The sequence below is a fragment of the Rana temporaria genome, chromosome 3 (genome assembly GCF_905171775.1).
Source record: "Rana temporaria chromosome 3, aRanTem1.1, whole genome shotgun sequence".
In the NCBI taxonomy this organism is placed as follows: Eukaryota; Metazoa; Chordata; class Amphibia; order Anura; family Ranidae; genus Rana; species Rana temporaria.
Genome location: NC_053491.1, coordinates 432,169,906 through 432,309,738, shown reverse-complemented (window position 1 = coordinate 432,309,738; position 139,833 = coordinate 432,169,906). Strand labels below are relative to the sequence as shown.

Sequence of the window (139,833 nt, the reverse complement as noted above, 5' to 3'; positions counted from 1 at the left end):
CTGGGACTCAAACCCGGCGTGTCCAGCCATAACTCACATATTCTCTCAAACCTGCCAGGACACCCCCTATGCTGATAGATATGTTTTTCCATCACCAACGCCATTCCCACGTGATTGACCCAGGAGGAGTGAGACGGTGGAGAGGCAGACTTCCACCCCATTAGGATTAATTTCCTAGCCTGGAACAATGTTCTGGAGACAGCCACCCTGGTCATCTCCTCGGGAACTACATCCTCCAGCACCCCAAATAAGCAGCACATAGGATCGACCGGAACTTTGGTCTGGAAGACAGAATTAATTGTCCCCACCACCCTGGTCCAATATCTGTGCAGCTTTGGGCAACGCCACAGGAGATGTATAAGGTCCCCCTTGTGTTGCTGGCAACGGCAGCACAACGGGTCCGCCTGCCTAGCCATCTTGTGCAGTCTCACCGGAGTATAGTGTACCCTCAGCAATATGTACAGTTGCGAAACCTTTTGCGCCACATTCAGGGAACAAGTAGTCAAGGATTGAAGTGCCTCCTCCCACTGGTCGCCCGTAACCTGGCCGAGGTCCCGCTGCCAAGCAGAAAAAGGCCTGCATGGGTACTCGTCCAGGTGCTTGGATAATAACATTTGATAGCATTGGGAAATAATTCCCTTGGTTTCAGAGGTAGACCGCAGCAAGTGGAATACTGGAGTGGGTGACAGTTTCCACTCCCACGCATCCCCCTGTGCCACCACGGCATGCCGAAGCTGTACTTCTCATTTTAAGTTCTATTGTTCAATGGTGAGGTAAGTTTCTCAAAACTTGTGTTAGCTGCTGCGTTGCGTGTCTTTTTCCTCCCCTTTGTAGCACGCTTAACCCTCATTTGCTGCCTTTATCCATTTTGTCTATCTTGCTCCTGTTCCTCCACACTAATAAGATCCTCCCTCTGCTCACTCTTCTCAATCCTCTTGACAGTATGATTCCTATCAGCAATCGTACAATGTATCAGAGCCTGCTCACCGTAAAGGCCCAGATTCTCGTCAGAAAAAAAACGTTGTTTCTCCTGACGAGATTCCTGGCAAGATTCTCTTGCCGGCCGAGTGTACACATGTACGATTTAAAAGAACCACCGTTCTTTTGAATGGCACGAACGTGGTGACGTCATCGACTACGACGAGCATGTACTCGTCACATTCAATGCCGTCGCCGCCATCTTGCTTCACCCTACCTATGACTTGGAAGCTACCGCGCTTGCGTCAATGTCATTTCGAGCCTGCGCGGGTTTCCATGGAGACGGGTAAGTATACAGACACTCGGGTTTCTCGGCAGGAAAACACTACTGAGAATCACAACCAGAAAATATAGAGCAGGTTCTCTATTTTTCTCATCGAGATTCTGGGCAGTTTTCTTGACGAGAAACCTCAAAGCCTCGTACACACGCACGGTGTACTCGGCAAGAAAGCTCTGCCAGCAGTTTTCTTGCTCTTTCTGGCCAAGAAAACCGTGCGTGTGTACGAGGCTTCACACTTTTTGCTTGTTAAAGGGCTGTACCGAAAGTAATGCAAAAGTTGGCATAACTTTTTTTTTTTTTTTTTTTTTTTTTTTTTTCTTCGATGATGCCACCATTGATTTTCGAAATTTAACCTTCATGTTGCCGGGAATATTAGTTTCTCTCCGGGAATATTCTTTTCTTGCACATGCGCTTTTTTTTTTCTATTACATTTCTCGCACGATTCTCCCATCATTGATCAGAAAATCGTTTGTTTTTCAAAAAAACTTCCAACATGTCGGATTTCTCAAATTTGTTTGCCGCACGAAAATCGGCTGTTGCTGCAGCCCACTAACGGTGCGAAATTCGTACTAAAATTCTATGATACGATTTTCGAAAGAAGTGTATGGCTGCCTTAACACTAAATCACCCAAAAAGGGGGGAGACAAACAAATACCCTTCCTTCCGCCAACAAATAAAGGGATTTTAAACGTGCCAAAACAATGGAGAGGCAAGACAGGAAAAAAAAAATACACTCAATAAAAAAATTGATTTTATTAATAAAGTAATGGTATCTTTTAAAAGCAAATTGACATGATTATACTGGTTGCATCTAACAGGTAGAATTGGTAAAACACAAAATACTGTGCAGATAAGCTTGTCAATCCGACGCGTTGCAACAAATTGCTTCTTCAGGGTTCACACTTGATGATGACCAGCTGAGAAATACTCAAATCCAGAATAATAAATGGAAATAATGCACAATACAATATATACAAAAAAAATGCACATCCTATAGCAGGTAGAAAAATGCATAAAGATATGATGCACAGATGGGAAAAAAATGAATTATAAAAATATTGAAAGAAAAGAAGGGGGGGGGGGAGGATACAGAATGGGACCCCATGGGGGGAACATAAACCAATTGGGGTACATTCTTTTTTTCCGCCCCCCCCCCCCCTTCTTTTTTTTTTTTTCTTTACCTCTATAGTAACTTTTTTTTTTTTTTTTATTTAAGATAAATAATGGATTCCAAGCAGAAGCAATGTGATGTCTCTTGAAGGAGGAGGGTGCAGGCTGTCAGACGTTGGCAGAAACCTACAGAATGTTTACAGAGATGGCACCATTTAAACGTCTTCATCCATCTGTGTACATTGCTCTTGTCAATGGTGTTATCTCTGTAAACATTCTGTAGATGTCAGTCTGCACCCCTCCTACCTCAAGAACTAAATAACGGCACCTTGCTTCTGCTTGGAATCCATTTTTATCTGCAATGGAAAAAGAAGAGTTATTGTACCAACATATGAAATTTGAACGACCTATGAAAGTTAATAAAAATGTTATGCCCACTTTTGCATTACTTTCGGTACATACAGGGCCCGACAAATTTGCTTAGAATCTAGGAGCCAGCTACAAAAAAGGAGCCATTTTTTTTTTTTGCCTGCTCATTACTATCACCCCCATCCTGCCCAGGCCAATTTTCAGCTTTAAAACTGAACTTGAATTTGAATGACAATTGTGCTGTCATGCAACACTGTACCCATATTACATTTTTAGCTTTGTTTCCAGACAGCTTTCTTCTGGTGGTATTTAATCACCACTGGGATACATTTTTTTTGCTGAATACATGAAAAAAACTTTTCTTTATTTTTGTTATAAAATGTTGCAAATAATTTTTCTTCTACACTAATGTGTGGTGATGATGCTGCACTTGCACTGATGGGACACTGGTAAGGCGGCACTGGTAAGGCTGCGCTGACAGGGCACTGGTAAGGCTGCATTGACGGGGCACTGGTAAAGCTGCACCGGTAAGGCTGCTCTGACGGGACACTGGTAAGACTGCTCTGACGTGTGATGTGCAGACCTGACTCTGAGCCTGTCCAGGGAGGGAACCGGAGCGCCTGGGGGATCCTTTGCAAGGTGATAACTGGCTCAGGGCCACTGCTGAGCCCATTTAGAACTGCCGGTTTCAGATGCGGGGAGTCTTTCTGGACAGCTCGATAGACCTGCACCCAGTGGGAGGAAGGAGAGAGCTGCACAGGGGACACTTCCTGCCCGCGGCTCCGCTCCTTCTCTCCCCGACCCACCATCCTACTACACTACAGACCCGCATCTGCCCTAACCGCCCTTCACAGCGCTCCAAAACACTTGCCAGCCTACCGCAATGTTGCCCCCCCATGCTAGCCACTGGGGCTGACAACAACCCATGCACCAGGTCGCGTTTTCTAGTGGCAATTGTGACCTGGCGCCTGGGATTTGTCGAGCCTTGGGTACAAATTATGTGCAAATACCACCGCGTTACTATTGTGGTAGTTAAACAATATGTATAAATACAGTGATTGCCAAAATATATAATGAGCTTGCTGCTAATCACTGAAATGTGTTCCTACAGCTAATGGAACCAAATAACCAGAAAGTGTAGTGCTGCCCCCTTAAAAAACTGCCAGTACTCTCGAAATACAGCGCTGCTTGTTATAAATCACATAAAACTCATGTTTAAATAAAGTGCATTGATTGAAACACATATCTAAATGAGTTGCAGAGTGCATTAACCACAGCACAATATTACTATTTAAATATATACTACCATATTAGGGCTCCAAAAATGTTCATTCAAGATGCATTTCAAGTCCTTTTTGATATATTTCAATATATAAAGTGCTCTGTGCAATTTGTGCAACATGTAAAAAGCTCTCTTAAACGGTTCTTTAATATAATAATTTCTTTTGTGCCTCAATCCACCACTGTGAATCACCACCACACTGGAAAAGTCACCAAATGACCTCTCACTTAAGAGTAAGGGGCCAGATTCTCTAAGATTCTGCGTTGGCGTAGTATAAGCCATTTACACCACGCCACCGCAACTTACTGGAGCAAGTGCCGTATTCTCCAAGCACTTGCTCCGTAATTTGCGGCGGCGTAGTGTAAATGGCCCGGCGTATGGCCACGTAATTCAAAGGGGGCGGCTTGTATTCAAATTAAGCGCGCCCCGCGCCGATCGAACTGCGCATGCGCCGGGCGGAAAAAGAGCCCAGTGCGCATGCTCCAGCTCACCACGGCTAACGTCAATGACGCCAACGTGAGCCTCATTGACGTAAAGTCGTATTCGCGGACGACTTAGTAAAACGATGTAATTGACGAAAAAAGACGACGCTGACCTGACGCCATACTTAACATGGCATACGGCGGACTGGCGTAAGGTCACCCCTCATATAGCAGGGGTAACCTTACGCTTACGGAAACAACGTAAACGACGACTACGCGACGCAAATTTGTTCGGGAATCGGCATATCAGGCTCATTTGCATAGTCAAATGAGAAATGAACGTAAACGCCACCTAGCGGCCAGCGGCGAATTACATCTAAGATCCGACGGTGTAAGTGACTTACACCTATCGGATCTTGCCGTATCTATGCCAAAAACAGATATACGACGGTGTTTCCTGAGATACACTGTCGTAACTCTTTTTAGAATCTGGCCCAAGGTCTATATGCCGTTTGTCCCCTGAGGGGTTAGGAACATCCAGGGCATCGCCTCTTCTTTCTAATAGCATTATAAGGAGTACCATAAAATCAGAGGGGAGAAAGACTTAAATAGTGTAAAAACCTTTTATTACGCCAACTGATTGCAGCTAAAAACATCTGTTAATGCACTTAAATTATATTGTGCGTTCCGCTCTGCACCCGGGTATAACAGCCTTATGTTATTGCCGGCCGTGTCCACTACACAGCACCGGCTGTCTCCAATACCTCACCGCTTCCGAACGGAATGGAACAACGCTGCTTCCTGTAGCTCCACCCCAATGTACGTTTCGTCATAATGATGTCCTCAGGAGGGGTTACTTTCAGAAGCTCCCATTTGAACCTCTCAGATGTTGCTCTCTCTACTGACACAAAAACATTATTTTTTTCTTGTTCCATCGTCTTGGCTAGGTGATTGTCCACTTTGGAGGCTTTACCTTGCAAAGAACCCTTTTAAGTATTGGACAAGATGGTATTGCATACCAGGACTTTCTTCCCAAGGTAGTATCTGCTTTCTACCCTAATCGGGACATTGTTCTCCCATTCCTCTGGCTCAGTTCATCAAAGGGAAATGTATTTTCGTGATTTGGATGTGGTTTAGGCTGTGCAAGTCGATTCCTTAGCCACTGTTTCTTTCAGGAAGACTGATCGTTGGGAGGAACGCATGTTAAATATGCACAGGTTCATGAAAAGGAGGTCCTGGAACTGGAATGTGTGCAGAGAACTAAAATAATAAGGGGCATGGAGAAACTTTAACTGGACTAAATTAATTTTTTCTTGGAAGTAGTAATTTAATGTCACCCCCAACACCATTTGTTGTGCATTAAAAGTTCAATGCAAAAGTATTTAGGGTGGAACATGCAACATGTTCCAGCAGCTGCAGCCTCGGATCCTCCCCCCTTCCCTGTGACAGTGAGTGGAGGCTCTTCTCCCCACGCACCCTGTCGCTATTTGAAAATTACACAGCCGTGCTGAGCTCTGCCCACGCAACCACGTCATTCATTTGCGGTTTCCTGTGAATGCACGTACGTCCTCCAACATCCGCCATTGTGGAATGAATGAGCACTCTCGTAGTCTCTCAGGTCGCTGATGAGCGCTCTCGTAGTTCATTCACAAGTACAGGCTGAAAGCTGCAGGGCTAGTGTGCTGTAGTCTGGCATTGCACCCCTGATACATTGATCATGGATGCAATGCTTTCCAGGCTCCTTAGGGAAAAAATAACTGCACGTTTCTTTTCCCTGCAATATTATGTTTTTCTATTATTTTTTTCCCAACCGGTGAACTTATCCTTTAACCACTTGCCAACCGCACTACAGCCGAAAGATGGCTACAGAGCGGTCGTCCAGTTCCGGTAGGGCGTCCATAGACGTCCTCCCAAAACCCTGGGGCGCGCTCTGTGACTATTGTGTCCTTTTAGACACAGCTAAGCATAGATCACAGTAAAAGGCCAATGACAAAGGCCCTTAACCATGTGGTCAGCTGTGCCCAATCACAGCTGATCACATGTAAACAGACTTGCTGGTTATTGGCAGTTCTTTCCTCACTCGCTGTGTCAGTAAGAGGAAAGAACAGCCGATAACCGGCAAAGCTGTCAGTACACTCTTTACACTGATAATCAGTACCAGTCAGTGACTTCACATAAGTGAAGACGAGAAATTCCTTATTTGCAAACTTTTATGACAGAAAAATTTTCGGTCTTTTTCAGTCTTTTTTTTTTTTTTTGTTTCCTTTGTTTAGTAAAAAAGTGATGATTAAATACCACCAAAATAAAACTCTATATCAAAGCATAAAATTAAAAATTCATTTGGGTACAGTGTTGCATGACTGAGTAATTGTCATTCAAAGTGCGACAGCGCTGAAAGCTGAAAATTGGCCTGAGTAGAAAGGGGGTGAAAGTGTCTGGTATTGTAGTGGCTAACGCACGCTTTGCTTTAAGGCAGCACATGCACTATGAATGTACAGCCAACACACGGCAATATTTTTGCTGAAGCGACACATCCCAGTTCACAGTAGTGCGATCCCCGGCGTTGTGAAAATGGTGTGTTGCTTTAGTTTGCCGAGGTCCCATATAAAATGAGCAAATAAATGTTGCTGTACCTTGCGTTGCAGTAGTGTGCATATTCCCACAACACACAAGTAGGGGATATGATCGCTGTATAAGAATATACATGGCCCATATAGATAATTCAGTGAAAAATTATTAATGTTATCGTTGTCACAAAGATAAAGGGCACAGTTCTTCTGGGTGTTCTGGGAACACCTAAACATGAGCCTTATTTCTATAGGACAAGAATTCCCAACTCTTCTCAAAGTCTGTCTGCTGGATTTTCATAACCTGTGATCATGCAGAACAAAGTCACTCATGCCCCTATACCACATCCAGTGTAGTCAGCATTACAGAGAAAAAGTAGCTCAGAGGGTGGAAAACGGCAAAGAATGTGAAGAAGATGCATTTTATCTAGAGGCACGGGGAAAGTCCTAATTAATCTGGCTATAATGGGTCATGAGAACTTTAACTATAATCCAGATTAAGATCAATTAAGTGGGCCGTAGTGACTTTAGTGTAGTCGGGGTTTCCTGGATTATGTTGTCAGATAATTGTTGACAATTTTAACTGCGGTCAGAATTGCCAGCTCTGTAATGTGTTGTACTGCTCTAAAAACAAGTCTTGGCTGCTGAATTTTTGGTGCGTGAATTTTGAGGTCCAAATTAATAGAATCCGTCACTTACACGTGTCTGAGGCCTGTGTCCCCTGCAGCGCACCCTGGTTCCATCTGCCAGTACCCACATTAAGCCACAGATTCACACTGCTCCAACATGATAGTCACGCAACTTCAGTTTGAGTTTGATGCGGCTTAAAGCGGAGTTCCACCCAGAAATTGAGCTTCTGCTTCCCCCCCCCCCCCCCCCCCGGGTGTCACATTTGGTACCTTACAGGGGGAGGGGTGAGCAGATACATGTCTAATCCAGTAATTTGCTCCCACCTCCGCAGGATCTGCGATAATCAACGACATGTCCGGACCCTCTTCCACAAATCCACCCCCCTCCCCTCGCTGTCTTCTGGAAGACACACAGATCCCAGAAGACAGCAGGGACCAGTCAGGATGTGCAGCGCGACTCGCGCACTAGGGAAGCAGGCTGTGAAGCCGCAAGGCTTCACTTCCTCATTTCCTTACTAAAGGTGCCTCCGCCTGCACCCGGAGCCGAGGGACGGGTCGGCTTCGGGTGAGGATTTTGCGGGCGCCCTGGACAGGCAAGTGTCCTTATTTTAAAAGTCTGCAGCTACAGTATTTGTAGCTGCTGCCTTTTTCAGTTATTTTTGTTTTCCCCACACGAAACACTGCTTTAATGTGACTTTACACTCTATGGCAGTGATGGTAAACCTTGGCACCTTAGATGTTTTGGAACTACATTTCCCATGATGCTCATGAACTCTGCAGTGTAGTTGAGCATCATGGGAAATGTAGTTCCAAAACATCTGGGGTGCCAAGGTTTGCCATCACTGCTCTATGGCATTGAAGTCGTATCAAAGTCGGACCAAAGTAGTTTCTAAAGTTGGAGCGACTTGTGTCAGATTAGTCAACATGGCTCGCTTAGGGAAGCATTGAATTTGACATGTCATGCGACTTGTGCTCTCACAAGTCGGATCAGATGTTGCACCAGTGTGAACCAGGCCTAAACTGTGACCTGTAATGGCGTAGGCAAGAAATATGTCACCAGCACACCAGGGAACGCCATAAAAAGTCCAATGCTTTATTGATTGATCACATCACAGCAGAAGATGGCAACATTTTGGAGACACGCAGGACACTTTCATTGGGAAATGTGACGTTACATGCCTGATGAAAGGGTTCCTGAGTGGCTCCTAAACATCACTATATTCTACTGTGATCAGTCAATAAAGCATTGGACTCATTTATGGAGTTCCCTGGTGTGCTGGTGACATATTTTCTTGCCTTGAAGTCCTTCTGGTCTCCAGCCGGTGGTCACAACAGCACCCACTCACTCGTCCGCCATTTTCAGAAACATGCAGCGCATCTGAAAAGTATTCACAGCGCATCACTTCTACCACATTTTGTTATGTTACAGCCTTATTCTGAAATGGATTAAATTCATTATTTTACTCAAAGTTCTACAAACCATATCCCATAATGACAACATGAAAGAAGTTTGTTCAAAATCTTTGCAAATTTATTAGAAATAAAAAACTATCCTATGTACATAAGTAATGAATTTATTCAATTTTGGAATAAGGCTGTAACATAAGATGTGGAAAAAGTGAAGCACTGGGAATACTTTCCAGATGCACTGTATACGTTAAGCCCCACACACACACACTGGCAAAATGTTGGGGTACATTTTTCTGGTTAAAAAAAAAAAAAAACGTCCGACATTCTGCCCATGTGTATGTCAGTCTGTCCGATAGAAGCCGGCCGCGCTTGCTGGAAAACCAGCATCCGACCTACTCCCGATCAGCGCTCACAGTCAATGGCAAAGAGCGCTGATCGGAGTGTTCTGGCAGGGGGGCTGAGCTGAGTATTTGTTTTTTTTTGTTTTTTGTTTTTTTTTCATTCAACCAACAAGGTTGAATGGAAAAAAAAACAATAGTGTACCCGCCTTTAGGCATATTGACTTGGGCTGTAATGGCGTAGGACTGGCAGAGTGAATGGGACACAGACATCGAAAGATCTTTGTGCAACCTTGAGGCACTTGGCGCTATGGGCAGTAGGAAAAGTGAGTAATTGCTTGGTGTGCATCATTGCTTTTCAGGTTTTCAAAAAATGGCAACAGAGTTGCTTCAAAAAAAAATCTTTAATTTCCGTTTGCAGCTAGCTACTGTTCAAAACTGCTCAAAAGCAGTTTTGAAAAGATCACTTCCTTGCAATGATAACAATGTTTATGTAGAGAACACATCCCTGAAATGCACGTTTCCCGCTCATGTGATTGACTCACCCCTTTGTCAGGCTACAATGGGTATACACCCATAGATTACAGTATTTATCGGCGTATAACACGCACCCCAATTTAAGAGGAAGGTTATCTTCAAATAAACCACTTTGAAGCAAAATAATGGTCAATGCCAATCAATGCAGCCTGATTAGTGCCCATCTGCAGCCTCTGTGCCCATCTGCAGCCTGATTTGCGCCCATCCAATGCAGCCTGATGCCCATCTGCAGACTCGATGCAGCCTCTGTGCCCATCTGCAGCCTGATCTGTGCCCATCCAATGCAGCCTGATGCCTATCTTCAGCCTCACCATTTCTCATGCAGTGCAGGAAATCAGGAGGGGGGCGAGTGCCACCGGAATCACCGAGCCGGCATCTTCTGTTTACAGTACTCGGCTCTCGGCAGTCACATACACAGTTCCGCCACCGCCATCGGGCCAGCTTCTGTGGTTGACAGAACACTCGTCCAATGCCGGTGGCGGAGGCGGGACGTGTGAGTGACGTCAGAGCCGAGTAAACAGGACATGCCGGCTCAGTGATTCGGGTGGCACTCGTCCCCCTCCATCTCCTCCGAGGTACGCTATCGGCGTATAACACGCACCAGTGATTTCCCCCCCCCCCCTGTGTGTTTATATGCCGATAAATACAGTATTTTTGTTAAACCTGTGGTATTAACGCAAATAATTCAACAGATCTCCCCATCAACAGCACAGGTAAAGGTACAGTGCCTTGAAAAAGTATTTATACCCCTTGAAATTTTCCACATTTTGTCATGTTACAACCAAAAACATAAATGTATTTTATTGGGATTTTATGTGATAGAACAACACAAAGTGGCACATAATTGTGAAGTGGAACAAAAATGATAAATGGTTTTCAAATAAAAAAATAAAAAATTATCTGAAAAAGTGTGGTGTGCATTTGTATTTAGCCCCCTTTACTCTGATACCCCTAACTAAAATCTAGTGGAACCAATTGCCTTCAGAAGACACCCAATTAGTAAAGAGGGTCCACCTGTGTGTATTTTAATCTCTGTATAAATACAGCTGTTCTGTGAAGCCCTCAGAGGTTTGTTGGAGAAGCTTAGTGAACAAACGGCATCATGATGGCCAAGGAACACACCAGACAGGTCAGGTAAAGGTTTGTGGACAAGTTTAAAGCAGGGTTAGGTTGAAAAAAAAAAATATCCCAAGCTTTGAACATCTCATGGAGCACTGTTCAATCCATTATCTGAAAATGGAAAGTGTATGGCACAACTGCAAACCTACCAAGACATGGCCGTCCACCTAAACTGACAGGATCGGGCAAGGAGAGCATTAATCAGAGAAGCAGCCAAAAGGGCCATGGTAACTCTTGAGGAGCTGCAGAGATCCACAAGTTGTGCTCTCCACAAATCTGACCTTTATGGAAGAGTGACAAGAAGAAAGACATTGTTGTAAGAAAGCCATAAGAAGTCCTGTTTGCAGTTTGTGAGAAGCCATGTGGGGGACACAGCAAACATGTGGAAGAAGGCGCTCTGGTCAGATGAGACCAACATTTTTCTTATTTGGCCTAAAAGCAAAACGCTATGTGTGGTGGAAAACTAACATTGAACATCACCCTGAACACACCATCCCAACTGTGAAACATGGTGGTGACAGCATCATGTTGTGGGGATAATTTTCTTCCACAGGAACAGGGAAGCTGGTCAGAATTGATGGGAAGATGGATGGAGCCAAATACATCTTAGAAGAAAACCTGTTAGTCTGCAAAAGACTTTAGACTGGGGTGGGGGTTCACCTTCCAGTAGGATAACGACCCTAAACATATAGCCAGAGCTACAAGGGGATGGTTTAGATCAAAGCCTATACAGTATATGTGTTAAAATGGCCCAGTCAAAGTCCAGACCTAAATCCAATTGGGAATCTGTGGCAAGACTTGAAACTCACTCTCTAGATGTGCAAAGCTGGTAGAGACATCCCCAAAAGGCTTGCAGTTGTAATTACAGTGAAAGGAGGTTCTACAAAGTATTGACTCAGGGGGGCTGAATACAAATGCACACCACACTTTTCACATATTTATTTGTAAAATATTTTGAAATCCATTTATCATTTTCCTTCCACTTCACAACTATGCGCCACTTTGTGTTGGTCTATCACATAAAACGCTTTTAGGTTTTTGGTTGTAACATGACAAAATGTGGAACATTTCAAGGGGTATGAATAATTTTTCAAGGCACTGTATCTGCGGCTGCTGCAACTGTATTGTAGCAACCACAGACGACACTGGTCAGAATACCGGGAACAGTGGTTGCATTTAATTTAATGCCGCTTGGCTGACAATTTGCAGCCTCGCTCCTTTGATTTTTCAATCGAAGGATGTTGGGTGGGAGGTGACCGATGGGCCAACCAGGTAGCGAGATTTGGCCATTCGTATAGTATGTACTCGGCCTTACTGGTCTTTTCACACTGGCGATCTGATCGGGTCTGCATGTCAGTTTTTCAGATGGACCTGATCTGATGGTCTATGCTTTCCCATGGACCGGCGGGTGTAAACAAATTTGTGCCCATTTACACCCGCCTACCTCCAGGTCGGATCAGGCCTGCTTAAAAAAAAAAACTCAGTCCTCTTCTGTTTTGGGCGGACTGCATTGGAGACAACAGACAAAAAAATCCCAGCTCACTTACCAGCTATCCAACCAACCGAATTGTCCTGTCTAACGGTTCATGTTGAGACTAAGGGGTTTAGTTTGCACACATTTGCAAATACATGTGTAAGCTGCAGAGGCCATGTCACGGCACCCCAGTGTACTACAGTTTTAACTCATACATTTTGAGTTTCCTGAGTTGGAGCACAAATATAAATATATATATAATAATGGATAGTTTAGGGGAAGGTATTCCTGGAGATTGCCCATCCCTTCTTGAAGGTATAGGAAGGCACTGGACACCCAGCAATAGCACAATGGCAGTGAAGGTATCCAGTGCATCCACTCACCAATTCACCAATGGTACAAACAGCAACCAATCTCCAACCTATAATTGGTCTTTGTGTGCAAAATAAACCCCTTGGTCTTCACGTGAACTGTTGGACAGGGTCATTTGGTTTGTTGCAGGCTTGCTGGTAAGTGAGCTGGGAATTTTTGTTCCTTCCATGTGCTCCTTGCTGCAAAGGCCAGTTATAGGTTGGGGTGGTTGACATTTGTTTGTACTGTTGGTTACTTGGTGAGGGGATGCACTGGATACTTTTGCTGCCATTGTCCTATTGCTGGGTGTCCAGTGCATCCCTAAACCTTTTGAGTGGTGGGCTCCCTCCAGGCATACCTGCCTTTAATCTATCCATTTTTATAAATGTGCTCCAACTTTGGAGACTCTTAGAATTATAGAGTTAGGACTGCAGTACACTGGGGTGTGCTGTGACGTGGCCCCTGCAGCTTACACATGTATTTTGCAAATGTGTTCAACAGGATTTTTTGGTTTGTTGCAGGCTGGCTGGTAAGTGAGCTGGGAACTTTTGTTTGTTTTTTAAATGTGTCGTCCTTCCATGTGCTCCTTGCTGCAAAGGCCAAGTTGGGGTGGTTGCCAATTGTTTGTACTATATCGGAGGCAGCTTAGGTGTAAACTAACAGTAAAGTCTGTTTACAACTTCTGGCCATAGAGCAAAGTAAGCGCTGTCCATGTCCGCTCTGCATAAACTGAGCAGACGCAGACCTGTCATTCGCTCTGCTCTAATCGGCAGACAGATCCCCTGCTGATCGGCACAGAAGATGCCCGTATGAAAGGAGCCTTAGAGTGGTATTCTTAGTTTTTTTTTTTTAACTACTTGCAGACCTGCCGCCGTCGTTTTACGGCGGCAGGTTGGCTCCCCTGCGCGAGAGCCCGTAGCTCTACGTCGGCTCTCTCGCAGGCCACTAGGGGCGCGCGCGCGCCGCCTGCTCATCCCTGTGTGCTTGCCCAGCGGGCACCCGCGATTGCTCGTTGCAGAACGGGGACCGGGAGCTGTGTGTGTAAACACACAGCTCCCGGTCCTGTCGGGGGGAAATGCTGATCCTCTGTTCATACAATGTATGAACAGAAGATCGTGATTTCCTCTAGTGAGGCCACCCCCCCTACAGTTAGAACACACCCAGGGACATACTTAACCCCTTCCCCGCCCCCTAGTGTTAACCCCTTCCCTGCCAGTGGCATTTTTATAGTAATCCATAGCATTTTGATAGCACTGATCGCTATAAAAATGCCAATGGTCCCAAAAATGTGTCAAAAGTGTCCGAAGTGTTCGCCATAATGTCGCAGTACCGAAAAAAAATCGCTGATCGCCGCCATTACTAGTAAAAAAAAAAATATTAATAAAAATGCCATAAAAATACCCCCTATTTGATAAACGCTATAACTTTTGCGCAAACCAATCAATAAGCGCTTATTGCTTTTTTTTTTTTTAGAAAAATATGTAGAAGAATACGTATCGGCCTAAACTGAGGAAAAAAAAAAGTTTTTTTTATATATTTTTGGGGGATATTTATTACAGCAAAAAGTAAAAAATATTCAGTTTTTTCAAAATTGTCGCTCTATTTTTGTTTATAGCGCAAAAAATAAAAACCACAGAGGTGATCAAATACCACCAAAAGAAAGCTCTATTTGTGGGAAAAAAAGGACGCAAATTTTGTTTGGAAGCCACGTCGCACGACCGCGCAATTGTCAGTTAAAGCGACGGAGTCCCGAATCGCAAAAAGTGCTCTGGTCTTTGGGCAGCAATATGGTCCGGGGGGTTAAGTGGTTAAACCAATGCAAGGCACTGAAATCTGAGAAATGGGCTAGGTCATAGTTTATAGATTATCTCCTCTCTTAGGGCATAAATGGTAGGTATTATAACAGAAGTTCTGCCCAAATGTCCTGAGATAAGCCTGTTAAATCTAAATGTGTTGGATTTTGGAAAAAAAAAAACGGTTTGAAAGAAAATGAACTGCATTTTTGGCTTTAGTGTATGCTTTATAGCAGTGGTCATCAACCCTGTCCTCGGGGCCCAGGTTTTATGTATTACCTTGGGGAGATGCAGACTAGAATACTGCAATCACTGAGCAGCAAATGATATCACCCGTGATATATTTCAGTTATCTTGCAAACCTGGCCTGTTAGTGGGCCCTGAGGAAAGGGTTGATGACCACAGCTTTATAGGATTTTTCGTGCTGCCAGCCAAAGCTTTTTCAATTGACATTTGCTTGTGTCTCTTAGCGTATCCTTCAGGAAGAAGAGTCTGATCCTTTGCCAGCTGCACGGGTCTCCCCAGTGAATGGTAAGCTCCTTTGGTTCCTTGATGAGCCTGCTGCCCGAGATCTAACATGCCCCGTGGAGAAGCACTCTGTCTTGTAGCACTGCACTTAGAGCTCCATAATCCGGAGCGGGTTCAGAACCAGAGTCCGGATCTCCCCACACTTCATCCCTGGTGCTGCCAGGGCCACAGGCAGAAGTAGAGAGCCGGACAGAGCAGAGATACAGGTCAAAGTCAAGCCAAGACAAGCAAAGGTTAGCCAGTGTCACAATACAAAAACTACAAGCAGTGACTGTACTCAGCATTTTGATGGACATGGGTGCAGTGACTTCCTGGACCAAACAGTTAAAGCCACGGATGCATAGACTCAACCACCAAAGCCACAAATAACGATGGGATGAGCACCAAAAAAAAGAGGACCACAGAAGTAGAGATATGTAGCCAGAGATGATGCCACAGGACCATCAACCGAACCTCAGACTTTTCCTCAACCAGAAGACCACATCATGAGCAGAACATGTAGCTTAAAGATCTGCCCTGCATCCTCACCATCCATATTCTTGACTCTGCCCACTGTACCCTTAACGATCTGTCCCCCTCTCACATCTGCCTCCTGCTAGGATCTGCTCCTTACCCGAGGAGCCACAACTTCCAGAAGATTTGCACATTCAAATCAAGATCACGTGGCTACACAGAAAATAAAATGCCAATTTGTTCACATTGTGTGGTTTTTTTTTACTTGCAACTGTATAACCTACAGAAAGCGATGTGGGTGTAGAGATGGCGTGACCCATTGAAGTCGGTCCAATTTCTCTTTTTGGCCTTGGCTTCAGATATATATATATATTTTTTACTTCCTAAATTCTGGCATAGGCCAGGATGACATTACAACACCTTCCCCGCCATCCGCAGACACGATGCTGGTCTTTTCCAGTTCTCTGGCATTGCCCCCGACACGGGCGCACGCGCCCATGTCTCAAACTGCCTCCTGGGATGTGCGACGTAGCCATCCCAGGAGCCATTTGGGAGACGTGCATAAACATCTCAGAGTCTCTAGGAGTTGTCTTTGATGTGTGTGTGTGCAGCATACGTAGGGGAACTGATGCATGTGTACACATGTAGTGGCCATCTCTGGCAAGTCCCATAGATGTTACAGCTTCATGGCATGTTCGTGCACGTGTCAGATCTCAGCTAAAGATGGCAGCGCTGGAGAAGAGGGACCAAGGGAAAGGTTTTCTTTTTTTTTGACAAGTGTTGGGGACCTTTATTTTGGGGGCTTAGGCAAAGTGAAGTTCCTACTTTAACCACTTCAATACCAGGCACTTTCACCCCCTTCCTGTCCAAGCCAATTTTCAGCTTTTTGACAATTGCGCGGTCATGCTACACTGTACACAAACAGAATTTTTATCATTTTGTTCCCCGAACGGCTCTTCTCTACTCGCGTCTGTCGGATGCGAGTGAGGAAAAGCCGATCAATGGCTCTTCCTGTGTGTTTATTACCACGTGATTGGACGTGGCTGATCATGGGGTAAAGAGCCTCTGTCAGAGACTGACATACCGCACCACCGATCGCCGCGATGCGCACCTTCAAGTGCGCGTGGCAGCTGTTATCCTGCTGGATGTCATATGACGCCCAGTCAGGATAACTGAACCATCTCCCCGCCATCATTTTGCTATGGGCCGGGCGGGAAGTGGTTAAGCAGTCGAAAATTTTGATTTCAGTTTTTTAAACAGTTTCACGCCAACCACCTCTTGGCCCTTTTAAGAGTTCTAAAAGACAGGAGGTGAACCTTCAGGTCATGTGACCACTGTAATTGGCTGTCCACCGCGGTCACATGATCGGAAAGCTCCTAATGTCAAGTCGGGAACGTACTGTCCACCGCGGTCACATGATCGGAAAGCTCCTAATGTCAATGCGGGAACGTACCGATCTCCACTGGCTACTGTGCAGGAAGTGCACTCTCGGCATGGTAAGTTGTTTTAACAGGACCGCATATATGCGGCTGCTTGACATTAAGGCCCACCCGCCGAGTAGCCACATATTTGCAGGTAACCGGCGCCAAGAGGTTAAATACCTTAAATTAAATCTGGTTGACGATGTAAATATTTTCTATATTTTTTTTAATGTTGTAGAATAGACTGTCCGGAAACAGAAAAGGGGGGAGATCGCTATGGACTAGAGTGGGGTATATGTATTGAAGGATGGGTGGGTACAGTTGACATTGTTTTAATACAAGTGTCATCTAAAGGATAACTCCACTTTTGTGGGAAAAAAATGGCAAATAGAAAAAAATCTAGCATATACAATTGTGATGCAAGTAATATTGTAATTTAATGTTATTAAAAAAAAAAAACACACTAATTTTAATTCTGCAGCACTGATTTTTTTGTAAAATTCTATTCAATATGGCTACCTGATGGCGGTACACAGGTGGTGTACAGAACGCCCCCCCAGAAAAATGTTCTGCTTGTGTGATTGGCTCACTGATTTTCCCAGAAGTCTGCACTAAGTCAGATTTTGGGCATCCCCTGCAACAAAAATGTCAGTTTATTTCACATCTAAAGGGATGCAGACCCTACCAGTTTCCTTATTAGAGCCCTGCAGGTGCAGCAGCTGATTGATAATTATCAAAGTCACTCCCATTTACATTTACTTGGACACAGACAGACAGCTATTTCTTCAGAATAACAAAAGGTAGGAATCTGCATCAAAGTTTGTTAACCTCCTCCCGCCCGCGCTATAGCCGAAAGACGGCTTCTGTGCGGCCTTAATTGCTGGGAGGGCATCCATAGAGGTACAATAACAAAAAATTGGTGCTTTGTCTATGGGGCATCTTTCCTTCACTTCTCTGCTCCATTCAGTAGGAGTAAGAAAGTGTCTAATATTTAAAGCTGAATTCCAGGATTCAGCTGCTTTGTAAAAAAAAAAAAAATTAAGGCTCATTATGAGTAAAGTCCAGCGAGGTGCATGACACCTCCTGGGTTTAGCGCTAATATTTAGATCTGGAAGCTTTATAGTATTCATGGAAGACAGCTATCGCTCTAGATCCAGGAGTCTAATGCCTCGTTTCCACTGAGCGGATCGGTTCGGGTCGCTTAGAATGGAACGGGTTAGAATGGTCCGGTCTATTCTGCAGAGCATTTCCACTGCAAATCAGACCATCCGGGACCATGCAAGGTTTAGAAAAAAAGCCTAGCACATCCACCAATCAGTGAGATGTATTTGTAGGTCCGCCCTAATGGAACCGTTCCATTCTCTATGGCCCCACATCTGAAGCAGGACCCAGAATGGTCCGGTAGGGTTCGCTTTTATGGCACGCTTTCATTTTTTTTTTTTTTAATGGCACGCTTTCATAATGGAAACACCCAAAAAAGCGTACAGTACCGAACCGATCCGCTCAGTGGAAACGAGGCATAACGCTGATCCTAGTAAGCTATGGATCCTAAACGGGAGAGTCCTGAAACTGCTATACCAGCCCCCCTCCCCTCCTCCTGCCCATTCACAGAAGACTTTGTATTTTGTGAGCACATTCACAAAATACAAAGGCTTCTGTGAATAGGCAACAGAGGGGGAAGGATGGACATAACTGCTCTGTGTCCCTATCTCCTCTTTCACAGCCCCTAGTGTCTCCAGTGTATTTGGGGCAGAGCAATAAACCTATCAGATATAAATAATAGAGATAAGCCCAGTAGATGTCATGCAGATCCTTGGACTTAACTCGTAATGTGCCTTCACTATTTATAAAATGGATGAATTCCTGGAATTGTGATTTAATGGGATCAAATTGAAAATCATTTTGAACCATAGTAATGTAGAAAATCATAGAAGGATGGAAAACTGTGGGAGGGGTTATCGTTTGGGGAAAAATTGTACTTATTGTAACAAACAAAAGTTTTCAGGGTTTTCATGTGAAATTTGTCAAGCTCCTAATGCTACCACCAAACGCTCTGCTGAACGATTTTTCTGAATTACTATATGAACCATCAAGCGAATTTCACACAGGTTTACATTAAGCCAAGGAAAATCTGTGCTGTAGGACAAGTCCTGACCTCAAGCTAACTGAAATGATGTGGCAAGTCCTATAGAAAACAGGTCATGTCAGAAATCCAATGAAATGTCAATGAACTGAAACTATTTTATAAGCGTCGCCATAAAATGTCTCCTAAGACCCCTTTCACACTGAGGTGTTTTTCAGGTGGTACAGCGCTAAAAATAGCGCTGCTATACCGCCTGAAAAACTCCTTCACTGCCTACTCAATGTGAAAGCCCGAGGGATTTCACACTGAGGCGATGCGCTCGCGGGAGAGAAAAAAAATCTCCTGTCAGCAGCATCTTAGGAGCGGTGAGAGGAGCGGCATGTATACCGCTCCTTCACCGCGGCAGAGGTGCATTGCGGGCGGTATTAACCCTTTATCGGCCGCTAGCGGGGGTTAATACCGCACCGCTAGCAACCGATTCCCGCGGCAATCCCGGTGCCCACAAAGACATCGATTATTGCTGCCGGCTATACTAGCAGCTAGAGGTTGGCAAACTGTTTCAGGCAGAGCATCGGTTCTATCCTAAACAGCGCCCGTTTGGGGGTTCGCCAAACGCCTTCATTTTCAGGGCACTCGTGCGATGTTTGCCTGCCAAGCGCACAGTGAATTGCTTCTGATTGTTAACCACTTCCTGTCCGGCCTATAGCAGAATGACGGGCGGGAGGTGGTTCACTTATCCTGACTGAGCGTCATATGATGTACAGCAGGATAACATGGCGGCGTGCGCCCTGACACACAGCACCTCCGATCGTGGTATGGAGCCTCTGACTACCGCTCCTACCACGTGATCAGCTGTGACTAATTACAGCCTGAACCTGGAAGAGACGGTAAACGTCTTTTCTTGGCTGATCAGCAACTCTCCCTGTCAGAGGGGGGTCTGCGCTGATAATCAGAACATTGGCATTGGTGTGGCACCTCTCATGGGGGCTGTACTGATAATCAGCTGCCAGTCAGTGCCCATCAGGAATGCCTGTCAGTGCCCATAACAGTGCCAATCAGTAACACCTGTCAGTACCTCCTCATCAGGGCTCTATAATAGTGTCCATCAGTGCCGCCTATTGTTGCCCATCAGTGCCCATCAATTCTGCATATCAGTGCCTCCTCATCAATGCCCGTCAGTGAAGGAGAAAACAACATTTTATAATAGAAACTGAATTTTTTTCAAAAATTACGGTCTTTTTTAGTTTGTTTAGCAAAAAATAAAATCCCCTCAAATACCACCAAAAGAAAGTTTTATTTGTGGGTAGAAAATGATAATGAAAATTATATGTTTGGGTACAGTGTTGCATGACCGCGCAATTGTCATTCAAAGTGTGACAGCGCTAAAAGCTAAAAATTGCCCTGGGCAGGAGGGGGGGGGGGGGGGGGGGGGGGGGGGGGGGGGGGGGGGGGGGGGGGGGGGGGTTGGGAAGTGTTAGGTATTAAAGTGGTTAAGGAGTAGGCCGGTGAAGCCAGCCACTGAGTCCTAATGATGGATCAGTCATTAGCTGTCACCGGGCTTCCCCACTGACAGCTGAATAGAAAAAAAACTTTGCCGGCAATAAAAAAAAAAAAAATGAAAAAAAAAAAAAAAAACGGTGTGGGGGGTCCCCTCCCAATATATACCAGGCCCTTTGAGGCTGGTGTGGATTTTAACCACTTGCTGCCGGCCGTACGACCGCAGTGTGGATCCCAATTGCCGGGAGGCCGTCTATATACGGCCTCCAGCCACTGGGGGGCGCGTGCCTGCCGCATCACTAAGATGCTGATGCGCCTGCCTGGCTGCCGCGATGTCCGCCAGCCACCCGCGATCGGCGGTTACACAGACAAGGATGTGGATCTGTGTGTGTAAACACACAGATCCACGTCCTGTCAGGGAGAGAGGAGACCGATCTGTGTCCCTTGTACATAGGGACACAGATCGGTCCCCTCCCCCACAGTTAGAAACACTATGCAGGGCACACATTGAACCCCTCCCTCACCCCCTAGTGTTAACGCCTTCCCTGCCAGTCACTTTTATACAGTAATTAGTGCATTTTTATAGCATGAGTGAGTGGTCCCAAAAATGTGTCAAAAGTGTCCGATGTGTCCGCCATAATGTCGCAGTCCCAATAAAAATCGCAGATCGCCGCCATTACTAGTAAAAAAAAAAAAAAATCTGTCCCCTATTTTGTAGGCGCTATAACTTTTACGCAAACCAGTCGCTAATTGCGATTTTTTTTTTTTTACCAAAAATATGTAGAAGAATACGTATCGGTCGAGACTGAGAAAAAAACATTTTTTTTAAAAAAAATGGGCTATTTATTATAGCAACAAGTAAAAAATATTGAATTTTCTTTCAAAATTGTCGCTCTTTTTTTTTTTATAGCGCAAAAAATAAAAAACGCAGAGGTGATCAAATACCACCAAAAGAAAGCTCTATTTGTGGGGAAAAAAGGACGTCAATTTTGTTTGGGGGCCACGTCGCACGACCGCGCAAATGTCAGTTAAAGCGACGCAGTGCCGGAAGCTGAAATTTCACCTGGGCAGGAGGGGGGTATATGTGCCCAGTAAGCAAGTGCCAAATTTATATATATATTTCTATATATTTTTTTTTTTTTTGGGTGGAGGACTAGGAGTTTTAGACACATCAAAATCTACCCCAAAGGAAATTGTACAAGATTAGATTGTATGGTGTATGGGTGATTTTAGCCACGTGTCACATCCTGACCAATGGGAAGGTGTCAGTGTTAGTGAATGGGGTCTTTCATGCCCCCTCCTCCTCCTCCCACACGCTGGATGATTCGCTTCTACAACGTGTATTACGGCTTTGAGTTGGCAGTGAGCCCACCCCTTTAAGAGATCTCCCAATTGACAGCACACCTCCCCTTTAAAATTGGGAGTCGGCGGAGAAATATTGGCCGGCTTAAAGGGAGCGCCTCTGTGGCCGCCAATCGCAGCTCTCCGTCGCCGCTGACACCGCCTCTCCTTTAAGCCACCTCTCCGGCCAGACATTTGTAGTCGGAGGACAGAAAGTGACCGGACTGGCAGCGATGTACCGGAGGTGCTGTGAGTGTGTGCGGCGGCTGTGGCTGCTCTCCGCCGTACTTTCCGGACTCAGTGCCGCCTACTTCCCGGAGGAACGCTACAACCCGGAGTCCCAGCTACGGCCGCCCACCGTCCTCCTCTCCCTGCTGGCCAGGAACGCCGAGGGGTCCCTGCCGGAGGTGCTGGGGGCGCTGGACCGACTCCGCTACCCCAAGGACCGGATCTCACTATGGTGAGGACAGGCTGGGGTCCTGGCAGCTGGCTGGGGACAATATATGGGCTGGCAGGGGAGGTGACTACTTGTGTACATAGGAGACATCTGGGGTCCAGACTGGGGACATGAGTGGTCCAGGATGGGGATGGGGACATCAGGGGTCCAGACTGGGGATGAGGACATATGGGACATCTGGGGTCCAGACTGGGGACATGGGTGGTCCAGGATGGGGATGAGGACATAGGGGACATGAGGGGTCCAGACTGGGGACATGGGTGGTCCAGGATGGGGATGAGGACATAGGGGACCAGACTGGGGACATGGGTGGTCCAGGATTGGGATGAGGACATAGGGGACATGAGGGGTCCAGACTGGGGACATGGGTGGTCCAGGATTGGGATGAGGACATAGGGGACATCAGGGGTCCAGACTGGGGACATGTGTGGTCCAGGATGGGGATGAGGACATTGGGGACATCTGGGGTCCAGGCTGGGGACATGTGTGGTCCAGGATGGGGATGAGGGCATAGGGGACATGAGGGGTCCAGACTGGGGACATGGGTGGTCCAGGATGGGGATGAGGACATTGGGGACATGGGTGGTCCAGGATGGGGATGAGGACATAGGGGACATCAGGGGTCCAGACTGGGGACATGGGTGGTCCAGGATGGGGATGAGGACATAGGGACATCAGGGGTCCAGACTGGGGACATGGGTGGTCCAGGATGGGGATGAGGACATAGGGACATCAGGGGTCCAGACTGGGGACATGGGTGGTCCAGGATGGGGTTGAGGACATAGGGACATCAGGGGTCCAGACTGGGGACATGGGTGGTCCAGGATGGGGATGAGGACATAGGGGACATCAGGGGTCCAGACTGGGGACATGGGTGGTCCAGGATGGGGATGAGGACATAGGGGATATCTGGGGTCCAGACTGGGGACATGGGTGGTCCAGGATGGGGATGAGGACATAGGGGACATCAGGGGTCCGGAATGGGATGGGGACATCTAGGGCCAAATATGAGCTGGGGACATCTGGGTTCCCAGCAGAGGGAAGGGGGTTGGGGGCATGGCAGACATTTGTGGTCAGGCATGGGATAAGGACATAGGTCACATCTGGGGTCAGAAATTGTTTGGGTGTGTGTGTGTGTGTGTGTATATATATATATATATATATATATATATATATATATATATATATATATATATATATATATATATATATATGTGTGTGTGTGTGTGTGTGTGTGTGTGTGTGTGTGTGTGTGTGTGTGTGTGTAATCTATCTATTGTCTGGGGACATCTGGGGCCCAGAATGGAGATGGGGACATCTGGGGCCCAGAATGGAGATGGGGACATAGGGGACATCTGGAGCCTAGAATGGAGATAAGGCACATCTGGGGCTCAGAATGGAGATGGGGACATAAGGCACATCTGGGGCCCAGAATGTAGATGGGGACATCTGGGGCCCAGAATGGAGATGGGGACATAAGGCACATCTGGGGCCCAGAATGGAGGTAGGGACATCTGGGGCCCAGAATGGAGATGGGGACATAAGGCACATCTGGGGCCCAGAATGTAGATGGGGACATCTGGGGCCCAGAATGGAGATGGGGACATAAGGCACATCTGGGGCCCAGAATGGAGGTAGGGAAATCTGGGGCCCAGAATGTAGATGGGGACATCTGGGGCCCAGAATGGAGATGGGGACATAAGGCACATCTGGGGCCCAGAATGGAGATGGGGACATCTACGGTCCAGCAGGGGATGGTGACATCTGTAGTCCGATATAAACTGGTGGCAGTGCAGACATCTGTGGACCAGCAAGGATGGAGGTATAGCAGATGTCTGTTGTCAGATATATTGGATGGGGTGAAAGGGGACACCTGTGGTGTGATATGGGATGGAGACATAGGGGACCCCTATGGTCAGATATTGGATGGGGGCATATTGGGGGACATCTATGCTCCAGGATATTGGATATTTGGGGTCAAATATAAGCTGGGAACATCTGTGGTCTAGCAGAGGATGGGGGGCATAGAAGATATTTGTGGTCGGTAATGGGATAGGGACATCTGTGGTCCAGAATGAACATGGGACGTAGGGGACATCTGGAGTTAAATGTGGTATGCGAGCATAGGGGACATCTGTGGTCCGGTATGAGCTGGTGGCACTGTGGACATCTGTTGTCCAGCAGAGGATGCGGGCATACTAGATGTCTGTGGTCAGATATGGGTAAAAAATATCTGTGGCCATATATGAGATGGGACATCCATGGTCAGATATGAGGTGGCGACATACGGATCACCTGTGGTCCAGCAGAATATGGTGGCATAGCAGACATCTGTGGTCAGATATGGGACGTTGACATCTGTGATCATATATGGGTAGGGGACATCTGTGCTCATATGAGATGGGTGCATAGGGGACCTCCATGGTCCAACAGAGAATGGGGGCATAGGTGAAATCTGTGGTCAGATCTGGGGTCCAGAATGGGGATGTGGACATCTGGGAACATCTTGGGTCCAGCAGGGGAGGGGGCATAGCAGATGTTTGTGATCAGGCATGGGATAGGGACATAGGTGGCACCTGGGGTCCAAAATGGAGATGGGGACATCCTAGAGCAGAACTTCAGTAATTTTCTTCACCTTTCCATCTATTAAATCTTCTGCCCTTATTGTTTTAACTTTGGATAGTAAAACATTTTTCTGACAGTAAATACCTTATACATCCCACTTCCTGTTTCTTGTCTGGAAAAAAAAACTAGGCTTATGACATCATGCACAGCTCTCTCTCACTCTCCTGAGAGTTTGCCTGGAGGGGGGGGGGGGGGGGGTGTGTCATAGGAGAGCCAATGAGAGCTGCAGAGCTGGAGATGTGTGTCTGTGTAAATCCAGGAAGTGAACAGGCAACAGCTTCAGCTGCCCACAGTTATGATTCCAGCCAGACTCAGTGGAGGGAGATTTCTGCAGCATATTTGGCAAGTACAGAATCACAATATAGTGTATATAATTTTTTTTATATATATATATATATATATATATTGCAATGTGGTTGGAGGGAAGCTTCAGAATGGCAAAGATGTTTTTATTACAAATTATGTGAGCAGTTCCTCTTTAGGGTCCAGAATGAAGATGGGGACATCTGGAGTCCAGCAGGGGATGAGGACAGCTGTGGTCAGATATGAGCTGGTGGCATTGAGTAAATCTGTGGACAAGCAGATGATGCAGACATATTGGATGGGGACATGGGGGACACCTGTGGTCTGATATGGGATGGGGACATAGGGGACCCTTGTGGTCAGATATTGGATGGGAGCATAGGGGACATCTATGGTACAGGATTGGGATGAGGACATGGGGACATTTGAGGGTCAAATATGAGCTGGGAACATCTGGGGTCCAGCTCATAGCAGACATTTGTGGTCAGGCATGGGATATGGACATGGGTGACATCTGGGCTTAGAAATTGTATTGGGGACATCTGGGGTCCAGAATTGAGCTAGGGACATCTAGGGTCCAGTAAGGGATGAGTACATCTGTGGTCTGATATGAGATGGTGGCATTGCAGACATCTATGGACCAGCAGAAGATGGTGGTATAGCAGACGTCTGTGGTCAGATATTAGATGGGGGCATAAGGCGCACCAGTGGTCTGATAGGGGACCCCTGTAGTCAGATATTGAATGGGGGTCATTGAGGTCATTTATGGTCCAGGTTGGTGGCATAGTGGATATCTGGGGTCAAATATGAGCTGGGAACATCTGTGGTCCAGCAAAAGATGGGGGCATAGAATATATTTGTGGTCAGGCGTGGTAAAGGGGCATAGGGGACATCTGTGGTCCAGAATAGAGATGGGGACATCTGGAGTCAAATATGTTATGAGGGCATAGGGGACACCTGTGTTCAGATATGAGATGGGGACATCTGAGGTCCAGCAGGGGATAAGGACATCTGTGGTGAGGTATGAGCTGGTGGCACTGTGGACATCTGTTGTTCAGCAGAGGATGCGGGCATAGCAGACATCTGTGGTCAGATATGGGTTGGGGACATTAGTGGTCATATGAGATGGTGACATAGGGGGACATCTGTGCTCTGATATGGGGTGGCAACATAGGGAACACCTGTGGTCTAGCAGAAGATGGTGGCAAAGCAGCAGTAGTGTATTTAGGTTTTGTGCTGCCCTAGGCCTGACTAAACGCATGCACCCTTTAATTTAAATATGACCTACCCCTTCCTGCCAAGGCCACACCCCTTTCTGTTTAAGACCCGTCCTGAAAGTTTTGAGTAGGGACACTAGTTCTGGGGGGGGGGGGGGCAATGGATTCCCTTAATTTGTATAGATTTCCTCTCACATCCTTTTTGCAGGAAGTGAAGGGAAATCTCTGCAATGGGACAGGGATGGTAAACAATTAACTGACAGTGGCTATAACCCTATAGTTCACCTTTAAGCACAAATTTCTGATAATTTTATGGAGAGGACTAAGAAGATATAATCATGCCAATGGTGCAGCAGAAAACATATAGCACAGTGAGGAAGGTTTGTGGTCCAGGAGGATAGGACAGTCTAAATTAGAAGCAGCGCCCCCCCCCCCCACAGTTGCGTAATGCCGGCCGGCCGCCTGGATACTAGAAGCAGTGTGGCCGCTTTATAGGGGCCCTAGACTAATTTGCCTCTCAGCCCAGTCCGCTCCATAAGACTGGCGATACACTAATAGTGTAGTGCAAGCCGGTGGGACTCTTTCCGTGCCCCCCTGTAAAATGCTGCCCTAGGCCAGGATACAGCACTGCATAGCAGACGTCTGTGGTCAGATATGAGATGTGGACATGTGTGATACTATATGGGTAGGGGGCATAGGGTACATCAGTGCTCGTATATTAAATGGGTGCATAGGGGATATCCATGGTCCAACAATGAATGAGGGCATAGGGGACATCTGTGGTCAGATATGGGATGAGGGCAAAGGGTCATTGTGGTTTTGTAGGGGATGGAGCCATAGGGTTTATTGTTGGTTTGTTAGGTGCAAGGTCATATGTGTTCTTTGCGGTCCGGTGGGGGGGGCATAAATGTCTTCTGTGGTTCAAAAGGGAATGTGGGCAGAGAGGTCCTCTGCAGTCAGATATGAAATTCCGGCATAGGTGACGTCTGGGGACATAGCTGGCTTCTATTTTCTGGCAGGGGATGAGGGCATAGATGACATCTGTGGTTTGGCAGGGGATGGGGCTATAGATCATTGGTGGTCTGGCAGGGGACCGTGTCTTAGGGGTCATCTGTGGTCAGGCAGAGGATGGAGTCATTGATGACCTCTTTGGTCAGGCAGAGGATGGAGTCATTGTGTCCTCTTTCGTCTGGTAGGGGATGGGGGCATAGGGATCTTCGTGGTCTGGTGGGGGATTGTGGCATAGGTGTCGTTGGTAGTCTGTCAGGGGATGAGGTCATAGGTGTCCTCTGTGATCTGGCAGAGGGAAAAGGTTCAAAAGTATCAAGTCTGTGGTCAGTTAGAGGTGAGGATCACAGATGTTGCATCTGTGGCCGGATATTGGTTGGGCTCACAGGTGTCGCAACTGTGGTCAGATAGGGGTGAGGGTCATAAGTGTCTTCTTTTGGTCTGGAAGAAGATGAGGGAATAGGTGTCACATCTGTGGTCCGGTGGTCAAATAGGAGTTGATGCCATAGGTATCACATGGCTGGTCAGATAGTGATTAGGGTCATGTCTGTTGCATTGCTGGTCAGAGGGTCATGGGTGTTGCATCTGTGGTCAGGTAAGGGTTGGGGGTCATAGGTGTTGTATTATTGGGGTATAGGGCACCACATCTGTGATACGATGGGTAATGGGGTAGAGGTGAAATCTGCTGTCTAATTTTTAGGAAATAAAGTTATAGCTGCCAACTGAGGTCAGCCCGGGAGGGTTCTTTGGGATTGGCTGGTAAGTTTCAATAGTAGGGCTACAAAGGCAGCTGTGTGGGATGCCATAGTAAGAATGTGGTCAGGGAAATTTGAATAGAGAAATGAGCTTGGTGAGAGAACCAGCAGCAACAGTACTCTGGGATCAAACATAAAAGACTAAGTTCACCTCTTGCAGGAAATAGTCTATGTAGTCAAGGGACCCCAGTAAATATTAAGCTGATCAGCTTTGTAAAATATTCAGTAGGCCATTTTGCCCCCCTCTGGATGCCTACCTTCCAGTTGGCAATCACCATGTCCTGCCTTGTTGCTAGGATGTGAAAACCGTCCTCCAGCATTACTGGAGTGAAACCCAACAATTTTTGCATTCTAGCAACAAGGATTGCCAGGCTTCCAGTGGGACCCACATGGCTTACAGGTATGACCATTATTAAAAGATTTACAAACTACACAGTTTTGTATCTAATGGGGCCCCTTCACTGCATAGGCCAGGGGTGTCCAAACTTTTTTCAAAGAGGGCCAGATTTGATTAAGTGAACATGCGTGAGGGCCGACTATTTTGCCCGACATTCTTTGAACCATTAAAATTCTGCCTAAGTGTGTTCGTCTGAGCACTAATACACGGCCCAACAAGAATTCTCTGGCCTTTGTGGCTGTGTGTGGTGAAGAGATGAGCTTGGGCGTGTTATTTGGATATACTGTATATATTTTATTTGTGGCCCCAACGAATCCCAGAGCGCTGCTTAGGACTAAGGATGAGCTTGGGCGTGTTATTTGGATATACCGTATTTATCGGCGTATAACACTCACAGGCTTACCATTGCCATGAATGCAGCCTCACCATTGCCATGAATGCAGCCTTACAATTGCCATGAATGCAGCCTTACCATTGCAACCAATGCAGCCTTACCATTGCAACAAATGCAGCCTTACCATTGCAACCAATGCAGCCTCACATGTACCATAAATGCAGCCTCACATGTACCATAAATGCAGCCTCACATGTGCCATAAATGCAGCCTTACCATTGCCATCAGTGCAGCCTGAACGATGCCCATCTGCAGCCTCAGAGGGCAGAGGGAGGGGGGCGGGACGAGTGCCAACAGATTACAAACAGGAGAATGCCTTGTTTATCCTGTGGCCTCTTTAATAGACAGAACAGTCGTCCAATGGCATCCCAGGAGACGGGACTTCCAATAGAGACGCTGCTGAGTAAACAGGAGATTCTCTTCATGTAATCTGACGGCGCTCATCCTGTCCCCTCCAAGGCAGCGCCAATAAATACAGTATATATCTTTTGTGGCCCTGGGGGCCACAAACAATATATACATCCAAATCCCCAGGGGGGCCATATAAAATCAACAGGGGGGCCGCATTTGGCCCCTGGGCCTGACTTTGGACATGCCTGGCATAGGCTATTTTCTGGAAAGTGAACTTGGCCTTTACCCCCACCTAGGCTTGTATGCAGGGCCGTTTGAAGGAATTTGGGGGCTCCAAGCAAAATGGGGGCCCCCAATCACCCCCCGCATGCAAAGCCTAAGTTAGCGCTACACTTTTTTTTTACACCCATGCTTTTTCACCCCCCCCCCCCCTCAGTCCCTATGTTTTTCTATTCTCGCCTCCCCTTCTTTCCTGTTGGCTGCCACTGTAGCGTGGCTGAGCTCCTCTTCCTCCTGTCAGTCCAGTGTTCTATCATTATGGGTCCCCAGTCCCCTATCAGATAGTGCCCGGGCTGGGCCGGGTACCGTGCCGGACAGGAGATTCAGTTTCCTGTGTTTCCTGCCGGACTGAAAGGAAGTGAGCACTCAGTGTGCACTTCATGTCAGTCTGGCCGGGAACAGAAAACTGAATCTCCTGTACCATGCGCGGTACCCGGCCAGACTGACAGGACTCCAGGAGGAAGGAGGAGGAGCTCGGCCACGCTACAGCCTGGGAAGGGGAAGTTGGGGGCCCCAGGCCAGCTCGGGGCCCCAAGCAATTGTTTGTTTTGCCTGTCCTGTAGCGACGGGTCTGCTTGTATGTGGGCTGGGGATACTTCCGTGAATAGAAGTGATGAGAAAATATGTTGGCTTAATTGGTGAGTTCTCTTTTTGGAAACACTTGTTGCCTGGTTATGTTGATCCAAGGTTTTAAAAAATTTCCATTGACCCAGAACAAGTATCAGATCGGGCTGTTTTACTTTCCGCTGTCTTTATTAGCTACTTTGAAATATTCTCTGTTCCTTTCAGTTGAAGCTTATCTATCAATGTTTTTCTAGTTATCAGGGGAGTGAAGATGTGTTAAAACCTTAATATTTTATTGCTATATGTCCTGGGAGATTCACCCTTTTATTTGTCTAGGTGACCATTGTCGTTGGGACAGATCTAGTTGGGAAATCCACATTTTTTACAGTTGTCACTAGAACAGGAGCAAAGGGGAGATCATCCACTGAGGGCAATTGTTCTAGAAAAAACGTCCTAAAAGCGGATATCTTCTCACTTTGGAGAGATAACCTCTCACTGCCATGTCTCCAGGAAAGAAATGGAATGTAACAGAGACCTAAAAGAAGGGTTGGCTTTAGATGCGATCTGACATCTAAAAAGCAGATTGTGGGGAGACCAGATTTTTTTTTTAGGCTGACTTTTTACCCCCAGTCTATTCATTTAGAAATGATTCTGGTTTATGAGATCTTTTCACGCATCTTTAATAATGAGACTTCTCATGGTTACGTTTTTGGTTGAGGTGAGGCGGAAACTTTCACTCTACTGGAGAAGGCTGTGCTGTATCAACCAGAACTTCACTCATGGTTGGGTGTGGGCACATCCTTTGGTTAAGGTGAGGAGGAAACTTTCACTCTACTGGAGAAAGCCAAGCTGTATCCACCAGATCTTCACTCATGGTTTGGTGTGGGCACAGATAGGTAAGGTTGAGGAGGAAGCTTTCTCTACTGGAGAAAGCCAAGCTGTATCCACCAGAACTTCACTCATGGTTGCGTGTGGTCACGTCCTTTGGTTAAGGTGAGGAAGAAAACTTTCACTCTACTGGAGAAGGCTGTGCTGTATCAACCAGAACTTCAGTCATGGTTGGGTGTGGGCACATCCTTTGGTTAAGGTGAGGAGGAAACTTTCACTCTACTGGAGAAAGCCGAGCTGTATCCACCAGAACTTCACTCATGGTTGCGTGTGGTCACGTCCTTTGGTTAAGGTGAGGAAGAAAACTTTCACTCTACTGGAGAAAGCTGTGCTGTATCAACCAGAACTTCAGTCATGGTTGGGTGTGGCTGTATCCTTGGTTAAGGTGAGGTCAAAATGTTCACTCTACTGGAGAAAGCTGTGCTGTATCAACCAGAACATCACTCATGGTTGGGTGTGGACACATCTTTGGTTCAGGTGAGGTGGAAATTTTTACTCTACTGGAGAAAGCTGTGCTGTATCGACCAGAACTTCAGTCATGATTGGGTATTAGGGTGTTTCATTTTTCCAAAGATGTGATTTTCATATGATTTTGCTTACGCCCCGAGTCTCAGTGATGTAAAAGATATATGTGCCAAATTCAAGAAGATTGGATAATATTTAGGGGTTGCACACATTGATCACTTTAATCACAAACTAGTGAAATTTCCAACATTGTGTACAAAAGAAGGAAAAAAAAGATTCATATAAGAATAAACATTACAAAGCTATCGCTGAAATCAATACGTATATTATACTGGAAGACTCATCTCTATCATCACAAGCAACTAGTGACGAAGAGTTTTCGCCTCCAGCAACGAAAAAAATACATTCAAGTCCTAGATCGGGGATATGCAATTAGCGGACCTCCAGCTGTTGCAGAACTACAATTCCCATGAAGCATAGCAAGACTCTGACAGCCACAAGCATGACACCAGAGTCAGAAGCATGATGGGACTTGTAGTTTTGCAACAGCTGGAGGTCCGCTAATTGCATATCCCTGTCCTAGATTAAAACTTCTTGATCAGACACTCGCGTCTACTTGGGATCGAGAACCGCTATCTATTCGACAAGCAAGTATTTCATTTATAACAACTGCAAACAGCCTTGGCCGCGATGTTTCAAAAATTTCCATATCTGCAGCTACCGTTTACGGAGCTCGGGCCATCAATAGAAGTAAAATGGCAAAGAAAATCGAAGAGTTACTCTGAAAATCCTCCTCATTTGGTCTTGCATTGGGATAGTAAACTGTTGCCCTCAGTTGCCCATGGGAATGTCAAAACTTTGGAAGATAGAGTTGCAGTTCTAGTGACTGGCAACGATTTTTAGCATTTGCTTGGCGTACCCGTTGCCCCGAAAGGCACTGGTGAGCAGATCAAAATATGACTAAAAATGTAGAAACCAAACCTGCAAAGAAAAAGGCAGTGAAACGATTAGAGGGTAAAAACATGTTTTTTGAAGGAAAATACCTGAGCCATTTCATTACTAATAAAACAAAGACGTTCTTTGAATTGTTTGGGATCCACAACGTGACAGAATACTGCAGTGATTCTCTAAGAAGCCATGTGAACGCTCTTAAGGTTGTCAATGATACCGCAGAAAGAGGAATTGCTCCGATAAAGAAGTGTAACAAATCGGTCAGGGATGAACAACAAAAACAATTCTTGTTGAGGGTAGTCGAGCATCACAGAAAAGTTGTCACCAAGCGAACAAAACAAGAGATTGCGTCGTTCAAAGTTGATTAATATAACACGTGTTTTGCCTATCATATTACCTATTCATCTTAGTGTATAGTTTTAATAGTATTTTAATTTTTTTTGTGATTTCTAGTTTTCCCAATAAAACGAATTAACATAAAAAATCGTATTTTTTGCCTACCTTTACAAAACAAATCAAAGTGTGCAACCTCTAAATATTATCCAATCTTCTTGAAATTTAGCATATATATCTTTTACATCACTGAGACTCGCGGCGTAAGCAAAGTCTGCAAAAATGTTAGTTTATTTTTTGCCTTGCAAAAAGGAAACGCCCTATTGGGTATGGACACATCCTTGGTTAGCTGGAAACTTTCTCTCTGCCCGAGAAAGCCAAGCTGTAACCAGAACTTCAGTCATGGTTGGGTGTGGACGTATCCTTGGTTAACATGGGGTGGAAATTTTCCCTCTACCGGAGAAAGCCAAGCTGTAACCAGAACTTCAGTCATGGTTGGGTGTAGACATATCCTTGGTTAACATGGGGTGGAAATTTTCCCTCTACTGGAGAAAGCTGTGCTGTATCAACCAGAACGTCACTTATGGTTGAGAGTAGACACATCTTTGGTTAAGGTGAGAAGGAAACTTTTCACTCTACTGGAGAAAGCCAAGCTGTATCAACCAGAACTTCAGTCATGGTTGGGTGTGGACATATCCTTGGTTAACATGGGGTGGAAACTTTCCCTCTACCGGAGAAAGCTGTGCTGTATCAACCAGAACTTCAGTCATGGTTGGGTGTGGACGTATCCTTGGTTAACATGAGGTGGAAACTTTCCCTCTACTGGAGAAAGCTGTGTTGTATCAACCAGAACGTCACTTACGGTTGAGAGTAGACCCATCCTTTGTTGCGGTGAAATAAGAACTTTCATTCCAGTGGAAAAAGCTGTGCTGTGTCAACCAGAACTTCAGTCATGGTTGGGTGTGGACACATCTTTGGTTAGGGCAGTGTTTCTCAATTCCAGTCCTCAGGCCCCCCCAACAGGTCAGGTTTTCAGGATTTCCATTATTTTGCACAGGTGATTTGATCAGTTTCACTGCCTTAGTAATCACCACAGCCTTTTCATCTGAGGGAAATCCTGAAAACCTGACCTGTTGGGGGGGCCTGAGGAATGGACTTGAGAAACACTGGGTTAGGGTGAGGCAGAAGCTTTAACTCTAGCGGAAAAAGCTGTCCTGTATCAACCAATAGGAAGCTGTCTGACTGGGTCACACACGTTTACAATTATGGTTTGTTGGGACCCCAGAGAATCTGTTTAAATATTGTATTTACAATAATCTGAGTTTTGCTGTATTCTATCCTCGGGGCAATGTGTAGGATGGAGCAAGTAGAACGTGTCTCTGCAACATTTATAAGATGAATTGTTTATTTCCATATACGGCTCGTCCTGCTGAGGCCCTCGTCCCACACAGGGTTGTGCTACAGAACACTGTTTATTCGTCTATATATGCTTTTTTTAAATTTATTTTTACAAAAGAAAAAAAAGTATTTGCAGAACATCAGGAAGTGTAGAGAAAGGATTTGTGTAATATAACATAAAATAGACACAACTCTGTTCAGCTTTAGGTTTTTATAAGCCATCAAGACTTTATGGAAGTTTTGCTCTTAAAGGGGTTGTAAAGGAAAACATTTTTTTTTCCATAATAAGCATCCTTTACCTGCAGACATTCCTCTTTTCACTTCCTCATTGTTCGTTTTTGCTCAGAAGTCGCTCTATTTCTTCTCTGTTCTGTTCACTTCTTGCTTGTCTGATTGTTACTCACCACCGTGATGGGAGGCTTTACTGTGGTGCTCAGTGACGTGCTCACCCCCTCCTGGGAACTACATCTGTGCGGCAGGACGCTCTCTACGTGTTAGAGACTTCAAGGAGGTGTGAATTATTGGGCGTGCCGCAATGCATACTGGGAAATGTAGTTCTTGCACGAAAGAGCACCGCAAACCAGGAAGTGAATGAGAGAACAGAAACTAGAACGCCGGAGGTGATATAGATGAAGGAATTTAATAGGTATTTACAAGTTGTTTAACAGAATCATTACACTATTCTGTCTGTCTACCTTGCAGACATTAATTTTAGGCAACATTTTTTTTTCCTTTGCAACTCCTTTAACCACTTAAGGACCGGACCAATATGCTGCTAAATGACCCAAGGGGTTTTTACAATTCGGCACTGCGTCGCTTTAACAGACAATTGCGCGGTCGTGTGACGTGGCTCCCAAACAAAATTGGCGTCCTTTTTCCCCCACAAATAGAGCTTTTTTTTGGTGGTATTTGATCACCTCTGCGGTTTTTATTTTTTGTGCTATAAACAAAAATAGAGCGACAATTTTGAAAAAAATTCTATATTAACTTTTTGCTATAATAAATATCCCCCAAAAACATATATAAAATTTTTATTTTCCTCAGTTTAGGCCGATACGTATTCTTCTACCTATTTTTGGTAAAAAAAAATCGCAATAAGCGTTTATCGATTGGTTTGCGCCAAATTTATAGCGTTTACAAAATAGGGGATGTTTTATTGCATTTTTATTATTTTTTTTTTTTTTTACTACTATTGGCGGCGATCAGCGATTTTTTTTTTTTTGATTTTTTTCCGTGACTGCGACATGGCGGACACTTCGGACAATTTTGACACATTTTTGGGACCATTGTCCTTTTCACAGTAAAAAATGCATTTAAATTGCATTGTTTATTGTGAAAATGACAGTTGCAGTTTGGGAGTTAACCATAGGGGGCGCTGTAGGGGTTAGTGTTCACGTAGTGTGTGTTTACAACTGTAGGGGGGAGTGGCTGTAGGACTGACATCATCGATCGAGTCTCCCGATCGATGCGCCACCACAGTGAAGCACGGGGAAGCTGTGTTTACATACGGCTCTCCCCGTGCTTCAGCCTCGGGGAGCGATCGCGACGGAGCGGCTATAAACGAATAGCCGCGCCGTCGTCCCTGATCTCTCCCCGAGGGAACCCGCCGCACGCAGCGGGGGGGGGTCCTGATCGGACCCCCCACCCGCTAGAAGGCAAGGACGTGTATATATACGTCCTTCTGCCTGTCCGTGCCATTCTGCAGGCGTAAATAGTCGTGCGGCGGGCGTTAAGGGTTAAAGCCCTTCGCAAATTCCTCTCACCCATTCACCATTTTTATTTGGGAAAAGCCCTCCTAAACCCTATTCAACTTGTCTGATCCATGTGACCCTCTGTGGCATCTCTTCCACTTCTTGAGAGCCATGATCCAATGTGGCAATCTGGATCTGCTGCTTACCAGTTCTGTTGCTGCCCCTTGCAATGATATTACACTGCCATTGGAGTCTTAAGGACCCAGATAGTACCCCACTTTTGGACTGCCAATGAGGAGTGTGCATGTCACCAGGCAGTAACATGGGCACCTGAAGGACCTTCTCATTGTGTAGTGAGGAAGAAACTCTCACTGCTGGTTTTGGTAAGAATATTTGGCACTTAAGGGAAGCTTGCACTTGCAGGTGGAACATTTGGTGGTATATACTAGCCATTGAGTTTTTAACTATATAAAGAAAAAATACCAAACATTTTAAAAACTTGTTTTTCTTGCGATGTTAAAAAAAATGCCAAGACAATATGACCCGTCCCTCCACATGACACCTGCCTCTGAATCCAGCAAACTATCTGTACACAAATACCCGTGTCAATGTAACTGAAGACTCGCTCATAATGGTCACAGCAGATGTACACCTGGAAACTGAAGCGCAGAACTCTATAGTTCTTTGTTTTCCATCTTCTAGGTATTTTTCCTGCAGGGCAAAAGGTTGTCATACCCTTGGCTGACCTCGCTAGTCTCTGATGATCCCAACCAAAGGTCGGCTTTCTTGTGGCCATTGAAGGAAACGTGAGCCTTCTCAGTTATTCTGTTACACACAGTGCATCTGTACTGCCGTTCTGGAACAATTGTCAAATCTGTAAGACGGGGTTGTATGTTTTACTCACCAGGACACCGTACAATTCATCTTTTGGAGTAGGTGAAGGTTGAAGTGTGTTTTGAAATAGACTGTAATTACATGCTCTTCTTTTGCTGATTTCTTCAGTCATTGCCTGGCAAGTCACTGACTTGTTATAAGTATGCAGGCTAGAAGTTTGAGTTTCACTTGTTGCATGCTTGTTTGTAGTGAGTCCTAGATTAGTCTGGCTGAAGAGCCTGCATGATGGCTGTTTTTCTTATGGTGGTTTCATGTTAGAAGAGACCTGTCAGGAGAGAAATGTGAACAGCAATTTTGAAGTCTTGCCACAGATTCTCAATTGGATTTAGGTCTGGACTTTGACTGGGCCATTCTAACTCATGAATATGCTTTGATCTAAAGCATTCCATTGTAGCTCTGGCTGTATGTTTTGGGTCGTCTTGCTGGAAGGTGAACCTTTGCTCCAGTCTCAAGTCTTTTGCAGACGAACAGGTTTTCTTTTCAGATTGTCCTGTGTTTGGCTCCATCCATCTTCCAGTCAACTCTGACTAGCTTCCCTGTTCCTGCTAAAAGCATCCCCACAACATGATGCTGCCACCACCATGTTTTTCGTATGGTAGTTTCATGTTAGAAGAGACCTGTCGGGAGAGAAATATGGAGGCTGCCATTGCATAGTCAGCATCTATATTATCCATTCCTAGAGCTTCTCCCTTATACAAAGGGATGGCACTTTAATGGTACAACCTAAAGCAGAACTGAAGCCTGGAGATACTCGCTTATGTTCTAGTGGTGCCACTCTTGGATCCCTCGCCAGACATTGACATATTCTGGGCTTCTTCTGGAAGCTGGTCTTTGGTTGTCTTGATTGTCTAGTGGGTATGATGTGACTTTGGCATGTGCTTGTCAATCATCCTGGCACACAGACACTGCGCTGAGATGTGCAAAGCTGCACACAGCGCAGATCAGTGTACATTTAGTACAAGATTGCAATGTTGTTTTATCAGAGTAGATAATGCATGTCTTTAATGTCCTTTTAAATATAAAAATATATAAGTTCACCTTCTAGAACTTGTTTAATGTTCCACCTGTTTTTAGGGTGGAACAGGTAACACATTCCCTCTCCTGTAGTGGCTCGGTGATCTGAGCCTTCTTTGTGACAGAAGTACGGGGAGAAGTTCCCCATGCCAGCTGTCACTTTTTGAAAAGAGCGTGTCCATGCAGGGCATAGCCCACATGGCCTCGTCCATTCATTCACAGAGTTCTGTGAATCAACCAACTAGAAGTGTTTATAATTTTGTTTATTTTATTTTTTTTAACCACTTCATTACTGGGCACTTAACCCCCCTTCCTGCCCAGACCAATTTTCAGCTTTCAGCGCTGACGCATTGTGAATGACAATTGCACAACACTGTACCCAAATTATATTTTTATCATTTTTTTCCCCACAAATTTTTTATTTATTTTTTGCGCTATAAACAAAAAAAGACAGAAAATTTTGAAAAAAAACACTATTTTTTACTTTTTGTTAAAATAAAAAAATTGGGATATTATTATTTTTTTAAATATTATTTTTTTCCTCGGTTTAGGCCAATACGTGTTCTTCTACATATTTTTGTTAAAAAAAATCGCAATAAGCGTTTATTGATTGGTTTGCACAACAGTTATAGCGCCTATAAAATAGGGGATAGATTTATGATTTTTTATTTTTTTATTTTTTTTTACTAGTAATGCTGGCGATCTGCGTTTATTTTTTTATTTTTTTTTGTCAGGCCTGCGATATTGCGTCGGACACTTTTGACACAATTTTGGGACCATTCACATTTATACTGCGATCGGTGCTATAAAAATGCACTAATTGCTGTATAAATGTGACTGGCAGGGAAGGGGTTAACACTAGGGGGTGAGGAAGGGGTTAAATGTATTCCCTGGGTGTGTTCTAACTGTGTGTGGAGGGGGACTGACTGGGGGAGGTGACAGATGCTGTGTCCCTATGTAAAGGGACACAGCATCGGTCTCCTCTCTCCCTGACAGGACATGGAGCTCTGTGTTTACACACAGAGCTCCACGTCCCTGCTGTCACCGCCGATCGCGGGTACCTGGCGGACCTCGCGGCCGCCAGGCACGCGCATCGGCATCTCAGCGATGCGCCGGGCACAGTGCTTCCCCGCTGCGCGCCAGGGGAATGCACATAAAGGGACGTCCACCCGGCAGTTGAGAGCCGCCCTGTGGACGTCTTTCGGCTATAGCGCAGCTCTAAAGTGGTTAAGGTAAACGTATCTTAACTAAATCTTTTTATCTGGGTTTGGGGGGGGGGGGGGGGGGCAAGTTGGAGCCAACCTTCCCATGGTTATCCTTTTGTTTTACACAATTACAGATGCACTTGAAGGCATCCTCAATCTTCTTGTTGACCTAGATCCATGGGCTCTAAACTGTCTAAACAAAAGGTCAGTTTACCGTCCTTCAGGCTTTAGGAGGGCCAGACTGTGACCATCGGGTCAGGAAATTGTACTAGCGTCAGTGGGAGTAAACAATGCATCTTTGGCATTAGGGGGAGGAATTGTACCCCATTGTTGGTGGTAAGAATAGTGCCTCACCATTGGTGTCAATGGGAGAAATACTGCCCCGTTGTTGATTTTGGTAACAGGAAATATGCCCCCTTTGTTAGTGGTAGGAATTGTATATTGATTCAGTATATTGATTTATCTGTCCCAAGGGCCAGATAAAGGCAAGCAAAAGGCCCCAGTTTGGAGACTATTGACATGGTTCCGAGTCCTCTCACCATATGTATTTTAGCGGGATAGATTTTTCTGAAAGTTGTTGTTGCTGTTTCAGATGGATGTCTTTGTTATGTTTATACCAGAATATCTGATTGGGTCTGTTTTCTCTTCCGCAGGGTGGCCACAGATCACAATCTGGACAATACAAGCAGCATACTACGAGAATGGCTCATCAATGTCCAGAGCCAGTACCATCACGTGGAGTGGAGGCCCCAGGAGCACCCCAGGTACCAGAACAGTCTTTTATTTTGTCCAAAGACCCGGGCTGGCCACACCAAAAGAAACCATTACACAACAAGTGCCCGGCTAGCTCAGTCGGTAGAGCATGAGACTCTTAATCTCAGGGTCGTGGGTTCGAGCCCCACGTTGGGCGAGTGTTTTTTATCATTTAAAACATGTTATTAAATTTTAAAAATAACATCTGATACAATAAAATCAGGGCCTCCCAACTACTCTCTGGGTCTGCACTAAATGGTATATTATTAGGGCTGAAACTATCAATTATGAAATTATTCGGCCAATAACATAATGGGGTTAAAAAAAAAAATATTTGGCCCTTTTATATAGTACAAAAAGAGCAAATAATCACAACTGTAAATATTACTTTCCCTGTTCCACAGTGAAAAAAAAATGAATCTCTTATACCGCGTACACACGATCGGAAATTCCTACAAGAAAACCGTGGATTTTTTTTCGCCGAAATTTTGTCTCAAACTTGTGTTGCATACACACGGTCACACAAAATTCCGACGGTCAAGAACGCGGTGATGTACAACACTACAACGAGCCGAGAAAAATGAAGTTCAATGATCCCGAGCATGCATCGAATTGATTCCGAGCATGCGTGTTTTTTTTTTTTGCACGTCAGAATTGCATACAGACGATCGGAATTTCCGACAAGAACTTTTCCCGTCGGAAAATTTGAGAACCAGCTCTCAAATTTTTGCTGTCGAAAATTCCGACAGAAAAAGTCTGATGGGGCCTACACACGGTCGGAATTTCTGACCAAAAGCTCACATCGAACTTTTCTTGTCGGTAATTCCGATCGTGTGTACGCGGCATTACAGTAGCGATTATTTGCTCTGTTTGGACAATAAAGGGCTCATTTTTGTTTTTGTAACCCCATTATGTTACTTAAAGTTTTAGCCCTGGTTCACACCTATGCATTTTTTGGTGCTTTTTGCAGAAACGCAGTACAGTTCATTTTCCATGGTTTCCTATGGGACGCGTTCACATCTACGCTTTTTTTTCAGCTGGTGCGTATTTGGAAAGGGTCAAGGACTTTTTCAACGCAAACTGTGCTTTTTTCGGTTCTATATACTTCAATGGAGAAGCTGCAGAAAAACATGTAATGAGTTTTTGCAGCAATTTATGTTTTTTAATCTGCCCAACAACAAATTGGGCAAAAATCACAGCAAAATCATATGTGCAAAACGCACAGCAAAACGCACAGCAGAAACAGATCAAAAGCAAACTGCATAGGTGTGTACTGAGACTTGCACTGGCCACACGGATCAATTTTCAGATGAGAATATTAATGCGAAAAATCTTTACATTCGCTGAATGAAAGAATGTGGTTTGAAATTTTCACTTGTTTTAACATTCAGGGCCAGATTCACAAAAGAGATACGACGGCGTATCTCCTGATTTGCCGTCGTATCTCCTGTTTCTAACTATGCGACTGATTCATAGAATCAGTTACGCATTGCTAGCCCTAAGATCCGACAGGTGTAATTGTTTTACACTGTCGGATCTTAGGATGCAGTACCGCGGCCGCCGATGGGGGGAGTTTGCGTCGTATTCCAGCGTCGGGTATGCAAATTAGCAGTTACGACGGATCAACAACGGATTTTCGCGTTCGCTACGTCGTCCGTAGTCAAGTTTCCCGTCGTTATTTCACCTGCCCTAACTCTACACAGCAATCGTATTGCTGTATAAAGTATGGCCATCGTTCCCGCGTCAAAATTTTAAATTTAACGTCGTTTGCGGAACACGTCCGGGAATACGGAAGTACGCTACGCGCGTCGACGTTCGAAAAAATGACGTCACGGCGCGCAAAGCACAACAAGAATTGCAAAATTGAGCATGCGAGTAGGTCCGGCGCGGGAGCGCGCCTAATTTAAATGGCATTTAAATTGGCCCGCCTTGCGCCGGAGGCCGCCGGCGTAGTTTTCATCGCAAGTGCTTGGTGAATCAGGCACTTGCGATGAAAACTTGCGGCGGTGTAACGTATCTACGATACGTTACGCCGCCGCAGTTCTACATGAATCTGGCCCACAGTTTTTAAAATGAATGTCATTTCTGAACGAAAACCACATCCACTGTCTGAGAATTCCTTTGACCAAGAAGTTTTCCATTATTTGTAATAATGATATCTGATGAAATTTACCAGATTAACCCTCTAATGCCACATATACAAGACCGTTTTTCATGACGAGAAAAATGCTAATTTTTAAATTGGTCATTAAAAACGGTCGTGTGTGTAGGCTCCAGAGCATTTTTCTCGACGAGAAAAATGGCCATTAAAAATTTAGAGCATGCTCTATATTTTTCTCTCTACGTTTTTCACGTCGTCATGAAAAATGGTCGTGTGTATGCTTTAACGACGGGGGGGAAACGCGCATGCTCAGAAAAAAGTTATGAGAAGGGAAATTTGCATAATCAGCCCAACGGGGGGCGCCATTTCGAATGGAACTTCCCCTTTATAGTGCCGTCGTACGTGTTGTACGTCACCGCGCTTTGCGCAAGCTTTTTTTTATCACGATCGTGTGTAGGCAAGGCAGGCTTGACAAGAATCGCGTCGAAAAACTTTTTTTTTTCCATGACATTAAAAACGGTTGTGTGTACGCAGCATAATAGTATATACAGAAAATCTCTTCTGTCAGTTATTCTCAGAGTTGTTTACAGATTTTGCTCCCTAACCATATAGTTGGTTATTTATATTTACCACTTCATAGAGATATTTATGCACTAAGGTAAAGGAAGCTATTTAGGATTTTTTTTTTTTTTTTTTACCTTTTACAACCCCTTTAATTTTAAATTCCCCTAAAGGACTTCCAACAGTCCTCTCCCCAAAACGAACCTTATCGAAAAGAAAATTTGCGCTGCGACAAATAATCAAAAATAAGGTGTAGGACTGAAGGTCATAAAAAGATTGCTTGTGTTACAAAGTATACAGAAGAAACTACTATAGTAAATATATAGACAAAAAGTGAAAAAGGAATGCTCTATGTACCGTGTATATTGGGACTTGACACGGCAAGTATTGTGTGCAGTTCAAAGACTGCTCTGCGATCATGCTGTGAAAACCATTTCAATTTAAAAGGGACGCCCCAGGAGCTCCCCGGGAGACCAGAACGGCCTCTTTTGTAAAAAGACCTGGTCCATGCACTCTGAAGGAACCTTCCATTTAGACCTGCAGGTATTTGTGTAACAGCCCGGCTAGCTCAGTCGGTAGAGCATGAGACTCTTAATCTCAGGGTCGTGGGTTCGAGCCCCACGTTGGGCGAGTAGCTTTTGTCGTTTAACCAGTTAAGGACCACCGCACGACTAAATACGTCGGCAGCAGAATGTCACGACTGGGCATATGGATGTACAGGTACGTCCCCTTTAAGAAGCCCAGCCGTGGGTCGCGAGTCCGCCGGCACCACGCTCGCGACCCGGTCCTGTGATCCTGCCGGTGTCCCGCGATTGGGTCACAGAGCTGAAGAACGGGGAAACCCTCCGATGAGGACACACATTCTGGTTCCATTTTTACAATTTTAGCTTTTTTCTCTCACTTTCAGTCCTGGTGATAATAGTCAAACGGCAATGAAATGCGAATATAAAAACGTGAAAGGGCTTCTAAGCTTTAAGTGGACTCCTCTGATCTGAAGTTCTACTTATCAAAGGTTGAAGTCATTTCCAGACACAACATGGTCTAGTTTCCAAGCTTGCTAGGCTTTGTACAAGCACAACGATGGTGTTACATTTACAAAGTAATATCTGGGTGTGAAAAGGCACTTGGTGCACACAGTGGATTTGTATGCTTTCTGACTCTTGAGATATATAGCTAGATTCAGATGGTTACGCCAGCGTATTAGTAGATACGCCGTCGTAACTCTGAATCTACGCTGTCGTAAATTTAAGCGTATTCTGGAAACCAGATACGCTTAAATTAGGCTAAGATACGAGCGGTGTAAGTCTCCTATGCCGTGGTATCTTAGGGTGCATATTTGCGCTGGCCGCTAGGTGGCACTTTCGTTAAGTTTGGCGTAGAATATGCAAATGAGCTAGATATGCCGATTCAGAAACGTTCGTGCGCCCGGCGCATTTTTTTTACGTAGTTTACGTAAGGCTTTTTCCGGAGTAAAGTTAGTCGAACAAATAGCTGGCCTAGCCAATGTTAAGTATGGCCGTCGTTCCCGCGTCCAAATTTGAAATTTTTACGTTGTTTTGCGTAAGTCATCCGTGAATGGGACATGGACGTAATTTACGTTCACGTCGAAACCAATACGTCCTTGCCGTGTACTTTGGAGCAATGCACCATTCGTTAAAAACGTCAATCACGTCGGGTCACTAGTCATTTACATAAAACACGCCCCCCTGTTCCACATTTGAATTAGGCGCACTTAGGCTGGCCCATTTACGCTACGCCGCCGTAACTTAGGAGGCAAGTGCTTTGTGAATACAGCACTTGCCTCTCTGACTTACGGCGTAGCGTATATGCGATACGCTACGCCGCCTCAAAGATATGCCAGTCTATCTGAATCTAGCTAATAACGTTTTTTTGTTCCTGTGATCGGCTTTATGTCTGCCTTTGCCCTCTCCATCCTTGTGCTTGTTATGAAATTGCCGCTATATAGACATTCAGGAGAGGCGCTTCGTCTTCCTTTTTACCCTGTATGGTATGTACATGCAATTTGCCCGCCTATTACAGTAATGCGATGTCTTTCTTTTGTCTCGCCATCAAAGTTATGTAGATAATCCCCATGCAGCTGTCCTGGCCAAACTCTCTCCTGAGCAAACACAGGATTCAGCTGTCGCTGAGAAATCCCCTCCAAGTACGAAGGAGCATGGAGTTATGCCTAATCCCCCTGGGTTTTGTTCCTCTTTTGCCATGCACACACAGCATGTATTCAGCGTGACACAACACACACATCCTCTTGTCTTAGGAAATACCTTTGCTCAGCATTTTCTTAAATATTAACCCTTGCACTGCTATGCCTCTTTTCCATATAGTGCATCTCCCGTGAGGGATCTGACGGTTCCACCAATCATTTTGTCTCCTCAGGTGGTTTCAGGACGAGGAAGGTCCCAAGCACTGGTCTCACTCTCGCTACGAATATGTCATGAAGCTTCGCCAGGCGGCTCTAAACTCAGCGCGGGAAATGTGGGCTGACTACATCATGGTATGTGACCGTCACTTATGCAAGAGCCTTTCTGGGCTCCGTGTCTCTATGGTATGTGACAGTCACTCATACAAGAGCCTTCCTGGGCTCTGTGTCTCTATGGTATGTGACAGTCACTCATACAAGAGCCTTCCTGGGCTCCGTGTCTCTATGGTATGAGACAGTCACTCATACAAGAGCCTTCCTGGGCTCTGTGTCTCCATGGTATGTGACAGTCACTTATACAAGAGCCTTCCTGGGCTCTGTGTCTCTATGGTATGTGACAGTCACTCATACAAGAGCCTTCCTGGGCTCTGTGTCTCTATGGTATGTGACAGTCACTCATACAAGAGCCTTCCTGGGCTCTGTGTCTCTATGGTATGTGACAGTCACTCATACAAGAGCCTTCCTGGGCTCCGTGTCTCTATGGTATGTGACAGTCACTCATACAAGAGCCTTCCTGGGCTCAGTATCTCTATGGTATGTGACAGTCACTTATACAAGAGCCTTCCTGGGCTCTGTGTCTCTATGGTATGTGACAGTCACTTATACAAGAGCCTTCCTGGGCTCTGTGTCTCTATGGTCTGAGACAGTCACTCATACAAGAGCCTTCCTGGGCTCCGTGTCTCTATGGTATGTGACAGTCACTCATACAAGAGCCTTCCTGGGCTCTGTGTCTCTATGGTATGTGACAGTCACTCATACAAGAGCCTTCCTGGGCTCTGTGTCTCTATGGTATGTGACAGTCACTCATACAAGAGCCTTCCTGGGCTCTGTGTCTCTATGGTATGTGACAGTCCCTCATACAAGAGCCTTCCTGGGCTCCGTGTCTCTATGGTATGTAACAGTCACTCATACAAGAGCCTTCCTGGGCTCCGTGTCTCTGGAGAGGAACTAGGAGCTCGGTTTTTGTAAGAGACGTGTGCAATGGCCCATGTATATTACTGTAAAGTTCATGGGGAAGTTGTTGGTGCAGTTTTAGGATTGGAGACTCACTGGGATGAAGTGTAGGCACTAGGGCCGAAACAACTAATCAATTAATCGACAACTAATCAATTATGAAATTTAGGGTTGTCCCGATACCACTTTTTTAGGACCGAGTACAAGTACCGATACTTTTTTTTCATGTACTCGCCGATACGATTACCGATACTTTTTTAAAACGCAGCCATGTCTCCCCCCCCCAAATGCAGCCATGTCTCCCCCCCCCCCCAAACGCAGCCATGTCTCCCCCCCCCCCCCCCCCAAACGCAGCCATGTCTTCCCCCCCCCCCAAACGCAGCCATGTCTCCCCCCCCCCTAAACGCAGCCATGTCTTCGTCACCCCCCCCAAACGCAGCCATGTCTCCCCCCCCCCCCCCAACGCAGCCATGTCTTCCCCCTCCCCCCCCCCCCCCCAAACGCAGCCATGTCTCTCCCCCCCAAACGCAGCCATGTCTCTCCCCCCCAAACGCAGCCATGTCTCTCCCCCCCCAAATGCAGCCATGTCTCTCCCCCCCCCAAATGCAGCCATGTCTCTCCCCCCCCAAATGCAGCCATGTCTCTCCCCCCCCAAATGCAGCCATGTCTCTCCCCCCCCAAATGCAGCCATGTCTCTCCCCCCCCAAATGCAGCCATGTCTCTCCCCCCCCAAATGCAGCCATGTCTCTCCCCCCCCAAATGCAGCCATGTCTCGTCACCCCCACCCAACGCAGCCATGTCCCCCCCCCCCCAACGCAGCCATGTCTTCCCCCCCCCCAACGCAGTCATGTCTCTCCCCCCCAAAACGCAGCCATGTCTCTCCCCCCCAAAACGCAGCCATGTCTCTCTCCCCCCAAAACGCAGCCATGTCTCTCCCCCCCCCCCCCCCCAAAACGCAGCCATGTCTCTCTCCCCCCCAAAACGCAGCCATGTCTCCCCCCCAAATGCAGCCATGTCTCCCCCCCCATAATGCAGCCATGTATACCCCCAAAAGCACTGTTGTGTCTCCCAATATCGGCTTTGTGTAGGTCTCCCCCGCCGTCTAGTTGTTCGGCGCTCAGGGAACATAACAGCTTTCATTTGAATAGCTGTGTGTTCCCCGCCGCGCGTCGTCATAGCCCCTCCCCCTTGTCGGGGCACTTTGATAGACAGATCACCCATCCAATCCTGGGACGGGTGATCTGTGGCAGCAGTTCTTCTACAGTGGCATGTTATACATACCCGAGGACTGCTCTGCTCTCCGCCCCCTTAGTCTCCTCTCGGCGAAGCATCGGGAGCATTTGCGCGAGTACAAGTACTTGTGCAAATGCTCAGTATCGGTCCCGATACCGATACTAGTATCGGGACAACCCTAATGAAATTAATTGATTACCATTTTCATAATCGATTAATCGGCCAGTAACATAAAAGGGTTAAAAAAAAAAAAGAAGAAAATTGGCCCTTTGTTACAAAAAAAAGCAAATCGCTACTGTAAATATTACTTTCACTGTCCCACGGTAAAAAAATGAACCCCTTACAGTAGCGATTATTTGCTCTTTTTGTACTGATTTTTTTTTTCAACCCCATTATGTTACTAAACATCTCAGGCCGGGGTCACACCTCTGTTTTCTGGTGCTTTTTGCAGAAACACACTACAATGCATTTACATGGCTTCCTATGGGACACGTTCACATCCATGATTTTTTCAGCTGCTGTGTATTTGGAAAGGGCAAGGACTTTTTTTTAAAGCAAAACGGTGCTATTTTGGTTCAATATACTTCAATGGAGAAGCTGCAGAAAAGCATGTAATGCGTTTTTGCGGCAATAATACTGTATATACTCGAGTATAAGCCGACCCAAATATAAGCCGATGCACCTAATTTTACCACAAAAATCTGGGAAAACCTATTGACTCGAGTATGTCTAGGTTGTTCATGTGCATGCCTCACTGTGCCCATGCCTCACTTTGCTCATGACTTGACTGACGTTTAACATGAGAGTCTATGGAAGGGGTGCCCGGCTTTGAAAAATCGGTGCTCCCCGGCCGTAGCTCCCCCATTGCACACTTGTACAGGAATAGTGGGGCTACATGTGTGCTAAGTTCTGGGTCCAGGGGACCTACGACCGGTTGGTACCAGGTCCCCAAATTCACTGGAGAAATGACCGTTTAACATGGAAGTCTATGGAAGGGGTGCTCGGCTTTGAAAAATCAGTGCTCCCCAGCCGTAGGTCCCCAAACTTTGCACACTTGTAGAGGAAGAGTGGGGCTACATGTACCGGCCGGTACCAGGTCCCCAAAGTCCAGGAGATTAGGTGCAAAAAGGTAACTCGAGTATAAGCAGAGGGGGGCATTTTCAGCACAAAAAAAGTGCTGAAAAACTTGGCTTATATTCGAGTATATACGGTATGTAAAAATGCTAATTTCTAAGTTTATTAACCGATTAATCGAAACAATAATCGGTCAACTAATCGATAATGCACATAATCGTTAGTTGCAGCACTAGTAGGCAGCATCAGGTGTACATATCTGCAGCAATTTCCCCCCCAAGACCAAATCTTGCCAGTTATGAGAGGCAAAGTTTTGTCACTTAAAGTGCAATTTTAGCTCACACCTTACTAGCCTTAATAAAGGGGTTGTAAAGGTACAATTTTTTTTTTCCTCTAAATAGCTTCCTTTACCTTAGTGCAGTCCTCCTTCACTTACCTCATCCTTCCATTTTGCTTTTAACCACTTGAGACCCGCGCTATTGACAAAAGACGTCAACAGCATGGCTGTCAAGTGCCAAGTGGACGTCTTTGGACGTCTTTTAAAGTGCATTACCCGCGTGCGCCTCTGGGGGGCGCGCAGCGGGTAAACACTGTCCCGGCACATCGCTGAAGAGCCGATGCGTGTACTTGGCGGCCGCGATGTCCGCCGGGTACACGCGATCGTCGGGAACACAGCAGGGACGTGGAGACCGATCTGTGTCCCTTGTACATAGAGACACAGCATCGGTCACCTCCCCCAGTCACCCCCCTCCCCCCACACAGTTAGAACACACCCAGGATACACATTTAACCCCTTCCTCACCCCCTAGTGTTAACCCCTTCACTGCCAGTCACATTTATACAGTAATTAGTGCATTTTTATAGCACCGATCGCTGTATAAATGTGAATGGTCCCAAATTTGTGTTGAAAGTGTCCGATACGTCCGCCGCAATATCGCAGTCCCAATAAAATCGCTGCCATTACTAGTAAAAAAAAAAATAATAAAAAAAATCATAATTCTGTTCCCCATTTTGTAGGCGCTATAACTTTTGCGCAAACCAGTTGATTTTTTTTACAAAAATACGTCAAAATACGTATCGGCCTTAACTGAAAAAAAAATATAAAAAAAAAAAAAAAAAAATTGGGATATTTATTATAGCAACCAGTAAAAAATATATATATATATAGTCCAAGGGAGGGGGCGAGCACGACACTCCACACCAGGGAGAAAGCCTCGCATTACTGTGTGGAGTTACAGACAGAAGAACAGGAAGTGAGGATTTCTCAGAAGAAATAAGGACATTTAAAAGCAAAATGGAAGGATGAGGTAAGTGAAGGAGGACTGCACTAAGGTAAAGGAAGCTATTTAGGAAAAAAAATTTACCTTTACAACCCCTTTATTACCAATTGCTACCCATGCCAATTCTGAGACTTCACTCCTACATGTAAAAATCTTAATTTTTTTTGCTAGAAAATTACTCAGAACCCCATAACATTATATATGTGGTTTTTTTTAGCAGAGACCCTAGGGCAGTGATGGTAAACCTTGGCACCCCAGATGTTTTGGAATTACATTTCCCATGATACTCATGCATTCTGCAGTGTAGCTGAGCATCATGGGAAATGTAGTTTCAAAACCTCTGGGTTGCCAAGGTTTACCATCACTGACCTAGGGAATAAAAATGGTGGTCGCTGCACCTTTTTATCTTCCACAGTATTTGCGCAGTCATTTTTCAAACGCCATAATATCACGCCTGGCCTTTGAAAGATCATAGAGCCGTCTGGGGATTCTCTATGATAAACTTCCGGCATGGATCGATTCCTTCTCCCTATCGCCGGTCATACGGGCGAGCCGGAAGACGCGTCAGGGGGGGTGGAGGATGAGTGGAGTATGTCCCATCCTGCTGCCTGTAAGAACGATCAAGGGGCTGAACAGCCGCTATGATTGTTCTTCGATGCAGGGAATCGTCGGCTCTAAATAGATATCTGAATGATGCCGGTAGCTTCAGGCATCATTTAGATATCACCACTCAAAGTAGGGGTGCAACGGATCAAAAAACTCATGGATCGGATCGATCCTCGGATCAGGAGTCACGGATCGGATCATTTTCGGATCAGTAAAAAAAAAAAAAAAAAAAAACACAAGACAAACAAAATATTTTTTTTTTTTTTTTTTTTTCGTGACGGTTATATTATGGCGGACACATAGGACAATTTTTGGGAACATTACAGTGGGAAAAATGGCAATTGCAGTGTTACTGTTTTACTAGTGTGGGGGCAATGTTGGCTATGGCTATTATTAATAGCCATAGCCAACATTGCCCCCACACTAGTAAAACAGTAACACTGTAATTGCCATTTTTGCCGCTGTAATAATAGTCATAGCCAACATTGCAGTAACACTGTGTATAGCCATTTTTCTCACTGATTACATTGGGGAAAAATGGCTATACACACAGTGTTACTGTTTACTAGTGTGGGGGCATTGTTGGCTATGACTTATTACAGTGGCAAAAATGGCAATTACAGTGTTACTGTTTTTACTAGACAGAGTACATCAGTACAGTGAGTTGGCTAATGGCTATTAAGCCATTAGCCAACTCACTGTACTGATGTACTCAATCCGTCTCACAGTACTCGGGTTGCATGCAGAGTCAGCGCACTTGCAGAATAGAAAAAATCCATGAGCAGAGGGAGGGGTGATGACGTCAGCGCGCACCGCCGCCGAGTGTACCAAGATGGCCGACCGCTCCGGAGCTAGGCCGAAGCCGCGGTCTTTCCTAAGGCCACGGCGGCGGTGCGTTCCGCGGATCGCATACTGTGCCGATCCGAACAGGTCGACCCGTTCGGATCGCGGATCGGGCACGATCCGTTGCACCCCTACTGCTGAATCATTAGTCTTTTGTTCCCTTTAAAGTCAACCATGCTATTCCTCTTGCTGTCCCATCTTGCAAACCTGTGCTTGGTGACTCTTGTGAGCCCTTTATCACTCTCATGTAATCCCTAGATAGCAGCTGTGATAACTGTAAAAAAAATCCCCTTCCTTGTTAAGTCTTATCTTAAGTCTGAGATATCACAAAAAGGATTGCTAGAGAGCTATGACATGAAAGTGGGAGCAATAAAAAACCTCCAGGGGGCGGCCTCCATTCACAACTACTGTTGGGATTTCAAAAGGAATATCATGGTATGCTTTAAGACCCCTTTCACACTGGAGCGCATTGCAGGCGCTATAGCGTTAAAAATAGTGCGTGCAATACGCCCTTAAAAATCTGTCCCCATTCACTCCAGTGTGAAAGCCTGAGTGGCTTTCACACTGGAGCGGTGCGCTAGCAGGACGGTAAAAAAAAGTCCTGCTAGCCGCATCTTTGGAGCGGAGAAAGAGCGGTGTGTTTACCACTCCTCCTCCGCTGCTGCCCATTGAAATCAATGGGACAGCGCAGCTATACCGCCCGCAATGCGTTTTAACCCTTTCTCGGCCGCTAGCGGGGGGGGGGAAATGCGCCCCGCTATCGGCCGAAATGCGCCGCAAATCCGCCCATAGCGTCGGCGGTAAAAATAGCGGTGTTTTACCGCCGATGCTATGGGCGGCATAGTGTGAAAGGGGTCTAATGTTTTTTTTCCCCACAACTTATTTTGACAAAAAGTACGAATTAAAAGGTTGTACAATTTGAGATGAAGAATTTGCAAAATAAAATAAATCTATGCCCTACCATAGAACCCTGTTGCAAAAAAGGAAACTTGGCAGGGCTGTCCTTCCGTATATTAAAAAAAAAAAAATCTTTAAACCATCCAATTTTTCTAACCAAAGGACCGTTTTACTACCCTTCAAACAGTGGCAAGAGGGAGTATAAAATGGTGTCCATTGAAGGAATAGTACCCCGTCAGTGTGGGAAGGATGGTGCCCCATCAGTGTCTGTGGAAGGTTTAGTGCCCCATCATTGGTAGGAAGAATACTGCCCCATGGTTGGTGTCAGTGTGAGGAATATTGCCCTAATGGTTTGTGTCAGTGGGGGGGGGGGGGGAATTGGTGCCCGTGGGGTGTCAGTTTGAGGGATATTGCTTCTTTGTCAGTGGGAGGTATAGTACCCTGTCATTGGTGTCAGTGGAAGGAATGGTGCCCCATCATTGGTGTCAGAGAAGAGCTGGATAAAGGCAAACAAAGGAGTAAAGTTTGAAAACCACTAGTTTAGACCAGTGATCTCCAAACTGCGGCCCTGGGGCCGGATGTGGCCCTTTGCTTGCCTTTATCTGGCCCTTGGGGCACCATTCCCCCCCACTGATATGAGACACTTCTCTGCCAACTGACACCAAGGATGGGGCATTTCTCCCACTCACCCCAACAATGGGGGCAAGATTCCTTCTAATGATGCCATCGATGGAGCACCATTGCTCCCACTAATACCAATTATGGAGATGTTTATGCCCACTGTTGCCAGGGAAATTTTCTCTGCTGCTGGCCACAGTCCGGGCCCCCTAACGTCTGAAGGACAAAAAACTGGCCCCTTGCTTGGAAAGTTTGGAGACCCCTGGTTCAAAGTCAACGATGTTCCTCCACCCCAAACTCGCTCATCCACGTCTTTATTGACCTTGCTTTGTGCACTGGTCCAAGTCATTTGGTGGGGGGGGATTATGGTGTGGGGTTGTTTTTTCCGGGGTTGGGCTTGGCCCCTTAGTTCCAGTAAAGGGAACTCTTAAGGTGTCGGCATACCACCAAGACATTTTTGACAATTTCCTGCTCCTAACCTTGTGGGAACAGTTTGGGGATGGCCCTTCCTGTTCCAACATGACTGCACACCAATACACAAAGCAAGGTCCATAAAGACATTAATGCTAGTTTGGGGGGGAGGAACTTAGCTGGCCTGCACAAGTATATACATCTTTCTTACACAGTTTAGTTAGCATAGGTGTTAGAAGTGGGGGGGGGGGGGGAGGGCTGAAAGCTGGAATTACAGTTTAAGTTACAGCTTTGCCTGCATTTTCCTGCCTCTTGCATATTTCTATTGTCTAGTGAACCTGTCATTTAAAGTGAGGTTCCAATGGGATTGGAAGTGTCAAGAGTAAGGATGAGCTCCGGCGTGTTCGCACAGTCCGCGTGCAGAGCCCGCCAGGAAGTCGGCACCGCGCTGCGCCATCACAGGCAGGGAGACATTTCCTGATGTTCGGCTGCAGAGATCGGGAAATGTCTCCCTGCCTGTGGTTAGCGCAGCGCCGTGCAGACTTCCTGGCGGGCTCTGCACGTGGACTGCGAACACACCGGAGCTCATCCTTCGTCAAGAGCTTTTCCTATAAGAGCAACCTGGCTTTCTGCCATGACAGGAAGGTTTGGGATGCTGTTAGACCCCTTTCACACTGAGGATTTTTTTTTAAATCGTGCCTAAATACGGTCTGAAAAACTCCTGCCCTGCAGTCTCGGTGTGAAAGCCCGAGTGCTTTCACACTAATGCGATGCGCTGGCGGGACCGCTCCAAAAGCAGCAGCATCTTTGGAGTAGTGAGAGGAGGGTTGTGTTTAGCGCTCCTCCACCGCCTCTTTCCAATTGAAAACAATGGGACACCGCGGCGAATTGCTGGCGGTATTAACCCTTTTTCGTCCGTTAGCGGGGGTTACAACCGCACCACTAGCGGCCGAATACCGCGGCAATTCCAACGGTATAGCGGCGCTATACCGCCACCACACCTCCCGCCCCAGTGTGAAAGGGGCCTTAAAGATGTCTACTCCCTTGTACCTACACTTCTTACCTGCAGCAGTTTGCTCATTCACCCCCCCCCCCCAGTGTCCGGAAGACCGAAGTTCAACTGGAAGTTTTAACAATATGTACCTGACTAGTAGGGTTTCCACCTGACCACAAGTGGTTTATATCCATAAATTCTCTAGCCATGAGCTACAGTGATCATTAAAAAGTATGGGATCATGACTGCGGTAAATAGATAGAAGGTTTCATGAACAATGTCATGAAAAATATAGTCCACACTAATAACAGGGTAGTTTGCTCTCTGCATCATTGAAAACAAAAAGCCACGTCAATAAATGCTTCCCAGACTAGCCCAGAAATTTCGAGTGTGCTTTGTTGTGTCGGATCCTTGGAAGATGCACTTTTCATGCAGTTACTAAGTGTGCTGTGCCTGGTAGAATAAACCCAATGACATGTGAGCTTCTCGTGTATGCCTGGTCATTTTTAGGAGCCACTCACAGTTCATTGGTTTACATCTCAAGATAAAGCTGAAAGGAGCTTCTGAACAAATGTGGTGATCTACATTAATCTCATTGGATGCTGCTCTGTTAGCTGCTGCAAGGGGTCTAAGAAGTGATTTGCTCATATGATTTTGACTGAAACCAATTGGGGTTAGAGCATCTTAGAAGGTTCCTCTGGGAGATTTCTATTGCAATGTATATAGCAGGGCTCGACAAATCCTGGTCGCCAGGGCGACTAGAAATAGTGTCCTGGCGACTTTTGTGAGCTGGCACCATCTGGTGGTGAGCCGTTGGTATTACAAGTTATTACCACCAGATGTGTGAGCTGGCGCTATCTGGTGGTGGCCGTTGGTATTACAACAATTTTTCACTATTTTCACTGCCATCTTCTTCCCTCTAATTAGAACCCCCAAACATTATATATATATATATATATATTTTTATCCTAACACCCTAGAGAATAAAATGGCGATCGTTGCAATACTTTCTGTCACGCCGTATTTGCGCAGCGGTCTTGCAAGCGCACTTTTTTGGGAAAAAATTACACTTTTTTTAATTAAAAAATAAGACGACAGTAAAGTTATCCCCATTTTTTTTTTAATATTATAAAAGATAATGTTACGCAGAGTAAATTCATACCCAACATGTCACGCTTCAAAATTGCGTCCGCTCGTGGAATGCCGACAAACTTTTTACCCTTTAAAATCTTCATAGGCAACGTTTAAAAAAATCTACAGGTTGCATGTTTTGAGTTAGAGGAGGTCTAGGGATAGAATTATTGCTCTCGCTCTACCAATCGCGGCAATACCTCACATGTGTGGTTTGAACACCGTTTACATATGCGGGCGCTGCTCACGTATGTGTTAGCTTCTGCGCGCAAGCTCGTCGGGACGGGGTGCGTTTTCTGGCTCCTAACTTTTTTAGCTGGCACCTAGATTCCAAGCAAATTTGTCAAACCCTGGTATATAGTCACTGATCTAAATGGAGTTTCAGAGTAGGTCCAGAAATCTGCTCAGCCCATACAAATCAATGACAGGCTGATTGGTGGTGGCAGCTATTTGTGACTGTTCACACAGCCAGCGATTACCTGCCCTGGTTGTGACAAAGTGGAGGGAGATTTACTAAAACTGGAACAGAGCAGCAGTGCTGCTCTGCATAGTAAACAATCGGTTTCTAACTTCAGCTTGTTCAATTAAGCGTTAACAATAAAACTCAGAAGCTGATTGGTTACTATGCAAAACTGCACCAGATTCTGTGTGCACAAGTTTTAGTAAATCTTCCCCCCTCCAGTGTGTCCAGCCATGATCATTGCAGATAATTGCCGGCTAGGTGAACAGTCACGAATAGCTGCGGCTGCCACCAGCCCATCATTGTTTTGTGTGATCTGAGAGGCTGCAGATATTCGAACACACCCGTTCTAGCTTCAGTAATCTGCAGATTCTTGTAAAAATTGCAGTTTGCTAATCACTCTTGTAAATGTAGCCTAATGGCCTGAGCCCCCCCCCCCCCCCCAGGAAGACCATGTATATGTAGGCAGTGTTGTGTTGGCTGAAGTGCCGCTTTTGAGATTGTAATATTGGGTTGTGGTAATATGTGGGTTGCCAAAATATACCTTCATTCACGTTACCAGAATCTGTCATCTCACTAAATACCTTTCTGATGAAGTCTGCCATTATCTGACTCACAATCTCCATCCTGTTCAGCATTGCTGTGTAGTTATTACCTGGGAACTAATTGTATATATTGTAGCTTAGACCAATTCCCAGTCCTACAGTGGCATCTACAGTCACACAGGTATTGAGTTTTATAATAGTAGGAATAGGATGAGGACTGTTTCATACCTCCCAACAGCGGTGACCGGGCGGCCCTGTGGGAGCTTCGTTCTAAGGTAAGTATTTCCTAATGAGCTAGTATGCGGTGCATACTAGCTCATTATGCCTTTGCCTTACAGCTTTTAACCTTTTCCCCACCGCGCCATAGACAAAAGACGTCTACAGCGCGGTGGAGTTATTCCGGGAGGACGTCCTCCCAGAATCCTTCACTCGCGCGCCACCTGGGGCGCGCTCCCGGAATCATCTGTGAGCGCCGGGTCTAGAAGACCCGGCGCATCACAGATCGCGGTAAATCGCCGCTGATAGCGGCGGTTTACCACGTGATCGCTCCGTCATATGACAGAGATATGATGCAATACCCGCTAATATGACAGAAGCAAGATTTTTTTTTTTTTTTTTTTTTTTTTTACAGAATTGTCAGTGTTTTTTCTTTTTTAGCGCAAAAAATAAAAAACCCAGAGGCGATCAAATACCACCAAAAGAAAGCTCTATTTGTGGGGAAAAAAGGACAAAAAATTCAGATGGGCACAATGTTGTATGACTGAGTAATTGTCATTCCAATTGTAAGAGCACCGAAAGCTGAAAATTGGTCTGGTTAGGAAGGGGGTTTAAGTGCCCAGTGGTCAAGAGGTTAATAGGCAACAAAAATCTAAATAAAAAAAATGTCAAAAGTTCTCAAAAAACTTGAAAAACGGAGAGCACTATGTAGCCTGTATTTGTGATTTCATGTTGCCTGCTGAACTTAGGAGACGTGACGCTGAGCTGAATCCCAGGAGTGGAGCAAGAGGATCGTTGTGGAGTTTATCACTGGAGTCTTGAGATGAGCAGGTTTTTCAGCTGGTGGCGGTGTGCACTTTTGGGTGTTAGCAGTGTGAGGATGGAAGAACACAGTGGGGCAATAGACACGTTTTCTGGACTTGTGTTTATATGGATTTTATGAGACCTTTTTATATATTTTTGCGGAGGATTAAGGATTTATTCTAAATAAATATATAAGATTTAAGGACACAGTAGTGCTGCACTATATATGTAGAAATAAGAATGCAGAAAAAACAATCCAATGATTTATGCGGTCTTATGTCTGCAAAATATTAGCTAAGTTATGGCCAGGTTTTGGCCAATATCCTCTAAGCAGTACCAAGAAGTAACCTTTCACCTTGTATCAGCATAGAGCAGTAAAAGTAATGAAGGATGGCTGGTTGCTGCACATTTCTGAACTTGGCATGTTACTTTTTATATGATTTTGGCTGCCAAAAAAGTACAGTAAAGACATTTTTGTTGCTTTTGGCTCCCTAAAAACAAGTAAAGCCAGACCAAGGGTGTCGATTAGTGACGGTGGTGGCACTGAGGCTGTTGGCTTCAATATGCAGCATAGTTGCCTTGCATTGGTCTGTAGGAATAACCAGACCGAGGCTTAAGTCCACCCTAAAGCCGTGTACACACAATCGGTTTGTCCGATGAAAACAGTCCATCGGACAAACTGATCGTGTGTGGGCCCCATCGTTTTTTTTTTTTTCCATCTGTGTAAAAAAAAAATAGAACCTGTTTTACATGTTTCCTATGGATAAAAAAACGATAGGAAATTCGTCTGTGTGGAACTCCATCAGAGGAAAATCCACGCATGCTCAGAATCAAGTCGACGCATGCTCGGAAGCATTAAACTTCATTTTTTTAGGCTCGTCGTAGTGCTTTACGTCACTGTGTTTTGGCGCGGTCGGAATTTAGTCTGATAGTGTGAATGCAAGACTGATGAAAGTCGTCTTCATCGGATTTCCGACGGAAAAATCCATCAGATTTTATTCCATCAGAAATCCGATCGTGTGTACATGGTATAACACAAAAATCGCTACATCTACAGACATTCACAATTTAATGCTGCGTACAGACGGTCGTTTTTTGTGATGTAATAAAACAACGTTTTATATCATGAAACAAAACAACGTTTTTGAAACTTCAATTTTAAAAAACTACGTTGCCTACACACCATCGTTTTTTCAAAATGCTCTAGCAAAGCGCGGTTACGTTCAGCACTCTTTTTCCATTGAAGCTCGCTTCATACCTTGCTTCTGAGCATGCGCGGGTTTAAAAACGTTGTTTTAAACATCATTTTAGCTACACACGGTGATTTTTTTATGACACAAAAATGACGTTTTGAAAAAAGACACAAAAAATTGAATTTTGACGTTTTTCAGAAGACCTAAAACAACGTTTTCCCCACACACGGTCATTTTTAACGAAGTTTTTAAAAACGTCGTTTTTTTTCATCACATAAAGTGACAGTATTAGACTTGCCTATCTAGCCCTGTAAATAAGAAATCCATATACATACCTTTTTTGAAGCCGATCCAGTCCAGTCTCAAGCTCTGCAGAGGACACAGCCGACAACGGCTGTGAAATGAATGGGAAGTGACGTCACCTATAGAGTTGCTATGGGGCTTCTGTTGTCAAAGGTATCCTCTGCACACCCCCACACAGAGAAGCTGCAGCTGATAGCTCAGCGTGGGATCGGCTTCAAAAAAGGTATGTATACTCATTTCTTCTTTACAGGGTTAGCTAGGTTAGTGTTAGATCAGGGTTTGACAAATTTGCTTGGAATCTAGGAGCCAGCTAAAAAGTTAGGAGCCAGAAAACGCACCCCGTCCCGACGAGCTTGCGCGCAGAAGCGAACACATACGTGAGTCCTCCTCTGTAACTCAAAACATGCAACCTGTAGATTTTTTTAAACGTCGCCTATAAAGATTTTAAAGGGTAAAAGTTTGTCGCCATTCCACGAGCGGACGCAATTTTGAAGCGTGACATGTTGGGTATGAATTTACTCGGCGTAACATTATCTTTCATAATATTAAAAAAAATGGGGATAACTTTACTGTCTTATTTTTTTAATTTAAAAAAGTGTATTTTTTTCCCAAAAAAGTGCGCTTGTAAGACCGCTGCGCAAATACGGCATGACAGAAAGTATTGCAACAATCGCCATTTTATTCTCTAGGGTGTTAGGATAAAAAAATATAGAGGGAAGAAGATGGCAGTGAAAAATTACATTAGAATTGCTGTTTAACTTGTAATGCTTAACTTGTAATACCAACGGCTCACCACCAGATGGCGCCAGCTCACAAAAGCCACCTTGCCCACCTTTCAAGCCAAGTCGCCAGGACACCATTTCTAGTCGACCTGGCGCCCGGGATTTGTCGAGCCCTGTGTTGGATCATTGATGTCTGTAGATGTAGAGATTTTAGTGCTAGGGAGCACTTAACCTTTAAACACACTGGACTTTTTTATTTATTTTTCACAGCTGCTTCATACAACGCATACTTGCAAACGGAGGGCAACAGGAAGTGAGAGAAAATCTCCCCCTAGGACAGGAAGTTCACTCCTGTAATAGTTATCATAGGGAAAAAAGTGTCTCCACAAAGGCTGGGTTCACATATATGCGAATTGGATGCGTTTTGGACTGCATACAATTCACATGACATGTGAATGTGACCGGCTCTCCGTGGAGCCGGTTCAAACATGTCCGAGGCAGCCGCGGTGCGGTTTTGAAAAGGGTACTGTGTGTTTTTTGTCCGGTTCAGAAGCGAATTCTGGGAAAAATTTGGTCCTGAAACGATGAACACAAATGCATTGGACTGCAATCCACAACCGGACATGTGTGAACCCAGCCTGAAGATTTACCACCAATCCTTATTTCCAACACAACCCAACATTTTCATAATCCGATTGTTACAGGGACAGAAAGTGATTTCAAATCTTCTGTACAGGAGCACAGACAGCAAAATGAACCTTACAGGGGTGTTGTCCCTTCCCTATGATATCCGAAAAACGTAAAAACTTTTTTGGCTGGCTTTGCACTTAAATAATGTACCTATTCCGATGTACATTCATATATTCAACTGATGAACAAATCTATAGACCCTATCTTGTTTGTAACCGGGGGACTGCCTGTATTTATATTTCTTATATATAATTGTATTATTATATTTGACTTTTGAATTAATATCATGAATTTATTTTCAGTCATTATCGACATTATTTTCGTCTCATAGCCTTCGGCAGCCATTATCGGCACCTATCTTTTTCTATCGTCAAAACTCTGATAGCCCTATTTTCGGCTGCCGATATATTGGTGCATCTTTAGTCTCAACATAGAAAAGCACCTATAAATCAAAAAGTAAGCCATCATTTTGAATCATTTCATTTAGGATCATTTATATTGACCTTGGGGATCGGATCTATAGCCCTGTATACACGGCCCGGATTCTCGCCAGAAAAAAAAAAACGTTATTTTACCTGACAAGATTCCTGGCAAGATTCTCTGGCCGGCCGAGTGTACACACACACCATTCAAAAGAACCGCCATTCTTTTGAATGGCACGAACACGGTGACGTCATCGACTACGATGAGCATGCGCTCGTCACATTCGATGCCGCCGCCATCTTGCTTCACCCTACCTGTGCCCTGGAAGCTACTGCGCATGCGTCAAAGTCATTTCGACCATGCGCGGGTTTCCATGGAGAGGCAAGTATACACACGCTCTGGTTTCTCGGCAGGAAAACACTGCCGAGAATCTCGCGTCGAGAAAATAGAAAGCAGGTTCTCTATTTTCCTCGTCTAGATTCTGGGCAGTTTTCGTGACAAACCTGAAAGCCTCGTACACACGCACGGTTTTCTCGGCAAAAAAAAACGTGCCTGTGTATGAGGCTTAAAGTGGAGGTTCACCCGGAAATAGCAATTTTTACCCTTAGATTAATGCTCATTTTGTCTAGGGGAATTGGCTAGCTTTTTTTAAATCAAAGCTGTACTTACTGTTGTAGAGAGCGATCTTCTCCGCCGCTTCCGGGTATGGGCTGCGGGACTGGGCGTTCCTATTTTGATTGACAGTCTTCCGACAGGCTTCCAACGGTCGCATCCATCGCGTCACGATTTTCCGAAAGTAGCCGAACGTCGGTGCGCAGGCGCAGTGTAGAGCAGCACCGACGTTCGGCTTCTTTCGGCTACTCGTGACGAGATGTATGCGATCATCGGAAGCCTGTCGGAAGACTGTCAATCAAAATAGGAACGCCCGCTCTCGAAGACCATACCCGGAAGCGGCGGAGAAGATCGCTCTCTAAAACGGTAAGTACTGCTTCGATTTTAAAACAACTAGCCGATTCCCCTAGACAAAATGAGCATCCATCTAAGGGTAAAAAAAAATGTATGGGTGAACTCCCGCTTTAAGGTTAAAAACTGGTCATAATCCTGAGGTACAAATACTGCAGCTGCTGACTTTTAAAATATGGACACTTACCTGTCCAGGGCACCCGCAACGTCCTTGCAGCTTCACTTCCTGGTTCCCTACTGCGCATTCCCGAGTCGCTGTATTCTGGGACCTGTGTGTCTCCCAGAAGACAGCAGGGTGGGGACGGAGGAAGCTCCGGACGTGACGCAAATATCCACAGTTATCTATGCCCGGAAGTGGGAACAAATACCTGTATTAGACAGGTATCTGTTCCCCCCTGAAAGGTGCCAAATGTGACAACAGAGGGGGGATTCCAAAAAGTTAAATTTTTGGGTGGAACTCCACTTTAAGGTTTTAGATATTTGAATCCACTGTTTAAATAGAGCTTGTAGCTAAAAAAAACAAAACAAAAAAAAAATCCAAGTTACTCAGGCTGGCTGTAGACCAGAGGCTGGTAGTATGTGTTTACTGGTAATGGAAGCTTCTATTGAATTTTCCGTTATGTTTCCAGAAGTGGCAAAGCTCCCATTTTGGCTTACATTTTATATCTTCCCTCAGCCAAATGTTTTGTAGACTGCTGTGCACGTTCTATAATAAGGTAACCGTATCGGATAATGTTGTGAGGACACCGCGTGTTTGCTTTGTTCACGGATGGTTGCTGCACATTGTGATTCAGCCTCTTGAGGCCTCACAAGTGATTTTGAAAACTGATCCTGTAAATAGAAGTTCTGGTTTCATTGACATTACAATGACTTCAGGAGGAATAAAGAAACCGTAATCAGATTTTCCCTCATTGTTGGCTTGTTAATGTTCCAGTTTGTTTTCAGGAGAGACATCTGGTACCTCGCTTGCCGGAAAATTCAGACTTTGTGAGGCTCTGATTTATTACAATGCAGCCCAATGTGGTTACATGCCAACTCTTCCCAGAATTCAATCTTGTACTGTTGTTGGCAACTGTATCACATGCTGGCTTCTTATGCCGCGTACACACCATCACTTTATGTGATGAAAAAAAAACGACATTTTTAAAAACGTCATTTTAAATGACCGTGTGTCGGGGAAAACGTTGTTTTATGTCTTCTGAAAAACGACAAAAAAAAAATTTGAGCATGCTTAAATTTTTTGTGTCGTTTTTTAAAACGTCGTTTTTTGTGTCAGAAAAAATTACCGTGTGTAGCTAAAACAACGTTTTTAAACCCGAAAAGAGTGCTGAACGTAACCGCGCTTTGCTAGAGCATTTTGAAAAAACGATGGTGTGTAGGCAACGTCGTTTTTTTACTTCACAAAAAATGTCTTTTTTTTCATCGCATAAAGTGATGGTGTGTACGCGGCATTAGGCCTGGTTCATACTTAAAGGGTCACTAAAGGAAAAAAAAATGTTGCCTAAAATTAATGTCTGCAAGGTAGACGGACAGAATAGTGTAATGATTCTGTTAAAAAACAAGTAAATACCTATTAAATTCCTTCATCTATATCACCTCCGGCATTCTAGTTTCTGTTCTCTCATTCACTTCCTGGTTTGCATCGTTCGTTCATGTAAGAACTACATTTCCCAGTATGAATTGCGGCACGCCCAGTAATTCACACCTCCTTGAAGTCTCTAAGGCCTTGTACACACGACCGAACATGTCTGCTGAAACTGGTCCGCAGACCAGTTTCAGCGGACAGATCCGACCGTGTGTACAGCCTAGCAGACAGGTTTCCAGCAGACAAAAGTTTTTTAAAGCATGCTTTAAAACTTGTTGGCTGGAAACCCGTCTGTCCAACATGTCCGCTGGTTAGTACACCTAACCAGCGGACAGAAATCTCCCGCATGCGTCGAATGGATTCGACGCATGCATGGAAGTATTTTACTTCCTGGTTTGGTGACGTAGCGGCGTCAACGTCACCGCCACGTCACCGCGCTGTCTGTCCGCGGGGATTTCGGTTTGATGGTGTGTACAGCCATCAGACCGAAATCACCGAGCGGACATGTCCGATGAAAACGGTCCGCGGACCGTTTTCATCGGACTTGCCCGCTCGTCTGTACGAGGCCTTACATGTACAGAGCGTCCTGCCACACAGATGTAGTTCCCAGGAGGGGGCGAGCACGTTACTGACCACCGCAGTAAACCCTCCCTTCACGGTGGTCAGTAAAATCGGACAAGCAGGAAGTGAACAGAACAGAGAAGAAATAGAGCAACTTCTGAGCAAAAATGAACAATGAGGAAGTGAAAAGAGGAATGTCTGCAGGTAAAGGATGCTTATTATGAAAAAAAAAATTTCCTTTGCAACCCCTTTAAGCATTTTTTTTTTGTGCAATTTCATTTTTGCAGAAACGCACTACAGTTCATTTAACATGGTTTCTTATGTTGTTATCATCTGTGCGTTTTATGGAAAGGGCCATGGTTTTTTTTTTTTTCGGATTTTTGGTTCCATAGACTTCAATGGTTTAAAGATGTGTATTGAAAAAACGCTAAATGCACCAGCAATATGCAAACTGTAACCTGCACAAGTGTGAATCAGGCCTTATAGTTATGGACTCCAATGGGGAAAATGTTCTCATTACAACACTTGGTTATATTTAGGAATCGTGTCGCCAGACCATTCATTTCAACAGCAATCTCCTCATGAGGCCCCATACACACGAGAGGATCCATCCGCTGAAAAATCTCAGCGGATCGGTTTCAGCGGATAGATCCCCTGGTGTGTACGTTCCAGCGGATATTTATCCGCGGATATTTCCGATTTCCAGCAGATAAAAATTTCTTAGCATGCTAACAAATCTATCCGCTGGAATCGGCTCCAGCGGATCGATCTGGTGGTCTGTACAGACTCACCGGATCGATCCATCCGAACCCGTCCCTCGAATGCGTCGTAATGATTCGACGCATGCGTGGATTTCCTTATATGACAGCGTCGCGCACGTCACCGCGGTTGAATTCCGTGCAGATTTGGATCCGATGGTGAGTACATGCCAACGGATCCAAATCCGCCAGAGGATTGATCCGCGGATACGGTCCGGAGGACCATATTCGCGGATCAATCCTATTGTGTGTACCAGGCCTGAGAGTACATGTGCATTTAATGTATTTTGTGCTTGTTAATTGGCTGTACAAGCCTCCCGTGTGTAGACATCCCAAACTCCTGAGACTGCTGCTGGACACCGCCATCTTGGATGTGATGTCGGCAACCAAACAGACTCCGCTGTCACCCAAGTGACAATCTATGGCAGACTTTCCCAACCAGAGTTCTGTGGAATCCTGAGGTTCCATCTGAGGTTGCTAGTAGTTCCCTGGGCAATGAGCCATAGCAAGTTGATTTCTACCCTACACTGACCACCAATGCTTGGTATGGTTTTACCACCAAAGTAAGGGATAATTTCTACACCAACCGCTAATGTTGGGGGTTACCACAGTTTTAATGTTTTCTTTCTGTAATTTTTAATTAATTTCTAAATTATTTTGTTGTACAATGTAGGGAGAAGTGTTAAAAAAAAGTCTGCTCTGGTACAGATTAACATGCGTGTCTATGACACAGGCCTAATTTTCAACCTGGTCCTCCTGTGGCCCAGGTTATAGTATGTTTTGTTATTCATTACGCGTTCATGCACTACTTCCTTATTTATCTGTTTAATGTCGCCCCCGTGTGGGCAAACCACGGCTTGTTAAAAAAAAAAAAAAAAAAATACAAGAAAATATTGAAACAGAAAAAAAGTCTGCTCTGGGTGTAAAATACTCTATTTACACCTCTACAACTTGCTGGTCCTGCTAATTCAACATGAGTTGTATGTGTAATAATTTTTAGAAGGCGTTCCCATGACCCCACAATCTTATTTTTAGGATTAAAGGGGTTGTAAATGTACAATAATTTTTTTTTTTTTCCTAAATAGCTTCCTTTACCTTAGTGCAGTCTTCCTTCACTTACCTCACCCTTCCATTTTGCTTTTAAATGTCCTTATTTCTTCTGAGAAATCCTCACTTCCTGTTCTTCTGTCTGTAACTCCACACAGTAATGCAAGGCTTTCTCCCTGGTGTGGAGAAAGCCTCTTGAGGGGGGAGGGGGCAATCAGGAGGGTCAGGACACACACTCTCTACTTTGCAGATAGAGAAAGCAGCTGTGTGTTAGTGGGCGTCCTGACTCTCCTGTAGTCCAAGGGAGGGGGTGAGCATGACACTCCACACCAGGGAGAAAGCCTTGCATTACTGTGTGGAGTTACAGACAGAAGAACAGGAAGTGAGGATTTCTCAGAAGAAATAAGGACATTTAGGCTAGGTTCACACTGCTGCGAATTCAAAATCGCTTTTTTACCGCGATTTCGGCCGCAATTTAAGAGACATCTGTGCAGGGTTCAATGTAAATCGTGGCCCGAAATCGCAAAAAGTAGTACAGGAACTACTTTTTGAAATCGGTGCAGCGCTTTAGGACAGTGCCATTGCCGGCAAATGCCGCCGATTTGAGATGCGATTTGACATGTCAAATCGCATCTCAAATCGTACCCAGTGTGAACCAGGGCTCAAAAGCAAAATGGAAGGATGAGGTAAGTGAAGGAGGACTGCACTAAGATAAAGGAAGCTGTTTAGGAAAAAAAATTGTACCTTTACAACCCCTTTAAGATTTTTAGCATTACTGCAGGGTAAAAAGGTTGATGATGCGTGCTCTATAGCAGGGCTCGACAAATCCCGGGCGCCAGGTCGCCATGGCGACTAGAAATAGGGTCCTGGCAACTTGGCGAAGGGGGGCTGTGAGCTGGCTCCATCTGGTGGTGAGCCGTTGGTATTACAAGTTATTACCACCAGATGTGTAAGCTGGCACCATCTGGTGGTGGCCGTTGGTATTACAAGTTAAAAAGCAATTCTAATGTAATTTTTCACTATTTTCACTGCCATCTTCTTCCCTCTAATTAGAACCCCCAAACATTATATATATTTTTTATCCTAACACCCTAGAGAATAAAATGGCGATCGTTGCAATACTTTCTGTCACGCCGTATTTGCGCAGCGGTCTTACAAGCGCACTTTTTTTGGAGAAAAAAAATTACTTTTTTTAATAAAAAAATAAAACGGTAAAGTTATCCCCATTTTTTTTTTAATATTATGAAAGATAATGTTATGCCGAGTAAATTCATACCCAACATGTCACGCTTTAAAATTACGTCCGCTCGTGGAATGCCGACAAACTTTTTACCCTTTAAAATCTCCATAGGCGACGTTTAAAAAAAATCTACAGGTTGCATGTTTTGAGTTACAGAGGAGGTCTAGAGCTAGAATTATTGCTCTCTACCAATCGCGGCAATACCTCACATGTGTGGTTTAAACACCGTTTACATATGCAGGCGCTGCTCACGTATGTGTTCGCTCCTGCACTCAAGCTCGTCGAGACGGGGCGCGTTTTCTGGCTCCTAGATTCCAAGCAAATTTGTCAAACCCTGCTCTATAGTAACCACCTGGCAGCTAAGTGGAAGGTCATTTGGGGAAGTAAAGATATGCTGGGCCAGCACATACAGTTGAGCCCCTTTCACACTTGTACAACTTGTCCCACTATTTGGGAATGCAAAGTAACATGACAGAAAAAAGTAACATGACAAGTCGTTCCCCATGATTTCCAATGACAACCATTCATATTAGTACAACTTCAAGTCGTTCCGACTTCAAAGTAGTCCCTGCACTACTTTGGTCCGATTTTGATGCCAGTAACACAGGCGTTCCCTGAAATCACGTGACTTTGAAGTCCCAGTAGTGTGAAAGGGGCCTAAATAGACACTCCTGGAGAAGGAGAGCACTATGACCTGGCAGAGAGAAGACGACTGTGCTAAAGAATTGGCTCTTTATGGAGTAGTCACTTTTTAGCAGCGAGTTTGGAGGCACACTGCAAGAGAATAAAGAAATCCTTTATGGGAAGAAACTCGGCAAGTTTGCAGTTTTTAAATACTTCTTATTATTCTGTGCTTTTACCTGCATTTAAGTTGGTGTCGGCTTCTCTTTTAAAGTAGACTTCGGGTAAAAAAAAACAACTTTAAGGTTTCTCCACCTTGAGGCTACAATTTCAAAAAGTGGCCCCTGACTCCTCCAAATACTTGGCTGTGTCCTTGAAAGAACCCCCCCCCCCCTCCCTGGTTGCCAGAAGCTGCCTCATTTTCTCCATTACATTAGGCACTAGTGCAGGGTGCCCAACCTTTTGAAGAGCGTAGGCCACTTAAGCAACTTGGTAATCAGTTGAGGGCCACAATGAGCAGAGCGTGCGGATGACAAGTCACGGCTACGCTATGGCCCTCCGATCCGCCCAGACGAAAGGGTACTAACGCACTTCTCTTTTTAGGATTATTATTATTATTTAGGTACTTATATAGCGCCGTCAATTTACGCAGCGCTTTACATATACAATGTACATTCACATCAGTCCCTACCCTCAAGGAGCTTACAATCTAAGGTCCATAACTCACATTCATATACTAGGGCCAATTTAGGCAGAAGCCAATTAACCTACCAGCATGTCTTTGGAGTGTTGGAGGAAACTGGAGTATCCAGAGGAACAGGAAGAACATGCAAATTCCAGGCAGGTAGTGTCGTGGTCGGGATTTCGAACCAGCGACCCTTTTTACTGCTAGGCGAGAGTGCTACTCACTACACCACTGTGCTGCCCATTGGAGGTAGGTGGCCATAAACAAACACTCAGGGCCGATCCTAGGCAGGGTGCACGGGGTGCTCCGCACCCAGGCACCGCAGAGGTGGGGGCGGCAAAGCTCCAAAGTGCTCCCCTACCTCCTCTTTGTCTGTGTCCAGAGGCGGAGCGCATGTAGATGGTGCTGCGGTTCCCCATCCCGCTTGCTCTCTCCGCTGGCAACTGACAAGAGCGCATACCTGGAATCCGGGCTGGGTACCACAGCGGAGCCTAGTACCGGAACACATTGGTGAACAAGGTCTTCTGTGTGCTCTAGCCAGTGTGATATGGATCTATTCATTATGGCTAATTGGGTTGGAGGATCAGATTTAATTTACCATTTTTATTTTATTTGTATTTCTTTGTTTGAACAGCCAATTGGCTTCATCCAGCAAATAGAATAGGAATATTGCTGGTATTCTGGGGCAGGGGTTGACAAATTTGCTTGGAATCTAGGAGCCAGCTAAAAAGGTTAGGAGCCAGAAAACGCACCCCGTCCCGACGAGCTTGCGCGCAGAAGCGAACACATACATGAGCAGCGCCCGCATATGTAAACGGTGTTCAAACCACACATGTGAGGTATCGCCACGATTGGTAGAGCGAGAACAATAATTCTAGCCCTCCTCTGTAACTCAAAACATGCAACCTGTAGAATTTTTAAAATGTCGCCTATGGAGATTTTAAAAGGTAAAAGTTTGTCGCCATTCCATGAGCGGACTTAATTTTGAAGCGTGACATGTTGGGTATCAATTTACTCGGCGTAACATTATCTTTCATAATATAAAAAAAATGGGGATAACTTTACTGTTGTCCTTTTTTTTTAATTTAAAAAAGTGTAATTTTTTCCCAAAAAAGTGCGCTTGTAAGACCGCTGTGCAAATACGGCGTGACAGAAAGTATTGCAACGATCGCCATTTTATTCTCTAGGGTGTTAGGATAAAAAAAATATATAATGTTTGGGGGTTCTAATTAGAGGGAAGAAGATGGCAGTGAAAATAGTGAAAAATTACATTAGAATTGCTGTTTAACTTGTAATGCTTAACTTGTAATACCAACGGCCACCACCAGATGGCTCCAGCTCACATCTGGTGGTAATAACTTGTAATACCAACGGCTCACCACCAGATGGTGCCCCCCCTTCCAAGCCAAGTCGCCAGGACCCTATTTCTAGTCGCCATGGCGACCTGGCGCCCGGGATTTGTCGAGCCCTGTTCTGGGGTACCATGCTTTAGACGGAAGGAATTATTTGGTGGGGGGGGGGGGGGGACCAGGGGACCATGGAACCATTTGTGTAGCAAGGTTGGCATGTGAGCTTAGTCTATGCATGAACGTTCACTTTAAAGGAAACCTGAAGTGTGAGAAATATACGTAGGCTACTTTGCTGACCTATTTCAAAATGCTTGTTGCCTACTAGTCATTCCGATCCTCTGACTTCAGTCATTTCTGAGCCACTAACCTGGAGCAGGTATGTGGATCGGAAATTCTGACTTGACTAGCTGCATGCTTGTTTTCAAACATGTATTTCCATAGCAAATACAGGCAAAGAGCGCCCACTGTTGTGTATGTTATGGTCTATATTGTTTTCGTATGTTCTGTCTTTTTTGCAGCTTCTTTATGGACATTTTTTTTTATTTTATTTTTTCTTTCAGTTTATAGATGCTGACAACTTGCTGACTAACCCAGACACCCTCAATCTGATGATTGCGGAGAACAAGACAGTGGTAGCCCCCATGTTGGAGTCCAGGGCGGCCTACTCCAATTTCTGGTGCGGAATGACCACCCAGGTGAGCAGAACGTTGTGGAAATGGATCAGATTTCAAGCTCAACCTGTATCCCCATTTTCTATGAGCCCCACTTAGGAGGTCAAATCTAACTTTTAAATGTAAGATTCTGTGTAAGATCGTCTTTCTTATATGCATGCTCGGTGATGGTTATAAACCAGAAGATCGATTAGCAGAAATCTGGTCCACGCCACATACAAAGTAAGTCAAATGGCGTGCTACTAATTTGGTGTAAAATAATTGCCATATGAGTACCGTGGATAAAGCCACAATAGAATAAAAAAAATAAATCCTATTTTATTTTTTTAGAAGGATAAACCCATAAATCATGGAATTAAAAAAAATCCATCAATGACAGTTTCAAAATGCATATTCTTAAAAAAAATAAAAATACTTTTGGAGAACAATTTATTCCTATGAGAGTAAAGCAGTAAAGTAAACACGGACTGAAAATCAGCTGGATCAGCAGGACCCGGACAAATTTCAGTCCATGTGTGCCTCTATCGGTTCAACAGAAACCAATCTAATGACCGTCTTCTGTTGAATGGTAATGCTGGAAAACCAGCATTCGATCTGCTTTGCATCCAATGGCTGCAGTGCTGATCAGTGTATTCTGACAGGGAAGGAATCCTTGCTGTCAGAATAAAAAGACAAAATGGGGAAGATCCTTGCATCTGCATCACTTGTTTTGTTGTGTGTTTTATTTTTTATTTTTTTTAAACCCGTTGTTGGTTGACCAAAAGAAAAACTGTATGCCTATCCTGCTTAATAGACCTAGATCTTCTATTTTTAAAAGCTGGATAAATCTAAAAATGATTACACCATGAGACTGGAGAACGGAGTAAGTAACTATGTATACACAAATAATTTAATTGAATGTACTTGAGGGGGAGAGGACATTTAGGCACAAGATTTACATACTACAGAATACACAATCTCCCTCCCTGTCTGTATTATATGTGTGTATACCCAGCATGGAAGGGCTTTGGTTGCTGTAATATTTTTGGTGCTCCAGTGTTGATCATATTTTTTAACGTTGTTTTATGTCTACATTTAGGGATATTATAGACGTACCCCAGCCTACATGCCTATACGACGGAGAGAACGCCGTGGCTGCTTTGCTGTCCCCATGGTTCACTCCACCTTCCTTATTGACCTGCGGAAGGAGGCCAGCCGACACCTGGACTTCTATCCACCCCATCCAGACTACACCTGGGCCTATGATGACATCATAGTGTTTGCCTTCTCCAGCCGGCAAGCTGGTAAGTCAGATGACACTGGAAGTGTAGAGTATTACTCCTTTAACATTGCTGGTGTTTGCAATAAGTATACCAGTTCATGATCAATAATGCTCGGGTTATAAAATCGATCTAAAACTAACTTTTTGTAGCGACGACTGATATATATTGTATATACTCGAGTATAAGCCGAGGTACCTAATTTTACCCCCAAAAAACTGGGAAAACGTATTGACTCGAGTATAAGCCTAGAGTGAGAATACAGCAGCCACTGTAAGCGGAAAAGAGGGTCAACATTGCCCATTTGCACGCATCACTGTGCCCATCCTCACTGTACCTGAAATTGACAGGCTGCGGGCGTCCATTCATTGTTTAAAACTCGCGGTCTCCTCCTGGTCCCTTCCGTGATAGGCGTTTCTCAGCAGACACAGTTCCGCCTATCACAAACGTTCTCTCATCCTCGGACTCAGTTTCCCAGCAGACACTGTATTCCGTGTTCTGCCAATCATGGACGTCCTCTTGTCCGAGGATGAAAAGGCGTCCGTGATTTGGCGGAACACTGAACACAGTGTCTGCTGGGAAACCCGAGGATGAGAGAATGTTCGTGATAGGCGTTTCTCAGCAGACACAGTTCCGCCTATCACGGAAGGGACCAGGAGGAGACCGCGAGTTTTAAATGATGGACGCCCGCAGCCTCTTAATAAATTCAGGTACACTGACTCGAGTATAAGCCGAGGGGGGTATTTTCTGCCTTTAAAAAAGGTCTGAAAACTCGGCTTATACTCGAGTATATACGGTGTATAATTTTTTATTTTAAGATATTTTATTATTTTTTTTTTTTTTTCAAGCCCTTAAAGTGTCCTACACTCATTAATAGGGGTGTTTTATACTAGCTTTTATCAAGTTGGTAACATATTAATGAAAGTGATATTAAACCCCAATTTTTTTTTTTAATTACTTTCAGCAGCCGATGTAATCATTACCGAGTATGCAGCTTCTTCATCTTTTAATCCTTGTCTATGTTTCAGCTATATCACTCCCCCAGGTTTCCTGTTTCAGGGTGGCTTTTTTTTCTCTTGCTAGATATGAAGTCACCCTTGCATGCAGGGACTAGGGGCCTGATCCACAACGAGCGGGTGTAACTTAAATATTCAGATTTAAGTTACACCGCCGCAAAATCTCTACCTAAGTGCCCGATCCACAAAGCACTTACCTAGAAATTTTGAGCGGTGTAACTTAAATCCGTCCGGCGCAAGGCGTTCCTAATTTAATGGGGCGAGTCCCATTTAAATTAGGCACGCTCCCGCGCCGGACGTACTGTGCATGCTCCCGACGTCATTTTCCCGACGTGCTTTGCGCGGTTTTACGTTGCGCCGGGTTTTGAGAATCGCGACGGGCGTAAAAAAAAAAAAACGAGTTGCGGCAGGAAAAAAAAAATTAAAAAAAAAAATGACAGCGACGCGGGATAGAAGGGTCTACTTTTACAAGGTGTAAACAGTTTAGGCCTTGTGTAAAAGCAGCCCTAATATTACGACGGCAAACTAATACTTACGGAGAAAAAACGAAGCGTAAAAGCTTCGTGGATCTCCGTAAGTGCTAATTTGCATACCCGAAGCAGCATTTCGACGAGAAATGCCCCCAGCGGCGGATGCGGTACTGCATCCTAAGATCCGACAGTGTAAGTCCCTTACACATGTCGGATCTTCTCCCTATCTATGAGAAACTGATTCTGTGGATCAGTTCCATAGATAGAAACAGGGATACGACGGCGTATCCCTTTTGAGGATCAGGCCCTAGATTTGTATCTCCCCACACTGTGTGCATCAATGGAAACACACAGCCCAATAGCCTAGGATGGCAATTGCCTGCTTCTCCCTCCTTTATTTTCCCTTTCCTTTCCTTTTTCCTTTTCCTTTTTCCTTTCCTTTTCCTTTTCCTTTCCTTTCCTTTTTCCTTTTCCTTTTCCTTTTCCTTTTCCTTTCCTTTCCTTTCCTTTCCTTTCCTTTCCTTTCCTTTCCTTTCCTTTCCTTTCCTCCCCTTCCTTTTCCTTTTTCTTTCCTTTCCTTTCCTCCCCTTCCTTTTTTCCTTTTTTCTTTCCTCCCCTTCCCTTCCTTTCCTTTTAATTTTTTCTTTCCTTTTTCCTTTCCTCCCCTTTTTTTCCTTTTCCCTTTCCCTTTCCTTTTCCTTTTCCTTTTCCTTTTCCCTTTCCTTTCCCTATGTTTTCGTTTCCTTTCCTCCCCTACCTTTCCTTTTCCTTTCCTCCCCCTTCCCTTCCCTCCCTTCCCCAAACTAGACTGATTGGAGGCTGCACCACTCTTGCTTGTGAAGACTGTGAGTTGAGGGAAGCAGCACTAAGAGAGCAGGAGCCATCAGCATTGAAAGGTTACAAGTGCTGGGGGTGATCATTTTATTTCACTGGGGAATGTTTGTTATTGTGCTGAATGTGTTCGCCTTAAAAACCGCTGAGGGTTTAATGCTACTTTAAAGGGTCACTAAAGGAATTTTTTTTTTAATCTAAATAGCTTCCTTTACCTTGCTGCAGTCCTGGTTTCATGTGCTCATTGTTCGTTTTTGCTTTCATGTTGCTGTAAATCCTCTCTGTTCTGGACACTTCCTGGTTGCCTGTTTCCTGATAACCACAGTACTGGGAGATTTCTCACGGTGGTCACTAATCAAGGAGCTGTGTGTAAAAGGAAACTGGATTGGTGCTGAGGAGTTTTAGACAAAGTATCACTGCTCTCTATTGGCTCACTGCCCTCTAGTGGCTCTCTGTACATCAGAGAACCAGCAAACAACAGCAAAAACGAAACTACACTGCAGGCACATTATATGATTGTTTTTTTATCTATTTTTAATCATTTTTAAAAGGAATCAGTTAACTATTATGTCTCTATGCCCTGTAAACAGTCATTTCAGCTAAAAAAAAAATTCCTTTAGTGACCCTTTAACTATAGCTTTGTGCATGGTGCAGTAAATGCTGAATACATATTAATGGAAGTCTTAACTAAAGCTATTTATAGTTTTTATTATAAAGTAATAGGTCCTGTTGAACGCCAGTCCCTTTGGGGATCAGACTGGTTTCGGATTGATTGCTACATTTAAGATGCTTTCTGTGTCTCCATCAGAAGTTCAGATGTTCATCTGCAATAAAGAGGCTTACGGGCACCTCCCAGTCCCTCTGCGATTACACAGCACTCTGATTGATGAAGCCGACAACTTTCTGCACACCAAGCTGGAGGTTGCGGGTGAGTTGCCCATCCAGGAACTAAGAGGAGGTCTGAAAGGAAACGCCTTCAGGTCTGGTGGCCGGGGGGGGGGGAATTTGTGCTGGGCTGGGTGGGGGATCTTAGCAGGGGGCAGATTTGTACTGGGAGGAGGGGGAATTTTATGCTTGGGGGGGGGGGCATATATATAATTTTTTTTGTGGGATGTGATTTTTTTGGGGGGGGGGGGGGGGGGGCTGGTTGGCATGTGTGTGTGTTTGCCCTGGACTTTAGATGACCTTGTCCCGACACTGATAGCCAGTCACTGTTTGGCTGATAATTCTGGGCACTTCTTGCTAAATTTCAAGTGTATGGTGCAGGGTTGGGGGGGTTATGTCATACCAGGGATTAATGTATTACCAGTACTCGCCTGTGCAAGTTTTTTTCACTAGAGGTGAGAATCGTACAGCAGAAAACACAAAGGGCTAGATTCAGAGAGAATTTACGCCGGCGTATCTATAGATATGCCGCGTAAATTCAAATCTGCGCCGGGGTATATTCTTTCTGTATTCAGAAAGCAAGACACGCCGACATTAGCCTAAGATGCGACTGGCGTAAGTCTCTTACACCGTATCTTAGGGTGCATATTTACGCTGGCTGCTAGGTGGCGCTTCAGTCGTTTTCGTCGTAGAGTATGCAAATGACCTAGATACGCCGATACACAAACGTACGTACGCAATGTTAAGTATGGACGTCGTTCCCGCTTCGTTTTTTTTTTTTTTTACGTTGTTTGCGTAAGTCGTTCGCGAATAGGGCTGGACGTAATTTACGGTCACGTCGAAACCAATACGTTGTTGCGGCGTACTTGGGAGCAATGCACACTGGGATATGTACACGGACGGCGCATGCGCCGTTCGTAAAAAAACGTCAATCACGTCAGGTCATCATACATCATAAAACACGCCCCCCCCCCTTCCACATTTGAATTAGGCAGGCTTACGCCGGCCCATTTACGCTACGCTGCCGCAACTTACGGAGCAAGTGCTTTGTGAATAATGCTCTTGCCCATCTAAGTTGCGGAGGCGTAGCGTAAATAACATATGCCACGCCCGCACAAAGATACGCTGCCCTTACTGAATCTAGCCCAAAGCATATTGCAGAGAATATATTCCATTTTACCTCCAGCCCTGTGCAGACTTCTGAGAAAAGATTACATGAGGAAGGGGGTGAGAATTCTGGGAAGATGTGCACTGCTGGAAGATTTGCTAGGAAATGACTTTTCCCCAATGTAAGAAAATCAGTTGGATCTTGTTACAGCTAAATGAAAAAGATAGTGATTTTCTATTCACAGATCATTATCAGTACCTGGCATTGGTTCCTGGCAGGTTTGCCACATTTAGTTTCAGAACTCCCCAGATGGACCGGGAGGGTCCTGTAGCAGATAGCCGGTCCTATTACAGCCATCCGAGGAGTCCAGTTTGATAGCTTTGTGAACATAACAATGGCTGCGCTGCTCTTAATCCATCCGCTCTAGCCAATCAGCAGCCAGGCTGAGTGGCGAAAGAGGATCGCGGGATTTTGGAGGGGTCAGGTAAGTATAAGGGGGGCTCGGGGGGGGGGGGGGGGGGGCGGTAGAATCGGATGTTTTTTTCCCCTTAATGCATAGATTGCATTAAGGTGAAAAAACATTTTCCTTTACAACTCCTTTAAGCGGGCAGCCATATTTGCCCATTACATTCACATCTCTGCTTACTGATTTGCAGTTCTACACAATGGTTATGCTTTCCTGCGCCTACTCACAATGGGCTAGATTCAGTAACACTTACGACGGGCGTATCAGATACGCCGTCGTAAGTCCGAATACGCGCCGTCGCAACTTTAAGCGTATGCTCAAACTGAGATACGCTTAAATGTTGCTAAGATACAACCGACGTAAGTCTCTTACGCCGTCGTATCTTAGGGTGCATATTTACGCTGGCCGCTAGGTGGCGCTTCCGTTGATTTCGGCGTAGAATATGCAAATGAGAAAGATACGCCGATTCAGAAACGTACGTGCGCCCGGCGGATTTTTTTACGTAGTTTACGTAAGGCTTTTTCCGGGGTAAGGTTACTCCTGCTATATGAGGCGTATCCAATGTTGAGTATGGACGTCGGGACAGCGTTGAATTTTGCGTCGTTTGCGTAAGTCGTTCGCGAATAGGGCTTTGCATAAATTACGTTCACGTCGAAAGCATTGACTATTTGCGACGTGAGTAGGAGCATGCGCACTGGGATACGTTCATAGACGGCGCATGCGCTGTTCATAAGAGACGTCATTTACGCGGGGTCATGTTTTATTTGCATAAAACACGCCCACCTCTCCAAAATTTGAATTTGGCGCGCTTACGCTGGCAGATTTACTATACGCCGCCGTAACTTAAGGCGCAGGTTCTTTGTGAATCCAGACCCTGCCTCACTAAGTTACGGCGGCATAGCGTATCTGAGATACGCTACGCCCGCACAAAGTTACGGCAAATCTAGCCCATTGTATGTATTAGTCCAAGGGTGTCAAACTCCATTTCATTGTGGGCCGCATCAGCATTATGATTGTTCTCAAAAGGGCCGGTTGTATCTGTAAGATTAGATGTCCAGCGCATACCCCTCCCCTTTACATTATATGTGAAAAGCCACCCCACCATAAGAAGTAGAGTCCCCCACGCTCTCTTACATCACAGTGCACCCCCTTACCTTATGCTTCTGCTGGGAAGAAGCTGGATGCATTGCTTGAAAGCAGAAAGTAAGGGTCTGGAGGAGGACCAGAGGAGGGCTGGAGCAATCCTGCAGCTGCAGGAAAGGTGCGAGGGCCGCATGCGCCGCTCGTGAAAAAATCCCAGTGCGCATGCTCAAAATTCCGCCGCAAATCGTCATTGCTTTCGACGTGAACGTAAATTACGTCCAGCCCTATTCGCGAACGACTTACGCAAACGACGTAAAATTTTCAAAACTCGACGCCGGAACGACGTCCATACTTAACATAGGATACGCCTCATATAGCAGGGGTAACTATATGCCGAAAAAATCCTAACGTAAACGACGTAAAAAAAATTGCCGGCCGGACGTACGTTTCTGAATCGGCGTATCTAGCTCATTTGCATATTCCTCGAGGAAATATACGGAATCGCCACCTAGCGGCCAGCGTAAATATGCAGCCTAAGATACGACGATGTAAGACACTTACGCCGGTTGGATCTTAGGGAAATCTATGCGTAACTGATTCTATGAATCAGGCGCATAGATACGACCTCCCGCACACTCAGAGATACGACGGCGTATCTGGAGATACGCTGTCGTATCTTCTCTCTGAATCTACCCCACTGTTTTTCAAACAGTGGCCACTATTACAGGGAACTTCTCCACCATAGAGGAGAGGAGACCCACATACCATAGAGACCCACAAGCTAGGCAGACCAGTGGAGGCCCCCTAGAGGCGAAGAGAGACGCACAGACCACCAGATTGAGATACTAACACACACTGTTACCTTACAGCAATAAGGTGAGAGGCTTGAGAGCACATAGGTGTCACAACACTGGAAATCTAAGACATCATTCAGCACTTGCTTCGATCATACATTGAAGGGAGATATACAGTGCCTTGCGAAAGTATTCGGCCCCCTTGAACTTTGCAACCTTTTGCCACATTTCAGGCTTCAAACATAAAGATATAAAACCTGTAATTTTTTTTTGAAGAATCAACAAGTGGGACACAATCATGAAGTGGAACAAAATTTATTGGATATTTCAAACTTTTTTAACAAATAAAAAACTGAAAAATTGGGCGTGCAAAATTATTCAGCCCCTTTACTTTCAGTGCAGCAAACTCTCTCCAGAAGTTCAGTCAGGATCTCTGAATGATCCGATGTTGACCTAAATGACTAATGATGATAAATAGAATCCACCTGTGTGTAATCAAGTCTCCGTATAAATGCACCTGCACTGTGATAGTCTCAGAGGTCCGTTTAAAGCGCACAGAGCATCATGAAGAACAAGGAACACACCAGGCAGGTCCGAGATACTGTTGTGGAGAAGTTTAAAGCTCGATTTGGATACAAAAAGATTTCCCAAGCTTTAAACATCCCAAGGAGCACTGTGCAAGCGATAATATTGAAATGGAAGGAGTATCAGACCACTGCAAATCTACGAAGACCTGGCCGTCCCTCTAAACTTTCAGCTCATACAAGGAGAAGACTGATCAGAGATGCAGCCAAGAGGCCCATGATCACTCTGAATGAACTGCAGAGATCTACAGCTGAGGTGGGAGACTCTGTCCATAGGACAACAATCGGTCGTATACTGCACAAATCTGGCCTTTATGGAAGAGTGGCAAGAAGAAAGCCATTTCTTAAAGATATCCATAACAAGTGTCATTTAAAGTTTTCCACAAGCCACCTGGGAGATACACCAAACATGTGGAAGAAGGTGCTCTGGTCAGAAGAAACCAAAATCAAAACTTTTTGGCAACAATGCAAAACGTTATGTTTGGCGTAAAAGCAACACAGCTCATCACCCTGAACACACCATCCCCACTGTGAAACATGGTGGTGGCAGCATCATGGTTTGGGCCTGCTTTTCTTCAGCAGGGACAGGGAAGATGGTTAAAATTGATGGGAAGATGGATGGAGCCAAATACAGGACCATTCTGGAAGAAAACCTGATGGAGTCTGCAAAAGACCTGAGACTGGGACGGAGATCTGTCTTCCAACAAGACAATGATCCAAAACATAAAGCAAAATCTACAATGGAATGGTTCACAAATAAACATATCCAGGTGTTAGAATGGCCAAGTCAAAGTCCAGACCTGAATCCAATCGAGAATCTGTGGAAAGAACTGAAAACTGCTGTTCACAAACGCTCTCCATCCAACCTCACTGAGCTCGAGCTGTTTTGCAAGGAGGAATGGGCAAAAATTTTAGTCTCTCGATGTGCAAAACTGATAGAGACATACCCCAAGCGACTTACAGCTGTAATCGCAGCAAAAGGTGGCGCTACAAAGTATTAACTTAAGGGGGCTGAATAATTTTGCACGCCCAATTTTTCAGTTTTTTATTTGTTAAAGTTTGAAATATCCAATAAATTTTGTTCCACTTCATGATTGTGTCCCACTTGTTGTTTCTTCAAAAAAAATTACAGTTTTATATCTTTATGTTTGAAGCCTGAAATGTGGCAAAAGGTCGCAAAGTTCAAGGGGGCCGAATACTTTCGCAAGGCACTGTGTGTATGTATGTATATATGTGTGTGTGTGTGTGTGTGTGTGTGTGTGTGTGTGTGTGTGTGTGTGTGTGTGTGTGTGTGTGTATGTATGTATGTATGTATGTATGTATGTATGTATGTATGTGTGTATATATATATATATATATATATATATATATATATATATATATATATATATATATATATATATATATATATATATATATATATATATAATATAAATTCACAAAGCACTTGCCTCCCAAACTGTGCTGGGTTCCCTCGGCGTAAGCCATCGTAGGTGGAAGTGAGCGTGAGCCATGCTAATGAGGCGTGACCCCATGCAAATGATGGGCCGAGTGCCATCCAAGTACTTAAAACGAACGGCGCATGCGCCGTCCCGTGGCCGCATCTCAGTGTGCATGCTCACAATCACGTCGGAACTACTCCCTAAGATACGACGGATCACTGCCTACGACGTGAACTTAACCTAGGCCCAGCCCTATTCACGTACGACGTAAACAACGTAAAATACGACGGCTGTGTTCCCTGGTCCATACCTTTGCTTGGGTTGCGCCTTCCATATGGGGAATAACTTTACGCATAGGATACATTAAGGTGAAAAAACATTTAACTTTACAACCCCTTTAAACTGGCCCTTTGCTTAGAAAGTTTGGAGACCCCCTGTTTTCGAAGGAGTCAAGTTGTTTATATAGGGGGGCTGGAATGGAATTGCATTATGTGCAATGACATGTTGCTGTGTGGACAGAGGGCTTTGGCTCAGAATTCATATTTTGCATTCTTTTTTACTAAACTGTGTTGCCACATGCACTGGGCAGACAAGGGTGAACTGACTTTCCCATTTGTATTGGATTTTGTCGTTTTTAATGTAGTTCACGTGAATCATGTCCAGGTTATTATTGATCATATTATAGATTATTGTATGTAATTTCTGATCCATCTAGTTACTGTGTTCTCCTCTGCCTGCAGTGAAGGGTCCCCCTGTTGAGCCATCGGCTTTCCTGTCCCTCCCCCCAAAAGTAGCGGATAAGATGACGTTGGACGAGGTAAGCATTGACTGCTGACCCATTGGCTGCTTACATTATCGGGATTGGCACGAGGCAAAGCGGGAGACTGGCTCCGTGCTGCAGCTACTAGCCATACATACACTGTTTAAATTTATATACAAACAGCGCTTGCAGGATGAATGTGCAAAGCCACACAATGTGAATAAACACTAACCGTGGTATAAAAAAAAATGTGTTACAGATAAATACCAATGTGGTACAAATGAATAAATTAATAACACAATCTATTTAAAAGTCTATTTTCAAAGTGCTGAGTGCTCCAAAAACAGATTGGAGTGTGGCACTTGGCTGTTTTTGGAGCACCTATGCACTTTGGGCCAGATTCTCGTACCTTTGCGGCGGCGCAACGTTACCCGTTTACGTTACACCGCCGCAAGTTTTCAGTGTAAGTGCCTGATCCACAAAGCACTTACCTGTAAACTTGCGGCGATGTATCGTAAACACGTCCGGCGCAAGCCCGCCCAATTCAAATGGGGCGTGTACCATTTAAATTAGGCGCGCTCCTGCGCCGGACGTACTGCGCATGCTCAGTTTGGAAATTACCGCAGTGCTTTGCGCGATGTGACGTCATTTTTTAGAACGGCGACGTAGCGTCCATTCGTATTCCCGGACGTCTTATGCCAAAACAAAAAAAAATTGAAATTTGACTCGGGAACGACGGCCATACTTTAACATGGCTCGACTAAAGTTAAGCCATGTTAAAGCAGGTGTAAATTTGCGACAGGAAAAAATTACGAGCGACGACGTAACGAACGCGAAAATTGTTGTGGATCGCCGTAAATGCTCATTAGCATACCCGACGCAGGAAAACGACGCAAACTCCATCCAGCGGCGGCCAAGGTACTGCTTCCTAAGATCCGACGGTGTAAGTCAATTACACCTGTCAGATCTTAGGGCTATCTATGCGGAACTGATTCTATGAATCAGTCGCATAGATACTCTGAGAGATACGACGGCATATCAGGAGATACGCCGTCGTATCTCTTCTGTGAATCTGGCCCTTTATTTTTGGAGCACGCAGCACTTTGAAAATAGACTTTTAAGATTGTGTTATTCATTTATTAATTTGTACCACATTGGTATTTTATTTGTACCGCATTGATTTTTTTTATTTGATTTTTATACCACTGTTAGTGTTCAGTCACATTGTGTGGGTTCACACATTCATCCTGCAAGTGCTGTTTATATATGAATTTCATCTTCTGAGGTTTTAGCACCTTTTTGACAGTTGCTGCAGGTCCTCTCTGTATTTATTTAAAGTGGATGTAAACCCTCTATACACTCAGTGAAGTGAACAGCCTCAGATGATACACCTAGATCAACCAAATCTCCCTACATAGGTTTTATATGTATATCTGCTGTCTTCACATTTATATACTGTTTAGAAAGTTTAGATCGAGTTAGGAAAAGTTCTCTTCCTGGTTAACACAGAGTGTGATGTGTGGGCATACAGCCAAAATAGCGAAAATTGCTGTTTGGAGGAAAGGCACACACCCCCTCTCATAGGCAGAGACTCTCAGAGGTGTTTTGTAATAGGGCCAGCTCCCTGCTAATCTATTTTAGCAACCTCCCCTGACAGAAATTTCAGGCTGCTTTTATCTGATGTGTCCGAGAATTTGTCAGGAGTTTTTAAGCTGATAACAGAGGAACGGTTCAGGAGCGAGCTATGGGACCTTTGAAGAGAGATAACAAAATACTGCAGATATATGTCCAGCTCAAATTTCATGAATTGGGTTTACATCCACTTTAATTTTAATATATATATGCACCTATATCAGCACGAGTTTATATAGTTTGTTCATACATACACTGTATCGCGAGAATGATCCATTAAATTAAAAGTCCAACTCTGAGTTAACATTTACCCCCTCCTACCCTCGATCACTGGCATTAGAAAAAAAAATTCGACATGCCCCTACCAAAAATCTGTACAATCTGTGTCCATTCACTTTATTTAGACTACGCGCACGCAGCTCAGCACTAGTACAAAAAGTAAACCCTCTGCATGGGGCGGAGCACTCGTATGACTAAGCCCTAAGTCAGCAGACCATGGCTGGGAACCGTGGTAGTGGACACATACATTAAAGGAGAATTCCAGCCTGAGATTTTTAGGCTGGGCTTCTCCTCTGGGTAACAGGAGTGTAATTCATTTTGTACTCCTGTGACCCGTTTTCAGCGGAGAACGGTCTGAAGTCCGCTCTCTGCTGACGCCACTGCCATTAGTCAAGGCAGCGCGTCATCTTGACTTGTCTGGATTCGCCAGCTGCCTTGATTGATGGCAGTCTCAGCGAGACGCTTAGACGGCTGCTCCCCGCCCCTCCACAGCTCAGCGCTCCAATGAGCGTTGAAGATCAGAGCAGGAGAGATGCTGACTGACAGTGAGCAGCTCTCCACTTAGGGAGGAGTGAGAAACGAGCCATCAGCGGTGTTCGGTGTCTCGGTTCTCAGTGCAGAGACACCGGGGGACAGCTGCAACATCAGTCTGATGCTCCATCCACCTAGGTAAGTATGAATAGGAAAAAAAAGAAAACTATACTTCTCTTTTAAGGAGATTAAAAATGGGGTGAAAAAAAACGAAAAAACACTTTTGCACTTACCTACGCTAGAATCTGTAATCTGTCTCAGTATCAACCTTTTGTAAACCCCTCTACAGCAAAGCTTAGGTTGGGTGAGAAAGATATATCAGTATGAAGCAATCGGGTATACTGTACATATGTTGACATGGAATATGCTGATTGGAGAAGAGAGCAGAGAGGTGAGCTCATGAATTTCTGCTGCTCTGTCACTGTCCAATCACAATCCAAGCTGTATTGTTACTAAACCCACAACTTTAAAAATCAGTCTGTATATGCAGTAAAGCAGGCTTGTTATACTCACTGTGGAATTTAAGGGGTTAATCCTCTGCATTGTGTATGAGGCCGAGATCACACCAGTCCGGTGCGAATTCCAGCTCCGTTTTCCCTGCGCAGAGAAAAATCAGTTGTTCAGCGTTTCAGGGCAGTTTTTTGATCAGGATCGGGTCAGGTTTACATCAGGATCGGGTCAGGTTTGCATCCATATCAGGTCAGGTTTACATCAGGATCGGGTCAGGTTTGCATCCATATCAGGTCAGGTTTACATCAGGATCGGGTCAGGTTTACATCAGGGTCGGGTCAGGTTTACATCAGGATCGGGTCAGGTTTGCATCCATATCAGGTCAGGTTTACATCAGGGTCGGGTCAGGTTTACATCAGGGTCGGGTCAGGTTTACATCAGGGTCGGGTCAGGTTTACATCAGGGTCGGGTCAGGTTTACATCAGGGTCGGGTCAGGTTTACATCAGGATCGGGTCAGGTTTACATCAGGATCGGGTCAGGTTTACATCAGGATCGGGTCAGGTTTACATCAGGATCGGGTCAGGATTGCATCCATATCGGGTCAGGTTTACATCAGGATCGGGTCAGGATTTTATCCACAACGGAACGCATCTGTGAATCAGATGCGTGCCTATAGAAGATAATAGGCCTGAATTTGCACCTGAGCCGGACCGCACTGCCTAGAAAACGCACACGTTTTTTGGGCAATGCGGAGTGCGAATGCACTGGAGATGTGTGAACCAGCCTCGTTCTAATAAACGCATTTTAAAATGTCAAGCGAATTGGAATCGGTGTAAGCCGCATCCAATTCGCATAGGTGTGTATCCAGCCTAAAGGCTGTGTGATCCTGTCTCTCTGATCCTCCTCTTCTTTAACTGACTCCAACCCATCTCATGATGGAACAGAAAATTAGGAGTCAGGCTGCACATGCTCAGTTTGGTGTGTATTGCTAGAGAGTTTTCCTTTGTTTTCTTGGGAGAGGGCATGTGATCAGAACAGGGCCAATCGGCACTGTCCAGACAGAGTCAGGAGAGAATGAAAACTCCTATAAGCTTTACAATGAACTGATAGAAGTCACAAGGCTGAAATATATACTGCTGATGAGAAAAGATATTTATATTTTCTAAAATGGCTGCATTTCTGTGTACTGTGAGAGACCAGATACAGTGGAACCTCCGTTTACGAGTAACGCGGTTAACGAGAATTTTGAAAGACGAGCAACTTTTTAAAAAAGAATTCAGACTCGGTTTGCGAATGTTGTCTCGCAAAACGAGTAGAATTCAAGCTAATGGAGTGTTCAGTACAGCATTTGGCCTGAGGTGTGGATGCCGGAGCTGTTGGGAGCCATTCAGAAAGGCTCTCCGGCGCCCCCCCCCCCCCACCTCTGGCCACATGCGGTATTGCATCCCATTAAAGTCAATGCGAAACAAATTATTTTCGTTTCCATTGACTTCTGGGGAAACTCGCTTTGATAAGCGAGTACCGTATTTATCGGCATATATCGCGCACTATTTTTCCCCTTAAAATAAGGGGAAAATCGTGGGTGCGCGATATACGCTGATAGCCGCTTCCCGCGCTCAGTTTGAAATCCTGCGCCGACATATACCGAGTGCAGTACACTCGGGTACATTCGGCTAGGCTCGGCTTCGCTCATGCTCACGCATAAACGTCACAGAGTGTGAGCGAAGCCGAGCCTTGCCGAATGTACCCGAGTGTACTGCACTCGGTATATGTCGGCGGAGGCGTTCGAACTGAGTGCGGGGACTCGACTTGAGGCGCGCGCTGGAGAAGCCGGGAGGACACCATCGAGGCCGCAGACGGACGCCGGACCGGACGATGGACGTTGGGAAGACACCAAAACTGTAAGTAATAAAATCATATAACTTTTTTTTTTACAGGAATTTCGGGGGCAACTTTAGGGGTGCGCGGTATATGCGGGAGCGCGTTATACCGCGATAAATACGGTACTTTAGATTACGAGAATTCTCCTGGAACTGATTATGCTCGTAATCCAAGGTTCCACTGTATCGTGGCTGCAGGTTCTGGGTTTAGTAACACTTGCAGAGAAACATCGGTTTATTGACCTGGCTATCTGGCAGAGCTATGTAAATCTCAGGACTGGATGGTTAAAAATACAAATCTTTTGGCAGGTAAAACCTCTCCCTTGTATGCAGGGCTGTGGAGTCGGAGTCGAGGAGTCGGAGTCGGGGGAAATTTTGGGTACCTGGAGTCGGAGTCTGCAAACAATGCACCGACTCCGACTCCTACTAAATTTAGATTGGAATAAAAAAAAAAAAAAAGCAAGTTTAAATGTCCCAATTCACAAAAAGTTATAATTAATGACTTCTCTACTGTAAGAATAAAGACCAATGCATGCAGTGCCTCACGTAACCGCAAAACGAACACGTTAAGTGACCATGAAGAAGCATGCTTTTCATGTGCTTCACTATATGGCACGCAACGCACAATTAGGAGCTGCAATACTTATACTTTCCATAGTGTTGTGTTCTGCTTTTACAGGGAACGCATGTTAGAGAACCAGTAAGTGTCCAAATAAAAAAATTCCAACAGGAGTTTTATAAAGCACTAAAAGAAGTTGAAAAGTATGATCGCTCATCAAAACTTACTGTTGAAGAAGCCATCCTTGTTTATCCAGAGATCGTTAGTGATGTGGCCAGAATAGTTACTGCAATGCCACCCACCCAAGTCAGTGTCGAAAGATTATTTTCAGCCCTAAAAATAATAAAGTCTGACTTAAGAGCCTCTATGAAAGAGGATCTGGCAGAGGCAATTCTCTTCCTTAGAACTCTACATTGAATTGATTTGCATTTGCTAAGCCTATAACTACATTTCAAGATTAATATTAACCATTTCTAGGTTTTACAGATTTTGTTTTTGGTTCATTATAGATAAGCTTTGTTTTTGTTACAAACCACATTATTTGGTTGTTTTAGATTTTTGAACTGGTAAAGATCCTGTTCCTGATGTTTCTGCCTGCTGCTACTATCCAGTCACTTGATTGTTTTCATTGTGTTTGTCTTTTGCTTAAACTGTGCAATACAGTAGACTGTTGGCTTCCCAGCCAGTAGTCCTGTGGTAGGTTGCGTTTCTTTCCCTCAAGGAATGTATAAAATACATTCGCATATTAATACAGAGGAGTCGGAGTCGGAGTCGGCAGTACATAAAACTGAGGAGTCGGAGTCGGAACATTTATCTACCGACTCCACAGCCCTGCTTGTATGTATTCCAACCCTGTGCTTTGTTGTTTTCCTGGAGTTTGGATTTAAAGCAGAGCAAGCACATGCAACCAATTATTCTGGCTGATTATCATGTTTCTAGGCCTCCCAGCTTCATAGCCTCTTATGGGAGAGTTGTATATAGACGTGGTTTCAAGAGCGGAGTTCTCATTTATTTGATCCGCCATTTGTCTCTTCTCTCAGGTTTTTCTCATTAATCTGAAGCGTCGCCCGGATAGGAGAGAGCGAATGAAGAGGGTGCTGCACGAGCTGCAGATTGACTACAAGCTATCGGATGCTGTGGATGGCAAGTGAGTTGTTGGATATGAAAGGAACAAGTGGGGATTATTGAAGCTGCACTGTGACAGATGGAGCTCCAGTCAATGTATTCCCTGTATCCGGCTCTCAGCCGTCACTGTTTTAGTGCAGATTGGAAAGTGGTTGGTGATTTTTTTAGCATCATTTAACAATCTTCGACGTAAATTGGGTGAGCGCAGACCTCTTCTCTTTTCCAAAAGGATGCCTGGTGGTAAAATTAAACCCTTTGACTGCCAAGGATATGTCAACCATCTTATGGCAGTCAATGGGTTAAGCAAACTTTTATTTTAAAATGAATGTTCTAGCTTTGCTGTATAATGAAGTGATTTGGGTGGCTGTAAAGCAGGGCTCGACAAATCCCGGTCGCCATGGCGACTAGAAATAGGGTCCTGGCGACTTGGCTTGGAAGGGGGGCAAAAAAAAAACAAATTTTTTTTTTTTGTGAGCTGGCACCATCTGGTGGTGAGCCGTTGGTATTACAAGTTATTACCACCAGACGTGAGCTGGCGCCATCTGGTGGTGGCCGTTGGTATTACAAGTTAAGCATTACAAGTTAAACAGCAATTCTAATGTCATTTTTCAATATTTTCACTGCCATCTTCTTCCCTCTAATTAGAACCCCCAAACATTATATATATTTTTTATCCTAACACCCTAGAGAATAAAATGGCGATCGTTGCAATACTTTCTGTCACGCCGTATTTGCGCAGCGGTCTTACAAGCGCACTTTTTTGGGGAAAAAATTACACTTTTTTTTATCAAAAAAGAAGACAACAGTAAAGTTATCCTCATTTTTTTTATATTATGAAAGATAATGTTACGCCGAGTAAATTGATACCCAACATGTCACGCTTCAAAATTACGTCCGCTCGTGGAATGGCGACAAACTTTTACCCTTTAAAATCTCCATAGGCGACGTTTAAAAAATTCTACAGGTTGCATGTTTTGAGTTAGAGGTGGTCTAGGGCTTGAATTATTGCTCTCGCTCTACCAATCGCGGCAATACCTCACATGTGTGGTTTGAACACCGTTTACATATGCAGGCGCTGCTCACGTATGTGTTCGCCTTCTGCGCGCAAGCTCGTCGGGACGGGGCGCGTTTCCTGGCTCCTAACTTTTTTAGCTGGCTCCTAGATTCCAAGCAAATTTGTCAACCCCTGCTGTAAAGTACAAATGTCCCCCCATCAGATTTCAGTGTTTTGAGTTCCCAGGTGCTATGGCCTGGTGGGAGTGTATGGGGAATGCTTATCCCGGATCTGTTTGGCCTCAGTACAAAGGAGGCATGAGAGGTATAATACCCCTTGTGATATCAGCAAAGTTAACTGCAAAGAAAAGTAAAAAAAAAAAGTGTTTTAAAAAATAATAAACATTTTTTAACCACCTCCCACCCGCGCTATATCCGAAAAACAGCTACAGTGCGGTCTCACATTGCTGGGAGGGCGTATATGGACATTCTCCTGTGATTGCGCCTCCCGCACTCATTGGCGTGGATCTGTGTCCTCCACACACAACTGATCACAGATCAGGGTAAAAAAACAATCACAGCGGCTCTTTACCATGTGACTAGCTGTGTCCAATCACAGCTAATCATGGTGTAAACAGTCTTTGCTGGTTATCAGCAGTCTTCTCCTCACGTGCTGTCAGGGAGCCGATTACCAGCAAATCCAGAGGAAAGGGAATCGCCGCTCCAGGTGGGAACCCAGATGAATATCCTCCGTTGCCGACAACTCAGGTGCAGGCAATGCACTTGGCAAAGCAGGAACAAAGATTGTCTCTGGACAGCCGCACTCTGAACAAATTGTAGCCTTTTATTAAAAGGACAGCACTACAAGTCACAGCAAAATAAAATAAAACCTGACTTCTGATGCATTTCGCACTGAAACTAGTGCTTAGTCATAGCTATGACATCTATGGATCTATCACAGCATAGTGATTTATTTATCTATTTTTTCTCTTACAAGATGTAAGTTCCCAGACAGTTATGCTAATCCTGTGACTCAAAGGATTTGGATAATATCCCAGAAACTTGTGGTTTGTAAACTTAGTCACAAGTAGTAGCTCCTATAAATCTATTATGACAGGTTCCCTTTAAAAAAATTACATTTTAGTGGGATAAGAGCTCCTGTGAAAATGCTTTGGCCCAACACCGCTTTGCTGGGGGTATGTTGATGCCCCTTCCTGTCTTTGTATCACTTGGGCCATTTCTCATTTCTATCATGATTCTCGTTTAACCACTTCCCGACCGCCACATGTAAATGTACGTCCACAGAATGGCACGTACAGGCAAATGGGCGTACATGTACGTCCTTGCCTTCTAGCGGGTGGGGGGTCCGATCGGGACCCCCCCACTACATGCGGCGGTCGGATTCCCGCGGGGAGCGATCCGGGACGACGGCGCGGCTATTCGTTTATAGCCGCTCCGTCGCGATCGCTCCCCGGAGCTGAAGAACGGGGAGAGCCGTGTGTAAACACGGCTTCCCCGTGCTTCACTATGGCGCTGCATCGATCGAGTGATCCCTTATATAGGGAGACTCGATCGATGACGTCAGTCCTACAGCCACACCCCCCTACAGTTGTAAACACACACTAGGTGAACACTAACTCCTTCAGCGCCCCCTGTGGTTAACTCCCAAACTGCAACTGTCATTTTCACAATAAACAATGCAATTTAAATGCATTTTTTGCTGTGAAAATGACAATGGTCCCAAAAATGTGTCAAAATTGTCCGAAGTGTCTGCCATAATGTCGCAGTCACGGAAAAAATCGCTGATCGCCACCATTAGTAGTAAAAAAAAAAAAAATTTATAAAAATGCAATAAAACTATCCCCTATTTTGTAAACGCTATAAATTTTGCTCAAACCAATCGATCAACGCCTATTGCGATTTTTTTTTTTCACAGAAATAGGTAGAAGAATATGTATCGGCCTAAACTGAGGGGGAAAAAAAAATTTATATGTTTTTGGGGGATATTTATTATAGCAAAAAGTAAAAAATATTGATTTTTTTTCAAAATTGTCGCTCTATTTTTGTTTATAGCGCAAAAAATAAAAACCGCAGAGGTCATCAAATACCACCAAAAGAAAGCTCTATTTGTGGGGAAAAAAGGATGCCAATTTTGTTTGGGAGCCACGTCGCACGACCGCGCAATTGTCAAAGCGATGCAGTGCCGAATCGCAAAACCTGGCCTGGGCATTTAGCTGCCTAAAGGTCCGGGGCTTAAGTGGTTAAATGACTTAACCAGTTTTCTGGAGCTTCTGGAATGTAACAAAGGTAGGGGGGGTGCACTAGACTTTCCCGAGCTCAAAGCACCATAAAAACTACAGGGCAGCCAGGGTGAGTAAAATGTGCGGCTTTCAAGTTAAAATTTGTCATCAAAAATCAAGGAAAAAAATCTTACATTTTATCTGAGTTGTTAATGGTTGTACAAGATTCTTCTCGGTATCCTCAGCACGTGGAGATTCTGCTTCACATATGTAACAATCGGAAATCTGTACATACCATTGACTTCTGTGTCCTTACAGCTGGGACTGATCTTCTCTTGGGATTCAGGAAAGGACAGAAAAGCTTAACTGTACCTGGCCACACTTGGAGCTGCTTCTTTCCACTGCCTGACTTTTTGGAAAAATATTTTGAATGTTTTAGGCTGATCCTCGTTTTTTGCCTGCTTTTGAGCTCAGCAGAGTTTGGCTTCCTTTGTGTTGAAAATCCTTTGTGTTATAGTGATACTCCAGCCAAAATGGTATTTTTTTTTTCCTTTCTTGTCCATTAAAGGATACAGAGTCTCATTTTCAGGTTATACTGCCGCCTACAGGAGGATTGCACACTGGCGAAAAATTCAAAATGAGCAAATGTTAAAGTGTTTGTAAAGCTTCACTTTTTTTTAAAATAACTAACATGTTATATTTACCTCCACTGTGCAGCTCGTTTTGCACAGAGTGGCCCCGATCGCTGTCTTCTGGGGTCCCTCAGCAGCTGTCTCGGCTCCTCCCGGCATCAGCTAACCCCCTCTGGGAAGCGCTCTCCCAAGGGGGTTAGCTTGCGGGCGCGCTCCCGAGTCCTGTAACCGGCGTCCATAAGCTGCCCTCGCGTCATTGGAGTTGATTGACAGCAGTGCGAGCCAATGGCTGCGCTGCTATCAATCTATCCAATGAATAGCCGAGAAGACTGGGCCAACATCAAGCGCGTTCTGGACGGAGGACTTTTGAGGGCTCAGGTAAGTAAACAGGGGGGCTGGGGGGCCTGCAACCTTCAAATTAACCTTTACAACTCCTTTAAGCCTGAACATAAACCTGTGAACACCCGAATTTGCAGGGCACTCGGGGTGGGTTGTTCGCCTGTCGAGCGTCCCACAATGCACTGCATGCTGCACTGTGCATTCTAAGCCCTGGTTGGGCAAACAGTTGTCAAGGAGCAGTGATTGTCAAGGAGCAGTCCTAAGCTGTCAACAGGCTTTCCCGCTGACACCTGAATGATGGGGGGGGGGGGGACATTGCTAGAAAAAAGTGGGAAAAAACGGCCCAATCCATACCAAGTCATTCGTGTCTGGTATGAATTTTAAGGGGAACCCTACACCAAAAAATGGGGGAAAAATTGCGAGGCCCCCCCCCCCCCCAAATCCATATCTGACCCTTATCCAAGCATGTAGCCTGGCAGGATAGGATCCTGCCCCCCCCCCATTTGAAATAGTATGGAGCACTGGGCTGTGAAGGGGCCAGGAGCAGCCGTCTCAGCAGGTTGAGAGGCTGAGACGGGTGTCAATCCAGGCACCTGGCGGATCCAGACTTCCATTGTTGGGATGATGCAGTGCCTGGACTTATTTCAGTGACGTCAGCAGAGAGCGCGTCACGGGGGTGCAAAACAAATTCCTCCTGTGACCCATAGGAGAAGCCCAGCCAAACGAGCTTTGGCTGAACATCTCCTTTTTAAGCATCATTAAAATCGCTGCTCCTGTAAAAACGATATTTTTAAAAAGAAAAGTTGACATTGATACCCTGATGTCCTCCAGGGCAGTACCCATGCCCCCATACCCTTTTTATATCCAATAACTTGCATATAAGCCTTCAAAATGGGGACTTTTGGTTTTTTTCATGTTGGGTAACATAGACTTTAATAGGGTTCAGGTCTGAACTTTTTCTATGTTTAAGAATTCTGGCACGAACGGAACTGGGGGTGTTTAGCCCAACTCTACTGGCAAACAAAAAAGATAGTGGGGACAACTGCGCTAAGTTAAAGAGCTGGGGTTGGATTGATAAGCAGCAATTAAGGTGTATAAAAACAAAAGATATGGAAAAAATAAGTAATTGCGCTAAACCAAAAATGATTGATTCATGTGAGAACCATATGTGGGCATAGGCCCAAATAGTGTATCATATGTGACCTTGATAACACTCAAAACAATTAACAAGTGTAGTGATATCTGTGGGCTAAAGTAGGCCGGAGCCACCCAAACAGAACCTGGGTGGATGCAGCACCCTATAGCCCAAATAGATAAACTGATTAGTAAAAAATTAGGTGATTGCTCACAAAACCATAAACAAAAATTCATATACAATATATATACAATATAAATTGTGAACATAAGTGAAAAATTACAAAATCTAAAACTGTTCAGACATGGTAAAGAAAGGTCCATATATTTGTCTGAATAAGTGCAGAAACAGTCCATGAAGGGTTCAGATGGAAGAAAACACCCGTGCACAATCCAATTAGTAACTGGTCCCGGTCACCACTTGTGAATCCACCACCGTATGGATTCACAAGGACCAAACCAAGCATGTCGCTCCTCAATGGGGGCTTGAAACTGGTGTGTCCACACCACAGGAACTGGGAATTGATTTGTCCGCACCAAGATATGGGGTCACACAGCGTTCAATGGCATGAGTATATAAAAGAAAAGATGCTCCACATAGCGTAAAACCAGAGAATGATTTAATAAGACTATGTAAAATAAAGTAAAACACTCACATTTGAGCAGACATAAAAAGCATTTCATCCTGTAACGCCGGCCGGACGTTTCCAGGTAAGCCACTCGTGTGAGAGTTCAGTGATGAGGGGGATGACGTCAGCACGTCGCTCGCTCCGCCGACGTGCTGACGTCATCCCCCTCATCACTCTCCGTGTCCCTCAGGTCACTCTCCGTGTCCCTCAGGTCACTCTCCGTGTCCCTCAGGTCACTCTCCGTGTCCCTCAGGTCACTCTCCGTGTCCCTCAGGTCACTCTCCGTGTCCCTCAGGTCACTCTCCGTGTCCCTCAGGTCACTCTCTGTGTCCCTCAGTACTAAGAAACCATGAGCACAAAAATAAAAAACAAATTTGGGATAATGGCGGAAGGCTCTGTCACTGGAACAAGAGTTGAGGGGAAACGTCTAATCTGGACCACTGTTCTGGTGACAACTGTCTACTTTCCATCATTGTTGGCGTCTGTAGGGCAGGAAGTGGGGTTTAATCCCTCCAATGAAGACACGGCTCAAAACCTGGCAAAGGTTCTGACTTTTCACACTCCATTCACATCTTATTTTTATAGTTTTCGTTGGTACTGCTTTAAGTTTTAAAAATTGGGAACTTTATTGTTTCTTCAGAATAGTTATTGAGTTGTTTAAAGGGGAGGGCCAAGGCATGTACAGTAATACCCTGCCTGAAATTATAGCAGTTCTCTAACTTTATTTCTGTGTTTTCTAGACTTGTAGTTATGCCCTTGGTACATTTGCTGCCACGTGTTCACATGTGTGATCCATTAATTGAAAAAAATAATTATATATATATATATATATATATATATATATATATATATATATATATATATATATATATATATATATATATATATATATATAAATAAAATATATTTTTTGTTATCATATAAACCTTTAGGAAGCGCAGACAAAGAACAGTGCTTTGAATGAAGCCAGGTGCATGCAGAACAGACTGTAGTTCCATTCACCAGCAGGCCTTGCAATGAATGAGAAGTTCATCTGAGGGCCCGCTGACCCCTCTAGGCCTGAAGCCAAGTGGAACAGTAATTGAAGTAGGAGGACAAGGTCGGAGGATTTTTCCACAGTGGGGCCTTATATAGAAGTAGTGAGGAGGGTGTTCCTGAAATGTTAGCGTTGAATGAGGTAATACTGTATTTCAGACCAGAAATCTAGCTTTCCTTCTTGAACACTTTTGAATTATTTGGTTGTTTTCTTTTTTTGTACAGCATTGGCTCCGCAGCAGTGCCTCTAGAGGGCGCTCACATGGCCACTCTCACAAAGTTCAAGTTTGCACAGGCCATAGATGTTGGTGTGTTTACACTCTTGGGAGCACGTCGGCTGATTGTGTAATAAATCTGAAAATAGTTCTCTGAACGTCTGTTAAGATTTTTTGCTTACTATTGTAAGAATATTTGGCTTTAACGAGAAACTGATTAGTGATCTTTCTGTCCCGTAATCTTTTATTTTTTATTTTTTTGCCTTTATATGTCAAGTTCTACTGCCACAAAGTCGGAAACCTCAGGGGAAAGCCGTCATTTTGTACATTAGTTTAAAAAAACTTTAAAACTTTGTTTTAGGATTTATTTTCCTTATTACTGGTCAGTAAGTCTGTTCAATATGACAAGCTCGCCAGCAGATCACAATAACAAGCTGCCCAGCAGAATGTGTTACAGAGATAAGACAAACCATTTAACACTAGCTAGGCTGCTTACACAATGATCGGCTTTTATTTACGTAAAATAATAATCCCAAAAGAAGATTTTTTTTTTTTCTGTAACTGCTTCTACATTGTGAGTTGGCGCTTGGCTTCAGTTTGTTAGTTTATCTAAATCTGCTAATGCATCCAACACTCCCCTCCCTCCAGACTGACAATACTGCTGTCCAAAGGTGCCCCCTGTGCTCCTTCATTCAGACTGGGGGCACTCTTATACAGGAGGTGTTACCGGGCAGGAAAAAGGTATGACCAAGCTAAAGTGAGACTTTAAATACTCCTCCAGTAGACAAACGCATACAACAAAACCTCTTAAAAGAATATACACAACTTTATTACATCCGATTAAAATTTGGTTAAAATCGCATACATGGACATCGATACTACCACTTGTTTTCCATTTAAGGAAATGGAGACGGTAGAATATGGTAGTCCTTCTAAATTGAGTTGTGAAGATTGACACGTTTCATGGAGAACCTCACTTCCTCAGGACCTCATTTCATATGTAAATACAACTGGACATTGCTGTGGTTCTAAAAAAATAAAAGTACATATAAATCACATATAATGATATGATGGCAACAATGATTTGCGTATATTCAATTGGAGCACCTACGCATTACATCAACGCTCATTTTTCCTAGGTAAGCACCTGTAAGCTTGTATGTGTTTTGTTTACTGGAGGGGTATTTAAAGTTCCACTTTGGCTTGGTCATACCTTTCTTGGTTTCATTTAGAGATGATACCCTCCAGTGGCAATATTATTGACACAGCATCTCGTCCACATATATAATTTTTGTGTTACTGGCCAGATCACCAGGAGGAAAACATCAGGGTTTGGGGGTTTTAGCTAATCTTCAGGCCTAAAATTATATTTTCTGAAACGCAAAAAAATGTCTGCTGCTAGTGAAAGTGTTAACGGGACACTGCTTTTTTGGGAGGAGTATTTATCTAAGAAGTTTGTGGAATATTTTGATCTGCATTATGTGATAATGTAGCCATGTACGTAAAAAACGGATTGATCAACTTTTGCCATATTTAGGCCCGGTTCACACTGGTGTGACATGAAAGTCATGCGACTGTCCATCCAACGTTGCCCTGTTCTGACATCAATCCGACTTCCATGTGACTTTAGTGAACGGGTTCCGATTTTAATCGACTTTGAGAAATTAGGGGGGGGGGAACGACATGGGGTCCCCCCCCCAAAAAATCCATACCAGCCCTTTTTCGAGCATGCAGCCTAGCAGGCAAGGAAAGGGGGGGAAGCTTGTGAGCACCCCTCTCTCCTGAATATTAATAGGCCACATGCCCTCAGGTCCTGGCTCCCCCATTCACAAAAAAGTGTAGTGTAATAAAAACATTGGGCCAGATTCACAGCCAGCGGGCGCAACGTAACTTTTCTGATTTAAGTTACACCGCCGCAAATTACACAAGTTGGTGCCCGATCCACAAAGCACTTACCTGGAAATTTGCAGCGGTGTAACTTAAATCCTTCCGGCGCAAGGCGGGCCCAATCGAATGGGGCGAGTCCCATTTAAATTGGGCGCGCTCCCGCGCCGGACGTACTGCGCATGCTCCCGACGCTATTTTCCCTACGTGCTTTGCGCGAAGTTACGTTGCGCCGAGTTTTGTGAATCGCGACGGGTAAAAGATGCGGCGGGAAAAAAAAAAATTGACAGCAACGCGGGAAAGACGGGTATACTTTTACATGGTGTACTAACTTTACACTTTGTAAAAGGTACCCTATCTTTGCGACGGCAAACTAACACACACGGCGACTTAACGAAGGGAAAAAGCTTTGTGGATCTCCGTAAGTGCTAATTTGCATACCCGACGCTGGATTACGACGAGAAATGCCCCCAGCGGCGGCCGCGGTACTGCATCCTAAGATCCGACAGTGTAAGTCCATTACATCTGTCGGATCTTGGGACTAGCTATGCGTAACTGATTCTATGAATCAGCCGCATAGTTAGAAACAGAGATACGACGGCGTATCAGTAGATACGCCGTCGTATCTCTTTTGTGAATCTGGCCCATTGAGTCAGTTTTTTGACAGGTTCTTTATTAAAAATTACTAATGTCCCCTGTGTCCTCCTACGCTGGCCCCCGCCATTCTGTCAGCTCTGGTGTCTAACAGTTCTTGTATAACTATGGAGCGTGGCCATCTGGTAACGTCATCCGGAGACCCCATCCCCTTGTTACATCACCGCCCCTGGCATGATGGGTCTGTGACATCACAAGTGGTGGGGTCTCCGGTTGACGTCACCTGTTGGTCACGCCCCATAGTTGTAGAAGAACACCAGAGCTGACAGAATGGCAGGAGCCACGGTCAGGGGGGATTGTTTTTATTCATTTTCAGCAGGTCGGCAGTGGCGAAAGACATTGTGATTGACGTTGGACCTACCACGAGGGACATTAGTCCTTTTTAATAAAGGACTTGTCAAAAACTGAAAATCTACTTTTCCCACACTAACCTCCCAGCATCCCAGCATGGTAAATGGAGAGTATATTCTCTACCATAGGTCACTCCAAAGCCTTTGGCTGAGGCGTGTGGGTGGTGGTAGGCTTGCATGCATTTTAAAAAAAAACGAACACCATTTTTTACGGTTCTTGGTGGAACACAGCCCTAAAAACATGAGTCGTAAAAGCTCAGCTCCTAGGATGCACTGATTGGCCTCTGAATTCTCCATGGCATTGACCATTGCTGCATCCGATAATGAGCTTTGGTTAGGAGACCTGGCCGGTGTAGTTCTTTGCTTTACTCTTCTAGGAAAGACCGAGGCCGGCCAGGTTCCTGCTTTCCCTCTTAGTGTTCTTGTAGCTTCTCTGCAGAAATCCCTCAGCACAGGCTGTTCGGGACATCGGCCAGGAAATTCTGTCCTCACCACAGATTTTATGTCGATGTGCTCATATTTTTTTCCTTATAACTTCCCATGGCGGTGACTGGCTGCAGCTGGGAAATCTTGCTCTGCTTATGTCCAGCTGTATTGAACTCCTCCAAGTGTGCAGCCTTCCACATCTCCATCTGCTCAGCATCTCTGGGGAAGTGGTATTTATGGTTCATAGTTTCCGCTTTCAGAGTTTTTCTGAGGAGACGGTCCACCACCTTCCCAACATCGACCATATGTGTCAAGGCATGCAATGTGCCGTGACTCCATACAGTGAGCTTCATTTATCAGCTTCCTATGTAGCTGGAATGCCCTGCTGATACTAGATTCAAGTATGTGCCGAACAATGACAGCATGCTTGAAAAAAATCTACCTTCAGGGTAGAGCTGATCTCGATGCAACCCCCCTCACGATCTTAATCCAGCATTTCCATGATTCATTCATGTAAGTGCAGAGCCATTCTCTGCTCACTCACAGCTGTCAAAAAAAAGCTGGCAAATGTTTATCGACCTTGTCAGGGATGGGAGATACCTATAAATCAAAGGGATGAACTTCAGTCTGTAAATGAGGTCTTGTTGCTTATAATTTAAAATCAGTATTTTATTGATAGAAAATTACTTAAAACCTCCAAACATATATTATATATATAAATGAATTTATTTTTAGCAGAGACCCTAGAGAATAAAATGGTGATTATTGTAATATTTTATGTCACACTGTATTTGCACAGCAGTCTTTCAAACCCAATTTGTTAGGGGGAAAAATACACAATGAATTCAAAACTAAACAGTTAGAGCCGGTTCACACAGGGGCGACTCGTCGGGTGTCTCAACCGCCTGACAAGTCGCGTCCCGTTCTGTACAATGGAACCGTTCTAATAGGAGCGACTCAAGTACAGAAGTCATTTTGCAAGTTGCCTCTAAAGTCGTCTGCAGATCGCCTTGCCGAGTCGCACGACAAGTCGTGCCGCCCCAGTGTGAACCGGCAATAAAGTTGACCCAATTTTTTTGTATAATGTGAAAGATGATGTTACGTTGCAAGAATCATGATCTTTTTTTCTAGGCAAATAATCATGATTCTCATTTTTGGCAGAATCGGTCAGCTCTACTTCAGGAAAATATGGAGGCTGCCAGTACTGACCTTATTTAAAAATAATCTGGATGCCTGGCTGTCATGCTGATCCTCTTGTTTCAGTGCTTTGATTTGACTTCATGGGTTCAGTATGAAAATCAACAGTTGTGATTTTAGTGGCATTTTACTGAGTCTGTAAATCAAAGTACCGAATTTATCGGCGTATAACACGCACCCCAATTTTAAGAGGGGAGTTTAAGGAATTCTTTTTTTCATAGCCCTCTTTACAGTACACAGCCCCCCCCCCCCCCCATTCATTATACATCCCCCCCCCCATCCAGTACACACCCCTCATCCATTATACAGCTCCCGTCTATTATACATACCACCCATCCAGTACACATTCCCCTATCCAGTACAGCCCCCCATCCACTATACATCCCCCCCCCCCATCTAGTACACAGCCTCCCCATCCATTATACATCCCCCCTATCCAGTACACAGCCACACTGCACTCCCATGAGACCCCCAGTCTCCTGGTACAGTCCTGCCAGCATTCTCTACAGTTAAGTAAAAAAAAAAATCACTGTCAGCCCCTTCCACACTGCTCCTCCTGTGTCACTCCTATTGCAAACTGAAGCTTCCATGTACCTCAATAGCTCCGTTTATTTTCACTGACCTGGTCACATGACTGCTCTCCTCTGATGTTACACAGATGGTCATGTGACCGCTCTCCTCCTCCAATCAAAGCTACACTCGGAGGAGGAGAGCAGCCAGAAAAAACGGAGCTATAGAGATATTTACAAGCTTTGTTTTACAATGACACTGACACAGGAGGAGCGGTGTAGAAGGGGCTGGCAAGTGACTTTTTTTTCTCAACTCTAGACTATGCAGGGAGCACTGTTTCGGAAGGCGATGACACGCACGTCACTCATCTATGCAGAGCTTAGGAACGCCTACTCCCCGGGGGAGCGAGAACCCGGAAGCCGGGTGAAAACGACGGAAAAAGGTAAGTACAGACCGAAAAAAAGAAAAAATCCAGCATACTGTTGATGTCAGCAGTATGCTGGATAAAACTTTTTTTTTTTTTTTTTTTTTTTTTTAGGGTGAACCCCCGCTTTAAAGTAATATTAAACTCACGTTATTTACCGTATTTATTGGCGTAGAACACTTACTTTTTTACCCTGAAAATAGAGGATAAACTGTGCCTGCATGTTATATGCAGGGGGCTGTGGAAAGTTTTTTTTCCTGAAACTTCCCTCTTAAGGTTAGGGTGCGTGTTATACTCCTGTGCGCGTTATACGCCGATAAATACGGTATTTAAAAAAAAAATAACAAACATGTCACACTTACCTTGCACTGTGCAGTGATTTTGTACAGAGCAGCCCAGATCCTCCTCTTCTCAGGTCCCACATCTGGCCCCTCCCTCCCAAGTCCCTCCACAGCAAGCAGCTTGCTATGGGGCACCCGAGCCGTAGCTATGTGTGTCCATTCAGACACAGAGCTGTGGCTCAGCCCTGCCCCTCTGTCTCCTAATTGACTCACTGGCTGTGATTGATGGCAGCTAGAGCAAATCGCTCCCACTGCTGCCAAAACCTAATCAAAAGTGCGAGTCTCCAGAGAGGCAAGGCTCTGCTGGACATTGCTGGATCGAGAGGGGGCTCCGATAAGTCCACAGAAAGTTTTTAACCTTCATGCATATAATGTAGTGAAGGTAAAAAACCTTGTGCCTTGTTGCGTTATTAAACCCAACACCAAAATTGTAATATGACAGCTAACCAATCATTAGATGCGGTGGCTGCATTCACATACACTCCTGATGAACGTTCTATCTGATTTTTGGCTGCTGTTGTACGACTATAATGCTGACTGTGCATTTGGCACATTGGTTGCTTTCCATCAGCTTTCAACCACAGCTATCTACCACCCTTTGTTCTAAACATTTCAGTTTTGTGTGAGCCAACTATGGGTGGGAAATGCCAATTCCCAAGGAAGCTTGAATGCCGCACACTTTCCATACAAACATACATTTAAAATAAATTGCTGCATCAATGAAATCTGTCCACACACATGAACAGATTGCTATGCTAATCATTTGTGTGGATAAATGAATTTAATCTATGTGCAAATTAGATCTATTTTAAATTCTGTAAAAGGACTTGTATGAAAAGGGGGAGCTTTTATTCTTATAGCTCTTTTATGAGAGCTGCCGGCTATGTTTTGATATAGGTTGCCCCAGCTGTAAAAGTAGGTTTGGGTCTGTGGTGTGTGTGTGTGTGTGTTTTTTTTTTAAATGGGCATCTGCGATATGAAAGCCCCTCTCTGCCAATTCCTCCACCGGCTTCCACTCATTCAGCATATGAAATTCAAAATGCTAACATACAAAGCCATCCACATCTCTGCTCCCAGCTATGGTTGTTTTGGTGTCAGGATGATTGAAATGCATTATTTCTATTATTACATTGTAATATAAAATGAAATAGTTCAACTCACCATAATGCAGAATCAGTGGGAGCCCCGAGTGTGTCACTTGCCACGTCACCTGCCACCAGATGCAGCTTGTCACTTGCCACGTCACCTGCCACCAGATGCAGCTTGTCGCTTGTCACGTCACCTGCCACATGTTGCGGATTGTCACTTGCCACGTCACCTGCCACATGTTGCGGATTGCCACTTGCCACAAGTTGCGGATTGCCACGCCACCTTCAACAAGTTGAGGATTGTCACTTGCCACATCACCTGCCACAAGTTGCTGAATGTCACTTGCCTGCCACCAGATGCAGATTGTCACTTGCCACCTCACCTGCCACACCTTGAGGATTGTCACTTGCTAAGGTGGTGTTTTGCTTGTCAGTGTCAGGCAGCAGAGAGATGATGTAATCTCTCTGCTGCCTGCACAGTGAGGGCGGAAGTTACTGCAGGGATGCAGGGCGGTGAGAGATGATGTCATCTCTCTGCTTTCCCCCCGGCCACCGGCTTGTTGATTGGCCAGCTGCCCTCACACCCACAGAGCCGACCAGCTGATAGCCCAATCTCTGACTCTCACTTGCCCACTCTCTGACTCTCACTCGACACGGAGCCACCCACTCAGACTCTCCAGCGCCTGCAAATTCTGCAACTACCGCCCACTCAGACTCACCGGTGCTCGCAAATTCCACAACTACCACCCGCTCAGACTCTTCAGCGCCCGGCAAATTCTGCAACTACCACCCACGAATTCCGCAACGAACACAAATTTCTCAGAGGTGGCATTGACACCATTTGTGTTTTTTGAAGCGTTGTGGGGGGGGGGGGGGGGCATCAGAAAAGCTTGTTAGAAGCAGATGAAAGTGTTTTTTTTCTCTAGAGAAGTTCTTAAAGGGGAAGTGATGTACAGGAAATGATCTGCTTTGAGGTATGGTTAGTTTGTGGTGTCATGTCGGGCATTTTTGTGAATTCTTTGAAAGATGTATTCATATACTTTGCTCTCTTTGACACTTGGTTTGGTCCAGTTCAAGATCATTGAAAGAATGGTTCAGTAGGAAAAGAGTGTTGCGCTGGTATTGGGTGCATTCCATAGTCTCGAAGAGGATGTCCAAGGGCTATTTCTATACTCTTTATGATGAATTGTGGGCATGTTCTCAAAACTTCTTTGATTATACGCACATGAAGGTGTGTGTCTACGTTTGATGCCCTTACAAATGACACGAGGCATCCTGGGCCACCAGAAGAATGTCTTCATTTAAAGCCGGCCATACATGGATCGAAATTCGGCTGGTTCACCTCCGGTGACAGTATGTAAAAAAATAATAATTTTAAATGAATGCACAATTTTTTTAATTTTACCCCAAAAAACTTAATGTGCCTCTTACTAAATACCTTGGACTGTCTACTTTCCAAAAAGTATTTGGGGGGGGGGGGGGTATTTGTACTATCCTGACATTTTTGATAGTCTGTCAGTACATCAGGCTTATTGAATTTTCAAATATATACCATAGTTTTTGGACTGTATAACTTCGCTACAGACTAAATACCATATACTGATTTGGGTTATTATCACCAAAGAAATTTAGCAAAATACAGGTTGACCAAAATTCATGAAGAACATATATTTATTTGCAAAGTAATATAATAGAAAAAAAAAATAATAATAATTTTGGTTCATGTATGGGCACTGTGTGATTCTACAGAAGTCAATTTTTGTTCCCATACCCCCAGTAGTATGGACATCCTTGGTGAAGAATCCCTGCTGTGTAAAGATCACTATGAGGACTTTGTTTAGTCTGTTTGATATATCCATATCCTTATCTATCTAGGTCATTGAATGAAACTCAGGTGACCGCTATGGGTGTAAAGATGCTCCCTGGATACAAGGATCCTTATCATGGCCGCCCCCTGACACGAGGAGAGATGGGCTGTTTCCTCAGTCACTACAACATCTGGAAGGAGGTGAGGAGGGGGGACCTCATGGAAAAAGATGGGTCTGGGCAGTTCAGCTTGAGGAGGTGGAAATGTGAGTACCTTGGTTTGAGAGCGTTTTGCAAGATGAGCAACATTTTTTAGTAAGTTTTGACTTGATATACAAGTGATGTCATGATATAAGAGTATAAGATAGAAGGGAGCTGCCTCTAAGACCCCTTTTACACTGAGGGCGTATTGCAGGCGCTATAGCATTAAAAATAGCGCCTGCAATCCGCACTCAAACAGCTGCTCTATTGTCTCCAGTGTGAAAGCCAGAGGAATGGGACACTGTGGCTATATCGCCCGCAATGCCCTTTCTCGGTCGCTAGCGGGGGTTAAAGGCGCCCTGCTAGCGGCCGAAATGCGCCTTAAATCCAACCATAGCATCGGCGGTAAAAAATAGGGGCGTTTTACCGCCGACGCTATGGGCAGCTCAGTGTGAAAGGGGTCGAAGTGTAGCAATATGGTTACACTTGGAGGCGGCTCTTCTTTTTTTATACTCTGTAGCTCCTGCTGGCGTTTGCTTCTAATCCCCTTGGGGAGGCTTCCATTTGTGGATGGACATTTTATAGTTACACAACCAATCACATTGCTATAATCTTTTTATATGGACTATAGACTGAAGGACTTATGAATAAATGGTTGTGGAACGAATCATTTGAGTGTCCATTATTTCTTATGCTTTGGATTACAAGCATGCTTCTGGAACGAATTATGCTCGCAATTCAAGGTTTTACTGTGTGTGTGTATATATATGTGTGTGTGTGTGTAACATATATATATATAGCCACGTGTCCCATTGAGAGATTATATATATATATATACAGTGAGGAAAATAAGTATTTGAACACCCTGCTATTTTGCATGTTCTCCCACTTGGAAATCATGGAGGGGTCTGAAATTGTCATCGTAGGTGCATGTCCACTGTGAGAGACATAATCCAAAAAAAAAATTCCAGAAATCACAATTTATGATTTTTAACTATTTATTTGTATGATACAGCTGCAAATAAGTATTTGAACACCTGTCTATCAGCTAGAATTCTGACCCTCAAAGACCTGTTAGTCTGCCTTTAAAATGTCCACCTCCACTCCATTTATTATCCTAAATTAGATGCACCTGTTTGAGGTCATTAGCTGCATAAAGACACCTGTCCACCCCATACAATCAGTAAGAATCCAACTACTAACATGGCCAAGACCAAAGAGCTGTCCAAAGACACTAGAGACAAAATTGTACACCTCCACAAGGCTGGAAAGGGCTACGGGGAAATTGCCAAGCAGCTTGGTGAAAAAAGGTCCACTGTTGGAGCAATCATTAGAAAATGGAAGAAGCTAAACATGACTGTCAATCTCCCTCGGACTGGGGCTCCATGCAAAATCTCACCTCGTGGGGTCTCAATGATCCTAAGAAAGGTGAGAAATCAGCCCAGGACTACACGGGAGGAGCTGGTCAATGACCTGAAAAGAGCTGGGACCACTGTTTCCAAGGTTACTGTTGGTAATACACTAAGACGTCATGGTTTGAAATCATGCATGGCACGGAAGGTTCCCCTGCTTAAACCAGCACATGTCAAGGCCCGTCTTAAGTTTGCCAATGACCATTTGGATGATCCAGAGGAGTCATGGGAGAAAGTCATGTGGTCAGATGAGACCAAAATAGAACTTTTTGGTCATAATTCCACTAACCGTGTTTGGAGGAAGAAGAATGATGAGTACCATCCCAAGAACACCATCCCTACTGTGAAGCATTGGGGTGGTAGCATCATGCTTTGGGAGCGTTTTTCTGCACATGGGACAGGGCGACTGCCCTGTATTAAGGAGAGGATGACCGGGGCCATGTATTGCGAGATTTTGGGCAACAACCTCCTTCCCTCAGTTAGAGCTTTGAAGATGGGTCGAGGCTGGGTCTTCCAACATGACAATGACCCGAAGCACACAGCCAGGATAACCAAGGAGTGGCTCTGTAAGAAGCATATCAAGGTTCTGGCGTGGCCTAGCCAGTCTCCAGACCTAAACCCAATAGAGAATCTTTGGAGGGAGCTCAAACTCCGTGTTTCTCAGAGACAGCCCAGAAACCTGACTGATCTAGAGAAGATCTGTGTGGAGGAGTGGGCCAAAATCCCTCCTCCAGTGTGTGCAAACCTGGTGAAAAACTACAAGAAACGTTTGGCCTCTGTAATTGCAAACAAAGGCTACTGTACCAAATATTAACATTGATTTTCTCAGGTGTTCAAATACTTATTTGCAGCTGTATCATACAAATAAATAGTTAAAAAAATCATACATTGTGATTTCTGGATTTTTTTTTTGATTATGTCTCTCACAGTGGACATGCACCTATGATAACAATTTCAGACCCCTCCATGGTTTCCAAGTGGGAGAACTTGCAAAATAGCAGGGTGTTCAAATACTTATTTTCCTCACTGTATATATATATATCAATGGTACACGTGGCTATATATATATATATATATATATATATATATATATATATATATATATATATATATATATATATATATATATATATATATATATATATATATATATATATATATATATACACACATATACATATATACACACACTCCTACAAAAAAAAATTCCTGAAAACTTGCCAGCCTAATGCTCGCTGTAATCTCGCCCACTCTCATAGATTGTGGAACGTTCACTCGCCATCTCCGCCGTATTGGAAGATGACCTGAGATTTGAAATCTTCTTTAAGAGGCGTCTGGAGAACTTGCTGCAGGACGTGGAGAAGGCACAGCTGGACTGGGACCTCATGTGAGAGATGTTTGGGTGCAGAGTGAGGGGAAGGGACAGAGAATGTTATTTATGTAATGAATTCATTCATTCTACAAGTGGAATTAGGACTAAATAAGAACAGCAGTTTTCTTACCATGCTGTAAATATTTAGTAGTGTGTCGTAATATATAGTAAACATGGCTGTCCTGGAATGTGTACAGTAGTGAGGAATTCTACTATGTTTTCCTTCTAGTAACACATACAGTGCTGGGAAAAGGTATTTCTCCCCTTCCTGATTTTTTTGCATATTTGTCACACTTAAATGGTTCAGATCATCAAATACATTTTTATATTGCACAAAGATAACCTGAGTAGATACAAAATGCAGTTTTTAAATGGTGATTTTGTTTATTAAGGGGAAACAAAAAAGCTTTCCAAACTATCCCGCCCCTATATGAAAAAGTAACCCCCCCACCCCGCCAAATCATGGATGAACTGTGATTAACCACATTTTTTGGAAAGCAGAGTTAAATTTCACTTGCCACACCAAGACCTGATTACTGCCAGACCTGTTGAATCAAGAAATCACCTAAATAAAAGCTGTGTGACAAAATGAAGCACACTAAAAGATCTCAAAAAGCAACACATAATGCCGCGATCTAAAGAAATTCAAGGACAGATGAGAAACAAAGTAATTGACATGTATCAGTCTGGAAAAGGTTACATTTCTAAGGCTTTGGGACTCCAGGGAACCATGGGGAGACAATTATCCACAAATGGAGGAAACTTGGAACAGTGGTAAATCTTCCCAGGGGTGACCGGCCTACCAAATTTACTCCAAGAGAACAACCTCCATGAAGCCATTAAAGATCCCAGAACAACGTCTAAAGAACTGCAGGCCTCGCTTGTCTCCGGTTAAGATTTAACAATAAGAAAGAGACTGGGAAAAAATGGCTTCCATGGGAGAGTTCCAAGTCCAAAGCCACTGCTGACCAAAAAGAACACAAATGCTCATCTAACATTTGCCAAAAAAATCTGGATTATCCCCCAAGACTTTTTGGCAAATATTCTGTGGACTGATGAGACAAAAGTTGAAATTTTTGGAAGGTGTACGTCCCGTTACATCTCGTATAAAACGAACACAGCATTTCATAACAAGAACATCATACCAACAGACAAACGTGGTGGTAGTGTGATGGTCTGGTGCTGCTTTGCAGCTTCAGGACCTGGACGACTTGCCATAATTTATAGAACCATGAATTCTACGCTCTACCAGAAAATCCTGAAAAAGAATTTCCGTCCATCAGTTCCTGACCTCTAGCGTACTTGGGTTATACAGCAGGACAACAATCTGAAACTCACCAGAAAGTCCAACTTTAAAAGACAAAAAACAAAACAAATTAAGGTTTTGGAGTGGCCTAGTCAAAGTCTAGACTTAAATCCGATTGAGATGCTGTGGCATGACCTTAACCACTTAAGCCCCGAGCCTGTTTTTCAGATTCAGTGTTTACGGGACTAAAACTTTTTTTTTTGCTATAAAATTACTTAAAACCCCCAAACATTATATATCTTTTTTTTCTTACACCCTAGAGAATAAAATGGCAGTCATTGCAATACTTTTTGTCACACCGTATTTGCGCAGCGGTCTTACAAGCGCACTTTTTTTGGAAAAAAATCACCTTTTTTAAAATTTAAAAACATATTGTGAAAGATAATGTTACGCCGAGTAAAATGATACCCAACATGTCACGCTTAAAAATTGCGCCCGCTCGTGGCATGGCGTCAAACTTTTACCCTTAAAAATCTCTATAGGCGACGTTTAAAAAATTCTACAGGTTGCATTTTTTGAGTTACAGAGGAGGTCTAGGGCTAGAATTATTGCTCTCGCTCTAACGATTGCGGCGATACCTCACTTGTGGGGTTTGAACACCGTTTTCATATGCGGGCGCTACTCGCGTATGCGTTCGCTTCTGCGCGCAAGCTCGTCGGGACGGGGCGCTTTAAAACTTTTTTTTTTTTTTCGTATTTATTTTTATTTATTTTACAATTTTTAACACTGAAATAAAAAAATTATCACTTTTATTTTTATTACAAGGAATGTAAACATCCCTTGTAATAGAAAAAAGCATGACAGGTCCTCTTAAATATGAGATCTGGGGTCAAAAAGACCTCACATCTCATATTTAGGTTTAAATGCAAAAAATAAAATAAAAATTGAAACTGTCATTTTCTCAAATGACAAAAAAAAAAGAAAAAGGTTTCTTTAAGACGCTGGGCGGGACTGACTTTTTGGCGTCACTTCCGCCCAGCAGAGCTATGGGGACGGGTGAAGGATATTTTTCCCTCACTCGCATCCCCAGTCAGCAGTCGAGCGCACCCGATCTCCTCCGCCGCTACCGACGGCTACGGTAAGCGGCGGGAGGGGGGGGCCCCTCTCCCGCCACCGATAACGGCGATCTCGCGGCGAATCCGCCGTGGAGACCGCCATTATCGTTGACAGGACCGCCCACTGAAGAGATGGATATCTTGGTTGTGGCAGCAGCTGCTGCCGTTACCGGGATATCCATCTTTAAAGTGCCGACGTATAACGACGGTGGGCGGTCGGTAACTAGTTAAAAAGGCTGTCCATGCTGGAAAACCCTCCAATGTGGCTGAATTAAAACAATTCTACAAAGAGTAGTTGCCGCCAAGGGTGGCACAACCAATTATTGTGTTTAGGTGGGCAATTATTTTTTCACATAGGGCCAGGCAGGTTTGGACAGCTTTTTACCGTTAATAAATTTTAAATCTCATTTAAAACTGCATTTTGGATTTACTCGGGTTATCTTTGTGTAATATTAGAATTTGTTTGATGATCTTAATAATAATTTAAGTGTGACAAATATGCAAAAAAGAAGAAATCAGGAATGGGATACATCCTTTTTCACAGCACTGTGTATATATAGACACTTTATTTTAGTCCTCCAGCCTTCATGAATAGAGGAATTCCAGTTGGAATGTTCCTACAGCCTGCTTTCTGGCTCTCATACTCTTGATTTGTTGAAGCTGAACTCCAGCCAGGAAGTCCTCTACCAGGTTTTTCTTTTACTGAAATTCATTGAGATTTTTCAATAAAAAAAAAAACAAGAGGTAAAAGCGGTATATAAACAAAGCAGAAACCTATAGTATTAATACACCTTGTACAAATATTGCTCCCCAAATGTAAAGTAAGAATAGTCTGATAGTATGAAATGACATGGGTCTCTGCCAGGTTTTTATTGTCTGCTGTCCCTTTGGGTAAGTTTTCCCCCCTTCCTATTCCTGAGATTGGTTACTAATGCCCCATACACACAAGCGGAATTTCCGCCAGCAAAAGTCTGATGTGAGCTTTTCATCTGAAATTCCGACCCTGTGTATGCTCCATCAGACTTTTGCTGTCGGAATTTCTGCCAGCAAAAGTTTGAGAGCAGGTTCTCAATTTTGGAAAAATTTGTTCGTCTGTATGGAATTCCCACGGGAAAAAACACACATGCTCGGAAACAATTCGACGCATGCTTGGAAGCATTGAACTTCTTTTTCTCGCCTCGTCGTAGTGTTGTACGTCACCGCGTTCTTGACGGAGGAAAGTTCAGAGAACTTGTGTGACCGTGTGCATGCAAGCCAAGCTCGAGCGGAATTCCGTCGGAGAAACCATCCAACTTTTTTCTGACGGAAATTCCGCTGGTGTGTACAGGGCATTGGAGAGGAATGATAGTATTACACAATGGGAATGCAGGTATTGCTGAAAACACAAAGACCGATGTAGCCAAGAACTTCAGCAGTCTCTTGCAGAACATTCATGCAGGTGTAACTGAAACAACTGAGATTGCTGTTATCTGTTTAAATTCTTTATTCCTTCAGTAATAAGCTTCCTCAGGGACCAGCCAACTTTTGTTCCACGTATGGCCACTGTAGTTTAACAGTATTCAAACTACTGATCGACTTTGTTTGTTTTACACTGATTTCATGGATCTACTATGACCAAAGCTGGCCTACACTAGTAGATATTTGAATGATTGTTCATACGAAAATTCTCAGGATATTTGAAGAATGTTGTTTGAAAGTACTTTGTTTACTTTAAAGTGACACTAAGGCCTCATTCACACTTGGCCGTTCGGGTCCGTCTGTCAGGGACCTGAACGGCCCGCTCAATGCATCGGTATGGAGCGTCGGATGTCAGCGGAGACATGTTCGCTGACATTCGACCCGCTAAAAACAGACGTATGGGGGCCACGTCCCCATCCGTCCATGCGGATCGGATCGGGTAAGATCTGATGAAAACGGACATGCTGTCTGTTTTCATCAGATCGCTCCATAGGAGACAGCGGTGCCCGACAAGCCCCTCCCCGCTCAGTGAGCAGAGAGGAGCTTGTCATCCGTCTGCTCAGCGGAGATCTGCGGACTGATCTCCCGCTGAGCCGACAGGAGCAGGCGGACTCCGTAGCGATGGAGTCCGCCAAGTGTGAATGAGGCCTAAAGGTTCATTTATTTTTAAATAAACATTTCATACTTCCCTCTACTGTGCAGTTCGTTTTTTGCACAGAGTGGCCCCGATCGTCCTCATCTGGGGTCCCACGGTGGCTCTTGCGGCTCCTCCCCACAAGAGCTAACCCCCTCTGGGAAGCTCTATCCCGAGGTGGTTAACTTGCGGGCACGCTCCTGTGCCATAGCCGTCGATTGTATGACTCGGCCCCGGCGGCCGCATCATTGGAGTTGATTGACAGCAGCGGGAGCCAATGGCTGCGCTGCTATTAAACTATCCAATGGAGAGTCGATCAGGCATGGCGAGAACGACGTGGGATCGCGCCATTGGAGATTCGGGGCTCAGGTAAGTAAAACGGGGACTGCAAGGTGTTTTTTTCACCTCAATGCATAGGATGCATTAAGGTGAAAAAACTCAAAGGTTTACAACCCCTTTTTAAACATTTGATTTTGGAACGAATGGACGATTGAAAAACCCACATACACTGTTACAAATTCTTTTGTTCAAAAAAAAAAAAAATGTTTCTTCCTGCTCCTTTGAATTTTCTCATCACTGGGGTCAAAAACGAATGTCCATTTGACCCCTCTAAAAATAAGAAAATGTAATGTTTTTTTTTTTTTTTTAAATAAAACTTTTTAACACAATTCTATTAATGTATGACCAGATTAAGCTATGAGTGTGTATTGTCATTAGTGTAGAGGTTGCATTTGAGTTGATTCTTCTCACTCTCAGTATATTTACATTGAAGCTGTTCAGCAGAGTGCCCCCTGTGCCCCTTGTACACAGGCTGATGTGTGGAGTTGCCCCTCTTTCTGTTTTTCTTTATAAAGTTGCAGTGATACTGTTCAGTAGATTGCACTGATCCGAGCCTCTTGTCTGTCTTGCAGCTATATGGGCCGGAAACGAATGCAGGTAGAGGAACCCGAAGAGTCAGTTCCAGGGGTCCGCAACTTGGTCATTGCTGATTATTCATACTGGACACTGGGGTACCTGATCTCTCTTCAGGGAGCAAAAAAGCTGATGAATGCCGAACCTCTGACCAAGATGCTTCCTGTGGATGAATTCCTGCCCGTCATGTACGACAAGCATCCAGTGTGAGTGCAGCAGTTTCACTTTGCAGTACACTTTTTTTTGTTTTGCTATACCCTCTATACCAGTGGCCATCAAACCTGTCCTCAGGGCCCACTAACAGGCCAGGTTTGCAAGATAACTGAAATACATCACAGGTGATATTTGCTGCTCAGTGACTGCAGTATTCTAGTCTGCATCTCCCCAAGGTAATACATGAAACCTGGCCTGTTAGTGGGTCCTGAGGACAGGGTTGATGACCACTGATCTATACCATATGTTTATTTGACGTAATGTGTATTGAATTATCGCAAAAGTTATTTTGTATTGTATTGTTCTTTAGTAACTCAAAAAACATGCAACCTGTAGAATTTTTTTTTAAACGTCGCCTATAGAGATTTTAAAGGGTAAAAGTTTGTCGCCAATCCACGAGCGGGCGCAATATTGAAGTATGACATGTTGGGTATCAATTTACTAGGCGTAACAACATAAAAAAAAAAATTGGGCTAACTTTTCTGTTGTCTTATTTTTTAATTAAAAAAAGTGTATATTTTCCCAACAAAGTGCGCTTGTAAGACCGCTGCGCAAATACGGTGTAACAAAGTATTGCAACAACTGCCACTGTCTCTAGGGTGTTAGAACCCGTCAATTTTTTTATCGCGCGATTAACGTTCGGGGGTTATACCGGGATGATGATTCAGTCTCCGCATTGAAACCACGGAAGCGGCGTCATGACGTCACTTCCGGGTTTCTCGGCTGCCAATGGCGCCGGATTTAAAAAAGTACACAGTATTCAGAATCGCCGTTTTCGGCGATCTGAATACTTTGAAGTGGAAAGGAGGGCTCGGAGGTGTTTTAGACACCGATCCCTCCATAAAGAGTACCTGTCACCACCTATTGCTGTCACAAGGGATGTTTACATTCCTTGTGACAGCAATAAAAGTGATCAAAATGTAAAAAAATAAAAAAACTCAATTTTTAATATTCTAAAAAAAATTAAAATAAATAAGAAAACAAAAAATCGCGCGATTAATCGTGAGTTAACTATGACATTAATGCGATTAATAGCGATTAGAAATTTTAATTGCTTGACAGCACTAATATATATATATATATATATATATATATATATATATATATATATAAATTTCGAAGTCATTTTCTAGCAAAAAAAAATGTTTTTTAACTTGTAAACGCCAAATCTCAGAAATAGGCTCGGTAATGTAGTGGTTAATGTTTTTTTTCATTCATTTCTCTGTCTGCATACAGCTCTGATTACTCCTCTTTCTTCTCACCGCGGGACCTGCAAGCCTTCTCTGTGGAGCCTCTGCTGCTATACCCAACCCACTACACCGGGGACGAGGGCTACGTCAGTGACACAGAGACTTCTGTACTGTGGGACAACGTGACGGAGACCACTGACTGGGACAGAGCCAAGTCCCAAAAGACCCAACAACAGGAGAAGCTGCGCAGTGAAGCCATAAACACCCCGTCTCTCCGCTCCCCATTTGACAGCGCCGCCCGCGACGAGCTATGACCTCCGTGCCAAGTCCACGATCCCATCCAGCGTCTGAGCTTTGTGCGCAGGGCGAGCTGTTTGATTACTAACGGTGAGGCTACGGGACCTTTTGTGACAGACCAAAGAACGCGCAGATATGCGCACCTGTATGACCGACTACTCCTCTGCTGAGTTCACATGGAACGGCCCAGCTGGGAGCAGAGCTATCTTTGGGGAAGACATGGTCTTTTTTCTTATGAGGTCGGGGTTAATACTAATAATAATAATAATTATTTATGTAATTGCAAGAGCAAACAGTCCCCATCTGCCGCAAATAAAGCTTCCTGTTCAGGGGCATGATGGGTAAAATGAAATCCAGGAGGTCAACATAAAAAAAATAGGTTGGCCTGGGTCAGGGCTGTGCAGCTCCAGTACACAAGGGCAATGTGTTCAATCTCAGATTTCAACAGAAAACCCCCAACCTGTCTAATTCATTGTTTGTTAATGAGGGCAGTCCTAAAAGTGTGTGTCGGTGTCCCAGGCTTTTTGCACCCCTGTCTTCCTACACGTGTGGCTTTTTTCTTTTTTTTTTTTTTTTTTTTACAATCAGTTATTGCAGTAAGGAAGCTAATGTATGATTAACAGTGAAGTTCCTAAAACCTTAAAGTGGAGCTAGAGGCAAAACATTTTTTTATTATTTCATTTTAGAGTAAGGGAAGGTTATTTGTGTCCCATTGCAAAAATTTCCCTTCACTTCCTGTCCCATAGCCAAACAGGAAGTGAGAAGAAATCCCTGCAAATTAAAGGAATTCCTTGGGGACCCCCAGGTCACCAGAACTAGTGTTTTCATTGGAAGATTTCGCCTCTATTACTGTGTTTCCCCAAAAATAAGACCTAGTGCTATTTTCCAGGAGAGCTGCAATATAAGCCCTACCCCGAAAATAAGCCCTAGTTTAAAATGCTTGTTAAATCCTATAATCCACTCTATTACAGTAGTATATAATGTACAATGTGTGTGTTTCTGTAATATAATTGTGGGAAAGAGAGATCCGGCGGCTCACAGAGTGGCGCTATAACGCAGGTATTTGGCACAATTATATTACAGAAACTCACACATGGTACATTATACACTCCTGTAATAGAGTGGGTTATAGGATTTTACAAGCATTTTAACTCGGTTCACACTGGGGATTCCTGTTAGGCAGGGAGAGAGAAGACAGCACATTACATGGTAAGACCTACCCTGAAAATAAGCCCTACTGTGTCTTTTGTTGCCAAAATGAATATAAGACCCGGGCTTATTTTTGGGAAAACGCTGTACTTTTCTGGGGACAACTCAAAATGTGGGATTCTTTTACTTTCAATGATAATGGTAAACAGGACAAATGGAAAGGATGAATCTTCTTAACGGGGGCACAGACAGCAATAAAAACTGGCAGGTGTTCTAATCCCTCTCCACTTTATCCAAACATTAAAAAAGTTTTGCCTTTAGGTATACTTTAATGGCACTACTTGTTATCGGCCCACCGATTGTTTTCGCGTGTTAATTATTGGTTCCTAACAAACTGGCAAAATGCCCTTGAACCATTTATGCACAATGGTGGCAGACACAAAAAGTGTATCTAAACCAAAGAATAAAAATGTAATATATTGCAGTTTGCCCGTTTTTAGATGTGTTTTCTGTATTATTAATGTATTATTATACGCAGGACTTATATAGCACCAACAGTTTGCACAGCGCTTTACAAATTGAAGGCAGACATTACAGATGCAATACAATTTGGAACAAGAGAAATCTGAGAGCCGTGTTTGTTGGAGCTTAATGCTAAGAAACTTTTCAGCAAGTACAGAGCATTGTGGATTCTATCCTTGTATCTCCTGTTCAAGCTATCTTCTGTATACAACAGATCACCACCTCTTGTAATGGAGAGGGGAGTGCTGTGTACTCCTGTCCCTGGGGGACAATGCTTCATTGATGCAGTACAGTTAGTGAGTGTTGTCACCCCAGGACAGGAAGTGTTGTTGGCAGGATCAATTAAAGGGGAAAAAAAGAAGGTAAGCCACCACATGTAGGCCTGGTAAGCTGCAGTATATTACATTTTATTGTGGAGTTCAGATGCACTTTAAACAGTTATGGGGAGCACCTTAAATCATTCAAAGCAAGGTCTGCTAATTTACTGTATGGTCCACCTGCAATAAAAACGGGAGTGGTGGGGTTTATATAGTTACAAATACATAGGTATTAAAGCGGAGTTCCACCTAAGAGTGGAATTCCCGCTTTGAGTCCTCCTCGCCCGGCATGTAATTTTTTTTGTTGGGGGGGGGGGGGGGGGGGAGAGTGGGGGCTTTGTTTTGAGTGGGTCTTCCTGTCCTATTTCCTCCTTCCACCTACGGGCCACCTAGGGGGCGACTCCTCTCCACTTAGGTGGCCCCTCCCTCTCGACAATCTTCTGGGACACATGACAGGTCCCAGAAGATTGCCGTCCACTGGGAGAGCACAGTGAGTGCCCAGAGTGTCAATGGAGGCGCCGGTGGACAGGAGGGGGAGGGTAGCGACGCTCCGAGCGGCCGCATCCCTGGTCCGTGGAACAGGTGAGTGTCTGTTTATTAAAAGTCAGCAGCTACAATTTTTGTAGCTGCTGACTAATAAACTTAAAAAGCCTGGAACTCCACTTTAAAGGATTACTGTATTATCATATCTGAGAAATAACACTAGAGGGCACCATCCTCACATAATCATGCATGCAAAAGTAGGACTCTGCCCTTTATAATGGACTTTAAATATGCCCAGCTGGTGTTATGTGATCGTACCACAAAATAGCGAGTCTATATACTGATTAAAAAAAAAAAAAAATCATTTCATTTCATACACAAATATAAAATCTTAAATTCCTTCCCCATTAAAAAAAAAAAAAAAACAGATCACCTTGGTAAATGTGTACCCAAAGTGACCATAATCCATCTATGATGATAAATGAATCCTTCCTTCTGTCATTAAATGCACAGCTGATTTTCATTGTAGTGCCAGAAAAACCTTTGAAAGCTATTGATGTCTGTTTAAAAAATTAAAGCGGAGGTCCACCCTAAAAAAAAAATTGGACAAAAAGGCTTAAATTTTGAAAAAAAAAAAAAAAATGAAGAAAATATATATTTTTTTGTACTTGCCAGAAATGGCTGTTGCTAGGCAGAGCGTCCTAATCTGCCACTTCCTATTCCACGGTAGTCTTCTTCTCCTCCTCCGCGTTGTCTTCTGGGACATTTGGGCGCGCTGTCTTCTGAGGCCTGTGTGTCCCAGAAGACAGCCAGCCATTCACAAAGCGCAAGGCTCCACTGCCTGTTTCCCTTATTTCGAATGGCGGCGCCAGGATCCAAACCGATGAACGGATCGGCCTCGGGTGGCCGACATCGTGGGCTCCCTGGACAGGTAAGTGTGCTTTATTAAAAGTCAGCAGCTAGTGTTTGTAGCTGCTGACTTTAAAAAAAAAAAAAATTACAGTTTGACCTCCGCTTTTAAACTGCAAATAAACCTCCAAATACGTACGTAACAACATACATGTTTGCCGTTTACTAAATGCAGTCGTGTGGTTTTTGCAGCACTCTATAGTCAGGCACGTGCTACACTTAATTCCTGCTTCCACATTGCAGCTTTCTATGTTGCCTACCCTTGATTGTTGTCTTCTAGAAGGCTTTAAGAAGGATGTCTGCACTGTGTATCCAACCCCCACCCCATACTATATATCTGTGTGTGCCATACTTCCAGTACCCATAGGGGGCACTAATATCATTTTTCTGATTGTGCTTTAAATATGCCCCCTGGTGTTTTTAGAGGAACGGAGTAGGAAACTTGGACCTCATTTGGGTCTTTCTAATGCGATTTTGGAATTTGGTTCTTGAAAAAAATTTCTGTGGAGATTTGGAGGGATGTTGCACAGCCTGGCTCACATGATTGACGTCCAGCTGAAGCTTCTCAGGTTGGCGGTGGTATTTAAATGACCAAATTTCCCGTCTACTCAAGCTGGTATTGTAACTGCTTGACATTTCTAAAGTTCTCTAATGGCAAGAGCAAAGCCGTGCTGGATTTTCTTGTCTTTTTTTTCACAAGAAATGGGTTTTCTTGTCTGATGAATATATTGAGCATCATTTTGTAATACAGCTGACTCCAGATTGGCCTTATGCTCTTAACTCTATGGATGGGGAAGTGTGTGTGTGTATGTTTATATACATACATACACACACACACACACACACACACACACACACACACACACACACACACACACATATATATATACATATATACGACTCATTGACCGGTTTCTCTATGAAGATTTTTGGTCTCTCGCTTCTGACATTATCACCATCAGGTTTCCTGCTAACTGATAAGCTGCACCTCTTCCTGTTTTTGGTTGCTTTGTATTTGGTTGCACAAAAAAGGGTATTTCTCAGAAAACCAACCAAACGTCTTACTTCCCCATCCATAGGGTTAAGAGCATAAGGCCAATCTGGAGTCACCAGTTGTATCATTACAAAATGTGTGTGTATATGTATGTATGTAAATATATATATATATATATATATATACACACACACAGTGGAAACTCGGATTACGAGCATAATCCGTTCCAGGAGAATGCTTGTAATCCAAAGTACTCGCATCTCGAAGCGAGTATCCCCATTGAAGTCAATGGAAACAAAAATAATTTTGTTCCGCATTGACTTCAATAGCATGCAATACCGCATGCGGCCAGAGGTGGGGGGTGCCGGAGAGCCTCAGAAATGGCCGGAAAGACTTGGTTCCCGAGGTTTGCCAAGGTCAGCCGAGCTGTCCCCAGGGCTTTCCGTGCATTTCCATACGGCGCCGTTCGGCTCCAGCCCCCCCCCCCCCCCACCTCAGGCCAAATGCGGTACTGCTCGTTTTGAGAGACAACACTCACAAACCGAGTTAGGATTTTAAGGAATTTTAGTGTGCGTATTGCGAAACGCTCGTTAATCCGAGGTTCCACTGTGTGTGTGTGTGTGTGTGTGTCTGTCTGTATATACATACAGTATCTCACAAAAGTGAGTACACCCCTCACATTTTTGTAAATATCTTATTCTATCTTTTCATGTGACAACACTGAAGGAATTACACTTTGTACAATATAAAGTAGTGAGTGTACAGCTTACATAACAGTGTAAATTTGCTGCCCCCTCAAAATAATTAGACACACAGCCATTGTCTGAACCGCTGGCAACAAAAGTGAGTACACCCCTAAGTGAAAATGTCCAAATTGAGCCCAAAGTGTCAATATTTTGTGTGGCCGCCATTATTTTCCAGCACTGCCTCAACCCTCTTGGGCATGGAGTTCACCAGAGCTTCACAGGTTACCACTGGAGTCCTTTTCCACTCCATGGCGACATCACGAAGCTGGAGGATCTTGAAGACCTTGTGCTCCTCCATCTTCCATTTTGAGGCTGTCCCACAGATGCTCAAATGGGTTTAGGTCTACTTCAGTATGTCACAGTATATGTTGGCATTCATGGTCCCCTCAATGAACTGTAGCTCCCCAGTGCAGCCCCAGACCATGACATTCCCACCACCATGATTGACGGTAGGCAAGACACACTTGTCTTTGTACTCTTCAACTGGTTGCCACCACACAGGCTTGACACCATCTGAACCAAATAAGTTTATCTTGGTCTCACCAGACCACAGGGCATGGCTCCAGTAATCCATTTCCTTAGTCTGTTTGTCTTCAGAAAACTGTTTGCAGGCTTTCTTGTGCATCATCTTTAGAAGAGGCTTCCTTCTGGGAGGACAGCCAAGCAGACCAATTTGATGCTGTGTGCGGCGTATGGTCTAAGCACTGACAGGCTGACCCCCCCCCACCCCTTCAACCTCTGCAGCAATGCTGGCAGCACTCATATGTCTCTTTCCCAAAGACAACCTCTGGATATGATGCTGAGCATGTGCACTCAACTTCTTTGGTCGACCATGGCGAGGCCTGTTCTGAGTGGAACCTATACTGTTGAACCACTGTATGGTCTTGACCACCGTGCTGCAGCTAAGTTTCAGTGTCTTGGCAATCTTCTTATACCCTAGGCTATCTTCATGTAGAGCAACATTTTTTTTATTTTTTTCCCCAGATCCTCAGAGAGTTCTTTGCCATGAGGTGCCATGTTGAACTTCCAGTGACCAGTATGAGAGAGTGAGAGCAATAAAACAAAATTGAACACACCTGCTCTCCATTCACCCCTGAGACCTTGTAACACTGAGTCGCATGACATAGGGAGGAAAAATGGCTTACTGGACCCAATGTGGAAATTTTCACTTAGGAATGTACTCACTTTTGTTGCCAGCTTTTTAGACAATATTGGCTATGTGTTGTTATTTTCAGGGAACAGAAAATGTATACAAGCTGTACACTCACTACTTTACATTGTAGCAAAATGTAATTTCTTCAGTGTTGTCACATAGAATAAAATATTTACAAAAACGTGAGGGGTGTACTCACTTTTGTGAGATACTGTATATGTTTAATATTTTAGGTGGTAAAGTATTTGGAATTGTATTCCGCCACTCTAGTTATCGACATTTTCTGAATAGACTTGCAAATCTATTGAAACAGCATTTACGATAAACAACAACCTTTGCCCACAGTGAACGATTTGAACGTTCATTTACAAGTAAAAGATCAGAAGATACAGAACGTGACATGCATGTGGAGATCGGAATAATAACTTTTCCCAAGATCTAGTGTCTTCACAGAAATGTGGACTTTCAAAACGGTTGCCATGTAAGACCTCCCTAAACATCTTGCATGTCAATACCTACTGTATACAGAATTCCCACAAGCCGCACAGCAAAAATTCCGAGACTCATTAACTACTTGCCGACCAGCCGCCGCAGTTATACGGCGGCAGGTCGGCTCCCCTGCGCGAGAGCACGTAGCTCTACATCACCTCGCGAGAAGTGGCCACTAGCTCGTCCCTGATACCGACGCGCGTGCGCTCACTGCCGGGCACCCGTGATTGCTCGTTACAGAGCGAGAACCGGGAGCTGTGTGTGTAAACGCACAGCTCCCGGTCCTGTCAGGGGGGGAAATTACCTATCGTCTGTTCATACCGTGTTTCCCCGAAAATAAGCCCGGGTCTTATATTACTTTTGGCAATAAAAGACACAGTAGGGCTTATTTTCGGAGTAGGTCTTACCATGTAATGTGCTCCCCCTCTCCCCCCTGCCTGACAGGAATCCCCAGTGTGAACTGAGTTAAAATGCTTGTAAAATCCTATAATCCACTCTATTACAGTATTATATATAATGTACAATGTGTGGTTTCTGTAATATAATTGTGCCAAATACCTTCATTATAGTGCCACTCTGCGCTTCTGTGACCCGCTGGAGAACTCTTCCCAGCATTTATATTACAGAAACACACACATTGTACATTATATAATACTGTAATAGAGTGGATTATAAGATTTTATAAGCATTTTAAACTAGGGCTTATTTTCGGGGTAGGGCTTATATTGCAGCCCTCCTGGAAAATAATGCTAGGTCTTATTTTCGGGGTAGGTCTTATTTTCGGGGAAACACAGTACAACGTATGAACAGCGATTTGTCATTTCCCCATGTCAGTCCCACCCCCCCCCCCTTCAGTTAGAACACACCCAGGGAACATGATTAACCCCTTCCTCGCCCCCTAGTGTTAACCCCATTCACTGCCAGTGGCATTTTTATAGTAATCCATGCATTTTTATAGCACTGATCGCTATAAAAATGCCAATGGTCCCAAAAATGTCCGAAGTGTCCGCCATAATGTCGCAGTACCGATAAAAATCGCTGATCGCCGCCATTACTAGTAAAAAAAAAATATTAATAAAAATGCCATAAAACTATCCCCTAAACGCTATAACTTTTGCGCAAACCATTCAATAAACGCTTTTTTTTTTAATGAAAAATTTGTAATAGAATACGTATCGACCTAAACTGAGGAAAAAACATTTTTTTTTATATATTTTTGGGGGATATTTATTATAGCAAAAAGTCAAAAATATTTTTTTTTTTTCAGAATTGTCGCTCTATTTTTGTTTATAGCGCAAAAACTAAAAACCGCAGAGGTGATCAAATACCACCAAAAGAAAGCTCTATTTGTGGGAAAAAAAGGACGCCAATTTTGTTTGGGAGTCACGTCGCACGACCGGGCAATTGTCAGTTAAAGCGGCGCAGTCCCGAATCGCAAAAAGTGCTCTGGTCTTTGACCAGCAATATGGCCTGGGGGTTAAGTGGTTACTTTCTCTTATTTTGGAAGACCTGACTGAGAGCATGTAGAAAGTTAGACTTCTCTCTCTCGATTGCATAACAAGATCTTCCAAGGACACGTTCTAAAAACCTCTTTCTAAAAATAACACATTCTAGTAAGTGAGAGAGAGAGACTTGTAAAGCGCAACACATGCGAACTGAATCGCCTCTGGGTAAGTGAACCGAAGAACCCAATATTGTCTTTTAATTATCAATAAAGCCTATATATATTTTTCTTAATCACTTACATGGATTTCAGCTGTGCATTTAGCTCTTTGAGGTTCTGCAGACCAAACACATAATCATTGAGCCACAAGAATTCTGCTGGTAATATGTTTTCGCTCTCACTGTTAAACCAAAGCTTGATGTGGGTGACCACCTTTTCTGTAACATTTGCAGAAAGCTCTGACCACTGCGCACTATGGGTCTGACTTATGAACGAGTGGTTTTCATGTTGTTCATAGCAACTAAGGATGAGCTCAGGCATGTTCAGCTCCTAGTCCAACCCACCTGAGTGATCCCCCCCAGTAAGCTGTCACCTGTACTGAGCCAATTCTCTGCAAGGGCTGTGTATAAATTCGGGAATGCCATTTATGATTGGCCCAGCATAGTGTTTGCTTTCTGGCAAGCTTGCCTGGGTGGGTTTTTGAATTCGGATCTGAATAAGCCTGAGTTTATCTCTAATAGCAACAAGTAAGCTTTCCTGTTTTGTTTTTTCAGCCTCAAAGCTGTAAAAGCAGTACAGTGTCATTTGATTGCCAAAGGCAGCCAGCAAAGTTAAAGGAGTTGTAAAGGAATTTTTTTTTTTTTGCTGAAATGACTGTTTACAGGGTATAGAAACATAATAGTTAACTGATTCCTTTTAAAAATGATTAAAAATAGATAAAAATCAATCATATAATGTACCTGCCATTTCTAGTTTCGTTTTTGCATGTTGTTTCCTGCTTCTGTGATGTACAGAGCCAATACAGGGCAGTGATGGTTTGTAAAACGAAACTGATTGGTGCTGAGGGGTTTTAGACACACAGTAATCACACCTCCTTGATTAGTGACCACAGAGAGAAAGCTCCCAGTACTGTGGTTATCAGGAAACAGACAACCAGGAAGTGTGGAGATCAGAGAAGAATTACAGCAACTTGAGAGCAAAAACGAACAATGAGGACATGAAAACAGCACTGCTTAAGGTAAAGGAAGCTATTAAGATTAAAAAAAAAATCCTTTACAAACCCTTTAAGGCCCGTACACACGATCGGATATTCCAACAACAATTGTGTGATGGACGTGTTGTGTCGGATAATCCGACCGTCTGTATGCTCCATCGGACAATTGTTGTTGGAATTTCCATGTTCTCAAATTGTCTGACAACAAATGTGTTCCGTCAGAGTACATGCCCTGGTACAGTAATTGCAGATTAGCACAGGTGAAGGAATTGAGTTCCTAATGATATTTGTACTTCTAGTGCTCAAATGTAACATGACATTTCTAGTAGACCTAATCTGATATTCGATAAGCTAACCAAGTATCTTTGTAATGGATCAGAAACTCTCATTAAATGACATCGACAACAGTGACCTCTACAGGCCACAATATGGAGCTGCACTCCCATGGAAGAGACAACCTCACTTTAGTATATTGCCCAGCAGTGTAATCTCCAGCAACTCTCTCTGGAGTAATCGCAGTATTGAAAAACTCTTATAGGATAGAAAAGTTTGTTAACAATGAGGGATTAAACCTTTCCTGACTATAGGGGGCTGATGCCAAGGTGGTGGAAGGGGGTGCTTGAAATGCAATTCGGTCCTCTCAAACCCAGTACTGGTGCCCAGCTTTTGTTTACAGAGTTCTATATATTTTTGTGCTTTTTGTTTTTCAATAAATAATTTTTACAATATATCTGTGTGTTTTTATTCAATGGTAATGAAACATTTTGGATGGCTTTGGGCTTATGCCTTTTGTGCTTGTGACAGCAGAGATGAGAAGAACCATTGTGCTTTCCGTGCAGCACACTTTTTCCTCTAATTGAACATTGGAGTCTGTGCATCATGATCTTATGGACTTTGTAGGTTCTCTGTGTAGGGTGTGTAGGGATAGAAATTGCCATCGGTATAGGGAGACTTTCTATTTTAATGCTGATCTTTAAAAACTACCGTATTTGCCGGCGTATAAGACGACCCCCTATTTTTCCAGGAAAAATGTTGGTTTTGGGATATACTCGCCATATAAGACGACCCCCTTCCTACTAGTCTTTCTGGAAGCTGAGGGGTAGCTGGAACAACCGCTGACAGGAACAACCGCTGACAGAAACGGGTTTTTTTCAAATCTCACTGTGCCATTACATTACATTACATGCCTCCACTGTGCCATTGCATTACACGCCCCCACTGTGCCATCACTTGCCCACACTGTGCCATCACTTGCCCCACTGTGCCATCACTTGCCCCCACTGTGCCATCACTTGCCCCACTGTGCTATCACTTGCCTCCACTGTGCCATCACTTGCCCCCACTGTGCCATCACTTGCCCCCTACTGTGCCATCCCTTGCCCCTACTGTGCCATCCCTTGCCCCCACTGTGCCATCCCTTGCCCCCACTGTGCCGGCCAAGACGATCTCCCTACCTTATTTTTTTGCAGATTCTGTCTTCCAGGCTGCGGGCATCCATGATTTAAAAGCCGCGCCTTCTCCTCAGACTGTTCCGTGATAGGCGGAACACAAATTTTCCCAGCAGGGCCTCTGTTCAGTGTTCCGCTTATCACAGATGTCCTCTCGTCCGAGGATGAGAAGGCATCCGTGATAGGCGGAACACTGAACAGAGGCCCTGCTGGGAAAATTTGTGTTCCGCCTATCACGGAACAGTCTGAGGAGAAGGCTCGGCTTTTGAATCATGGATGCCCGCAGCCTGACAGAGTCACGGAGACTGTCATCGGCGTATAAGACGACCCCCGACTTTGGATGTGTTTTTTTTTTTTGCATCCAAAAGGTCGTCTTATACACCGGAAAATACGATACTCTTGCAGTGGGGCTCCCCTGCACTGCAAAGGTAAATTCCCATTTTTGTCTGGGGTACCAATTTAAAGCAAGAGGCAAACTCACCCAAGCACTACCGCTATATAGTATAGTTGCTTTGATGAAGGCCTAAGGCCGAAACGCGTCAACATTTTTGGATGATGTTACTGCTGTAATGCTTCAATAAATATTTTCTATGGAGAAGCTGTCGAGTTGCCAGCCTGTACTTTCTATGGTTTACCAATATTAAGCAATTTTATGCGCCTTATGCCTCGCTCCCCCAGGCTTCTCTCTGTGCACCTAGTCCCACATTGTCCCTTCTCTTTGTCACTTTGGTCACACTCTGACATCATCTTGTACAATGCAGGACACCAAGGGCCCACCCACAACCCAGAGCATGAGCGGGAAGGGGAGAGAGAGCTGACTGCTGGGATCTGATGGAAATGATTAGTGAAACTGCTTTGTAATCGTACCCTAGACAAAATTTAAACATTTAACCCTTGTATTGTGGGGCAAAGCCCACTGCAATGGTAGTTTTTTTAATTTAGATAGGGGCCAAAAAATGTACAGGCTTTTATTTATGATCAGAGGCAGAAAAAAAGCAAACTGTTACATTACTGCCAAGCAGATCGTTTAAGTTGAGTAATCAAACTTCATTTAAGAAAATACAAAAAATATTTTTACTATTTTAAGAGCCAATATATATTTATTCATAATGGTTTACCAATTAAAATGTTGAAATATTCCACCTGCACACAAAAAGAAAAAATATATAATTCAATAACTTTTTACATTTTGTGGCTTAATCTCGCATCTTTTCTTCACTTGTCCTCAATGACCTTTAGACCCCTTTCACACTGGAGCGTATTGCAGGCGCTATAGCGTTAAAAATAGCGCCTGCAATCCGCCCGCAAACAGCTGTCACATTCACTCAAGTGTGAAAGCCTGAGTGCTTTCACACTGGAGCGTTGTGCTAGCAGGACGGCAAAAAAAGTCCTGCTAGTCGCATCTTTGGAGCGGTGAAGGAGCGGTGTGTATACTGCGCCTTCACCGCTGCTGCCCATTGAAATCAGTGGAACAGCATAGCTATACCGTTGGCAATGCGCTGCTGCAGCCGCGCATTGCGGGCGGTTTTAGCCCTTTATCAGCCGACGCTATGGGCGGCTCAGTGTGAAAGGGGTCTAATAGGAGGAGGCTATTCTTCCCAATATAACTGGAATGAGCTTATAGTTCCCAAATTAAGAGATACATTGGATCATGCACTGTTGGGGGTTTCACTAAAAAGCTCCAATTTATTCATCCGTAGTTGTGCCCTACTGAGATAACGAATATATACTGTGGCCTGAGAGGAAACGGTCCTAAGATGTATAAACTCTGAAAACAGCGATATGTTGTATTTTAGGAGTAATCTATTTTATACTTCATGTACACGGGACGTTTTTACAACCTCTGCTGAGCGATTTAACTTGACAGATAGTAACCTACTTTTAAAATGTCTGTTTTGCCGCGTTTACATGCCACGTTTATGTTTAGGCCCCATGCACAAAAGACGCTGGTAAATGCTGTTAAACACGTGTTTAGAGGCAGTTGGACAGCTTTTTCAACTGCCCCTGAACACATTCAATGTTATGCTATGTGTCCATGCACACAGTCTCGTTTATTGCCATTTTTAGGCAGTTGTGTTTAACCTCGTTTTTCCAGAAGCAAAAAAATGGGTTCAGACGCAAAAGTTTTCCACGTTTCAGACGCAAAACGCCGTACTGGCCTTTTTGCCGCAATTTCGTTTATAGGCGTTTTTAAAGGTGACCTAATAATGTAAATGTAATTGCTTGCATTGCATTGTGGACAATCCACAACTTGTAGCAGGTGACGTGGCCAGTGGACAATCCACAACTTGTGGCCAGTGGACAATCCACAACTTGTGGCAGGTGACATGGCCAGGTGACAGGTGACATGGCCAGGTCATGTGGCAAGTGGACAATCCACAACTTGTGGCCAGGTGACATGGCAAGTGGACAATCCGCAACTTGTGGCAAGTGGACAATCCGCAACTTGTGGCAGGTGACGTGGCCAGGTCATGTGGCAAGTGGACAACCGCCTATCATTTTATTCCAGGTAGGTCAGAATTTGCCTAACAACAAACATCAGCTCCACTGGGTACAGTGAGCCATCACTAAATTTACCTAATCCTAGCACTTATTTAGAAGGGTGCTACAATACAATTAATTACACGAGGGTTCGGCAGACCCTGCTTATTAGAATTTACTAAATAAAAATGAAGAGTCGTGTGATACAAAAATAAATAACTGTTAGGGATGAGCTGATGGAGAAAGTAACATTACAGTTTATTAACCACTTACCTACAGGGCACATTCACCCTCTTTCTGCCCAGGCCAATGTTCAGCATTCAGCAGTGTCACACTTTGAATGACAATTGTGCGGTCATGTTACACTGTAACCATGTGTTTGTCACACAAATAGAGCTTTCTTTTGGTGGTATTTAATCACTGCTGGATTTTTCTAATTTTTTACAAAAAAAAGACAGTAAATGTTGAAAAAAATCGTTTCTTAGTTTCTGTCAGTAAATTTTGTAAATAAGTAATTTTTCTCCTTCACTGATGTGTGCTGATGAGATGGCACCTATGGGCAATGATGGGCTGCACTGATGAGGTGGCACTTATGGGTACTGATGAGGCGGCACTTATGGGCACTTATTAGGTTACACTGATGAGGAGGCACAAATATGCCATACTGATATGTGGCACTGATGAGCACTGATAGGTGGCACTGATGGACATTGATGGGCAGCAATGATAGCCAGCACTGACTAGCATCTCTAATAGGCACTGATTGGTGGAACTGGTGGGCACTGATTGCTGGCACTGGAGACGCTGTACTGTAATCAGAGCAGCCGTTCTGGGACAACGTCATATGATGTCCACCCAGAGTGAGACCTGCACCACCCCTCCGTTATTTGACGATGGGCGGGCGGCAAGTGGTTAATTTCAGGGCAGGATAGACCTCTCTGAAAAAGATGGGTTTTCAGGGATCAACTAAAGGTGAACAGAGCAGGAAATGGTAGGATAGATTGGGGTAAGAAGTTCTCAGAGAATGGGAAAAGTTCTGGAGAAGTCCTGGAGGTGATCATGTGGGAAGGTGACAAAGGAGCTAGAGAGCAGAAGGTCTCTGGGAAAGTGAAGAGAACGGTTTGGTTGGTATCTTGAGACGAGATTGGAGATGTAGCTGACAGCAGAGTTGTGAATAGCTTTGTATAATAAGTTGCCATCAGATTCAGCCATATCTCTTATCCAACCCAGGTAAAAGGGGATGGTCTACCTTCTCCCTTGTTCCACAAGACACACACTGTGCCCTTCTTAGGGCCCTCTTCACATAATCGCACACTACTGATGATGGTGCAGTGTGGTGCCATTCATTTTTAATGGCACCCTAACGCACCTTGTTGACAGATTGCGCTGTGAGAAAAGGTGCAGATCTGACGTTTGTGTGTGTGTGTGTATCTCAGCATTTTGGTGTGAACGTTGATTCAGCATTTATGACTTCCGGGTGTTCTTCTTTCACAAGTGAGAAATATAGTGAGGAGTTTCCCATTACCAAATGTAAACCACTGACTAACCTCCGCTGTCTTTCTCCAAATTCCACGAAGTAATGGAAACTGTGATTAACAATGACAAAAAACAGGAACATTTAAGTTATATAATGACCTTAAAGTTTTTCTAAACCCAAGAGCCTGCATTTTCTATATCTGGTCTGCCACAGTACACAAGAAATGCAATTATTTTAGTAAATATAAACTGCTAAATACATTTTCTCATCACCAGTATATAGCAGTCTTGTGACTTCTATCAGTATCTCTATTGCTGAAACTTGACTTCATTCCTCGCATGACTGTGCTATTAATATTCCTGGCTATGCTCTCTTTCGAAAAGACAGAGTAAAAAGGAAAGGTGGAGGGGTCTATGTGAGAAGTGATCTTAAAGGGAGTGTGAAAGAGGACCTGGTGCATGAAGAGTGTTATGAGTCAGAAGTATTATGGGTGGAACTGCATACAGATGTGCATAGTTCAAAGTTAATAATTGGAGTTTGTTATAGACCACCCAATGTTAATGAGGAGGTGGAGACTCAGCTCCATGCACAGATGGAAAGGGCTGCAAGGACAGGGACAGTGATAATAATGGAAGATTTTAACTACCCAGAAATTGACTGGAGTAATGGCACTGCTCGGACAGTTAAAGGGCAAAAATGTATAAACCTATTACAGGACAATTTTATGGTCCAGTTTTATTTTGGCCCCAACTAGGAATGATGCTCTGTTGGACCTGGTAATCTCAAACCAGTTGGACCTGTAATTCAATATGAATAAGTTTCTTTAGGAAATAAAATATTTAGGAAAGCCCAATATAAAATTAAAATGCTTATGATTGAAAGTATAGTAAGAAGAAAAATACAGTAATTTGGTGAAACTGATGCTTTTATGAAATTTAATTTAGTAATGGAATAAAGAGGGTTCCAATAGGAATGTAGATTGGATTAATTATATTTGCTATGATCAACAGAGGTTTGTTAACTATAAACAGGGATGCACTCCAAGGTATAGCTGAACAACTAGAGGCCACTTCCATATGGCCCTAGACATGATTTTAGCTAACAAGGGGGGTGTATTTGGAATGTTACCTGGGGACAGTACTGATAAAATAGTCATTTTAAGGGGGGACTGTGATGGAAGTACTAAAATGAATATTTTTGTGTTATTAGAACCACTGAAGTGTTGCCTTTCTTTCATTATATCGTTTATTTGTTTTATTTCCTTTTATTGCTTGATCTATATAATATATATATATGCAAATGTATGTATGGGTATATACTACAATACTGTTATATTCCTTAAATGAAACGACAAATATAATGTTTTAAAGTTACAATTCAAAGAAGTTATGACAGATATAATGTCTTGAAGATACAGTACATCTTGGCATCGGACAAAGAGCTAATATCAAAACCAGATGTCATCCCCTCCTCCTCCTTCTCTCCCTCTGTATGAGCTTATATGGGTTTGAAGAGAAAACCCCTGTGAAATTCAATGGGGATTCCTGTATGACACAAGGACATTTGTGCTAATTAAAGAATTTTGAAACGTGTGCAGTATGCCAAGAACAGATGTCACAGGGGCATGTAATAAGAAACCACCCTTATATGAACTGACCTATCAAATGTGTTCATGTGTGTGATGTCATGTTGTTTATAAAAAGACCATCTCTTTGGCACGGGATTCGAAGCAAGCAGTGTCTCATTTCTTGCTCTTGTAATTTGGCACAGTAGATAGAACAGGTTTCCCTGATTTTGAGTCAGGGCCACATCTATTTCATGTGGTTTTCATTTTGAAAAAAAAATCAATATTTTTTCCTTCTTGCTATAATAAATATCCCCCAAAAATATATAAAAATTTTTTTTTTTTCCTCAGTTTAGGCCGATACGTATTCTTCTACCTATTTTTGGTAAAAAAAAAAATCGCAATAAGCGTTTATCAATTGGTTTGCACAAAATTTATAGTGTTTACAAAATAGGGGATAGTTTTATTGCATTTTTATTAATAATTTTTTTTATTACTAATAGCAGCGATCAGCAATTTTTTTCATGACTGCGATATTATGGTGGACACATCGGACAATTTTGACACATTTTTGGGACCATTGTCATTTTCACAGCAAAAAGTGCTATAAAAATGCATTGTTTACTGTGAAAAAGACAATTGCAGTTTGGGAGTTAACCACTAGGGGGCGCTGAAGGGGTTAAGTGTGACCTCATATGTGTTTCTAACTGTAGGAGGGCGGGGCTGGACGTGTGACATCATTGATGGTGTTTCCCTATATCAGGGAACACACGATCAATGACAGCGCCACAGTCAAGAACGGGGAAGCTGTGTTTACACACAGCTCTCCTCGTTCTTCAGCTCCGGGGGCCGATCGTGGGACTCCAGCAGCGATCGGGTCCGCGGGTCCCTCGGCCACGGAGCTTCAGACCGGGTCGCGGGCACTTAAAGAGGACGTACAGGTACGTGCTTGTGCCCAGCCGTGCCATTCTGCCGACGTATATGTGCAGGAGGCGGTCCTTAAGTGGTTAATGGGACACAAGAAGCAAAAAATTAAAAAAAAAAACATGACCATTTAATACTCTATACAAAACTAAATAAAGTTTTAGATTTTGATGTACCAGATAACATGGAATCTTTCTGCATATTTAACAACCAGAAATAATTCAGCAGAAAAAAATTATAAACCTCCCTCGGACAAAGCTAAGAGAAAATGTCAATATAAACACTCTACAATCAAAGAATTTTACTTTGGTCCCAATCACCATCGACACCACCAAAAGCATCATCGGAAGTCTCCGAGACGGCACATCACCAAACGACATAATTTCGACAAAACTCCTGAAAGAATGTGTCGAAATGATGGCACCGACCATAACACATCTCATAAATCAATCGTTCAAAAAAGGTATTGTTCTGACTTCCCTCAAGCAAGGCATAATCAAACCCCTCCTAAAGCAACCCACCCTCGACCCTAAAGACCCAAACTAACGCAGACCGGTAACAAGCCTCAGCACCATCTTCAAGATCATTGAGAAAGCCGTAGTACAACAGCTACAACTCCACTTGGACACCCACAAACTCTTGGACCCACTTCAATCGGGTTTCCGCCCAGGCCACGGGACAGAAACGGCACTTCTCAAAATATGGAATGACGCCCTCGAAGCAGCAGACGACGGACGAATCATGTCTCCTGGTGCTGCTGGACCTCAGTGCAGCCTTCGACACAGTAGACCACAAGATTCTGCTCACTCGTCTCACAGAAGTAGCTGGAGTCGCAGACTCAGATCTACCCTGGTTCACATCATTCCTAGAGAATCAATCCCAGACAGTGAAATTGGGAGCCTTCATGTTGGAAGGGCGCATCGACACATGCAGAGTCCCTCAAGGATCAGCCCTGTCGCCCCTGCTCTTCAACATCTTCCTCCTCCCACTCCTCAAAATCATCAGCAAACAGGACCTGCTCTACCACTCCTACGCTGATGACACTCAACTTTATTTTCACATCACTAACAAAAAAGACCAATATCACGGACTAGAACAATGCCTCACATTGATAGATAATTGGATGACAGAGAGCGCCCTCAAACTCAATGGATCCAAAACAGAACTTCTCTTTCTACACACAAACCGAAAGACAAACTCTAGCACGACTTTGACACTGCCCACCATTCTTGGACAAACCATCACCCCAAGCAACAAAGTGAAAAGCCTCAGAGTCATGTTTGACTCAGACATGACTATGGACACACAAATAGGATCAGTAGTCAGCGGATCTCACTATCTTCTCAGCTTGCTGCGCAGACTCATCCCGGAAGAGGACACAGCAGCAGTAGTTGGAACACTCGTCAATTCCCGACTCGACTACGCTAACTCCCTCTACCTAGGTCTACCCAAATACCAGATTTCTCGTCTACAAGTCACCCAGAACACAGCATTAAGACTGATAACAGGAAAAAAAACTGGGAATCCATCACCCGGCCTTGAAGACTCTCCACTGGCTATCCGTAAAGGATCGGAATACATTCAAGACCCTCTGCCTCACCCACAAATACACACAAGGAAACGCGCCTCAATATTTATGCGAGAAAATAAAACACTACAACCCTAATCGAGCCCTCCGATCAACAAATCAAAATCTTCTCCACATCCCCAAGTCCCGTTACAAATCGAAATTGGAAAAGAGATTCGCAGTCCAAGGACCACGGCTATGGAATGCTCTACCCATGAACATCCGCATGGAAGAAAACCATCGGGCTTTCAGGAAAAAACTTAAGACCCACCTCTTCTGAAGGACTTGGATGAAATTGGACAAAGCGCCTTGAGGCGATTCAGTTTGCATTTTTAGCGCTATACAAGTCACCTACTCAATCACTCACTCAGAGTGGATAATTAATTATATGCAATACTTCTAAAAATTGTATTTATTTTGTTTTTAGTACTTCTTTAATCGACTTCCTTTTTTGAATATTGCACGCAAGCATTACAACATAAGCCATATGATAAACATCCACTTTTGGTACAGTTTTAACTATCTCTTCTGGAACTAAAATAATTTAGGCTCTGTAGATGTGTGAGCCAAATACAGTGCCTTGAAAAAGTACTTCTATCCCATGAAATTTTCCACAGTTTGTCATATTACAACCAAAAACATAAATGTATTTTATTGGGATTTTATGTGATAGACCAACACAAAGTGGCAGATAATTGTGAAGTGGAAGGAAAATGATAAATGTTTTAAATTTTTTTTTTTACAAACAAAAATGTGAAAAGTGTGGCGTGCATTTATGTCTCAACACGCTTTGCACATCTAGAGACATTTTTGCCCATTCTTCTTTGCAAAATAGCTCAAACTCTGTCAGATACCATTAGGCTAACACTTGGTAAAGGTAACTATACTATATAAAGTTGATGGCATGCAGTTCTCCCATATTCCCCACCAACACAGTGATCCACCAAATAACATAATGCACCTATGGCTACTCCTGTCACAGATACCTGGCCAGCTTATGTATGTCAACAAATGGGCCAGGGATGCTGGGTAGTGCTACCAGTGCTTAATGACAGATCTCCTGGTTTGCTTACATTTAGTGGAGGCCACTGGCAGCTGGTGCTCCATTCTTTGGGCGGAGCTGCAAACAAATAACCCGACCCTTCTGTTCGGTCGGTCGATCGATCAGTTTTCGACTAAAACCCCCCCTGGTCGCTCGCCCATCCACCCACCAGCTCCACATTTTCCCAATCCAGGTTTATGGGCAGCTTCAGCGGCTTCCCCCTGTGTCTCCTCCTCTGCGACTTCCCCCCTGCTTCTGCTCCTGGACAATACGGTCGCTTCTCCTCTCGGTCAATCAGATCTTAAGACCTGCTTCCTGATTGGCTGGGAGGAGAAGCAGGAAGACAATAGGGAATTTTAATTTGCTATTGTCACCCTTTTTTTAAGCCAATTCGAGCCTCGGGCTCTAATCATGCGCTTCAAAAAAATAAATAAACCCCATTTAAGTCGATGCATCCGGCATGTAGATTAGGAACCGGCGCATGGATTAGGGGGCAGCGCCCCTGTGCCCCTAATGGAGCGGCCACCACTGGTGGAGGCTAAATGACAGATCGCTGACCACTGTAAATGTCACCTACTGTGTATCTTATTGCTTTTGGAACTTCACGTACAGGTTTAAGACACCCCCAAAGCATATTATTCAAAAAATCTGTATATTGTTAATATTGTCTTTAAGGTCTAAATGAACCTTGCTGTGCAGTATATAGGTGTAATAAATTCATATACTTTTTGTCAGTGTTGCAGGGGTCAGGTCAGGTCCGATCCACTGTACCTTAGTAATCCTTTGTTACTGGCCGCTTCCTGTATATGGATTAATCGGGTAGTGTGCGGGTATTCCGTCACTTCCGCGATGCCGAAATGTCTCCTGGGAGCTTTTGTCATTGTTCCCAGGAGACATTGCGGAGGTCTGCCGCGAGTTATCGCAGGATTTAGAATGAAGCAAGTTGACTCGAGCTGGGCATCGCCGCTTAGTGAAGGATTGGCTCGGGCAGCTCGGCTACTCTAGTCCTGCAAAGGGAACTGAGTTCCTGCTGTGAAAAAAGTGCAGTAACTCCGTTCCCACGCGTTCCCGCAGGACTTGAGCCCAGCAGTGTTGGGACAGGTTGCTGTTTGGAGCAGGGACAGGCTGTATTTAATCAAATAGCTATCTAAAAGGTCCACAAAAGTCCTTTTAAGGACTGGTATAGGTGTACTACTTGCTGTGCAGTATATAGGTGTAATACATTCATATACTTTTTGTCAGTGTAGGGACAGGTTGCTGTGTGCAGAGCAGGGACAGACTGTAGTGACACAAATCGTGACCTAACAGGTCCACAAAAGTCCTTTCAAGGACTGCTATAGGTGTACTATTGTTTGGTGTGCAGTATATAGGGGTGTAATACACTTATAATATATATTTGAATATAGAAAGCATATTATAGTGGATTTGTATTGTGCAGCATTGTGACTGGTGGTGTATTTGATTACTGCGGAATTTTTGCCTCTTTTGCTGCGTTACCTCTGCTACTGTAACAGGCGCGCCTGTTCCCTTACTAATACAACGGCCTTTTCAGCGCCGTAATGCGTTCCATGCTGGAACGCATACGGCGCTCGTGCAATGACGTCATCGCCCGGCGCCGCCCTGCATTCCAGCGTGGAATGCGGAAGTGCGCCGTACGCGGCGCCCTGTTTGAATCAGTGCGATGCACTGCACCTGATCTCCTGCCTATAAAGGCATTCAATGGAGATACAGCTGGCGTTCTTTTATTGTCAGCCATAGCTCGGCCTATGCTACAGACATGATGCCTTTACTCCCCATGCCGGAACAAAGCTTCAGCCTCAACTACTACTTTTGACTACCATCTACAGATGCTACAACTTGGAGCCATTGCTGGGGATAACTTCACAGACTGCCATATTGAACATCCTTCACCACTGACATTCCACTTTTTAGCCAAAGGGTTGACTGCAGCACCTACCTATAGACTAAGCTCCCGAGCGCAGGAGATTGTTTTTCTATGATGAATAAGACACCACAGCTCTGGTAAAATTGGCAGAGTTTTAAACAGTTTAAAGTGGTTGTAAACCCACTTTTTTCACTTTTACCTACAGGTAAGCCTATAATAAGGCTTACCTGTAGGTATAAAGAATATCTCCTAAACCTGTACGGTTTAGGAGATATTCCCCTCGCAATGCGCTGCTGATTGCAGCGGCGCATGCGCAGGGGGGAATCCACGGCGAAAGGACCGGCAGCCGCCGGACCTTGCCGAATTTAAATCTCCCGCGCGCACGTGCGGGAGTGACGTCATCGCCAATCCAGCGATGGAGCGGCGATACCCGGAAGACACACCGGAACAAGATGACATATCGCTCGGCATGGACCAGGTAAGTGTTCTTCACCTCGTTCCAAGGTAAGTATTTCATTATCAGCCAGTATGCAGTGCATACTAGCTGATTATGCCTTTTGCCTTGCAGGTTTGAAAAAAAAAAATGTTTATGCGGTTTACAACCGCTTTAAGACAGGATTAAAGACTTGATCACTAAACCACTGTACCATAACACCACAACACAACTGAAATAATGTCCACCCACAAATATGGACAACAATACCCAAACTAAATGTAAAGCTGCAATAAAGGGAGTGGAATTGACAGCTTGATTTAGGATCAGAACTGCTGACCATACCTTGGTGATAGGTGAAGTTCAGGTAAGGCAATATACCAATAGGATGTTACTTTTCCTGCCATAATTTCATCTTCCAATCAATTCTATGGGTCCCCTGACACTCCAACATGTGCATTGAGTGGCAGCATATGCATGTGCATTGGCATTCTGCATTGCATTTTAAAATGCACTTTGTTTCTCATTTCTTGGAATATGCAAAGGATCTACGTCATGTTAGAGGAGCCAAACTGCTGTTGGCTTGTGGATCAGTCTGTTCCTTGATGCGTGTTGCTCTGCACTGACACATATTACAGTGCGTTGGCCACACTAAAAGAAAGTAGGGCTTGCACTACTGCTTTTTTTTCCAGGCAGCATTTACATTTTTAGGACAAGTACCAGCTCCCACTTCTTTAATTCTCGCTGAGGCAAGAATAGCATTTGCTTGGGCTGTCCCCAGTAACCCAGTTTTCTATCCACATCCCATGATGTAATAGTTGAAAGAGTTGCCGTTAGTAAACCAATAACAAAAATATTCATATGTTGGGAAAAAAAAAAAAGAATAAACCATCCTATATTATATCAGAACATCATTGGGATACAAAGATTTATGTAGGGTTTTAGTAAAATGATTATTTCACTGCCTTGCCATGTGATGTCAGATTTGCCATGATGGTAGTGTTGTACTATGACCAGGGCTCAAGTCCTGCGGGAACACCTGGGAACGGAGTTCCTGCACTTTTTTCACAGCAGGAGCGCAGTTCCCTTTGCAGGACTAGAGCAGCCGAGCCGCCCAAGCCAATCCTTCACCAAGCGGCGATGCCCAGCTCGAGTCACTGTCAGGGGCAGACGAACCTTAGTAATCCTTTATGTTACTGGCCGCTTCCTGTATATGGATTCATCGGGTAGTGTGCGGGTATTCCGTCACTTCCTCGATGTCTGCCACGAGTTATCGCAGGATTTAGAAAGAACTTGCTTAAAGTTCTTTCTAAATCCCGCGATAACTCGCGGCAGACCTCCGCAATGTCTCCTGGGAACAATGACAAAAGCTCCCAGGAGATTTTGCGGCATCGAGGAAGTGACGGAATACCCGACACACTACCCGATGAATCCATATACAGGAAGCGGCCAGTAACATAAAGGATTACTAAGGTACAGTGGATGAAAAAAAAAAAAAAAAACATGCGGTTTAGTAATTATGAATATGAGCGTATAATTTTTTTTTTTTTTGGTGGGGGAGTGCCCACACTTTCCCCAGTGTAATAGAATGCATAAAATAACTGACTCCATTTTTAAGTAGAAATGAACTTTGATATGTGTTTTGACATACTTAAAGCGGAGGTTCACCTGTACAATATACTTTTTAGTATCTTAGCTTCATGCTTGTTTTGTCTAGGGGAATCGGCTAGTTGTTTTAAAATATGAGCTGTACTTACGGTTTACGAGATGCATCCTCTCCGTCGCTTCCGGGTATGGGCTGCGGGACTGGGCGTTCCTATTTTGATTGACAGTCTTCCGAGAGGCTTCCGACGGTCGCATCCATCTCGTCACGATTTTCCGAAAGAAGCCGAACGTCGGTGCGCAGGCGCAGTATAGAGCCGCACCGACGTTCGGCTTCTTTCGGCTACTAGTGACGCGATGGATGCGACCGTTGGAAGCCTCTCGGAAGACTGTCAATCAAGAAGGAACGCCCGCTCCCGAAGACCCATACCCGGAAGCCGACGGAGAAGATGCATCTCGAAAACGGTAAGTACAGCTCATATTTTAAAACAACTAGCCGATTCCCCTAGCCAAAACGAGCATGAAGCTAAGGGGATTGTTTAAAAAAATAGATTAATGGGTGAACTCCCGCTTTAAAGGCGTTGTAAAGGTAAATGTTTTTTCACCTTAATGCATCCTATGCATTAAGGTGAAAAAACATCCGACGTTACCACCCCCCCCCGAACCCCCGTTTTACTTACCTCGCCCCTCGAAAGTCCCGCGCGCATCCTAGTGATCCTCTTCGGTTCCCAGCCTGGCCGTTGATTGGCTAGGCTGGACGGATTGATAGCAGCGCAGCCATTGGCTGACGCTGCTGTCAATCACAGCGGATGACGCAGCGCGCCGGGGGGTAGGGCCGAGTGATACAGTTGGCAGCTATGCCCGCCGCTGTATCACGGGAGCGCGCTCGCAAAAGCTTTCCACCATGCAAGCTCGCATGAAGGTGGAAAGCTTTTGCAAGGAGGAGCCGAGACAGCCACCGAGGGACCCCAGAAGACAGGGTTAGGGGACACTCTGTGCAAAACGAGCTGCACAGCGGAGGTAAGTATAACATATTTGTTATTAAAAAAAAAAAAAGTTTGCCTTTAGTGTTCCTTTAACTAACAGTTTGCATAGACACACCCTGCTACTTCTAGTCATTGTGGTTAAGCCTATTCATGAAGCAGCCTGATTGTATAAGCAAAATCATCTTTTCAGCAAGTTTAAATCATGATACGAATATACTGAGTTTGTATAATATCAGAGACACACAGCCCCTCCTATCTTTCTTTTGCATATAAGCCACCCTGGGACTGAATAAACTTTAGAGATCTAATGAACACTCAAATCTGTTTCCTTGGGTTTCATTTTGATTTCTCACGGAATTCCGGGGGTTACTGAAATGTATCCTGCATTTACCTGAAGTGCACCTGGGTGGCGGTATTACCTGCTTCACCCAGGACTTGACCCCTGACTATGACCCTCAGTTACACAGCTGGAAAACACAGTACTCAAGGTTTTTCACAAGTCATTTCTACATTTCTCTTTAAATTGCTTTTGTTCTTTTTAACCTTGTGGTTTTGTGACCAAGAAAGAGGAAATGTTAAACTAGACAGAATATTATTTAAATGTAAAATGCACCTGTCATAAGTGAAATATGTTAGCTGCTTGTAAGGCACTTTTTCTGGAAAGTCAGGAACTTCCATGTCAAACCTGAAGAGGCAAAACCCGAAGTGAAGGAGGGAATCGTTATAAACATTTGCTTTAACACAATTACATCTTGCAAGACATCATGAGGAGCTTCATGATGGGAGGTCAATTAGCTAGGGCCTCAGGGTAAATCCTGCAGCACTCCTTGGGGTCTCTGAGTGAAGACATCTGGTACTTTCCCCCATCTTCTGCAGACTTGGGCCATTTGTCTCATTACTCAATATGGGAGGCCTATTACCTCTATATGTAGAAAGGTGTACTGCCCTCTTCCATTTGGGCCGCTTCTGTGTTGCATCTGCCTTAGACCCAACATGCACCACTCAACTGACATTCACTTCCCATAGCACAGATACTTTGTTAGCATAGATTGAGTTAAGGGACCTTCACTCTACTTTCTGCTGTACAACATTTACTTGGAACTCTTCAACCACAGAACACAGCATCACTTTGATCATAGATCAGGCACTCAACTTTGATTTACCCCAAAAGAGTCTCTTTAAAAGTTTTCTCCACCTTCGGCTAGTGACCTCTTAAAGGAGTTGTAAATTATATTTTTTTTCACCTTAATGCAATCTATGCATTAACCACTTGCCGACCGGCCACCGCCGTTATACGTCGACAAGTTGGCTCGGCTGGGCGAGAGCACGTAGTATGACGTCCCCGACTCCCGTGCGTGTGCCCGGCGGGCGCGATCGCCGCCGGGCACACGCGATCGCTCGGTACAGAGCGGGGACCGGGAGCTGTGTGTGTAAACACACAGCTCCCGGTCCTGTCAGCAGGGGAAATGCTGATCTTCGGTTCATACAATGTATGAACCGAGGATCAGTGTTTCCCCTAGTGAGGCCACCCCCCCCCCACAGTAAGAACACACCCAGGCATACTTAACCCCTTCCCCGCCCCCTAGTGTTAACCCCTTCACTGCCAGTGGCATTTTTATAGTAATCCAATGCATTTTTATAGCACTGATCGCTATAAAAATGCCAATGGTCCCAAAAATGTGTCAAAAGTGTCCGAAGTGTCCGCCATAATGTCGCAGTACCGGAAAAAAAAACGCTGATCGCCGCCATTACTAGTAAAAAATATATAATAAAAATTACATAAAAATACCCCCTATTTTGTAAACGCTATAACTTTTGCGCAAACCAATCAATAAACGCTTATTGCAATTTTTTTTTTACGAAAAATATGTAGAAGAAAACGTATCGGCCTAAACTGAGGAAAAAAAATGTTTTTTTATATATTTTTGGGGGATATTTATTATAGCAAAATGTAAAACATATTCATTTTTTTCAAAATTGTCGCTCTATTTTTGTTTATAGCG

At 44.3% G+C, this 139,833-nt stretch overlaps 2 protein-coding genes and 2 non-coding genes across 6 annotated transcripts in view; all 4 read left to right on the top strand.

The window, feature by feature from the left end:
- The window catches only part of PGLS (6-phosphogluconolactonase), a 49,822-nt gene extending 33,936 nt beyond the window's left edge, over positions 1-15,886 (top strand). For all 3 annotated transcript variants that reach the window (XM_040346351.1, XM_040346353.1, XM_040346352.1), the window contains exon 6: positions 15,130-15,886. In XM_040346351.1, the coding sequence (XP_040202285.1) occupies positions 15,130-15,267 (138 nt within the window). In that variant the 3' untranslated portion in view covers positions 15,268-15,886. The remainder of the gene's footprint in view (positions 1-15,129) is intronic.
- Positions 15,887-22,090: 6,204 nt separating this feature from the next.
- Positions 22,091-113,713, top strand: COLGALT1 (collagen beta(1-O)galactosyltransferase 1). Its single transcript, XM_040346349.1, has 12 exons — positions 22,091-22,442; positions 39,825-39,935; positions 44,981-45,098; positions 69,790-69,924; positions 70,979-71,183; positions 74,285-74,404; positions 80,579-80,655; positions 86,971-87,077; positions 103,022-103,154; positions 105,825-105,952; positions 111,302-111,508; positions 112,752-113,713. Exons 1-12 carry the CDS (start codon positions 22,216-22,218, stop codon positions 113,017-113,019), a joined length of 1,836 nt encoding a protein of 611 aa, XP_040202283.1. The 5' UTR covers positions 22,091-22,215; the 3' UTR covers positions 113,020-113,713.
- Positions 40,009-40,081, top strand: TRNAK-CUU. Its single transcript has one exon. It is a non-coding gene; the product is annotated as a tRNA-Lys (tRNA).
- Positions 43,144-43,216, top strand: TRNAK-CUU. Its single transcript has one exon. It is a non-coding gene; the product is annotated as a tRNA-Lys (tRNA).
- Positions 113,714-139,833: the final 26,120 nt, after the last annotated feature.

Excerpts from the sequence above, each read along its gene's own strand:
- COLGALT1 (XM_040346349.1), top strand. The coding sequence starts at position 22,216 with ATGTACCGGAGGTGCTGTGAGTGTGTGCGGCGGCTGTGGCTGCTCTCC. Across the intron at positions 22,443-39,824 it reads AAGGACCGGATCTCACTATG|GGTGGCCACAGATCACAATC; the intron begins GTGAGGACAGGC and ends TCTCTTCCGCAG. Across the intron at positions 87,078-103,021 it reads TCGGATGCTGTGGATGGCAA|GTCATTGAATGAAACTCAGG; the intron begins GTGAGTTGTTGG and ends TTATCTATCTAG.